Source organism: Girardinichthys multiradiatus, chromosome 11 (assembly GCF_021462225.1).
Source record: "Girardinichthys multiradiatus isolate DD_20200921_A chromosome 11, DD_fGirMul_XY1, whole genome shotgun sequence".
Lineage (NCBI taxonomy): Eukaryota > Metazoa > Chordata > Actinopteri > Cyprinodontiformes > Goodeidae > Girardinichthys > Girardinichthys multiradiatus.
The window spans coordinates 40,706,118-40,813,163 of record NC_061804.1 but is presented as its reverse complement, the minus strand read 5'-3'; the positions used below and the strand labels follow the sequence as shown (position 1 = coordinate 40,813,163).

General features: G+C 39.8%; 1 long non-coding RNA gene across 1 annotated transcript; it reads right to left on the bottom strand.

Annotated features, from left to right (window-relative positions):
• Positions 1 to 26,665: 26,665 nt before the first annotated feature.
• LOC124876388 lies at positions 26,666 to 77,566 on the bottom strand. The gene is made up of 3 exons (XR_007040293.1): positions 76,937 to 77,566; positions 43,803 to 43,855; positions 26,666 to 27,206 (listed from the first exon to the last, which is right to left on the bottom strand). It is a non-coding gene; the product is annotated as an uncharacterized LOC124876388 (long non-coding RNA).
• Positions 77,567 to 107,046: the final 29,480 nt, after the last annotated feature.

The following is a 107,046-nucleotide window of genomic DNA, read 5'->3' as shown; positions in this document are numbered from 1 at the left end:
ATTCAGTCTGCAAACACTATGTGCAGTTTGAAGCTTGAACTATTAAAACAAGCTAAAAAATTTGAAAGGTATCTCAGGAATGATATGCTGCATAGATGAGTGTTGTTTTATTTACTAGCTATATAAATGAATACAGCCATTCAATGACTCCTAGAGGCCACAAAGCTGAGCCAAAAGGACAACTATAAGTTTAAAAATCCAGTTTAAGATCTGAACTCTAATACAAGCCTGCTTTACCTGCTATAGAAGTTAAGTTGTGGCTGTTCCATAGTTCAAAAGATAATTCACCTTTAATAACACATTAATATAATGAAGAAACTGAAGCCGATTAAGAACTATGGAACATTAAATTCAGACATTTATGGTCATGCTGCCAGGTGGTTTTTGTCATGGCTATTTCACCAAGATTTTTCTTTGGATATATATACGGACAACAAGTGTTCTATGATACACTTCCTGCAGAATATATTTCATCAAGAAAGCTCTTTGTTTAAACAATTTAACAAAATTACCAACAGATGTAGTGTATTAGTCCTGCTCCTTTTTGACTTCAAGTTACAGACAGATGGTCTCAGGTTTTCTCTAAACATTGTGTCAAGATGGTTAGGGTTGGACTTCCTTTTGCCTTTAGAATTGCCTGAATTTTTCATGCCATAGACTATCAAGAGAGCAAGACGTTCACCTTCTAGCAGAATAACAAGGACAACAACACTAGACATACAGGGGTTAGACAATGAAACTGAAACACCTGGTTTTAGACCACAATAATTTATTAGTATGGTGTAGGGCCTCCTTTTGCGGTCAATACAACGTCAATTCGTCTTGGGAATGACATATACAAGTCCTGCACAGTGGTCAGAGGGATTTTAAGCCATTCTTCTTGCAGGATAGTGGCCAGGTCACTACGTGATACTGGTGGAGGAAAACATTTCCTGACTCGCTCCTCCAAAACACCCCAAAGTGGCTCAATAATATTTAGATCTGGTGACTGTGCGGGCCATGGGAGATGTTCAACTTCACTTTCATGTTCATCAAACCAATCTTTCACCAGTCTTGCTGTGTGTATTGGTGCATTGTCATCCTGATACACGGCACCACCTTCAGGATACAATGTTTGAACCATTGGATGCACATGGTCCTCAAGAATGGTTCGGTAGTCCTTGGCAGTGACGCGCCCATCTAGCACAAGTATTGTGCCAAGGGAATGCCATGATATGGCAGCCCAAACCATCACTGATACACCCCCATGCTTCACTCTGGGCATGCAACAGTCTGGGTGGTACGCTTCTTTGGGGCTTCTCCACACCGTAACTCTCCCGGATGTGGGGAAAACAGTAAAGGTGGACTCATCAGAGAACAATACATGTTTCAGATTGTCCACAGCCCAAGATTTGCGTTCCTTGCACCATTGAAACCGACGTTTGGCATTGGCATGAGAGACCAAATGTTTGGCTATAGCAGCCCGGCCGTGTATATTGACCCTGTGGAGCTCCTGACGGACAGTTCTGGTGGAAACAGGAGAGTTGAGGTGCACATTTAATTCTGCCGTGATTTGGGCAGCCGTGGTTTTATGTTTTTTGGATACAATCCGGGTTAGCACCCGAACATCCCTTTCAGACAGCTTCCTCTTGCGTCCACAGTTAATCCTGTTGGATGTGGTTCATCCTTCTTGGTGGTATGCTGACATTACCCTGGATACCGTGGCTCTTGATACATCACAAAGACTTGTTGTCTTGGTCACAGATGCGCCAGCAAGACGTGCACCAACAATTTGTCCTCTTTTGAACTCTGGTATGTCACCCATAATGTTGTGTGCATTCAATATTTTGAGCAAAACTGTGCTCTTACCCTGCTAATTGAACCTTCACACTCTGCTCTTACTGGTGCAATGTGCAATCAATAAAGACTGGCTACCAGGCTGGTCCAATTTAGCCATGAAACCTCCCACACTAAAATGACAGGTGTTTCAGTTTCATTGTCCAACCCCTGTACATCCAGAGCTATTTATGTTTAGAGAGGCTCTCGCTCATCCTGACTGAGCTTGAACTACACTGCTCAAACAACTTAAAGGAACACTTTGAAAACACCGGGAAACTTAAATTGAAAAACTGATGCGATAGGCTAGTCCAATTTTCTGAACTGTCATTGCAACAACTCAAAATGGTACTCAGTAGTTTGTATGCATGTTCTGTTTAGATGATGGATGCTGCCCTACAGTATCTCCTCCCAGATCCTGACCAGGTTATCACTGAGCTCCTGGACAGTCTGAAGTGCAACTTGATGGTGTTCAATGTCCCAGAGATGTGCTATTGGATTTAGGTCAGAGGAAGATGCAGGCAAGTCAATCGTATCAATTTCTTCATCCTCCAGGAACTGCCTGCATAATACTCTTACAAGATGAGGTCCAGCATGATCATGCAGCAGGAGAAACCCAGGACCCCCTGCACTGGCAAAGGGTCTAACAAGTGGTCTACGAATATCATCCCAGTACCTAACAACATTTATCCTGTGCGTTAATCCTTCAATATGCCTCCCAAGACCAACAATGACCCACCACCAAACCGGGGTTGTCTCATTGTTGACCCTTTAGTGCACCTTTTGTTAATTTCATTAAAACCAAAACAGATGACACTAATTAACAACCCCATTTTACTACTGAACTGACCAGATCAATATTTGAGATGTTTAACTGACTTGCTATTAAACTCAGATTAAAAAGTGTCAGTTTTTCAAAAAAGAATGGTAAATGGACTTAACTAATGTAGGACCTTTCTAATCACACCAAGCGCTCAAAGCACTTTACATTACAATAACAAATGTGCACACATTCATACACAGATTGGTAGGCAACATGAGTTTGCTCCCCATTAGGCTGGTATTCATGGAGCAATACCTGACAGAGACTGCTTATAGACACAGCAGCCAGGTAGGCTACACGTCACATTTATGACTTTATGTCCATAAAACCTCAACTTGTGCAGAGCGCAAGGAGACATTTCCACTTTGTTTACTGCCACAGGCAGTCAGGAAGGAATGAAACAGAACTGCACATTTTATTAACTAATTTATAATGACAAACTAATTGAAAAAATAACAATGTCACAGTTCAACATTGATATGTATGTCAGGACCAAAATATGATATGAGGAAATGAGACTGAATACAGCATTAGCCAAAAGACTAACACAGAATCACTAGTGTAAATGTGTGTGTGTGGGTTGGCTAACTAGCGAACATACTAACAGACAAAATGAGCTGAGAACACACACAACTATGGCAAAGGAAAACAAAGTCAGTGGCTGCGAACAGCAAAACAGACCAGTCAAAGCAGGTACAATTGTATGAGGCCCATGTGTATTTGAACACAGGTATGGATGTGTGTGTAGGAGTGCTGTGTGAAGCCAAGCTAACTGACAAGGAAGCTAGTGGCGGAAGCAAAGTGGTTGGCACACTGGATGGTGGATAATGCCGAGTGGGAAGGCCATGTGTAAAAGAGGTGCCAAATTAGAACAAAAGGAACAATGGAACAATGGCTGCAACGAGCATTTAAGACCAGAAAAAGGACACATCAACTTGTGGGTCCTTACTTGTTCAGTAATTCCAGTACGGGTGAGTGTGTACTGATTAGTAAGGTGCAAGGGAAAAGAAAAAAAATACAGAATAAACAGATCAAATAGTGCTGGTCTTCAATGCTACCCAATCTAAGCAATTGTGCAGAGCAGACCCAGAGACCAGCTATGAACTCATTGGCTTGGCAGTCTGAACACAACATTTTAAAGCACATCAGCAAACACAATAAAATAATATCTAAATCGTTTTAAAATAAAATCATTTTTGTCTACCAAGATACAAGCCAGTAACTGTTTTATGATCCTCCATAGAAATTTCTGAGCATGGAGTCCAGTACATCCAAGGGCTGTGTCGGGTTGGATGGCAGGCTCAGTAAGCAGCTAGTTGGCTTCTGGAACCGCGGACTGTGTACCTTCTCTTTGGTAATGAAGGCAAACAGCTTTGTCGACATAATTAGAGAAAGACTCGTTTCTTCTTGGAGAATCCATGCTTAGATTCTACAGAGCTGGGACTGCAAGCAGCAAGTCTCAGGTCACCAGGTCAGCAAGTTTTTGGCCGTAATAATAACTAGATACACAGACAGTGATCCTAAAGATTTTTTTTAAGCTTTATATTCAGTTCACAGTCTTTCGCTTGACCAGCAAGTGCTCCCTTACACGGTGGGCCGTCAGGATCAAAAAGCCAGGTTTCTCTGTGCACCATTTCTTTTAAATACATAAGTGTGGTCAGCGAAACTTCTGGCACTACTATGAATACTGGGAAATCCAAACACCTTCTGATTTGTTTATATGCAACTTCACAAACTTATGCAGTGTCGATAGAAGGATTTTTTTTTCTGGCAAACTTTCCAAACAAGCTATATATATTCAGAACTTTTCAAATGTTTACATAATGAAATTCACATTTTTTTATAACTGAGGCCTGCACCGTCTGAGAAGAAGCTCTTGAGTTAGTTGTAATTTCTCTAAATATTACATTCTCTGACCTAAGGGGGATTGCTTCACTTGTAAATATTCTTCATTATTGTGAAACAATGGAATTTAAACATCTTATACATTTTCTTGCACAGGTAGCAATGGTTCTCTACAGAATTAATTCACCATTCATAAGAATAATAAATAAAAAAATGTTACTCCAAGTTCAACGCATTTGAGTTAACAAACTCTTTACTAGGCTAGGATTCACTATGGGGAACATGGTGGATCGCTACACTAGATGTAGCGCTAGATGCCCTTGATCATACAAGTAGATCAGAGCTGGCAGCACTCCTGCTCCCATTCTCTGTACGAAGGGACCAAGGTAAGCTCACTATCAGCCCATGCTCAGGGCCTCCCAATATCAGCAACAACCCCACTTCTGGCAATGGGCGGGTTTGATCACGCCCCCGTCACTATCATAGCAAAGTAGCTGGACCTAAAGATGTCCCGGTCCCTGCGTCACAAAGTCTACCTTTCACAGATGACATGGCGGGGAAATTTGCCTCTGCACATTCAACTGATGAGACCCCATTTGGCAACATATCCTAGCGGTAATGCCGTACTTGTTGGGAGCGGCAGCCGAACCCCTGCAGCTAAAGGTGCCAGTCTCCACCTTCTCACCCATCACGAGGGTGGAGTCCCTTGTGGAATAGGGCTTTCCTCTGGTTCCTGAACTGGAGCCCAGCCTATCCCTGTTGGGGGACAAGTCAGCCGGCATGTCAGACAACGGCAGATGCCCCTCCAACAATCACATCGCAACTATGCTCGCTGATCGCTCCCATCAGTATGCCACCCAAGCTGCAGCAGTGACCGATAACATTGTTTTACTCACCTACGCCATCTTAGGAAGGTTCGAGAATTGGATCTCTCACCAGGAGAGGAGTTCTGTAAATTTGTTCATTGTCTAGATGTCACAGATTGCGACCTTGACCTCACTATTTACAGCTGCAGGTCTGTTGTCTCAGAGCCCACCCAAAACAAAGAATATTCTCCTCTCTGTGGCTCAGTGGTGCAGGGCGCTTCTGAGCACGGTAGGCTGGGCTTTCAGAGCTATTCAGGCTTAGCAGATGTTTATGCTTGTGGTGCAAACGGATCCAGTGAGACATAGACCACATCCTGCTTCGCCTTTAACCCACTAGTGAGAGCCTTAGAAGGTGAAGCCTATACGAAATAGAACATTGGTTACATACTGTGACCTAAGATCCTATGAGCAGCCCTTCAAGCTCTGGGCCTCACTGGTTCCTGATTGGCTGAAGAAAACTTGCTATTTGGGAGCTGATAACCCAGTCTGAGGGCAATATACAGGGTGAGGCCCGCCAAACAGGTATGATTGGACTAGTTTTAAGTGCTCTCACATGTACAAAGGGTTAAAAACTCTAGTGAAAGTCTTAAAGGGCTGCGTTATATTAATACAATCTGGGGTTACAGTACGTAACCAACGTTCTAAAACAAATATGTTCTAAAGTCTCAAAACTAATTAATTGTCTTTAGTCTCAGAACTAATTAAGAACAATAATTGGTATGTATTCAAACGACTTGACGTGGACTGCTCTGCAGCAGCGCTCCTGTGGCTTGGTGTGGATGAAGGAGGATGGCAGTAAAACAACCTTACTGCTGCTTCATACTCCATCTCTATCTGCTTTATCCTCTCCATCAGCTCAGGAGAGGAATACAGGAGACCAGTCGTCCTGAGGATCTTTACTTGGCTTGCAGTGAACCTCAAGCGCTGCTCCAGCTCGGTAGGTGTTGCCCCAGAACTCCGGGCTGGAGCGAGCGCAGACGGCATGGGCGGAGGTGCAGCGAGCCTGGGAGACAGTGCTGTGGCAGACGAAGATGCGGGCTCACTTGCTGCAGCCATCACGTAGGCTGGCTTGGAAACCACCTTCTCCCCAGGCGACCGGCTGGGAATCCCTGCATGTCGGCGATTCTTGTGGCGGGAGGAAGATGACGGCTTTGTTGCCGGTACGGAAGCAGGAGGGGAACATCGGAGCCGAGGTGGAGGGACAGAACAGCCCCCCCCCCGAACACCCTGGCGCTGGGCTGCCTCACGCTCCATCTGTTCCAGCATCAGTGGAGACGGCAGAACCTCCAAATCCGTCGGCAGAAGTCTCATTGCCTCCTTCATTTGCTGCTGAACCCAGCGATCCCTGGCGCTCTCCTGCCTACTGTCTGCGAGGTCCATGTTTGGTGGAAACATTCTGTCACGGTTTACTTGATATTGGACCCCAGAATGCAGACGATCAGGCAGCGTGATGGTAAGTGAAAAAAAAGGTTTAATAAAAAAACTCGCTCACAGCAGGAGGCAGGAACAAAACAAACGGGCAGGCAAGACAGGCATGGCAAGATCAAAAAGACAAGACTTGGTTAGAGAACAAGACATGAGCATGAAAGATGTTTCCGCGAAGACTAAACAGAACAGGTGTGAATATATGGCGTGAAAACCAGGTGGAGCAAGGAGACAGATTAACTTGAAGCAGGTGAACTGAATAAACTTAATTAACAGAACAAAACGTGACTGGAGCAAAACAGAGACTCTTGAACACAAACTAGAAAAACATGAAGCAAAAGCATAACCAGATCCGAAAACCAAACTTGACAAAACATGAACAAGACGACAAAATAAAAGCATGACCAGGAAAATAAACAGAAACATGATTCAAAACTTGAACAGTGAAAAACATAAGGAAAAACCCCGAAACCAAAAACCAAACAACCCCAAATCATGACAATAAAACATTATTTTGATAAAATAGTATTTAAGAATTATTGCTAAGTTAAAAATCAGAGTGTTTGGATAATTGATTCTAAATGTATTTTAATTTACCATCCCTTTTTTATTAAAATAATATTTACAGAAAAATTATTTGTTAGAGTAGTAACTACTAACGTTTTTGGGCAATAGATTGTTGATTGTTGTCTAATAATCCTTATTTAGTCAAATAATTTTTAAAGAAATATTATTTTCTGGTTTGGCAAACTAATAACCTTTTTTATACTAAAACTATTAAAATGGTGGAAAGGAACATCTATTGACTCTCATAAGATGGCGACCAGTCATATGTAAGTATTTGTGTACAGTTCAGAATCCATGTTTTATCCATCTCTTACATTGCTGTGACTATAAACGGGGCCATGGATCCCTCTGATGATTACATCAGTAAGTGAAATCTGACTCTGCATTTCTTCCCAGCTCCATAACAAAAAGAGTTGTGTGTACTCATTTATTTCACATCTGGATTTAAGGCTTTATTTGCTCTGTATGATCAGAGATCCGATAGTTAAAGACTAAGCAGTAAACACAAAAAAGCTAATAAAACAAAGAGAGTGGGAACTTGGTTTAAAGTGGTCAATGTGGCCAAAAACACAGATCATGCAAAATAAATAAGCTTGTTTAGTTCAATAGAGCAGGATAATAATTATGTTTTTTAGAGGTTTTATTAGTAAAAGTGATATTTGCTAATCCAAACCCGGGCTGTTGTAGTACTGAATACAATCAGCTTCTGAAACTGAAAGTTGTTATTTATATAAAAGCTGACTAACAAGGCTCATCATGCTGACTGTTTTGAACAGGTCCATTATTCCCAGAAGGCTCAGTAGGTTTGAAAGTAAACTTAATTAGTGAAGCAGTGCCAGAAGGCTTCACAGGCAGGTGTCTGTCAGATTTACAGCAAATAAAGACATCCAGCTCCATCTGCTTCAACAGTATGTGAAGTCAAAGGGGAGTGTTTGACGGTACTGTATGGACCTAAACATATTGGAATGTTATGCAATATATTTGAGAAAGTGTCTTATCTACTATAATTTTCACAATTATCTCTCAGATTTATGCAGAATAGTTCAAAAACAAATAAAATATCCAGCACATGGCAGTTGTGTGGATGAAAATGCCTGGTTGATGACAGATATCAGAGGAGGTTGGTCAGACTGGTTTTGATGGATGAAATGCAACAGTACCTCAAATAACCATATGTTACAACCAAGGTATTTAGAATAACATCTCTGAATGCACAGCATGTCAAACCTCAAAGCGGATGGGCTACAAGCAGCAGGAGACCACTCAAGGGGCCACTCCTGTCTGTTAAGAACAGGGAACTGAGGCTATATTCACTCAGGTTCTAAAATATTGCCTGGTCTGAAAATTTTGTTTCAGCTGCCATATTCATATTGTGGGGTTTAAGTAAGCAATATATTGGATGAATCCATTCTGACTTGTATTAATGGGTTATAGCTTATGGTGGTGGTGTATATTTGGGTATATTTTGGGTATTTCCATTTAACATTGACGGGGAGGTGATCGAATTCATAATCCTGGAAATAACAGATCCAGACCTGATAGGTTTTGTTAGAAAAAGACAAACTCATGACAATGTGAGACAAGCTCTTCACCTTATAGACCGAATGAAAAGAACAAAGTCAATGGCTGTCAGCCTTGATGCCGAAAAGGTGCTGGATTGTTGGAACTATTTTATTTAACTTTTGAGAGATTTGGCTTTAGTAAACAAATTATATGTTGCTATCAGCCTATGCATAACGTACTCTCTGCCAGGATAAAGATTAATGGTGATTTATCATATACAGTACAAGTGAAGAGGGGCTGTTGTCAATGTTGACCCTTTAGCCCCACTCTCTTTACGCTTTTTCTTGAATCTCTGGCGCAGGCTATCAGAAAACACAAGAACGTTACAGGTGTGACTATGAATAATATAAAGTACAAAGTTTGTTTGCACGCTGATGATGCGCTCATAAGGCTAACTAATCCTGAAGTCAGTCTATCCAATCTCCTCTCTTAGGATATTCGGCACAAGATATAAGGTTAAACCTACAGAAGTTAAAACCTGCAGAAGGGCAAAACAGACTATTGTCATGGTTTTCTTTACTGATTTGACCCACATGCAGAATGACACTCAGGATGCAGGAGAAAAGTTTAACAAGTTTATTTTGACAGGTAGTGGACATGGAGCTGGAACCAGGAATAGATACACAAAACTGTGTGGGAAGGAAGATCATGTGAGTTTCTCTTGAGGTTTGAAGTAGCATTTCTGGGAATTGAGAATAAGTTCTTGCTTACTGATGAAGGAAACGTGGTGGGCTGAGGGAGAATGATGCAGAGCCTGGGAGGACTGATAGTTGCTGCTGAATCAGGGCTTTAGTCCAAGTTAAGTGGTGAACTCTCTGTTGAAGTTTCTTGAGACTTGATGTAAAGTTACAGGTGGAGGGTGAGCAGGGTTCACTTGCCTGAGATCCTAGGAGTCAAAGGGCTTGGGCTCTCCACTGGAACTTGATCCATAGCAATTCTTGAAGGCTTGAAATCTTGATTTTGGCTGGAGGCTGACTGGAGCACAAATGAGTCACAGGAGCTTGGAGCCAGGACTAGGAAGTCACCACAAAGGCTAACACTCAGGTACTGGGGTGCAGATAGCCCAGCCTTCTTATACACCTCCGGAAGAATGAAGATTGGAAGCACCTGCTCACCTCAGCACCTGTGTTCACATAATCAGAGGCTCTGGCGGCATCTAGTGGTGAATGATTGTTAATAGCAGGCATGAAACAACACACAAAATCCCAAACTCCGACAGTTATTGAACGACAGACAAAATTGCATTGAAATATTACCTGCATCCTGCTGATTAATGTGACAAGGAAATGGAACATCTACTTGAATTTGGTATCAAATGTATGATCATTGTAATCACCTTCTTTTGAATGTCCTATACTGGCTTATACATCTATTTTTGATTTAATATGCCTCTGTCTGACCTGGATGTTGTAGACACTTGTTTGTAGTGGTCTGTATGTTCTACTGTATGTTTTTTCTTCTTATACTGTGAGAACATTAAAAACAAAGTTTAAAAAACATTTATTTTTCATTGAACTCATGTTTTGGTATTATGAATGTTGTTTTTTTTGTTTTTGTTTTTTTTGTATTATGTAATATTCTAATCTTAAATGTTGTATTTTTAGCAACAGGGCTCGTCGAAGGTTGGAAACTTGCAAACCACATGCACATTTTTGCCTTTAACTTCAAAGGATGTGAAATATTGCCTATTTTTCAACTTTCGAACGCTGTCTTTGAATTAACAAGGCTCCCCTCCATCGTCATATTTCTCTCTTGCTGTTGGTTTACTCTGTGTGATGAAAAACCTACCTGGTGCCTTCTCAGCCTATTGGCATCACGTATACCGCTATTTGTCCGTGCCTGTCTCCCCCACTCCCCCACCTGCTGCTTTTTCCTTCAAGAGCTTTAAAAAACATTCACTGCAGATTTCTCTGCAGTAGCAGATTGTGCTCTTCTTAAACCCCGCTTATTGAGTTGTAGTAACGCATCGCGTCACATTGTAAACATTATAACCGCGTTACAGAAATGAGAAAAGTAATTAGTTAGATTACTCTGTTACCAAAAAAGTAACAGTTATTAAAGTTATTTTGTAACGCCATTGCTCCCAACACAGTTTTTTTTTTTTTTTTTTGCTGTAAGCAGAAAACCATCATAATTTATAGAAATAAGGTATAAAAACACACATGGAACTCCTTAACCAGGTGGTGGGAATAGTGTACAGCACAGGAGTCAAACTTCAGTCTCATAGACCGATGTCCTGCAACTCGATGTTCATTTGCTTCAACAGACCTGTATCAAATGGCCAGGTTATTAGCAGGATTCAAAGGAACTTGATTGGGTGCCAAAGAGGTAATACAGCCATTTGGGTCAGGTGTGTTGGACCCTAACTCTGGTTAAAAGGAATTTCTGTGTTGATTATGGGTTAGAGGTCCCCAGTCAAAGTGGGAGGCACCACCAAGAGTGATGGAGAACAATAGGACTAAGATCGTGATTCCCAGATCCAGACCAATAAACAGGTGATAGTTAACTAACCAGACATTGTGGTGGTGGACAAAGCATAATTATTACAGTAGTTATAAATGTAGCAATCCCACGTGAAGGCAACTTCAAGGATAAAAGAACACGAAAAGTTCAAGAAATACTGAGGGCTCAAAGAGGAAAAAAAAAGTTGTGAATCAAGGCATCATCGGTGCACTTAGAGCTGTAATCCCAAACTTGGGACTACAGCAGATTTCAGGAACAACCTTTGATACATCTGTCCAGAAGAGTGTAGTCCTGGGAACAGTGCTTTTATCTTCAATAATATCGGACACTAGCAGCAGTGCTTCGTGTTATTTTCTTCTTGCCAGGTTGCCACCACGAATAATGTCATAACTCTTCTTAATCAGCAAGTACATAACGCTTGCCAAAATATATTTCCTTGTACATGTATAACATGCCAGATGCTGCACTATCTATCACAGATTGCAAAGGGAAAATAAACATCACCTGTTGGGAGCTACGTAGCTTCACAGATTTGACTTTATGAGATAACTAAAGACTTGGAAGTCGACTTGGACTTTCAATAAACTGACTCAAGCCTTGAACTTGAGCTTCTTGATTTGAAAATACTTTATATCTGAACATAAAGTATGTTACCATTGTACCTGTTGCGCTACCATGGAGCCATGCCTGGTGTGCTAGCCTCCATGTGTTGCTGCAACATGCACGCCGCGATGCTTGCTTTTCTTCTGCATCCTCTGATGACAGCAACAAATTGCATCAGTGGTGGAGAGGCGCACACTTTCAGCGCTATCAGAGGAGTGTGGGAAAACTTTGGAAAAAAAAAAAATGTGCACGACGGCATCACCCACACAGTGTGTCTTACAAAGCAAAACTATAAATCAGTGTACAGGTACTTTTAGTAACATTTTAAATGCAGAATGAAGAAAGTGTCTGAGGACCAATTTTGTATTGCCTAATTCACAAACACACTGAGAACAGCGGGTAAGGTTAGAAGTTAATTATGTGAGGTTGTTCTAAGTAACAGATGGTCTGTTCAGCAGCCAGATGTTTTTTGTTCAAGAGAGGATAGCAGTATAGAGGGAAGCCTATAGAATTTATGGTGGCGGCACTGGTGTTGATGAGGTAAGTTGCTGGGAGTATGTCTTATGTGTATGGCAAGCCAAATGGATCAAAAATCGTTCTAATCCGTAAATATCGGGATGCACTGTTTTTTACATGCACACGTGTTGCAGGGGTGGCGTTAATAACGTGTGGTGCATATTTTATCATTGTCGCATTATTGCTCAGCCACTAGATTTTAAGGCATTTTACCTAATCAGTTCACTGCATTTGCAGACACAACCAGGAGATCCCTGATCCTTGAGGAAAGGCAGAAAGTATATGCACCTTTCATTCTGCTTCTGTCTAAATCACACCCAGTTCAACAATAAAGTCTGACATAAAACTCACTCTACTTGTTCTCTTGGGGCAGAAAGTAAGTATCTTCTTTAACAGGCAATTAATTATTAATTTAAAAAGATAATAGCAAGCGATTACACATACAAAACTTACAGAAATACTGGCTCTGTTAAGTGCACTACTGTATTTATTTATCTTTTTATTTCTTTTTGACATGTACCATGCCTTGGCTTAGGCTTTTGTTGTTTAATGTTAAAAATGACAAACGATGTATTAAAAAGAGTGTTTATCAACTTGTAGTTCTTTTTATATGACAGCAGGTGTCAGTAAAAGGTCAAAATCCTACATTAAAGACTAACATTAATTTAAATCTCACTCCACATTTTAGAAGTCATTTTTTTAAAGTCTATTTACCACCTTTTTTCGGGTAGGATCATCAGAAATTGTAGAACACATCAAGATCCACATAGGTTTTGTTTTGAGGCAAGACAAATATATTTGAACTAAGGCGATGCCTGTAGGAAGATGATTCTTGCAATTGCTGTTCATCATAAGTAAAGATCCCGCATTTGTTTTATTGTGTAAGTCAATTCTAGATACCTAATAAGAAATTTTCTCCATGTAAAAAAAAAAAAAAAACACCTTTTCCGTTCTGAAAAACTACAGAACGCAGTAATGGCAAATCCTTGTACCCTCAGCAACATGCTTTGCAAGTTTGAGGTCAGTCTGATTTTGGAGCTAAACTGTAAATAGACACAGACCTTTCTTGCATGATAGTGACACAGTTAAAGTTGTTAAAATAAAAACTGTCTCTGTCTAAACGTGGTAATGGAAATGAATAAAGCATTCAAGTGCACCCTGGACAAAAAGGCTTAATGGAAGTGTTCCACATGTGAGGAGCAGCAGAGCAGGTTCGAGGAACACATAAGGCAAGACTCAGATAACCTGAGTGTGTGAAGGGTTAGGGAACCAGTAGTCCACTAAATATTTGAGCTCATGCTCACTCAGTGTCACCTTGACATGGTCCTTTCTTCTGGTGGTCATTTAGGACTCTGGTTGCAGGTGTTTTGTTAGACTAACTCTTGCAGTTCAAATTGTGTAAAATTAGGTGTAGTTTTATTCCAAACATTTACTCAGCATATACATCTATAATACAACATAAACTATAAGATTCGTTTTTAACTGCTGTCTAGACATCAGCATTCATGGGAGGTTAGAATACAAACCATAGCACTGAGACATGTAGGTTCACAGAAAGACAGTAAAAAACAAATGAACAGCAAAATAAAATTAAGGATAAGATACTGTGCAGTAAGGACAAGAGCTAAATAAATAAACTGAACTGAATTCCAGACAGCATCCTCACTCTTCTCCTGTATAATCCATGTAATTGTCTCCACAGTCATGTATATTAAATTCCACCGAGTCCAGCTCAGATCAGCTGGAGTTTGTATATGTTTTCCTCAGTTTCAGCCACCATATATGACCGTCCTGACTTGTTCTAGATCGCTAGCCGTTTGAATGTGTCTTGCTTCTCCTCTGCCATGACAGCATCTGGTTGTGGCAACCAGATTTAACAGGTGGCGGTGGCATACACAACTTTGATGTGGTGGCAGCTGGTATTCAAGGCCGCGGTCCTGGTCCAGAAGGCCGGATGTGTCCAAATAGTCTGCTTTGGTCTCTTCACAAGTCTTTGTCCAACTCTGACTCTGCCTCCTCCTACTGGCTTTTCTCTCTGAACACACTGAATGCTTTGATAATGTTCGAGTCGATGTCGGTTGTGGTTCTACCACACCAAAAGGATGAAGACCCTCTCATACAAAGTTAATTATGAGCTTATCAACCTTTGCTTGTGGCACATGTCTGTTTGCACTCACTGCCAATCACTTATCTTTGCTTGTCTGCTTGGAGTTTCTGCTGGTTCTAAAATTCGCTTTTATGTCACCACTAAATCACTGAAGTCATTTAGCTGTGATCGATGTTTCTTATTGTGAGAGAATATCTTCTTTTGTACATAAAGTTGTGTAAAAGTTTAACATTTAAACCACGCCATTCACACAAAAAAGCCTTCTGAACACACACCATATTTGATTTAACAATCCACAATTCACAATTATTACACATCCACCAAGAGTGGAAAAAATCTGATAATTAAAATATTAGAATGTAACCATAAATAATACTCAATGTCATTTTATAGACTAGTAAGCTCACACGTTTAAGTGACATACATATTCAAAGCTTGTCAATTTATAGCCAGCAGAGAGCTATGCTGCTCAGCATGGAAACAGAGTCACAGCAATATATGAGTTTTATACTTTCTAGAAAAAAAGAATCTTAATTACTGATGTGTTTTAGTTCCTTTACATTTTGCAAACTAAAAGAGTACTGAATGCTGGCTGCTTTGAGTTATACAGAACTACATTTACTAAAAACAGCTATATTATTGCTTTATCATTGCTACAACATTTAATTGTAATATTCCTCTTACATTTAAATAATGGTATTTTTAATGGGACATAAATTTCCATTTTTCTTCTGCCAGCTGCTGTCTTTAGGGTTCTCTGCAGCTGATCATCTCACCCATCTCAGCATCTTTCTGTCACATCAAACCCTCTGCATCCTTCACTACATCTGTGAAGCTTCTCTGTGGTTTTCATCTTCCTCTGAATCGGGTAAGTCTGATGTTTATCCCATCGTTTGTCCAATATATCCACTATCTCTCATATCTAATAGTTTTAAATACCTGATTTCAAACTAAACACCTGATCCTCTGTTTCCAGCTTTAACCAGTGCAATTTAGAATCACAAGATAAAACTGAAATATTTGTTAAAATAATAATTAGCATGTTTACACGGTCTTAGTCTTTAACATATGCTGCCCACTTATTGATTCGTTCATGCAGTAATTAGATGTGCACCTGGTTAGCGCAATGATGCCACTTTTAGCTTTAAATTACGTCCGGTAACAACGTCATCAAACGGCATCCATTTGTATAGTGTCTTTAAGTCCAAGGACCCCAAAGCGCTTTACACTACAGTCATCCATACATTCATACACTGACAAACTAGATTGTAGCCACAGCTGCCCTGGGGAAGAAGTGGGGCTGCCATACAATCGCTGCTACCGGGCCCTCTGACAACCATAAGCAAGCAAAGCGGGTGAAGTGTCTTGCCCAAGGACTCCGCGACTGAGACGTACACAGCGGGGGCTTGAACTGGCAACCCACCGGTTACAGAATGAGCCCCTACCACCGTCGCCACTCTTTTAATTTGAAAAAAAAAAAAAACAACAACAAAAAAACTATTAACATATCATTCTCAACTGTCCAAGAAAAATGGGTATAGTTTCTCACTGAATTCTAAAACCTTGTTTAATTACCTCTACATGCTTACCTAGGTTTGAGGTTGAGTTTGTAAATGCAGACAGTTCGATCTCTTTTGGCAAACAGCTTTTACTCTGCATAGAACTAAAAAAATGGATCTCTGCAAAAAATCTGTACTGAGCATTACGACCTGCAGCGTTCACGTTGCCTTAATTTGTCAGTTCTGGGAACAGATATCTAATAATTGATTGTTATTTATATGTTCACAGGCAGGTTCACAACTTGGCTTCCGTGGCTGAAGCCCCGGATGTTTTCTAAATAGCCCCGGATCTCTTAAAAGATTAAATTTCGAAGTATTAAAAAGATGCACTAAGATTGGAAAAAAAAAACACAATCTGGTTTGTTTCTATTGTGCTCCTTATAATCACTGCCCGCTTCACCTAACGTGGCAATGACTTCAATTAAAGAAATAAAAAAATGTAATTTGCGCACACAGGCGCCACCGCCACTGCGACAATACGCGCACAGGCACCGGCGGACTGGCACGTTGTCCATTCTGGAGACGTTCAGGACGGCTGTTCAGTCCAGAGCCGTCGGACTTCCTCGATCATTACCCGAAAATGTACACTGAGCGCCTTGACCAGGGCTTATTTGAGAGCAACCGCGGAGCCAACCGGAGAGCTGAGTCTGGTGCGTGTTTGCGCACAGGATAACAGCATAACTCACGCTTAAGTTAGCGATAAAGCCTGAATGCTGACTCAGAATGGGCTGATCGTAAGTTACAGCTAATTTAACTTGCTGACACGAGGTGGAGGTTCACTGTAATGAGCATCACCAGGGTCATGATGAGAGACTTTCACCTGAGCTACAGGTAGAGTTAAATGGTCTGGCCATAATAGGAAACAGTAGAACCCTCTCTGTAAGCTTCTAGTTGGATCTGCATCATGATGTGAAAAATGTCAGGTCTTTTAGTTGAGTCAAAATAAGTTACTAAACATGTTAAAAGGGTTCTTCAGATCATAAAATTGCATCTCATTGCTGCAGCACATGTAATTTGCTCTTTTAATTAAAAACACTGCAGTTTGACAACATTCTAAAGTTTGGTGCCTGCTGTAGATCTGTATAGGCTGAGAGATATAGAATAATTCATAGTAAAGACAGTTGTAGTGGAAGCCAGTTGAGCTAACTTACATTCACTTTCAGCCGGTCAGGAATGTTCAGTCTTGAAGCATAACATAATAACAGTGCATTGGATGGTTATTTAGTGTACATATAGGTAGGTGATTACTTACACACTTACACTGATTGGCGATGGTGCGTCGCCAATGATCTTCCTATATGAAACGTAAAAAGGACAAAAATGTAAAGTGGTTCCAGTCAGATTAATTACCTGACAGGGAGTAAGGCAGTGTAAAATTCAATAAAGCTGCTTTCACTTAAACTGATCAGATGCCCCTCTTAGACTAGCCCTTATCCCTTAGCTTTAGTCTCCAGGACCATCTAATCTGGATTTATTGTAAATGAATGCACCATGAGATGTATCTACTGCAGATAACATTTTAACATTTTAACAGAACCTTATATTAATCCTCATTATCTCTTTCTTGCTATGTCCAGTTTCTTAAAACCTTGAAACACAAAGTAAATTTGAATAACTTTTTACAGAATCTCTCATTATTATGTTTTCTGCAAGCTATCAGGATGCCTTTTCAAGACGTCAGGCACAAAAACATCTGGATCTTTCTTTTTTTGTTGTTAAATTAATATTAAGTAGGCTAAATATTCTTTTTATTTGTGAAACTGACCAGAGACAATAAATCACCTCTTTTTGATTTTAGACATTTTGAAATGTAAATTTTGGAGTCTAAAAAGCAATTTTCTCCCTGTTTCAAGTGTCTCTTTACCAGCCCAAGCTTTACATTTATTTGACAGACACAAGAGTGGGATTCGTTTTCACTTCCAATGCCAAAGAATGGCCTGAATTTTCCCTGACAAGACAGTATCTGTGTAAAATCAAAGTTTGAACAAGCTCCACAAAGTTACTTTGCAGAGAGACATGACTGACTACATGTTGGTCCCAAGTGTGACAGCCTGCTGTCTTCTAGGAGATTCTGAAGTGATGCGAAGGATCCTGTCTATCTCTGGATCTAAAGACAGACACAATTGAAAGTGGAGGATGTCTATCATTTACCCTGTTTGCTTGCTGCCTTAAGATGGTGCTCTCAGTTTTGGCTGGAGCTTTTTATTGGATTGGGTGGTTTTGTTTCCTGCCTCATTCCAATTTTTCAGTGTAAATATACATCACATTAGTCTGATCATTTGTTTTTTGTTTTTTCTACCTATGATGCAGAAGCAGAAAAGTCATTATGATGATTGTGTAGTAAAGGGAAACAATGCAACTGTTGATGTATGTATACTTACCACAAGATGGTGCTAGAGGTCTTTTTGGAGGCAAAACAGCCTGTCAGGTCCTCGGGTCACCTTGTCTCCAGTGCTCTCATAGTAAGAGTAATGTGTACTCATTGTTTACTTGATGGATCGTATGAAGCAAATCAACATGTGATGAGAACATGTGCAACATTTAACATGTGAAATCTATTTGGAACATTTTGCAGACTGTAACATGTGTTCTTACTTATCCTCTAGAGAGAGGAGCTGTCAGCCCCTTTCCCAGCCTGAATTATACCCACCTCTGTGCTGACGCTTGAACACAGAGGATGATGATGCACTGTCTCCTTAACAGACAGAGAACATTCCAGCTCTGTCTTCTCTGTTCCAGCAGCTGATTCTAAAGCCCAATCTTCCTTCTTCCAGTCATTTATGTCAGTGGGAAGGAGCCGCAGTGAAACAGCTAGGGCTCTCTGTCTGAGCAATGACGGACGTGTGTCTGACAGGTAGTGCTGTCTGCAGGCACCAGTGAGCCTGTGAAGGATGGAGACATCTGTATGTCTGAGCTCTCCACTTCTGCAGCATGCTGCTCAGCGTGCATGACAGGACATGAGGAGGTACACGCTCGCCTGGCTGCGTGGCAAGCCGTGGCTGCCATTGCTGTTGTGTGAGTCTGTGAAATAAAGACGAATCAATGAACTGCAGATGAACTTATACATGTCTGTGTGTAAAGCAGCCCACAGACAGAGCACAAGCCTCAAACTTTGATCTTGTAATGGTTAAATAGGCATAACTAAACTGATCTTCAGCAGTAGTTATTTTGGCTTTCTGAAGTTTTTCTTCTGACGTTTTCTCTGATAATGAGTTAAGACTTTGTATCTGACTCTTTTCACTGTACTGTGGGGTTGGGTTTTTTACTTGTTTAGTCAAGTAACCTTGGCCTTGGAATAATTCAAGCTTAAAACCAATTTTAATACGAAGAGACATCGTTATGGTATGCATGACCAACAAAAACAAGTTAAATCAGATTTTTTGTCACTTTGAACACAATTTCTTGTTGAACTGCTGCCATCAGGTAAATGGTCCCACCACCTTAAAAGCTGCTTTCTTCCTCAAGCTTCATGCTGTTAAAAAGCAGAACTGCTTTTTGGATTAAACATTTCACACTTATTTTATGTTTTAGATGTTTCATCTATTTAATCTTTTTTACTAATGTCCCTTTTTATCTTGTTTTGTTGTTTACTATATGCTTTACAATAAAATGATAATAAACTAATCTTATTGAGGATGAGATGCAGGATGATGGATCTCTCAGATTTTTTAGCATCTCTTTGGTGGATTTTTTTTACTTTCACTTAAGACACATTTAGGGATGAGTTTTATTCATTTCTATAAGATTTCTGAGGGTTATTACTACCATTTCAAAATTAAATTACCATTAAAAAGGAGCATTATGACCACAATATTAAAACCTCCAAGCATCTCAGTAAAACTGAAATACTGAAACAAGAAGCAGCTGTTTTTTGAACTAAAGGTACTAAAACACTAGTTCTCTGACACCACCACCTAGGCATCTAATATAAAGTTAGTTCACTTTTAGCTGGTTGGTTTGTTTGGTACTAACCTCAGTATCATGGATGATAAGTATTGTAGCTGAAGGTCTGCTTACACTCAGTGGAGAAACAAAAACTAGTTTCTGATGTAATTGAACCAGCGACTACTTTGTTAAAAGCATCTATTAAACAAAAACTGGGTCAGAACTCTCTGCAACCCTACATCAAAACAGTCTTAAGCATGAGAAACCATAACTTGAAACTAACTGAAACATCTTTCAGTCTGGCTTGCTGTGGTCAGGCAGCATTAGACTTAGTCATTTAATGACGGGCAGTTTTAAATTTGTTATTATATAGTAAGTAAATGTTATTTACATGGCACCTTTGATTTCTAAAACTCACAAAAGACTTTAAAAAGACAATTATAAAATGATTTAGATAATTAAATTAAATAAATAAAAAACTAGGTTATAATTTATATATCATATACAACTACTACTACTACTAATTATAATACTAATACTACTGCTAATAATAATAAAAATGTCAACAATAATGTTGCTTCACTATCAATGCATTAACCTCAGTCAGTCAGTCATTTTCTACCGCTTATTCCATAGTTGGTCGCGGGGGAGCTGGTGCCTATCTCCAGCAGTCTATGGGCGAGAGGTGGGGTACACCATGGACAGGTTGCCAGTCCAACACACAAACAACCACGCACACACTCATTCATACACCTAAGGGCAATTTAGAGTGACCAATTAACCTAACAGGCATGTCTTTTAGACTGTGGGAGGAAGCCAGAGTACCTGGTGAGAACCCACGCATGCACGGGGAGAACATGCAAACTCCATGCAGAAAGACCCCAGGCTGGGAATTGAACCCGGGACCTTCTTGCTGCAAGGCAACAGTGCTACCAACCGCGCCACCGTGCAGCCCTGCATTAACCCCATTTTGTAATATTAATATCGTTGTGAACTTTAACCCATTTCACCCAAACTGTGATAATACTGATAACATGATGAATTTGGACACAATAATCTGTAAAAAATGTCATATCACTGCATATACTTTGAGTTGTTTTCATTAATTCTCAACAATCTTTGTTTGATCCAGTTTCATCTGTTTAAAAGTGTTCAAACAAACAGAAAAATACAGGCATAAAATTGCTGTTTTAGCAACACTGTGTTTACAGTGTATTGGATATAATGTCCAGTGGAATGTATTCTACCCATGTGAAGCTGTGTTTTTCCTCTCGGTGCTTTGGAACACAAGAAATCTGTAAAGAAGTTCTTGATTTCTCTGATTTAATATTGTGCGAGGCCTGGCTGTTTCCCTGCAGTTTCCTGGAACACACCACCTGCTCCAAGTCTCTTGCTAGTTTGTAGTCACTGATTGTTTAAACTGTAACCTTTAGCTGCTGCCAAAAACATCTATTAAAATGTCAGCAAAGTTTCATTGTTGATGCTGCTTCAAATCAAGTTTACATCTGGCTCAGATGATTAGACTATTGTTTTCCTTCTTATTGCATGATAAAACAAACTGTTAAAACAATTATTAAAATAGGTTTACCTATTTGAACATATTATTAGTGAGTACATTATAATATTTTTTAGAATAAATTATGTAATTTTAACTGCTAAAATGTGCTAAATTGAACTGATAAATTGAATTGATAAATTCCAACAAATTTTAATGGCTAACATTCCTGGGGATGGAAACGGTGAAACTTGCCATCAGCAAAGTCGTAATAAAAACAGTTTATTGTTGTTTAGTTATCTCATTTGTTACATGCAGGAGTAAAAGACAACACAGACAGAGTGGAATTAAAACCTCAAGTAAATCTGTGATTTTAAAGAAGAAAAAAAAAGTCTAGAGCAAAAGTTAGCTTTGGAGGAAAACAGACCTCCTAATGAGAAAATGATCAAAAACACATATCAAACACCATCGAGAACCACTTTAGTGAAATTCATGTCCTCAGCTGAGGCATCGGGTGAGTCTTTAGAGGGAGCTGGAGACAGAGAACGAGGAAACACTTCCAGCTTGGATGACCTGAAGACCTTCACTGAAGAGGAGTAATCTACAACCCTCGTGGAGATATCCAAAAACATATTAACTTAATTAGTTTAATCCACAGCGAAGGATGTTACCAGTAATTCTTCATAAAATTATTGAATCTAAAATGAAAGATACAAGAATACACAGAGAAACTGATAAAAAAAAAAAAAACATGCAGTTTAATTTTGTTACATAAAGGTTTTTCTTTCTTTCTAGCTCCCCTCCCCTAGTGGGAAATTTAGCAGGCATCATTGTCGGTACTGTGAGTCAGGACTCTAAAACTCTGCAACTTTGTCTCCTAAACTCTTTTAACTTGTTTGTCCTAATCCAGGAAGAGACATGAAGCGTGAATCTCAAGAGCCAGAGTTCTTAGTTTCCAGAAATGACAGTGAAATCACAGCTTGATCCACGAATCCCTTGGGATCAGGTGTGCAATCATTTATCTATTCCAACATTTCATCCATCATCCCGAATAAACTACAAATAATTTATAGCATAATTCAGGTGTGTCAGCAGCAAAATAAAAGGCAAATGGAATCACTTACAGTATGTGCAACATTAAAGAAAATATATAAAAAAACATAAAAAACATTCCACTTTTCACAAAGTTTAACTGCAGCAACCAGTTCTTTTACATGTTACATACAGTTTTTTGCAGAAATGAGCCATGCATTCATCCTGCAAGATAAATACATTTACAACATTAAAAATCATATACAATAAAATGCTGGACATGGTCTCAGTCTCACTGCTCTAGAGCTGCCTGTACAGTTTGGTTTTGGGTGCTAACCACAACTTGTTCTGCATTATTTTGTTATATTTGCAGTAACCATTGCTATCAATAAAGTCAAATACATACATGATATATGCCTTATTTTATATTTTGTCTCTCTGAGTGAAAATTATTGTAACATTTTGGAAGAGCCCAGTCAAAGTCCCCACTTGAATCTGATAGAGAATCTCTGGAGGGAGCTAAAGATTAGGGTGATAGTAAGGAGGCCTTTCAAACTCAAAGACTTGACACTCTTTGTAACTCATAAATCTTAAAAATATCACTAAAAACATGAAACAAGCTGGTCAGTAATTAGAAGAAGGGTTTGATTAAAATAATTTTCCATTACCGTAATTATAGAGTATAACATTTGTTTTTTATTATTTCTTTTACATTGTTTTATTATCTTATCACAGATGTCTGTGTCATTTCCTATCAGAAACAACCTTCTAGGTGGAATAAAAAAAATATTTTAAATCTAAATCTGCCAGGTGTATGAATAGCTTTGGGCTCAACTGTATGCACTGCTTTACTAGTTAATGTTTCACATAAAATCCCCATCCTACTGTAAATGTGCCTGTTTCAATAAACAGAAATTTGTTGCTGTAACGTGAAACACATTAAGGAAATATTTAAGGGGTATGAAATACTTTTTAATTACTGTATACCTTAGAAAACGGTACTTTAGTAATTGTATGACTAGTTCTTTTTTAATCCACTATTGGAAAAAAGTGGTCCTAATTAATGCATAAACACAAAATCTAATCTAATGTACATCCTTTCTTTGAAGGAACCAAATTGGTTGTTAACTTGTGGGTTCTTCTTTTACAGCAGCGAACAATTAGAAGCACAACATAAAGAAGGAATCCTTTACTGAGGGGCTTCCTACTACTTCTTCCACCTACTAGTTTAACACAAACACTACAGAACAGCTTATGTGATTTCAAGCCTCATTTGCAATATCTGATAACCTTGACGTTTTTTTTCCTTCTCTGTCAGTGTGAGATTCCCGGAGGCCACTTAGAGAGAAACACAGTCAGCAGATTCTGATAACATGTAATAGCATGATGTTTATTTTACTTCAGAAATCAAAGTGGTCTTTGTGCTTAGCTTGGAGTTGGATTCTCAGGCTTCATAGAGGGCTTTTAAAACTCAGTGTAACGTTTCCAAGCTGAGACTGAATCACTGTCACGGGGCCTTCAAAACAACCGGGACACTCAACTGTAAAACCCCCACCATGCTGAAGTGGTGCAGTGGTGCACCTAAACACATTCAGGGGGGAACTGCAATGTGGAAAATGTTAATCATAGAGAGGCAGGTTATTTCATAGCTACTAAAACGTTTTTCACAATGCTTTTTTTTAGTACCTGCTATTGATATTTGGAGACACATGAACTAGTTGGTGTTTATTTTGTGGACTGGCACAGGAAAGATGACATGCAGACACCATCCCCACTGTGTAAAATTAGTCCCTCATATGAGGATGCTGAAAGACAAAATGCTCAAGCTGTGTTTTTAGTCCCATGTGAGGAACCGAGGAAGTGACTTGTTGGTATAAACAGCAAATGCGGGTTCCTGGGGCTTTGAAGCTGCAGCAACACGGTGATTGCAGCTGTCTGGAAATGAAGCTCTTTCACATGTGTGCTCAGTTCAGGAGTTCATGTTTTACAGAAAGTCAAATATAGAAATGTAAACCACAAATGACAAATCCAGAGAGCGCTGTGCTCCAGTGCTATTTTTTCATATCAGGAGAAGACTGAGGTCATGCAGTTCCTTTTGGTTTATTTTATTTAAGATGGAAGGATCATTTAACTAAACATAGTTTATAGTTTATAGTCGGGTGAGACTCAGGAAGAGAAATCCAAATGGTTGAACCTTTTTCATGTAGCAAACACAAAACTGTAATTATTTTATTAGGATTTTATATGATAGAGCAATCAGCATAAGTTTGAAATGTTAAGAAAATGATACATGAACTAGATACCTCATTTTGCAAATTTATTGTAATTTTTAAGTTTACAGCTCATTCTGTTAAATTACAATACAGTTAGTTGCTTTCGGCACAATTTAACATATTTACAAAATGATACAAGTGGAATTTTTTAGTGCATTGTACATTTGCAAATATGAGCTGATTTCTCATAATTCTTTTATTACCTCTTCATAAATCAGTAAAGGCTTAAGGTAATTACCTTGTGCCAAGAACAAATGGAAAATGCACTGTATTCTACTTTAGTACCTCACACCCAACATGTGCTGATTCCATCTGTATGTTCTTCTGATATTTTAATATTGATTCAAGTCATAAAGTGGACCTCCTCTGAACGTCTTCGATTACAAACGTACTTTTAAAACTCCTCCAGCAGACATTCACAACCCACTGCAGACTGAATGCAACATTTGTCTGTAAAGTTTGTGCAAAGAGACGAATGAACAAGGCATCCCTCGAGACTCATAGCACAAAAAAAAAGCTTCACATTTTAGCAGTCTCAGAAAACTTGATGAGCCTTCACTCTCCAAGCAGAAAAAAAACTAAGGTTAACCCTGAAAATGTGGGAATCCATTTAGTGCTTGATAGATTTATGCAATAATTGGAATACTCAAAAGAAACTAAATAATCAATTCATTTATGTTTAATCTGTATTTTTTTACTGTACATTGGTTGAATAAACGGTAGAGTCACTATTATATAATAATTACACCTAAAAATCAAACTACATTAGGGCTCTTTTGTTCTTCGCATCTAAATGAAGAATCATTGTTCTGGGCTGTAACTGTTAAAGTTAAAACCAAATCTTAAGTGAGTAAATGTCAGTGATTATTTAAAGTAAGGCACATCAGTGAAAACATTTAATTAATGCAAAAAGGTATGAAATGTCTGAAAACAGCTTTACAATAGAATTTGTCATGGCTAACAACAAGCCATGTAATCCATTTAGAGATGCCTAGGAGCACTTCATAGTGAAAAAACTGAATAACTGCACTCACACAAGTAGGAGTCAGTAAAATGACCTTCTGATCAGAACTGATTTATAAAAACATACACTTTAATATGACAGGTCCAGCTTTACCTCTGCTGTTCAACCCCAGGGCTGTGCTTTTTTAAAGTTTTGCTGCTGTTTTGTTGCAGCCACTGGATGGTGGGAGCTGACTGGCAGGCTGCAGTGGCCCAAGCTCAGCTCTGCGCTTTGTTCCCAGATTGTGGGGTTAATGGGTTTCCGTACTGGGTGGTGAGGGAGGAGAAGCACAGCTTTCTCCAGCCTTCTGCGTCGGGGAAAAATTAGGATGCAGCCTTCGTTGTCGGAGCCGGGGAGCTGTCTGCCACTTCCCCAGCAGCCCCTGGGCCGGTGACAGGGAGATGGATGATATCTGCAGCCTGGCTGCACTGCTCCTCCAGTGCGCACGCACTCACACAAACACACACACACACACACACACACACACACACACACACACACACAGACACACACAGACACACACAACATGGAGAGAGAGAAGTAAAGCAAATAAACCCACACACCTACAGTCTTTCCTCTCTCCTTTCCTTTTCTCATCTTCTTTTTCTCAAACACACGCACACACACATGGTATGAATATTTGTCTAATACGCCTTTGTCACTGTTGCCTTTGGCAACAAACCTCGTATCCTAGATATCCGGGGAAATGAAAATCTTCCATGTGAAAACAATGAAAATGTTTGGAGAAAGAACTGCAGAATTTCTTTTGTATTTGCTTACATGAAGTCAAACATAATACGTTAAAATGACCAAACACACATAACATGTTTATTCAGAGATGTTTATTAAAATCATCATTTACAACATGCAGAACAGGACACTGCAATTGTTTTTCTACTAACACCTACAATACCAAGACATTCACTGATGAAAAAGTGTAACACATCAGTTTCATTTGAGATTTTACTTCCACAGATGATGAGTGTAGTTTCAGGAATGATTTACAACAGCTCAACTAAAGCTCAACTGAGTAAACAGCAGGGGGGAGACTTGTTTAGAGCATTTTATAAAAGAAGACTATCACCATCTTCTCCTCTTTGTTTCTCTCTCTTGCTCCTATTGTCCTTACCTGTTATCCTTGTTTCCTACACTGTTCCTGTAGTTGGGACCGAATCCAGCGGCCATGTCACCTGAGTGTCACCTGGTGCATACTAATGGTGAGCTGGGTGGGGTGGCTGGGGGCAGGGGGGGAGTGCTGGCACAGCGTTTAAGTACACTCTGACAGGTAGGGAACACGTCCGGGCCTTGGTTTAAACCCCACCTCCTCTCCATGGTTTTCTTCTACCTCTTTTCTCTCATCACTATGCTGGAACAGAGAAAATGGGGGAGGGGGTGTAAAAGTCAACGAATGGCAGAGAAGGGAGAAGGAGAAGGGACAAATAAGGTAAGAGTGGTGTTGAAGCAGGGTGGGGTGGTGAGATGAGAGAGAGGGACGAGTGCAGAGGACAGCAGAGCGAAGGCCGGTGGGGAACAAAGTGTATGGAGGGACATCCATCACTGTTTTAAGTGACTGCAGTGGGATGGGGCTGAGTATAAGGTCGTCTGTGCTCTCTCTGCGAGCGCTGGACACCTGAGCAGAGCTAAGCTGCTTTCAAATGACTCCAGGCTAATGATCTCCTACAGACCGTCGGTTAGCGCAGTCTGACACTTTAACCAACCCACATGTCTTCTGCAAATATGCAGACAAAACAGGACCATCACACAAGCCAACATTATCCCCCGCTTTTGTCTGCTAACAACACGGATAACACAAATACACTGAAGAACAGGAATTCAGGGACTGTCCGTGTGTTGCTGTAATCTGTCTTACCTCTGAGCACCAAGAAACACGGACAATTACCCAAATTCCTGCATAAAAAGAAACAGTGACAGAAATTAAGCAAACAAATGTGGGCAACAACGTTACAAATTATTTTATATTTCAGAGTCAAAGCTAGCTGCATTTATCCAAGCTTTTACTTGCACTAGGGATCAGCAGATATAATTCCCATTGCATATTCCCAGTGGTTTAGAACGTTGAAAAAATTATAATATAATAATTCCTTGCCTAATACAAATAACGTTTTAATGAGAAAAACTACAAATTTTAAAAACGTAAGCAGTAAACTACTTCATGGGCCCACTAATGCTTTCTATTTCAAAAACAGCAGCACTTTGCTGTATCCGGACTCTTTCTACTAAACCTCAAACATTAACTAAAAGGGTTAGCTCAGAGGAAATGATAAATCTTTGACCATAAAGATAAAAACAAGCTATTAATGTATTCGTGGAATCTTTAGCAATGCTTTTGTCACATACAGGTTTGTTCATTTAAATTTTAATATCACTGATGTAGATGTTATCGCCACCTACTGATGAAAAGCTCAGCAGACTGAGGAGTGCCTCAGTAAATTGCATAACACAGTCCAAAAGTGTACAAAAGTGAAACCAGAAACTGCATGTTGTAAGAAAGAACCTATGCTGTTAATGGTGGTTGAGCTCAAGCTCATGTCAGATTGACAAAAAACATATCAGGATTTAGTTCAGTCCTCGTTTTAATTTCCTTACTGGGGAAACAAATTATACAGACTTTTTTTTTTTTTAGAAAAAGACAACATGTGTAGTATTATGGGCTGTACCAGTGTGTAAGGCATAGGTTCTCTACATTTCTTAAATGGCTTGTATTGGAATTTTGTGGTGACACAGGCTACCATCACTTTTGCTGTAGAAAGTAAAACATTAGCCCTGGTTTTATACAACTTGAAACATTGTAGCTGCAGCTGCATCATTCACAAATTATTCCTGGCAGTTTTGCTGAGATTCGATTGTATGTTTATTCATATTCTATAATATAATTTTTAATGAAAATCATTTAGCATGTTAAACTGAAAGTCAGCCAGCAGTAAAAATGCAGTACTGAAATATCCAAAAGAAAGGGTTGTAAAGAGTCCCACAGTATAAACTTTGATTAGGAATCTCTGCCGCAGCCCAACTGTGTGGTGACCAAGGGGTTAAAAAGCCTTTGGCGTGCAGTAACAATGTGAGGCCAACAATAGGTCACTTTTAAGTCCTGGCCTCTGGACAACTAACCTGCAAGACAGAGCATAATTATCCCAGCCAGTTACAGTTCAATAACTCCATCAAGCTGTTAGGCCGATATCAGGTTTCCCGGGTAACGCCTATGGAGTGAATCCCAGATCAGAGAGAGAGGGCAAGACAACATGGGACCTCAGGAAGAACAAGGGCCAAAGAACCCCCTAAAAACAACACATCTGTGTGAAAAAAACACACAACTAACACACAACTAACAGAGTCAGACTCTTCCAGTTGGCTGTGCTAAAACCTCTGGCCTGTCGGGCTGACAGTCGGCTTTCTTTGAGCTCTGCGGTTTAGTTTTCAATCATCAACCCCACCTTTCAGGTTCCTGCTCTGTACCCACCACTCTAAGCGCCTTTAAACAGACCCCCCTCCCCCCCCCCCACCACCACCACCTCCCACAGTACTCACTGTAATGTGTGAAAGTTAATGGAGTTTATCTCTCGTCCCCGTCGCCCTGAGAATAATAAAGAAACTTTTGTGCTTTTGATGCGCAGGGATAATTACATTACAAGTGGCACTGTGATTTATACCCCCTGATTGAATTAAAAACGTAATGAAATTGCTTCTGTATAAAAAGTGTGTGTGCGAGAGACTGCATACGCTTCCATCAGCACAGTTTTCTGCGGGTGTGTTCAGGTGACTGTCTGGCCTCCTGCCGCAGTGTCTGGAAACTCAGACGTCGCCCCTCCTTTCTGCACCCTATCAGCCATACCTATACCCCCCCACATGTCCCCAGCACCTGTGCCCCACCACCACCCTGCTGTGACAGGAGAGTCATTGAAAACAGAGCAGCTTCTGCTGATACCACAGCCTAAAAAAAAGGCACACAAAAACAAGATCCATCGGATCTCAACTTCAGCTTCAGCCTAAACACAAACCTAGCAGACAAATATTTAATCTGTCCTTCCTGCCTTTATCAAACAGCCAACTGTGTTACACGACCACCTTTAAACAATGCATTGCAGTCTCTCACACACACAGTGGAGCCTTTGGTGTATCTTAACCTATTGGAGCTCTGAATGAATCCCTAAAGAAAACTGAGAGCACACTGACTGCTGTTTATTAATGGAAAGTGATGATAAAAGTGTGACACCTCATTTTAATTCTATCTGAGGTAGTTCTCTTGTGCACAAAATATTCCATTTCATCAAATGGGTTCTGAAGCGACCTTTAAATTAAATTAAACATACTCAATTTACATTGTCACTGATACTGGATTTTCATTTTGTTAGGCTGATTTACTTGGGAAAAACAAATGACTGCTGTTTGGAGAGGATAAAACAAATCAAAAACAGAAAAAAAGACCAGAATCATTCCCTGCTGTGTAGCGATGCACCAATCAAACGTTTCCCGGCAAATTCCACTTTCCATTTTTTTAAGCACTGAAAATACCGATGAAGATTTTTTTCTAATGACTATACCTCATAAAAGACAAAAAATGTGATGCACAGATTACAAAATTAAGTCCAAGAATTAGAACATTAGCTCAATTTGTCGCAAACATTTATATGACTTATTAAAATCACAAAATGCATCAAAGTACATGGTGCTTATTGGTGTGTTTGTTTTTAGGAGTTCTTAGTTGTTGCATTTATTAAATAGCAAAACAAATCATATTTTGAAGTAATTAACTTGTTAATGACTGATGGGAAAAGAAAAATGGGGAATTCTGATCTTTATTTATTTACTATGAACACATTTTATGATTTCCAGAATCAGGTACGTCAATAAAAGAAACCATCACTGTGTCAGATTTATCAACCTTTAACTTTAAGTCATTTACTAAAAAAATTATTAAGAATTATTGTAATCAAGAATAGTGAAGTGATTTAAATTTCAGAAGAGCTTCTGCAGAAAGGGGTTTGGTGTTTGTAACATTTGTTTTAGAAATATACTTTAAATGTATGACACATTCAGTTCAGCAGCTGCTCAGACTCAACTTGTTTGACTTTGAACAAAGTTGGTTTTCCCCTATGTGGCGGAGCTACAAACTGGCCAGGAGCTGATTTTTACGGGGTGATATTTATTAGATCATTGGCGGATTACTCTCAGCTTGCTGCTCTCTTTGCTTTATGTGTGTGTGTGTGTGTGTGTGAGGATTTGATCAGTGGGCTCGGTGCGCTGCCAGGCTTTGCTGCGTGTCAGACAGACCCTAATAAAACTGTCTGGCTGTTTTGCGGGCACCGATTTCATTCCGGTGCGTCTGAGGGCTCAGCACTCGTCATCGCGCTGTGCCTGGCTGTTTGGTATTCACCGGGGTACGGCACTCTTTCAGCTGTTGCTAGGGGCGCCGTGGCACAGGCACACACTGATTAGTTGGCATCGACATTTTTCAGTGTAACACCAAATGTGGTACAGGAAGAAAAAGAAACATAATTAGGGAGAGAGGGGACTGGAAGAGAGATGGAGCAAAAAGGGTTCAGAAAAAATGAAACGCATTCCGAATATAAGTCAATCAGGAAGAAATTGTTTTTTTTCAGAAAAGAATGCTGCCCTGGGAAAAACCTAAAGTTTAAAAACCATGTGAAGTTGTTACACATTCAAACCTTTCAATGTCAAAAGAACAACTACTTCTTTAATTTAATTACACCTCTACAGTTGGTGTCATAAATAGAGTAATAAAATATTTTCTTCTTATTCCCTCTCCTTTCAACAATTACAGTGTCTGTCTGAACCGTCGTCCCCCTCCGGGTTCATGCTGATTTAGGTCATGAACCAGTTTAGTTGAGATATCTCACCACCATGACGGTACATTTTACCAGAAACACAGGAATTTCCAAAGAACTCATTCGACATTTTAAAAGTACAAACACTGGTTAATAGATTTAACACAGTGAGCAGTGTCTGTGCACCTGATTTCTGAACATCTGAAAGCCCTCACCTATTGTTTAGAATTAACAAAGTACATGTCAAAGTATTTGAACAATTCCAGGTATTACTGAAATTAAATTCCTTCCTTAAACTACTTGCTTTTCTCTTTTAAAATATAACACATTTTTCTAAAAAGCCTGACTAATGAATGTATTTCTGAATGAGTTAAAATGTGCAATTGTTTGCTGTGGGTGATTATCAGAAGGTAAGTCCTGATTTTGAAAATCAATATTTTAGATTTCTCACACACTGTTTTTGTTGGCTAGTTTAGAGATGTCCACAAAGAATGACTTCAGTGATGAAGTACATACGTTAAAACAAAATTAAAAAACATATATTTACCTATATTATCTATTAAGCAATTAACTTATCGTAGTGCTGAGAAAACACAAAGTGTGTATCAGAAGGCAGTTTTGAAAGCAACAGGAGATTAGGAATTAGTCTCATCTTGGTCCTGAGACTGCGCTGGTTTATCAGAACGGGTCTTGGAGCGCCGGTTTGGACCGCTTGCTGTCCTGCCATTTTTAATCTGACTGTATTTTACAAGAAAGGCGTTCAAGCATGGATAATGGCACAAAGATTAAAGGGTTATTTGACAGCGCAGTGAAGAATCTATAAGCTGTAGGCTGCATGGTTGCTGCAATCATGAATCCAATATGTTTTTTTTCTTTTCAGCAAATATTATGATAACAAAAACGTGCACATTGCTTCATGTCCATGCAACAGAAATGCTGTAATGTGGTTCCTGAAAGATGTAGAACTGTTTGCTCTTTTGCTAATTTATTTCAGTTTTGAATTATTTTTTCTGTTGCCACTTGATTCTGACTTCACCTTTTGGAATATTTGGTAGAAAGTCGATTGTGCCCTCCGCCCGCGTCCCAAGAGCCTAACCCGTGATTTTTTATCAAGAGAGCTCACAAGTTAGGGTCTCAGGGAGCAGGTGAAGTACGACAGGCTATTGAGGAGCTGCAGTCCGCTGCAGGGCAGCAAATGACACCTTTTTCTCCTCCTCACACACAAATGCACACACTGTCTCTTCCAAAAAAGCACTGACACTTTAAAGCACCGCAGTTTAAGCCCAGAGGCACCCACAGCCAGAAGGTATCTGTCTGCCGTCATAAAACCAGACGACTCAGTCCTGTGAACGGCGGAAAATGCTTGCATATTCTCATTGTCTTTTCTGAATATAAGCCAACTAAATTTTGCTCAAATGCCTGTATACCTGTGCAAACAAAAATATGTTAAAGGTGGAAAAATGTTTCAATGTACGATAACATCAACTGAGTAAAACCAAACAACGACAGCAGCACAAGAGAAAAATAGCATATTTGTCTGACAAAGCGATCAATTCTGAGACAGGCAGACCTAAAAGATCATCCCTGCTCCACACAGACAGACGCAGAAGCATGGCTCAGACAAACAGAGAAGCCTGCACTGCCTGCTCTCTGCTAACTAGCCTTTGTGCTGGAAAAGGAAAAGCCCCCCAGTCAAGCAGCTTTGTCCTAAAGAATGCCAGTTGGTCGACATTTCTCCCTTCCAGGATGGTTTGGGCAGAACCCCTCTGTTGGATTGTTCCTCCCTTTCCTAAGACTGATAGATGCAGAGAGCCACACGGCAGCCTACAACACAGCCAACAAAGGTGCAAATACAATCGGGTTCAGTTAGATATTCAATAGGAAAGACCAGCTCTGTGTTTCTCCTCTAGGGCATCAGACCCCAGGTAAAATTCCACATACGAAGAAGCGTTTTTTTTAATAACTCTTATAGAAAATTTGCAGTCCTGTCCCCAGTGTAGGTTCACAAGCTGTCTGCTAAACCTGACCCCCTTCCATTTTACTTTCCATCACTTTCAAACCCAGACACTAGCAGCCGAACCATGGCGGCTAGCTCGGCTCTCAGCAAGTTGTCAGAGTCAAAGGCGTCGAGTTTCAGTCAAACATAAAACGGCTTCCATCTAAATAAGATGCAGCACAGCTGGAGTGAAGAATCCAGACAGTAACTGCCAGCAAAATGACAAATAAATTTGAAACATTTCCAAGTCTTTTTTTGGCTACCGTTCCCTCAAACACACCACTGTCTGCCCCCCACCCCCCATCCACCTTCTAACCCCTCCCCCTCAGCCCGCAATCCCCCAGTCAGATAGATGTCTTTGACTTCTCTCTGGGGAACGCCAGGCAAAGTGGAGGCTTCCGCACCACCTGACGTGTTGCCGTGCACGCTCATTCCTCTGTCTGCCGCCGACTATTCCTTTTGTTATCCATTTCTGAGCTGAGGATGAGGAGGAACAGAGACTGAAAAAGGGCAGCAGGAGAAGAAGGAGTGAAAGAAAGAAATGCAGGGGGGCGCTGATGAAGCTGATGTGTCCGTGGGAAGCTGCAGCCAGGTCAAAGGCGTGGTAAACCCCCCCCCACACTCACCCCTACCTCCATTCTCCTCAGTAGAGAACATTGGTCCATCCATTTGCACTGTCAGCTCCATCTCAGCATCCTAACCCTCCCCTCCTCCTCCAATAAAACTCCTCCTCCTTCTCACCATGCCAGACAGGGGGACATCAGCCATGTCGTGATACTGTCATCTACACCCTGTGCTGGTGTTCTTCACTCCTTCCCTCTGTCCTGCAACAAGATGCACTGCCATCATCAACAAACAACAACAAACAGCCAAAAACATTGGTCCATCCAGCCACCACAGCTGCCTCGTTCTCACCCGATCCCCTCCTCCACCTGACCCCTGTGCCCCAAGCCCTGCCTCTGCTACCCCCAGTCTCCACACCCTCAGCCCACGCCCGTCCCCTCCCATCCCGCCAGGTCTGTACCTGTCTGCTTGTCTCGCTTGTCTGCAGCTGCTTGCCCAAAGTGAGATACTGCAGCAGGAGTCTGCAGCGACAGCCCGAGCTCTTTCTCTCCCCTCTTTCTCTCTCTCAGACACACACACATACACTCCCTCCATCCAGCCTTTGCTGGTGAACACGTTCCTCCCTGTGCTGATCAATTTCTCCTCCTTCCAGCAGCACACACACACACACACACTGCAGTGAACTGGCTGTCCATAGAAGAGGATTCACCGTAACAATCCCAAATGTACTGTCACAAGCAAATGCACGCTTGGACTCTAATGAAGCACAACGAACATTTATCCAACATTGCCAGTCAATGGAGAGAGATGCAGAAAACAAAAAGGGGCAATTCTACAATTGCTCTGCTCAGCTCACACGTGAATTCACACACACACAGACTGTCACACAGACGGTGACACAGTCAGCATAAGAGGCATTGTCACAATACTGTGACTGCGGCTGGAACGCAGTGGCTCAGTCAAACTGCTGTCCGAGAGTCCTGAGAGAAATTGCAATGTCAAATTCCCACATCTGCAGAAATGGAAGTACAAAAACATGCTTTTTATCTTCTGTGTTCAGGTTAACTGATATTTACAGAGATGTCACCAGGCTGTGGAACTGCAGACAAATACCTACAGATTTCTAGTACTTATAAACACATGAAAAGAATTATAATGTACATTTGAGCTCTGCAGATAAAATTTAGAATCAAACTGCTGAAATTTGGTGCCAGCTTTGTTAACTAGTGTCTGTCTTGTTTTTCAGATGCATATTCAGCATATTATATGGTTGTTTCAATGTTGAATATTAATAATTATTGTAGAAGTTATTTTTCAAGAGATTCAACAAAAAAATGCCCATAGATTGGAATCTGCCAATTTTCTCTTGACTGGCTGTAATCAATGATTTGCAAGTCAAACTCATGTATTTTATTCATTAAATGCATCAAAACTAAGATTTCCCACCATTTTTGATCTATAAATGCATCAAATAACAGCATGCACTTTAACTCGCTTTGTTACGTTTATTAAAGAACAGATAAATGTTAGGCCCATACAGTTTGATGCATAAATGCGAACAGCCCTTAATTCCTTCATTTTGTTTATTGAAAGGTCAGCCATCAAAAAAAACTATATCTCGGCATTAATGTAAGTAATGATATAACTACAAGCGGTTGGAAAACTTTAAAAAAAAGGCAATTTTTCTAACTACCCTTCTCTCACAACAGGATTTGCCCTTGGCAGCTTGTCCTAATCTTAGACTTTAATCACCCTCAGGACCCCTAGATAGATTAGGGTTATGACCTTGTTCCTCACAGAGAGGGGCAGAAAGAGAGATCTTCAAATGTTCTCATTGATTGATTATTAATTCACGTGGAAATCTGCCACTTTAGATCAACCTGACAAAGTTTAAACCGGAAAATGTATTTTAATCAAACATAGTAAAAGAGGTGCTACACTTCTATATTGCAGAAACAGAATGAAACTCCCAGGATGTGAATAAGTAAATCCTGCAGCCAATGTCAAAACCGTGGCCAGGTTGAAGTCTATAGGGGGATGGTTAGCTCAGTGATGGTGGCTGTGACGCAGAGACTGGGGGTTGGGAGTTTGTCGTCTGCTAAAGCCAGCGGGGCCAGCAGGCGGCAATACAAGTGATCAATCAGCTCCATTACAGCCGTGTCACTGCGCAGTCTGGAATCGTCGCCGCATTTCGCCCATCGCCCCTCCTCTTACAGCTCCACAGAGACAAACACCAGCACCCCGACTTGTTTTAGCTGCAGACTGAAAATGTAAGATGCCAGAGTGAGGAAACAAGCCCACAACTCATGCAGAAGCTGTAACTCACTCTGGTTGTTCCTTTGTACATTTCCAGTCACGCTAAGAGAATCTGGTCGTGTTGATGTTGTTCTGTTGGATCTGTCTAATAATACAGAATTTAAATAATATCAAAAAAAGCTTTTTATAGAATCCCAGAAAAGTAGCAGCTTCATTGTGACTGCTGAGCAGGACACACAGGAGCCCAGAGACATCACTCTGCACACAGCTGCAGTAACACATTTGTTTTGCTACAACGTATTCTCAAACAGTATCCATGCAGCCTAGCTACTGAGAACACTAGGCGGCAGAGTTAGAAGTGAGGGGGGCGGAGGATACAGGGGGGAAGCGAGCAGGCGGCAGAGAATATGTAATGCACAGCGCCTCGCCAGCCAGCCAGCGGGACATTAATGACGATCATGTCTTGTCACACTAGCTCTTGGGCTAGTCAGCAGATCCTGCCCTTGTCCCTGCCCTTCTCCAATCAATGGTATTGATCTGTCCCAGGGGTCAAGGGGCAAGACCATATCAATAGGGGGAGAGTGGCTTATGCAGCAGGCGGAGAGGGGCTGTCTCCAGACAGATCGATGACACCTCTGTCTGCCGTTGCAGTGTTATGATTATTCATTTGCCATTAACCAGACCAAACTGAGGGGTTACGGTTTCTGGGGAAGAAATATAGCTTGCGGCGGCTCATTTTTACAGGAGAGTGAAATTTCATGACTTGGTGGAGCTGAGGGGCCATTCTGGCCAGAAAAGTCAGTATTCTGATCTGGGCCGATTTGTTACTAAGGTTTCCTCCCGTCTATGACGTCGAGTATGAGAGGCCAATCACTGTTCTCTGAACTGTTATAGATGAAGGTGGTAATTGGCTGACTTTAATTATTTTTAAAATCTTTCTCAGGTGCTCCTTTAAGAACACATGGTTGCCTCTTAAAAACTCCAGTTAGTATATGTACCAAGGAGTATTTTATTTGTTAAACATTTAGACAACAGCACAAGCTGCTGTGTTGGGAAATCTGTTTTTTATTTTCCTAACTATAAGCTCTGTGGCAGTAACATTTTCTATTTTAAGTCTTCTTCAGTTTAGTTGTAAAACTAACAGAAGACAATAATGTTTTGGGATTTTACAAACAGAAAACAATACAGTTTAAGGTGGATTGATGCATAGTGAAGAGGCAAGGAACAAAAAATATAGAATTTTACACTAATTTTGTAACTTCTGTTTAGGACATTTTCTTTTTGCTTTTCTGAAGTTGAGGAATGAGTTTTAATTTAATACATTGGAGCTATGGATCCTTCTTTTACTGCTTCTGAGGTATGTCTAGTAGACAGAGGTTCAACAAATTTTCAATTTCAATCATACCGTACCTTTTTAGACATGATTTTTCTGTTTTCTAGCAGATTTTAGAACACTCTGGGTCTACTGTAGTAGAAAACATGGTCTTCAATTCATGAAACAGCACAATGCTGAAGTTGGCCTCCAATACCGTAGTGGGATAAAGGGCTGCTTCACCTGCTATAATAGCATATGGATCTGAACTCTTAGACTTGTCAAATTTGGAGTGCGTTTGCACAGAGTAAATATAATTTCTGCAAGGTTCAGCTAATCGCAATTTTAAAGTCTATTATGGTTTAAATTTAAGACCTATAGTTAAGCCAAAATGTATTAATGCCCTTGGTAGATTTAGATTTAATGTAATATTTAAATTTTACCAATGCGTTCTTTTTGTCAAGAAGTAATAACATTTTGGAGTGGCCTAGTCCCAACTTAAATTCAGCAGAGTCCGTGCTGAAAACCAAAAATAAGGGTGACAGCAAGGAGGCGTTTCAACCTTCACAAAAATGATGAATGATCACAAACACAAGTGGAACATAAGAAACCTCGACATCCATTACAAGAAGCCTGTGATTGCTGTATATATATATATATATATATATATATATATACACACATGGGTCACACATACGGGTCAAACACACACTCTCATTTAATAGTTTTCTTAATGTTTATGTATATTTATTATTTATTTATTATCTATTACATAAATTCTCACTGAAGGCATCAAAACTGTGAACAAACACATATGGAATTATGTAGCAAACGAAAATGAACTTTAGATATGTTTTATATTTTAGATTACTTAAAGTAGCCGCCCTTTGCTGTGATAACTGAATTATTAACCTCTGGCCATCTCTCAATGAACCTCTGAGAAGTTCTTTCAAGACTCTTTGGAAAACCTTTTCAGGTGACCTCCTCATAAAGCTCATGGAGAGAATGCCAAGAGATCAAAGCAGTAATCAGAGCACAGGGGAGTGGCCATTTTGAATAATCTAAAATCTGAAAATGTTTGGAGTTATTTCATACTTTTTGTTTACTATATAATTCCATGTGTTCATTCACACTTTTGTTGTCTTTGGTGGGAATCTACAATGTAAATAGTCATGAAAATAAAGAGACCCATTAGGTGAGAAAGTGTATCTAAAAAATTTGACTTCAAATCTTCATCTGTCAAGGCTATAAATCATTTTTGGACGTAACTGTTCAAAACACAGCGAAGGTGTACCTAATAACTTGCTTACTTAACATACTCAACTTATTTAACAGCTTAACTAAGTTAAAAATAACTTTAACACCTTTTTCACAGTTGCCTATAGAGTAAGCATTGAAATCTGCGATTTTCCAAACAGACCATGTTCAAGAAACCCTCCTGAAAAAACTGGTAGTGGCGAAGTTAATAAGATTTTAAACCTCTAAACAAAAACGATGATAAGCCATTCGTTCCTTCATTTTATTCCTTCGAGCAGAGCTGTTTGCAGCTATGTTTAAAGGGCCTTATAGTTTTGTCACGGTGTATTACCACCCTAATTCATTTCACAGATCTACAATACACAGAACAATGATTGCTGTTAGCATGATTCTCCATTAAAATAAATCAAATAAAAAAAAAAAAGGTTAAAAGTGACTGGAAGAAGATGGATGTATAAATTCATGACAAAAACCCATGAACAAAAATCTGCACAAGATTTTTTTAAGACCTGAAATCAAGATGAATAAATGTAACAGCTTCAATAACTTTAGAACCCTGCCAATACAGATTCTTTAGAGTAGTTTGTGATCTGATCCTTTGATTCATTCAATAAAAAGAAATAACCATGCATTGTTTAAAATCCAAAACTGACCCAGTTTGAGAAACACAGAACCAATTTAAAATCCATATTTAAGAAGGCCAGAAAAGCAGTAAATTAGTCCCATTTTCATTTCTTACTAAATGAATGAGAGACAGTCTGAAAACCCAAGCATATTTCCATATCCTGTTTTTGTTTTTTGAGTTGATAACAAGCCAGTTTGAAGCAAAGTTGAAGATGATTGAAATTATTAGAATTTTCATCTTTTCTCTGCTATCCAAAGAAACTGGAGATTCCCATCTAAGACATTTGTCACTGTTCTGGCAGTGAAGGCTGGAAAATAATAAATATACTGTATATATATTTAACTCACCAAACTGAAGTAGTCCTTATTAATCCTAATAATTGTCTGTTTAACAAAACCCTAAATGTGGGCACTGCTGGAGACGATGACTTTTAGCTCAGCTGTTGGGAGCAGCTGGACAGGGGAGTGCTGAGACAGCAAGATTCGCAGCAGCAAAGCTTTCCTCTACACATCTGGAGGAGCCAGTGAGGTCCAGAGGTGAAGAGAGATGAAAAGTAATTGCAGGTCTTAAAATAAATACTGGCAAGGAACAGCTTGAATCCCTTTCTGCTCTGCTAAAGAGAATAGATGTTTCCATCTTTGAAATAATCTGTGATAAAATATTGCTACAATATTTGCCTTTGAAAAAATGTATGCTTTCTGCACATTCTGCACAGGTGTTCGTTTTTTTGAAGTTCTTCTGATCGTTTTTGTTCCTGTGAAGCCAGATGATGTTTAGGTAACTGAGGAGGCGGATCTTCCTGACAGTGATGTTGAAAAAGTACAGAATAAAAGGGCTTCTTGGGTTTCTGGGAATTTACCAGCATCGTATTCCCACACGAAAACCTGTTTAATGACAATCCTTGTGATGGCAATCTGAGACTGATTTAGGCTGAAACTGTTGGTATTACTATATTTCATTACAGATGACCCAAAGATCTCTGGTTCCTATTAGTACAGACACTGAATAAAATGAGACAGAGGGTTACATTTAGGGGTTTTTGTGTACGATGTAAAGAACATACTATCATTTCCCTCAGAGTACTCTTTAACATTTCAACACAGCATCAACCATTAAGAGGATATTGTTGATCAAGTCAAGGACTGAATTTCCAGAAATACGAAGCATCACAAGTTCCAACAGAACATCAAACAATGACAACAAATGATGCAAAGTCTTGAAACCGGAGCTAATTGTTTAAATGACAAAGTTTTGAGAGAGCTGATCCACTCAGCAGTGGCCCCAGACATAGCAAAAACAGTGCCATCCATCAAAGTGAAAACACTCCGCCACAATGATAAAGAACTACAGCAAAAATTACAACCAGCACTCTCTGCACAAGCTGCATTTCAGATCAAGTCACCCTGAAGAGAAACAATTTCAAGCTGGTCTGCCAGGCCATTTTTCTCCTGTGTGCTGCTTCGGAGTCATTTTACAAGCCATGGTTGAGAGCCACACTGATATGAAGTCTCAGAAAGCCGAACTGTGTTCAAGTCCACAGTAAACAGAGACTTCAATGTTGCCCAGGCAGGCTTCAGCCTGGAACTAGATCTCATATCACAAATGGTCCTTGTATAGAACTGTGGACAATGCATTACAAGGTGCAGAGAAAACGTATAAACAATCTACCTTTACTACACTGAAAAACCTGATCCACCTGGGGGTTTACTCAGGTTCAAACAGCTTAGGTAGGTAGTATCTAGTTTGGTCACTAAAGCCTGAGGAAAAATTGTCATACTGGAAAAAATTCTGATAATTATTTTTCATTGCTCAAAGTAATCCGTACTTTAATCATAAAACTTGTCAGACAGCTAACATGCAACACTAGGCCCAGACCTTATAAAACAGTCTGAAAACGGATGTCTCCGATCATTCTGTGGGACGGTTTCCACCTCATGTAAAGACCTTACTGACCAAAACAAAACATTATGTGCAGCATAGTTGCAGTTGCTGTTTTCAGAGGTTTCATTTTTGTTTAATATTTGTAGATTAAAATATTTAGTTAGTGAAATAAACGAAACAGGGGAGATCTATTTTATTCTGCATATTTGGGTGTCAGTGCAACTGATGTATTACATTTAAGATGAAAGCATATGAAAACATAAGACAAAGATTGATTATAAGCTTTAAACATCAGGTAGATCACCACTATTAAAACCAATCCTTTAATATGAAAGCACAGATGGGCAAAAATTCCAGTTTTGAGAAACTGTGAAGAGCCACTAATAGAACTATTTAAGCAAAGCCATTTCTGTGCATGTTGATGTCGTACATGTACTCCAAGGAAAGCTAGAAGGTTGTACAGTTAACTCCCAGGGTATAATTCTAAACCATACAACCTACTACCTCAACCCGGATGTACACATTTTCAACAAGGGTTCCTCCTCTCTAAATACAATAACTGTATTTTCTTCTCAGTTTTGTAAAATTTCAGGTTTAAACACTGGGAATGCTCTAGAGCAAGGGTCTGCAACCTCCGGCTCCAGAGCCACAAGTGGCTCATTAGACCTTCTACAATGGCTACTGATAAAAGTGACATATAACCAACTACCATTTTTAAATGTAGACATAATAACAGTTTAATGCAGGTTTTAGCAGTTTTCCCATGGAATAATTGCACTGTATTTCCACATAAGAATGAGCTTACCGACCTAAGTACCGGTATTTCATATTTTTCCATCTATTTTTCTTGTCATTAGGTTAAAAACTATGCATTTTTTTACATTAATTTCCTCAAACATCAACATCCCAAAGAACAAAATGTATCCATCCTCATTTTGCAAAAGTATTTTTTTTTCCTTATTTTAAAACCTAAACTTTTTTTTAAAATGAAAACAAAATGTCTACAGTAGATATTTAACAAAAATTATACTGTAAGTTGTCTTTTTTATAAAATATCATGCTACTCTAAACAAGTTGTATTTGAAAAAATGGCTCTTTGGATTGTAAAGGTTGGAGACCCCTGATCTAGAACTGGAGATGCACCGAGAATTCTGCTGGTGGCCAGAATCAGATGATTTTTCATCTTGATCAGCCCTCACTATTGAATGGAAACTGGAGAATCACATCTTTTTAAGGTGTTGTTTGATGTAGAAGTTGTGGCTAAGTAAGGAAAGCTCAAAGTTAGCTTTTTTCAGTATCAGGGAGGAGTGAAGTCAGAGGAAGCTCAAAATGTAAGAAGCTCTTTAAAAGAATACAGATTTTCTGCGACATGTAACACATGTCTAAAATTCATTTAGGCTTGTGAAAGATTGTGAGAGAGAGCAAGACTTAAAATAGATTACAGGAAGGATGAACAGAGAAAAGAAAAGTGCTGTACATGTGGAAATGTTTGGCACCTTTTTGGAAATCTCAAGACTTAAGGTATGAATCTTTATTCTCAATTAAAGACTCACAGAGATTGAGATTTTATCAATGTTAGCTCTGCTAACTGTGCTATTTGCTAATATGAGACGCTCACAGTTTAATATGCCAACTGCATAATACTTTTTTTTTTTTACAATTGCTCTTTCACCGCTCAAGATTATTAATTAAATATTAAAGACTCTCTCTGAGGTTGTTTTATCTTTAAATGGCTCTCAAAGAAACACTGGAATTGAAAGCAGTCTGAATGGGCAGGTCAAAGCAGAGATCGGAAACCGGCCACAAAATTCTCATCGGTGCATCTCCATCTTGAACAGTGCTAAGGCAACAAAGAATTGTAGATTTTACATGTGTTAAGTGCCTATAATGTAAAAACAACCTAAAGAAAAAAATAAAATGTCAACAGATGATGTTCACACCACAGTGACAAAGACCCACAGAAGCGAGCTTGTGCTGTTAGATTTGCCACAAGATCGGATCTACGGGTTTGTGCCAAATGGTCATGGGCAAAGTATCAAAATAACGGGGTTATTGGCTAACATAGTGATGTGACACTGTAGGTGACATCATCACAAAAAAATCTCTGGCCTAATGTGCAAAGGACTTTTTGGCAGCAAGACTTTTCTGTAACATTCACACAGATCAAGGCAGGATTCGCTGCAGCTGGCAGCTGAACACTTTCTCAAAAGTCAAGACAAACAATCAAAGTTCATCAAACAGATGAGGAGATGACTGGGTTGACTTACCTTGAATGTGTCTTGGTCAGGGGAGGAATTTTCCAGTAGATTGAAGTTCATCACTATGAAAACAGGAAAAAAAGTTGTTTTTAGATACCACACCACAGATCATAACTGCTGGAATCTTTTTCTACAGTTTTATTCCTAAACCAAAGGTTGTAGTGCCTCTATGAGGACTGTCTTGGTGGAAAAAATAAAATATCATATTCCAGAATCTGCCGGGAACCATTCTGGCATCCGATCTACATGGGAAAAAACATTCAAATACAAATTATAGAACATTCTCAAGTTGCTATGCCTCAGTTTAGGAGATAAATATGACAAAGAGTAGTCTGAAAGTGCATACCTCCTCCAAAGCTGAAAAAAGAAACTTGGATTTTTATCCATTTCTAAACCAACCCCTGTTTTACAGGAATCTTACCAAAAAAATATCAAACACAATCTTCTAACCTCAGAATCTCCTTGGCAGAGGGAATTAATAACTGGTATAGTAGTTTTGCATGACACTATTCCAAAGTAGGCTGCAGAATTGCCACAGTAGTGCCCTTCCTGGCCAACTGCAATGTGGTGAGAGGTTAGCTCAACTTAGCCAAGACCGCAGATAGCAGAGAGGGGAGAGCAGAGCTTGAGAGAGATGCCAGTGTAATCAAGCATGCTACGGTCAGCTAACATTAACTGTGGCGCTGCCAGAGAGCCACAAGCAGCTGAATATTCCTACAGCCGCAGTGCACCAAAGGAAAGTCTGAAATGAGACGTCTCTGTTGAAGTCTTCTGTCAGTTTTAATAAAGCTACATGTCTGCAGGCACAATCTGAGCCAAAAGTGTGAGGAATGAGCATTGAGTGTCACTAACAGTATGGTTCAGAAGTAATCTGTCCGCCATTTTCTCTGACACAAACAAGAATAAGAGAAGACCAAACTGGAGAAGAGCATTTTTTCAAAATTCTCCCCTTGTCTACTTCCGTAGCATTCTGTTAGGAAAAAACCCTGGCTGAAAAGATGACCTGATCTGTTGCCACAGAGCCAAAGCATTCCCAGCAACTGTTCTACTGACACTGTAAAGACATCTTTTGTCTAAATGAAAATGTAAGCCTAGTCTGCCCCACTCCCTAATCTGGCACCTTCTGGGTGAAGTGGTGCAAAGGGTGGTGTCATGGCAACCTCTACCTGGCAGGCTGCCCAGAGAAGTAAGGGCTAATGTGTAGAGTGGGAATGCTTGACACCTTCCAAATTTGACTCTAGGCGTGCTCATTGCTTAAGATTTAATTCCAGATGGCAGATGTTTTTGGAAAGAGTAAATACAGAAGACAGAATGCAGAACAAGCTAACGATGGCTCAGTGTTCCACCTCCTAATTCAAATATCTGATGTTGACTACAACGAAGCTCCTATGCACAGGCTTTATAAGCCCTTTAATTCAACCGTATGAGACCTTCTAACAAACAGAAAAAAGGGATTAGATTTTAAATAAGTCTAAAATAAAATACAATAGGTGCCCATTGTGACGAAAGGAGGATAAAAACTAGGTAGTCAACTTGTTTTTCAAATATATTACATTCCTCCTAAATCTCCCCTTCCAAGAACCCCCAGCTCTGATTAGCTACAGCTTCAGTTTATAGACCAGAATATGCAGGATGATTCTCTTATGGATTAACAGCCCCATGAATTTTCTTTGTCTGCTGTTGGCTTTATAGATCAGCTTTTAAGGTAGTCACTGAGTTACATTGCAGTAGTTTGACAACACAACAATATATGCTGTCCAACTGAGATTCACTACAGAGCCAGCTATACACCAGAGACACGATCAAAGTTCTCTAACTTCTTGCTAATTTTGCTTATGATTATTTGAGACTAAGTAGCTAGTAACTATTTTAATTTGACCTTCTCAAATGATAAGTGTAATAGTTTTTAAAAAGTCTTACTCTTGATTATTTTAACTTAAAAGGTTTTTCTGATTGTGACTCTTTTCTGACTACTCATTTGAGTGAATCAAACAAAAACAAATGCATTAAATTTCCACTGCAATTTCTGCAGCCATCTGAAGCCTCTAACTTGAAAAGCTGTAACATGACAGTGAAACATACATGAAGTGGTTAATATTCAAGGAAATAATGGATATTTCAATATAATCGGTGATAAAAAAAAAAAAATGCTTTTAAGAAACTTGTGTGAAAACTAATATAAACTAAGCTGCAAAGACAGCCCCCTCGTCTCCCTTGCAACGGCTCACCTGAACCATCATGGCTGGCAATCAAAACTTTAAATTTAAATTTAAAACTCCTGTAACGTGACAAGGAAAATGTTGGTAAAGCTCTCACAACTACAGGTACATCTAAAAACATTGGAATATCTTGAAAAGGTTTGATATATTTCTGGTAATTTTGATAATAAAGGCTTTACTGCATCAATGCATTTTGACATGTAGGCAATCTTTGGTTCTGCTGAGGTGTAATGGCAGCCCAGGTTGCTTGATAGTGGCCTTCAGGTCATCTGCATTGCTGGAAAATGAAATCAGTATCTCCATGAAGCTTGTCAGCAGAAGTAAGCCTGAAGTGCCCTAAAATGTCCTGCTAGACGGCTGTGTTGACTGGACTTTTGAAGCTCCACTGAATTCTTGAATGGATTTTGCTTGACAATCATCTCAAAGCTGCTGTTATCCATGTTGCTTGCATATCCTATCACACTTTGTTCTTCCACTCAACTTTCTATGAATATATAGTGGCTCATGAAAGTACTTTCCTTTTTTTTAAGTATTCACACCCCTTGAACCTTTCGACATATTGTCACATTACAACCACAAACATAAATATATTTTATTGGAATTTTATGTAAAAGACCAACACAAAATGTTATACAAGTGGAATGAAAATTATACATGATTTCTTTTTTTTTTTACAAATAAAAACTGAAAAGGACATTGTTCAAAAGCATTTAGCCCCCCTGAGTCAATACTTTGTGGAACCACCTATTGCTGCAATTACAGCTGCAAGTCTTTTAGGGTATGTCTCTACCACCTTTGCAGATCTAGTGACTGAAATCTTTGCTCATTCTTCTTTGTAAAACAGCTCAAGCTCAGTCAGACTAGATGGAGAGTGTTTGTGAACAGCGGTTTTCAGATCTTGCCACAGATTCTCGATTGGGTTTCTGTCTGGACTTTGACTGGGCCATTCTAATCCTGAATATATTTTGTTTTAAATCATTCCATTGTAGCTCTGGCTTTATGTTTAGGGTCATTGTCCTGCTGGAAGGTGAACCTCCGCCCAGTCTCTTTTGCAGACTCCAACAGGTTTTCGTCTAAGATTGCCCTGTATTTGGCTCCATCCATCTTCATATCAACTCTGACCACCTTCCCTGTACCTGCTGAACAGAAGCACCCCCAGAGCTTGATGCTGCCACCGCCATATTTGACAGTGTGGATGGTGTGTTCAGAGTGATGTGCAGTGTTAGTTCTCTGACACACATGACGTTTTGCATTTCGGCCAAAAAGTTCAGTTTTGGTCTCGTCTGACCAAAGCACCTTCTTCCACATGTTTGCTGTGTTCCCAACATGGCTTCTGGTAAACTGCAAACAGGACGTCTTATGGTTTTCTTTTAACAATGGCTTTCTTCTTGCCACTCTTCCATAAAGACCACATTTGTGCACAACTAATAGTTGTCCTGTGGACAAATTCTCCCACCTGAGCTGTGGATCTCTGCAGTTGATCCAGAGTCACTACGGTCCTCTTGGCTGGACCTCTGATCAGTGTTCTCCTTGTTCGGCCTGTAAGTTTAGGTGGACGGGCTTGTCTTGGTAGGTTTACAGTTGTGCCATACTCTTTCCATTTCCAGATCATGGATTGAACAGTGCTCCGTGAGATGTTCAAAGCTTGGGAAATCTTTTTATAGCCTAATAGGCTTCTCCACAACTTTATCCCTGACCTGTCTTGTGTGTTCCTTGGACTTAATGATGCTGTTTGCTCCCCAATATTCTCTTTTGTGGCTTACCCTCTTGGTGAAGGGTGTCAAAGGCTGTCTTTTGGACTTCTGTCCAATCAGCAGTCTTCCGTATGATTGTCTAGCATACTGACCCAGACTGAGACCATTTAGAGGCTCTGGAAACATTTCTGGGTTATTGCAGGTGAGTTAATTACCCGTTTAGGGTGTGACACCATGAGTTTCCAATAGTAAACTTTTCACAATATTCAAATATTTTGAGACACGGAATTTTGGGTTTTCATGTCAAAATTACAAGAAATAAAGGCTTGAATTATTTTACTCTATGTGTAATGAATCTATACAATATGAGTTTCACTTTCTGAATGAGTGTCAAAAAATCTTTTTTTTCCATGAAATTCACATTTTGTTTTTAGATGTACTTGTATTAAACTTGCTGCAGAGCATACGTTAACATCTGTTATTATTATATATTATTATCTCCCCCCATTGTCTTAAACATTCAGCAACAGACCGCTCTATTGGGTACAGAAAAATAAAAACTACAAAGTTACCACCCCATAATAAAAGAAGGTTTTTAAAAGAAAATCTTTTAATATTAAAAAACAGTGTTACAGTGAATTTAATGGCTTCTGCAGCTTAAACACAAGAACGTAACAGGGCTTTACCTAATTTATTTGCACAGAGCACTTTTTTACACTGTTAGGATCCCAGCTTTTAAATAGTTTTCTTTACTGAACCTAAGGTACATATTTTCATAAAAGGACACTAACACCTACTATCATTACCAGATTTACATTAATGTCATACAAGCCTTTTACAGATAGTGACTTGTGGAGGCAGTGTTTCCTTAGATGGAAAAAGTTTTTTAATACATTGAATAATAAACTGAACTTGACTGCATTGTCAAATAACTAGAATCAAGTTGAAATGTCTGAATATTTGTATGATGGGATTGAACTGACTTTGTATTTTTATATATTAATTTCTTTTCTTTTTTTTTTTGGTAAAGTGTGAATTGCCACTACATAAATAAACTGAACTTCTTTGAATTTATTTATCTGCAGTTCTACTTATTCAGACATCCAGGCTGTCCACAAACACGCCAATGGAAAAATAACCTTCCGACCTCAAAGCAAGATGGCCTTGCTGGGGCCATCTGAGCCCCTTATCTACTGCATTCTGCATTAAACAGTCTCAAACCAAAACGGCTCCAACATCTCCCCACACGAAGAGGCTCATTTCATATCCTGGAAGGCAGGAGGCCTGGGTCAGAGTTCAAATGAGAATGGGGGAAAAAAACTCCCCTTGGGGACAACATATACCGTGGAGAACCAGACAGAGGTGGAAGAAAATCAGAGTTCTGGGCTGAGCAACCTATAAAATGCAATATATCATTTGTCAGTGGGGAGGGAAAGGCCAAGGAGGACAAAACAACAAATTAGAAATGGACAGACATAAAAAAGCTGAGGAAAAAAAAAATTATTTTCAAATGTTGTGTGTATATACCCTGAAATCAGCAATTGGATTTTATTTGATAAAGTAACACAACATAATGCATAATGTGAAATGGCAGGAAAATGATACATTGTTTTAAAAATGTTTTACAAGTTATAGTCTTGAAAGTGTGGCAGGCATTCGTATTTATACTATCTTATACTACCTGTACACTATTTAATCTAAATGCAGCTGTGCTGTTTCAGGCCTCAGAGGTTTGTTAGAGAACGTCAGAGAACAAACAGGTTTATGAAGAGCAAGGAACACAGCAGACAGGTCAGAGAGAAAGCTGTGGAGACGTTTAAAGCAGGATTAGGTCATAAAACAATATCCCAATCTTTAGACATCTCACAGAGCTCTGTTCAATCCAACATCTGAACATGGAAAGAGGATGTATCAGCTGTAAACCTACCAAGACATGGATGTCTACCTAAATGAGAGCAATAATAAGAGAAGCAGCCTAGAGGTCCATGGTAACTCTGGAGGAGCTGCCTACACCCACAGCTCAGGTGGGGAAATCAGTTGACAGGGCAACTATTATTCGTGCCCACCACAAATCTGACCTTTATCAAAATGTGCATTAAAGACAGCCATTGTTGAAAGACAGCCATTTTCATTCATGTTTCAAGTTTGCCACAAGCCTTGTAGAGGACATATCTTTTCAGATGGGAACATAACCGAGCTTTGTAGCCTACATGGAAAACACTGTGTGGCAGGAAACCAACAATGCACAGGAGTCTGAGGACATCATTCCCACAGCCAAACATGGTTTTGGCATCATCATGCTGCAGGGATGCTTTTCTAAGTCTGACTTGAGCTAAACAGAAAACAATCCTAGAAGAAATCCCGTTAGTGGCTGCAAAAGACTTGAGACTGTGGTGGATGTTCATGTTCCAGCAGGACAATGTCCCTTAAGTCAGAGCTACAATGGAATGGTTTAGAACAAAGCATAACCATGTGTTAAAAATCAAAATCCAGACCTAAATTAATAATAGTCACTTTTCATATGACAAACTCTATAAATAGTTGAAAACTATGTTTCAACAAATTTCTAACAAATATGTGCTATTTTTGCTTGGTATGTCACCGAATATCCCAATGAAGTTTGAAGGTCTTACATGACAAAATGTCATGTTAGACAAAATATTCCTTAATGAATGAACAAGTAATGTGACAAATTACAAGGTAAACACATGGCCCATTTCTTCTATCGTTCCCACAAACATTCATACTATACTGGAAAACCTAGAGCTCATTTGTGAGCTATTTAACTTCTCCAATCCACACCAGGGACATCACTTCTTTGGCTCACAGCTTATATTTAATTTACTGATTCTTAAAGCTATGACAAGAAAACAGCCGACAGGTTAATCCGAACACAGCTTTAACAGGAGTGTGTACTAGTGTCTAAATATTTGACAAAAAATTATAAAATAATATTGTGGAAGCCTTGAAGTGGGAAATATGAATGTTCTGTTCAAAATGGAATGGTGCAAATTCTGTAAAACAAAATGGTTTCCCATTTGAGAGAGAGAACTACTGTAATATGTCAACAGCAGAGTCAATGCCATACAAACATCTAAGTGCAGTACAAGCTTCAATTAGGACAAATCTGAAAATGTCCTGAGTTTATTGTCACAAGCACTAACTTAGCTTGTTTAGGATAATTGAAGTTCTATCAGGGAACTGCTAACCTCCGGTGATGTTGCTTTAAGAGCCAACACAGCTTTGCCAAGCTGTCATCCACGGGTGATAACTTTGCCTGACCCACCTATCTGTTAATGCTGCTGCCTAGCACCAGACTAAACACTGAGATTTGCATCACGCCCTATTGGCTGCAGATGGCTCCCCATCAGCCAATCACAGCACAGGGAGGGACGATGGAGTGTGAGCTTTAGATTGTAAAGAGTGGGGAGAGAAGCTGTGTAGAGACAACCAAACCAAATGAAAACTCTGAACAATTTTTAAAAAAGCACCAATCTGAAAGAAGAATTTCTGATACTGAGATGTAAAATATGTATTTGGGGAAAATACCATGCATCTGAATTTCAAGCTGCTTGGTGTTGAACATATGAGGGATTTTTGCAGGGGTCTGGAATGCCAATCCATTATAGTAATAAAGTGAAAAAGGTATCTGTTTGTGGATTGATTCCCTTGCTTCAGACAAGGCAACCGTTTTACCATATTGTAACCGTTGCTAAAAAGGATCAATACCTAGTGAATTCCAAACGGCAGAGTTTCACAAATATAAATGCATCCTCCACATGGATGCATAAAGCAACCTCCATGGATCAATGAATATGACATTACACAGAGCCAGAGGAATGCATCTTCTTAATTGACCTGAGCACTTTCAATTCAAACAGCAATTAAAATGGATTTGGATTGTGTAGCACTATCTTACACCAAACGTTTACTGTGTAACTGACTTGCCTTAGCACATGTCCTTGAACTTGTGCTACCACTGTGTTCTATCAGGCTGATCAGACATTTTGACTAAAACAATGGAGACATGAAAGGCTCATAACAGCATTCACAGCATCATGACACAAGGACTGTAGCCATATAATGCTATCATCAAGTTAAATGCAATTACAAATACAGAAACCGTGTACAGACAACATAGCATTCAATATTAGATATAAAGAAGTTAAACATCATGATTTTACTGTGTCTTAAATGTAGACTAATTATTAATTAGGCATGGTCTGGTAATTGGTATATAAGATAGGGTATTAAAAATACAAAACTTTTCCAATTATGCTGCTCATATTGTGTAAAGTCCTTTTAAATGCATGCCAGAAAAAATGAAGCCAGTCAAAACAAACTGTGGAGCCGCATCTATCAGCTTTTAGTGAGGTAAGGCTGTTGTAAGGCTGCAGTTGGCGAGCTACAAGTAGCATGTCTGTAAAGCAGCTGACTGCAGGCTTGCTTCCTGGGCAAATTAAACAGCTATTATTATCTGGTTAAAGCAGTGTTATTCTGGAAAGAGCAAACTGGTAAAAAGGTATATTTAAGGTCAAGTATAATGTTCTGCATAAGAAACACTTGAAAACAACTGACAAATGTATCAGGTGTTTATTCTGTTATTGTGCTTAATTTTATGTAGTTTAAAAACTACATTTTAGAAAATTATTATACCTGTAATAATCAATATTTATTTTTTGCAGCAGTAGGAATAACTGCAGATTTATTGTTTTAAATAATGATATTGTACCAGGAGAATCCCATGCCTACTATTAATAACATAAACTTTAAACAGCTGAAAAGTAATTTGCAGACATTTATTGGCTTATAATTACAGGCTCGTTAGCAGCATGGTTTTCATTTTGCCATTTGCTTTTACAAATCAGGCTGTCAGCAGACAGGGATTCTTGTCAAAAGAAATTACAAATGATTTTGCCTAAAAAACTATGAATCTGGAGCCTAATTTATTTTACTGTTATTAGTGTATTTGAAAAACATTCCAGAACACAGTAACAAAACAAGGCAAATGACTCGGCATTAAACTCATTTTAGTATTAGGTGTACAAAGACGGAACAACTCGTTCAAGTGTCAGTCTGCCAAATCTCTCTTCTTTTTTTTTTTTACACAGCAGTAACAATTTACAACAAGAGAATCATTTATTGTGCCTTTCTGCTATATATGATCATAGAGACAACGGGCAAACCCTTTCCATACATTATGTCTGGCTGAGCAGATTATAGTCAACGGTGTTAAGGATGAACTGCCGTTTCAGACGCCGGGTAGGCAGTTATTATAATGGTGCTTTTTCTCTGTGACCTCACCAAATGCCTTTCAAAAGACAACCCTTAGCACAACCTCTTATTAACAAAGCAATTCTCTGACAATGAGAAGGAGAACACTAGAAATTAGCAAATTAGTGCAAGACTAAAGAGAAATGACTGCTATAATTAAGCCTTTGCAAAACAATCAGACTCAATTACGAGGTACCAGTCAATAAGCTGAAGCTCATAAGCAAGTCGAGATGAATTAAGATTTGATGATTTTTAAATGATTATACGAGCTGAGATGGCGTCTGCTCTCGGCTTGACATGGCATGGTGTGAGATCTCAGCACCTCAAACTGTGGCCTGTAAAACAGGAGAATGCCAGGTAAATCAGCGAGCTGATGAGCCCTGCCTTCAAATGAAAGTGAACCATTAGTTTGTAAGTGACATCCTAAACCCTGTTTGAGTAGGCCCACATGCTCAGAGTGAAGAAGAGCAGCTACAACACAGCGCATTTCAACACCAAAGGATGCTAGGCCTGAGACAGAACAATGCATATTTAACCAGCTAAACACAAACACAAGAAATAAAGCTTAGTAAATTATAAATAAATGCAGTATTCAAGCAAAGATTCTAGCCCTACTTTTTTACTAATTTAAAGTCAAGCCTCAAACAACGTTCAGTTTTACCAAGACAATCTTCTAACTTTGACACAACTTGAATTCAGGTTTAATTTACAAATAGGATATGTATCCATTTCTAACTGGTTAAAATATAGGCAGAATATAAGTCAAACGTGACTCAAAGGAAAATCTGTTTATTTATGTTCAACAAAATACAACAAAATGTTTGACCCCATATGCATTCAGAACTGAAATACTGTCTTAAACTGCATCAAATTTTTCCTGGAGCATTTTTGTTTAAACCAGTGCAAAATATAAGAAAGCTTTAAAGCATCTTATCAAAAGGTGTAACAAATCTCTTGATTAATGATCAAAAATAGTAGAACAGCATTTAGATATTTTAATAAAATAATGTATGAAGAGAGAAGCATATTATATTACAGAAAGATAATAAAATAGATACTAAACAGTTGTGACTAGGAAAGAAGCGGTTTGAGATTCTCAGTGTTATAAACCTAAGTAAAAATATCATTGTTTACAAAGAAAATAACTAATGTTTTACAAGAAAATTTATCACATGATCTAATTGCTTTTATTTATAACAGAAAACCAATAATTTTTCTACCGCTTCTAAAACAATATAACATTGCTAAGAACAGTTATAATTAAGTTTTCAATAACATTTATTTGTTACTTATAGAACTACCTCCCAATAAACCTTATAGTAAATTTTAAGTAATTATTGTGCAGAATGTTATAGTTTGGTTGTTCTGCTCTGTATAGAATAACACAAGTATAAAAGGCTGATATTAGCTGTTTTATTATTTGGTCTATCTGTTCAGATAACCAGCCTGCAGTCAGCTGCTTAACAGACATGTGGCTTGTAGTCTGCAAACTGTACCTTTAAAACATCGTTACTATAATAGGAGCGACGGACGGAGCGCCTTTAGCTTCCACACCATGACTGACTGTGTTTTGTATTGCCAGAAATATTTCCAAACACCTATATTAGCCTTTCTTGTATGCAAGACTTGTACTGCACTGCTTTCTTTTAAGCTACATACAGCCAGAGAAAACTGCTGGCACTTTGTCTCACACCTCATTAAAAGGACTTAATAAGAACAAAGAATGTCAGTTAAGAGTATCAAATGCAACGATACCTGTAACTGTCCTAATGCTTAATTGTGAGCAGCTGACTGTCAGATAAAAAGGAGCCAACATCACATCTAAAGCTATGCATTGTGGGACTGCACTGGAAGAAGAAAAGTAAAATCAGTTTACATCCATCCAGTATTCTAAATATGATAAATGATCAAAGTTATTCTGCACAAAAGATGTAAAAGTCATGCAGACTTGTCAGTCATCTATGACTGCAGGAAAAGCACACAGGATGGGACAGCGCAGGGATTATAAAGCAGCCTGGTGTTTCCACTGGGGTCTCCCCTGCTGGGCTACATGATCCCAACTCCCTTTGTCTGCTGTTAACCCGTTAAATCCCACGGAAGAACCCATTCAGAAATGTGTCACACACCCTGGGGGTGCTTTTTGTGTAAAATAATGATCCTAAATGGGTTACACAGCATTGTCACTGATTCTAATGCACCCATGCCCCCCCCCCCCCCCCACCCCCCCCCCACACACACACACACATACACACACAGAAAACACATAGTCAATTGTTTTACAAAGTGTCCATGGTTTGAACTGATGTCATCTTTTTGTTTTAAACACTTGTAAACAGCAGGATTCTTGAGGATAATATCGTGTAGTTAATCAGCATCAGTTATAAGTAGCCTTAGAACTCCTCAGGAAATATTTAACACATACAAACTGGACAATAGAAGAGGATAATAACCTCGGAATCCAGAAAGGTGTGAGGATTCTTTGCAATGAAGGCTAGCACTCCCCTTCTCTTCTTTGCTGATGTGCTGAGGATCCGATGTGGTTTTCGCTTGTATTATGAGCAGAGATACAATGCATGTACTTGGGGAAATGTTGCATGCTCACTGAGAGTAAGTGTAATTATACTGCAGTAATGCCCTCCATGATTAATGATGTGGGCCTCTGAAACTAAACCATACAGCCAATGGCAAATTACCACTGCAAAAATAAACCCTGATGTGAACAGGTCAGCGAGGCCAGAGCACAAAACGTCTCTGAGTGTGTATTTATGTACTGTGGAGAAGTGAACGGGGAACCGGCTCCAGTAACCCAATTAGTGTCCGTCCACTTTCAGAGTGCAGCTCCATCACTGCTAAACAGCTCTGTTAGTCAGACAAAAAATGGGTTTTCTTACTTTCCCAGCTTTCCGACGAGATGTTTTCAAGACACAAGGACAAGCTTGAAAATACATAATCAGAGGAAATGAAGCCAGATCATTGATCTAGTTTAAAATGAGCTGAGAGGAAAATAAGAAGAGAGTATGTCGTTTAAATTCAGAAGAGGCACTGTAACTGCATTTCATAGATACAACCAAATTATTGTTATCCTAATAGAGGGTCTTAAACACTCCTCTTACTAAACACACACTTTCAAGGCTTTTTATTTTGGTACAGTCATCTCATATTTCTGTTCCAAAACAGTTTACATAGCGAAGTACATAACCAGATTTGATGAGTACTCTAGTGCACATGCACGTAAACACACCCTTCCTGGATGAAGGGCACTTGAGCACCCAAATTGAACTCTTGTGCTTTTTGTCGTCAAACTGCAACACAGCATTTTACTGAGGCACTCAGAGTAACAGCAATCAAGAATACTTGTGGTTAGAAAAAATAACATTTGAGACACCTGAAAAGGTTTCAAGAGCATGTTTTTATTTGCTGTTGCAGCAAATTGTTAAATATATAGACAGCCATATTCAATAAATTAGAAATTGTGCTGCGATGAGGCTTGTTTGTCAGATCAAAAGCACTTTTTGAAAATAACAACCTTTAAGCAGGGATTTAACATAATTTTTCTTAAACCCTGTATATTCTGTATTAAATGTTTTTTATTGGTCTAATGTAATATTCTAATTAGAAATGTGCTGGAAGCAGAAAATCATCATTATTAACAGAAATAAAGGTTGAAAACCTCAGTCGTGCGTGATTAGTCTATATAATGTGTTTGACTTAGTGAACTGAAACGAGTTGGTGAATCGTACATGATTTTATTGAAATGACTTTGTAAAGATGGCATGTGTTACATAAATAATACGTCACCTATATTAATAAAACTGAGTGTGTGTGTGTGTATATATATATATATATACATATAAATCATTCATATTCATTTTTACCTGCAATTTCATTACATTACAAAAGTGCATCAATGTACATGGTGATAGTTGAGGCTTATTGAATCTTGGTTGCATTAAATAAAGAGAAAAAAAGAGCAGATTTTTCAGTATTTGACCAGTTGTAATCAGAGCTAATCAAGGGAAAAGTGGCCAATTCTGTTTTCTGGACGGTTGATCTCGTAACTTTATCTCAATAGTTCACATGTTAGGAGTGATGTCGTTTCCAGTGTTAAATCCTAAATGTCTCATCAGTATTGCTGCAATAGTTTTTAGATTACATCAACAAAGATCCCAATTCAAGCATGTCCAAGTCATATACACAGGGAATAATAAAACTAATAGTCACAACATTTAGGGATCCTCAGACCACAGTGTGGAATCCCTGAGGGGTTATAAAAGACTGTATAAACTCACCATAATCCATGACAGATTTTTTGTTTTCTAACTGTTCATTTGTGGACTGAAATATTAGTTTCACACCTGTAAGCACATTTTCCAGTGGTGTCCTCCAACAACTGCACTTAAACTGAAAAGAGCTAAAGACAACGCTTCAGCCCAGGTGATTCATCACACTTAAAATGCATAATTAATGAGCCATTGAATGCACAGCACTTTGTTTCTTACGAGTGTGAACCTAAAGTGTGCATGCATCTCAGCATCGATCAGAAGAAAGCCTGACAAACTGCCCTATTCTTCTCTAATAGGAATAAATCAAAGCACACACATGGCAGCGTTTCTGAGACAGAGACAATCAAAAGCAGAGACGGCCAAACATCTTGTCTAACGTCTCAACAAAATGGTACTAATTAAGATGACAAAGAAATCTCCAAAGGACAGAATGAACCCATCCACCCTGTCTCATTTTCCACTCAAAAGAAATAAGTGATGTTTATCGGTCTTAAAAAAATATAGGTCTCCTTCCACTTTTTTCACTTGAACTGTCAGAGAAAAATCTTCGAAGCCTTTTAAAAGCCTCAGCCCCGCACCTTTTATTCGCTGTAATTTCTCACTTCTTTCATTGCAGTTTCATCCGGTCACATAGGCTCCCTGAGCAGGTGAAGTCAGGCAAAGACTTTCCCACGGTCTCCAAGCAAATCCAAACGCCCCGAGCCCTTCCTGAGGGCCGGCCATCTGTCCTCTCTGTTTGGTGTGTGTTAGGGGTAAAAGCGTCAGCTGCGCCACCAAATTCAACGTTCCAGCACACCCCTCCTTTGTGGAGAAAAGCCCAAGCCCATTCAAGTCAACCCACACAGGCTCACACATACACAGCTTGTACCCCAACACAAACAAATCAACAAACAAACAGGCAGGCAGATGTAATTTGTCACATTTAACCGACCTACAATCCAACAAAGTCACACACTGTCTGTAATTGTAACAAAATGGCTCAGCTGATCAACTAAATTTAAAAAGTACATTCAGGCACTTTCTTTTGTTTTTTTTTACTACCTTTAGGCTGTTTAGACAGTCTTCATCATCAAGATATCTGCCTCTAAACAAAGAAGTTCACCACATAAAACTTGACCTTTGCTCCCTTCGGGTATAAATCATTCATGCCGCTGACTTAAACAAAACTAAATAATTTCACCACAGAAGCAGTGCAAAAACAAAAACCCAGCGCGTGTTTTAAATTCGCTGCAGTTAAAATTCGGATTTGCGTCGACCATGTGACGTATTTGTTTCTTTCTTTCTCAAGCACATGCTGCTGCCCCCACCCATCCTAAAACCTGACGTGCTTGGTCTAAAGGAGCGACCACACCGCTGGTGGATGTGGTCCTCTGCCCAGCCTGGCGCAATTTTAAAATGCGTGACATTGCCTCTGTGGGAGCATGAGAACGGAGCTTCCTCAATAGTTGGGTCCCCATACCCGGCCCGTAACCATGGAAGCAGATGCCTGCCCTCCTGGCCCTCCTTACCTCCTGTCGATCGCGGGCTGTGAGCTGCTCGGGCAGTGAAAAGAAGCTGCGCCTGCCTTTCTCCTCGCTCTGACCGAACTTGCCCTGCTCCTCAAAAGGAGCCATTGAACAGGTCACCGGTCTAGACTTGTTTGCACGGTCCAGGGAGCAGCCTTGATGTAACCCTTGCTCTCCTCTCTCTCCCTATCTCTCTCTGCCTGCCACGCCAGCCGCCCAGCGACTGCAGACTCTGGAGGGGTGGTGGCAAAGGGGTCGGAGTAGGGGGGGGGATATTGGAGACGTGGATTTGAAAAGGAGCCCGTCCGATTTTGCCATTGTGCCTTTTCATTCATCGATCGCATGAATATCGAACCTTCTGTCCCTGCATGCGTGAAACGGATAGCTTAGCCAGCATTTTTTTCCCTCTCAGGTCCGTGTCGGGGGCCCAGAACTACGATTTTCTTTCACAAAACTTAAAAGAGTCTTTTTAATTAAAACTAAAACTTCCTCTCTAATAATTCTTGCTACGTTTGATCTCAGAGTGATAAGGTAAATGATGCAGAAAACAACTGATTATATCTCTCTAAACTCAAAAACACATCAAGATAGAAGTTATTTTTCCATAAAAATCATACGTGAAATTTTTTATTGACTTATTTAAAGCTGAAGTTACCTAACAAAGAGCTAAAGTAAAACAAATCAAGAAATTTGCAGAAGGAAATTTGTATTTGTCTTTAAAGCTTGTGAAGCAAATACATAATTTACAACAAATTTGAAAATAACTACAAAATAAATAGGAAATATACCTTTTTTTCTGTGATAAAATATATATTGAAAAGTGGAGTTTGGGTTCTGGTAGATTTTTTTTTTTTCAAACCGCAATGTAATAAGTTATAAATAACTCATAAATTAGTTTTGAATGCTAAAAGAATAAAACATAACTCAAAACAATGAGAGAATTTCTCAAATAAACGGTAAATGAGCAAATATCAGCCATTCCAGGAAACAGCAGTCATATATTATCATGTTTAATCTTTGCAAAAAAGGATTATGGATGAAGGTATGTGCTGTTGTTCAGGCTAGATAGAGAAGCTTTAATTGTCGCTTTGGTTGAAATGTCAACATATCAATAATGTCCAGCCAGACAGGATGACAGTTTGTTCAGTTTGATTTTTTTAAAAGAAGTAATTTTGTTAAACTGACATTATTTAAAAACTATTTTCCTCCACTTTCCTTGCTCTCTTTGTGTTTTGAAGAATTATTTGGATTTTTATCATACAATAAATGTAATCTTTTTTTGCACATAATTAGTATATCATAATGAAAATTACTATCAACTTAGCATGTGTTGATGTGCCTAAAAAGTGATGAAAAGTTGCAGACATGTTTAAACAAAAACATTTAGAAAGTAACAGCTATAAGGAGGCCCGGCTGTAGCCTTCATGCTTCATGTGACAGGTTGCTATTGGAGGGGGACAAATCAAAGGGGGAAACGGGTGGGGGGGCACAAACCAGGGCAGAAAATGAGCAAATTCAAAAGCAGAGGAAGGACAGCAAAAGGAACCACTGAAGTAAGAACGACAGGGTATTGTGCTCAGACAACAATCAGGGCAGTTCCCATCGAGAATAAGAGGTCTGCCTTCAGAAATATTACTGCAACTAATAGCCGCTTCCAGACATAACAAAACTAACAGGCTGCAGGGGGTCTGAGACTGGTTAAAGGAAGAAAAAGGAAGAAATGATGCTTTTCGTGATCATAGTGGCTTTAGGTAAACACAAACAATAATACGGAGCCTATTACGTGAAATGTAAGTGCAAATAATTACAGCAAATAATGAAATTCAATAGCTCAGTGTCTGTTTCTGAATTTCAAATCTTTACAGTTTAATAAAATTTAAAACATTTTATTTTCAATTAATTTTAGTTTAAATTACTAAATAAATAAATGCTTAATGACTGGGCACTTTGAAGAGAAAAAGGCAGAACTCATGTTATTGAAATGCCTTAAAAAGAAAAAAAAAAGTGAATATGAAATTTAAGAGAGCAGCAAAGTATTATCTCCCCTGACCTTTGACATACTTACAAATAGAGTATGTTAAAAAAAAAACTGGCTTATCCAGGCAGCAACAATGGCAGAAATCGGATGTGTGTGTGTTGTGTGTGTGTGTGTGTGTGTGTGTGTTGGGGGTTCTCCTAGTTGAACCAAGGAGCTCTGTTCCAACAGACACACTCAACCTTTCTGTCTCCTATTGTCAAGGAGACAATTTTAAAATATATTACAAAGAAACAAAGAGAAAACTGAATTTTTTAATTAAAATGTTTTTATGCAACCATCCCCGAGTACTGCTGAACAGTGACTCTGCCAGTAAAACTGAACACATTATACTACACTGGAAGCAACTAAATGGCAAGCAGAACGTGGGTTTACCCTGGAGTGACAAATAACAGCATTGGGTTTGTTTGCACAGCTCAGTGACTCTGCACCACATACTCACAGAGATGCACAGAACCGAACAGCAGCCCTGGCAGATGTTGCCCTGGAACATCATCGTGCCTGGAAACTGTGGCAGCTAAATGCCAGGGGCTGTGGCACCTCGTCTCCTCTCCCTGGCGCAAACACACAGACCCGTGTCAGCACTGCTCATGCGTCATTACAAGGCAAATTTAAAGGACTTTAAAACGGAGGAGAAGCTCCAACCCCGCCTCTAATGTTCAGTCTTTTTTCACAGTGCCTGAGCTGATCCTGTCTAGGTTTTCTGAAAGGAGACTGGGCTGCCAGCAAGCTGTGACTGCAGGCAGCACATGTGTACAAAAAGCATTTGTTCATCTTTAAGTTATAGTTGTTGGAAATTCAAAATGTCTAAATTATTATTTAGAGCATGAGGAGACAGGAAATCTGAATTGAAAGCAAAACTAATGAAATTATTTAATGGTTGTCAGAGTGAAAGGCAGACATTAGGCCTTTCATAAAAAAACATTTACAATTTAAAAAAGTAAAGGTTTAAGAAAAAAATGGTTTAGTTTCCATTGTCAGATGCTACAGCGAGTTCCTTTGGGGTTAGGATGATATTTGAGATCTAATTTATATTTAAGGGCCGATCTGGACTTGAACTAACTTAGGCAGCTCTGCTCCTGATCCGTTGTCCTTTTGATGGCCACAGAGGCATGCCCCCCCCCACCCAGCCCCAGGGTCAAGCTCACAGGCTGCTTCACAAAGCTGAGAGGGCATGATAATTTCCTAAAAGCCGGTGAAGTCAGACGCTATATTTATTTCGCTGCATTTGGCCCTGATGGATTTATTTTTTTACTTTATAAACAGAACCTTTCATTTATCCATCCATCCATTGTCTAAACTTGTTTATCCTTCAGGGTCGCTGGGTTCTGGTGCCTCTCACTCTCCAACATTCTGTTATTCTCTTTTATTTGAAAGCACATTAAATAAATATGTTTTAATGATGACTGAGTGTACAGTAATTTTGAGAAACACTCTTCACATGAAAACTCTCAACAACTGTTAAATTCAGACCTTGACGCTGCTGTAGATCACAGGCAGTCTGAAACTGTGATGAGGAGCATGAAAGGCTGCTCCTGTAGCTGCGAAAGTGTGGCTGGGTCTCAGGCCGCGCCGCTGCTGTTTTTAACCTAGAATGTAAAGGTAGGCAGGAACAAAAGGCTCTTCAACATGACCACTGTTTAAAGTGCTGTTTAATTAAGTGTAGAGCAACAAATCCTCCCCATTCAGCGGTCTGACACTCGTGGGGCTGGAGTGGAGTGCATTGGCGGTGAAAGACTGCCGTCATAACACTAGAGGAGTGTCCCTCCTTCACTGGCAACGACACACACTTATTCACCGCTGCCTGTGTGTTAACAAGCCCATCGTTTGCTGCTCTAACTCTTTGTGTCTTGAATGAGTCCAAATGGAGAGACAAAACAGAACACACACATGTCGAGGCCCTCCTTCTGCACATTGCTCTTTTTATAGGCTGACAATGGTTTAAAGGTCGACCTGAAGCATGCTTTACCTAGTCTTACATTACACTCTGACTAAATAAACTAAATAAAATAAAACATCTCTGAACTGGTTTAGGTTGAATTTATAAATTAGAAGGATGCTCAAACCTACATACTAAATGTAAAACCAGATTTTGTGTTTATGTATTTATTTAAGTATGAACTGCAACATTTATGGAAAACAAAACAAAAAAAATCTGGGCTTCTTCAAATGAAGCAGAGATCAGAATCAGCAGGTATTCCAGTGATCAGCTGTGATCAGGAGGCCAAATAATGAAAGAGTCCGTTTTTTTCCCTGTTAATTAATTGCATCAAAACCAAGAATTTCTACCGTTTTGTGACTAAAAAAAATAAACCAACAGGATTGCACATTTTTTTAAGTTTAATAAAAATGGCTAGGGACGTGTGCTTTAGTCCAAAATCAGAATGTCCAGGTCAGAAATTGGTACCAGGCAGGAAATATCTGATCAATGAAACACAAAAAACACACATACTCTAAATATTTTACTGCCATGAAATAATATAACAAATTTGATTATTTTTGTGGTTTTATGTTTTTTGTTGTTTTTTTTATTTTTATTTTTATGCTTATCCTATAATGCAGAGATGATAAAAAAAAACATCTTCCTGGTTGCCATTTAGATGATTAGTTAATTAAAAATTGAAGAAAAAAAAATAAACCTCTGACAGCTTCGGAAGCATTGTGTGTGAGTAAAAGACAGAGGAGCTCAGGCTGGACTTGGGTCTGGGTGGTGGGCCTCTAATCCTGGAGGACAAAAAACTGGCATATCCACCGAGACAAATCGCGTTTGACAGACGCCTGCTGTTAGATCCAAAAGCAGCGGTTCGGTCTGTGAGGCCCATTGTGTCAGAGGTACCCTGAGAAGGAAACACGCTCAAAATTTATTATAAGCACGGCTCCTAAAATACGATATTAATTCACAGACAGCACAGCGTAGGCAGATAATCCTAATCTCATCGGTGGAGTTACTCAGCAAGGAAACAGACTCGAAATGCCGCTTTTAGATGTTTTATCTTCTCAGAGAAAAACAAACAGAAAAAAATGTTAGGTGTTATTTTTTCCAATAAACAAAACAGCATTTTTTTCTATTTCATTTTATTATTCTTATTTTCTGAATCATTTTAAAATTTGTTCTTAAATATAAAAATTCTAAATGCAATTATGCTATTTAGAAATCTGCAAGTTGCGAACAAATAATTTAAATATAAGAATCTCTTCTTATGTTCATCACTAATAAACTGCTTTATGTGTCTCAAAAACAAAACATGTTCCTGAGTGCTCCAAATGATCAGAATGTGTTGCGTAAGATTAAGAGTGTCTCCCTTTTCATCTTTGTTTTACACATGCTAGAATATATTGGTGTGTTGTGGTGGAAAATGTGCTCGGCCCTTGGCTCTGTGGTCAGATGGACGAGGCTGGCCAGTGCATTTAAGGCAGCTCAGGGTCGGTCCAAACACGGGCAGCTATTCATGGACAGATCGAGTTGATGCAGGATTCCTCTGCCCCTGATTTCCATATGAATGTAGATATGCTAAAGTTAAAAAAAAGCAAGATCCTGGCCCCAGAGCTATGGAAGGCTGAGAAAATATGCATTTGGTAGAAGGATTCTGCATCTATTCCCAGGGCAAATAAATATATCGGCACGTTAAATATAATAATGAGAACGGAGGAAAAAACAGATTTTACACCGAAAACTATCCTTTGTTTTGCGTCATAAATATTCAAAGTCATCGCTGTCAGCCTAGTAGGCTTGGAGTCACAATACAAATGCAATGTAATATTCTGAGATGCATCGCGATGAATGGGCACACACACAAGAACAGGCTCCATCCCAGCCAGTCTGTATAAAGGCTTCAGCCAGACAAAGGGTTTGTCCTGAAAGACAAACAGCAGGAAGCATGAAAATGATAATGAACGTGATGTAGAGACACTCGCATCAAGCAGTCCATGAAGCATGAAGCCATGTCGGTGAGACAGCAGCGGACTAAAAACATGGAAATTAAAAAATGAACAAACAGTGAAGATCTGCATACCCTGGACGTCCTGCATCCAGTCTGCTACCTGGCAGGGTCAGGCTGAAGGGAGTCGTGTCAACACAGCGCCATCACAAGTTTATGTCAAGGGTTGGAATAGAGGTGGGCCTCCGTACACAGACAGGCAATCTCAAATGTTCCTATTGTTGCAGTCCATCGTTTTGGTCAGAGACAAACCTCCGTGCCCTTTGGCTGTTTAAAGGTAGGCTCTAGCTGAGAGCAAGGGGATCAACTATTACAGGGAGTGATGAGGGGAGGGGACACACAGACCCCAAATGGGAAAATGCTCAGAAAGCCAGGTTTTTAACTGCAGATGAGGATCATTGTATTCTGAGGAGCATCCTCAAGCACATATACAAATGATAAATGCAAAACAGAATGTTTTCTGAACACAAGAGTCAAAAAAATATACATGAAATTATTTCTCGTTCATAATGATCACAGAACAAGTAAAACAAAGCTATGTGTATAAATGGAGCTAATTCAGCTACGAATACACACATTGAATCTTCGACTTCTAATTTTAAAGTGATTATAGTTATTAAAACCTATGATTGCAGCCAGCAAAACAAATAAAAAGCATTTTAAAAAATGGTTTACCAGATTACTGTTAGATATAAATAAAAACACTTGTAACTGCACATATTTAGTTGATATGGATGCTAACCTTTACCTACTATTATAGATATAATGTAAAGAGTTATAGTATGATGTGACAGAGCGAAACTCCTGATGTGATCAGGCAAAAAATCATTATGTATCAAATGTGTATCAAATTATTGCAATGTCGAAAAAAATTTTTTATTTCAGAGTATTTTTGCTCGTTGGTTTTTATGTCTATTATTATGTCGGCAGGGTTATGGTCAGAGAACTAATGTATGTGTTGAATTTGGGATGAAGTATCTATCCATACTATTCTGCATTTTGTCACTCTTATGACGAGCAATATTTTTGTAACTGTCAATGCACATTCATCAAATTTTGTCAAAGAAGACTAAAAAGATAAAAAACACCGAACCTAAAGCAGATTTAAACTACTTTAGAACAGCCTGGATATGGTGTGCTCCTGATCCCAGACAAAGGTCTGGACAGTAGGGACTTTGTTCTAGAAGACATCTGGCACTCCTTTATGGGTTTCTGATCAGAATTGTTGCCAAACAGACAAATTTGGCTTTACCGTAAAAGAAAGAAAGGTGTAGGAGTCTTCTTTCAGCCAGCTGACCGACAGTATACCGCAGCAGGTAGTATGTTGTCAGTGCCGCGTTACTCCATGCTCCAGCCAGAGAAAACTCCGGTCATGCCAGCACTTTTCTCTGATATCTCAATAAAGGACTTTAAACAGTAGAATCAATATATAGAACATTTCTGTAGTTTTCAAACCATAACTTTGAAAACCTTTGTTAATCTCAAGACTGGTACCTGGCCCATACCTAGTGGCAAGATGGACACATAAAATATTAGACCTGTGGTTTGTTTTCACAAAGTCACAGTGTGTGACTGTTTTGAGCAGCTCACTCCTCTGCCAGCTAAACAAACAGTGAGAAAGAACATGACATCACCCCTCTAACATCTCCAAGATACGCTGGAGGCTCACAGTTCAGCAGGTTCAAATGAGTGATGCAGACTCAGGCAAACTACACTATCGGCTCTTAAAACGCCTCTCAAAGCTCTGACGTCCACAAGTCGTGCTGCAAGTCAGTACAATGAGACTGTGATAAAGTTATGGTCTGAAAATACTTTATTTTCTGTCCACACCCCAGTGTTCTATTGAAGACATTTAGTTGGTGTTAAACAGAGACAACTAGCTGCTTGCTTACATGAACATTGATTTAAAGAAACCTATGGCCTGAGTGAAGGCCCCATCCCGAGCGCACTGTAATAAAGAAGACCAGCCCGAGTGGGAGTAAACACAGACACAAATCCTTTTCAGGGAGGGCGCATCAATTCCTGCTTGCAATCGCCACGTCATCATTCCAAGATATTTCAATACACTTTCACAAAATCACACCCATCGCCCTATACAGCTAACATGTAGCAGGGATTCAGGATATTGACTCCATGTTGGTACAGACAGAGCAAGTGGATTGAATGTTCTATAAAGGTCTGTCCTTAAAAATGGAGTCATTACCCAATATAAATCTGTCACCTAGAACAGGAAAAACGGGAGCTTCTGACACAAATATAAACTTTAGAAGAAAGAATGAAGGCTCGGGGATGAAGGAGAAGAAGCCAGACGAGGAAAAATAACACCGGTTCACCATGTGGCCCACAATCTATTCATTGCTCCCGTTTAATTTCTTTTGGGTGCATAATCCTTTCAGTTTCAATGGCAAATTTAACAGTCCCCAAGGGCTGAGCACCAGACTGGTCAATACAAAACCAGACAACTAATTACTGAGCGCACCGTGCTATCCTCAGCCCCCATCCTCTCTTTTTCTTCCCTTTTTCTCTCCTTCGTTCCTCCTCTCACTCCAGCAGCTGTGGGGATCATGTACACAAGAGCAGCAGTCAGCCAGTATTAGGTTTCCACTTCCCAGATCTCCCTTAAAAGCTTGTCCCATAATGGCCCTTCAGTCACACAAACACGCATAGGGTTTCATTAGAAGAACGACGCACACCATGGGACAAGCACATGCGAGCATTGATGTTCACTTAAGACATTTGAAAGATTTTGAAAACAGAGTTCAGTTTGCTTTTCTTTTTATTTTAGTTAATTCTTCAGTTAAGGTTTTAGGTGTTAAGTGTTTTTAAATATAACTTCTGGGCTTAACAGCCCCACAGTACAGAAAATTCTTTCTGGGAGACAAAAACAGAAATGTTCTTGATGTCAAGCAGTTAAGTAACTGTTTTAAGAGCATGTAATTACCACGTAATTGATCTTGTTTTAGAGTAATAAACATGGTTGCAACCTGAACAGCTGTTTCCCTCATAAAAAACACCCAAACCTGACCTATACCAGGGTGTGAGGAGCCAGATTTGCTGAAACTATCAGTACTTCAAGCAGTATGATTTTTGACATTAAACATATGTAAAGAAAATCATTTAATCAATAGCCGACAGATGTTTAGAAAAATAAAAAAAATCCTAGCACAGCCTAGCAAATGTCAGGGAGTATTAAAGTTTTTTTCCTTTTATCACCAAAATGGAAACATTTTTAGGCATAGGGTAAAAACAAATTAACATTTAATTCCATCTGCTTCAAACAGAGAAGGCCGGCCTCCCTGAGTTTTATGGAGGACCAGTTCTGCCATAATTAAGAATATATACATAATTCAATAAATGCTCAATAAATAAATAAGCATACGATTAAATACACAAAATATTCAGTAAATAAAATAAATGTAGGCAATAATTAAATTATTCAATGAGACATAAATGTATATCTAATTTAATTAGCTTTTTCATTTATGTCAAAAATTACCATATTTATTAATTCATTTATCCATTACAATTTGTAACTTTATTTATTAATGACTTATTTTTACATGTATTTATTTATGTGTATGTTTTAATATTTTTCCTTTGCATTGTTTCACTGTATTTAGTTGTTCAATGCATTTTATTCATGCCAATGCTTTTTACATTTTCGTATGCATTTCTGCCTCATTATGCAAATGAGGAGGAGCTGTGTCTTCAGGGTTCAACTTCTGCTTATTGGCTGGTTAGCTTTAGCCTGCATAGCTCACATCTAAATTTTTACAAAGGTGAATAAATCAAGAAGCTAATTAAATTAGGCATACCTCTCATTAAATAATTTAATTACTGCGTACATTGATTTATTTACTGTATTTGTTGTGTATTTAATTGTATGATTATATATTTACTAAGGATCTATTTATTTAGGTATTTATTCTTAAATTATGGCAGAATTGGTCCTCCACAGATTTGCACTGTTTTTTTATTGAATAATATTGAAAATGAACTGGAATATTGCAAATCTTCACTTGGAATTTCAACTGAATTATTTTTGTCTGTGCCCATCAAACCTCTGTTGTGAATAGCTGGTATAATGGGAAACTGAATTTATTAGAATTTAATTGTATTTAATTATATTGAAATGAATAACAGGACTGGGTATTGTTGAATGTTATGCTCCTAGTTAACAGTTGGTTTTGATGAAAATAATCTGATCAGCTGTAACAAGACAAATAAAAAGGCCATACATTTTAGCTAAAAAATTACAGTATTTGATATATTATATGTACAAACAAACATTGTATAAATTACAAATTTTAAACGTCAAATGTCAGATGTTAGTGAAATGGTAATTTAATTGGATATTTAAAATAAGACATCCAGTCGTTTTTTTAGTGATCCTCTGAAAACAGTAGTGGATGCATGTGGTGCAGGAACTCTTAGCATAGGCTTTAACACATGGTGCTGTTTTTAGAGAAAGGACATCTCCTGTGTTTCCCATCAGTAAATACCATGGCTGTGACAATGATCATATAGTCATGATAGCATGCTTGCTGTTAGCCCAGCCCCATGTTGTTGTGTTGTGACTGATGTCCTAAGATCCTCTGTAAACAGACACACTGTTGAGGCTTTGATCATGACCCAAACACACACTAGCAGCCCGGCATGGCCACTAATTTGCTGATGGGTTTAAAAACTCCCCCAGTTAAGATCACTTCCCTCAGATAATGGGAAGAGTTGGCCCCCAGTGACCTGAGTGGAGTGTCCTTTGTCTCACTCCAAATGTTTGGCTCAGTCCATTGTGTCTGCATTATCCGCTCCCCACCCACCCCCACCCAGCCCCCCAACAACCCTGCTGCACCACACCACATTGCACTCAAAGAGGAAACACTAAATGTATGGACGCCATTTCCCTGCATGCCCCTCAGAGCCGTATGCATTACACCCCAACCCTGTGCTCACCAACACAGCCACAAAAGACTGGTTCGTTCATGAAGCTGTTTAAAATGGAACAAAGGGAATCACGTGGGATGGACACAACAACTCACATGCATACAAGGGAGTTCACAAAGAAGTCCTGAAACCCCTCAGTTTGCAAAGTAGGAAGACAACCTCCTGTTGGTCCAAAGAGAAGCAGACAAATTGATTATGATCTCTTGACCCCAGTAGCAGGCAGATGTCCAAAACAAACATCTCTGAGATTGACCAAACACAAACTGAGGCAAATCACACAAAAAAAAAACATTTTGTAAAAACAAACAATGTCAGCACTATTTGAAATGAAATCTGTTAAATGACCAACATTTATAAGCAAGCTTCATCTAAGCATCTGACAATAGCCTCTGCTACAGCAGCTGTTTTAGAACAGGTACATTCAGTAAGAGAAGGCAACTGCAGGTGACTCCAACTCTATATAGTTAACCGAGGTCTAACTGGTCCAGTTCTTTCCTTTTCCTTCTCCACCATAGGGATATAGGAATGATCCAGGAATTTAAAGCAGAACATTTCTCAATTATTTAGAGTCCAAAGACTGAAACATTAATACTAATACTGTTTGGTCTTTCCATGTTGTCTTGTATTGTTTTACATGCTTGTGGGTTCTGTCTTTTTATACATGTATTAATTCAATTCATTTCAATTCAAAAATACTTTATTAATCCCAAAGGGAAATTAAATGTTGTTATAGCTCATATTATGAAGGTTTCCTCAAAGAGCCGTTGTAGATAAACCTCCCTCTTAGCAACCTTATCAGTTTAATCAAATAACCACAGAAAAAAAATTTAATCGAAGGAGTTTTATGAATATAAAAGAAATAATAAAAAGGTTTTTTGCCGTTTTATCTCTTTTGTTCTATATTTCTGTAAGCATCATAGGAAACGGATCTCTGGTAATGGGTCACACAGTTTCATTTAGAAATCTGACATCATCATCATCAATCGACTTGGGCCTTTTTATGCTAGCATAGAACCCTGTTTGTGGATTTCTGTGTGTGCAAATAAAAGGCTCTGGGTCAATTCTCCCCTTCACCAATTCTGGCCCCCATTACATCCCAATCTATTTCCATTTCGTATCCATAAACAAACATTTTCTATCCATGTACTTCACTGTTGTGTATCAGTTTATTTCCCCTAGTTTTTAAGTATTTTGCTGAATTATAGAGATAAGAACCAAAATTGCAAACATACAAAAATAACAGACATACATGCAGGCAGGCAGGTATCAGCATTGGCGGCGGGCGATATGATGACATTAGATCATTTAATAACAGTGATCAGAGATGGTGGTATAGTTCATCACATCACAGTTCTGCACAGTTAAAGTTCTATGCTATTCAACAGAAAGATCTCGGTTACAGTCCTCATTTTCCTTTGGCTTGATAAACTAACGTTTATGAAGTAGGGTGCAGTTTCTGCATTGTTGTTTACCTTCCAATTAAAATACAGCTTTTGAGTTTGGCAAAAACAGTCTCAGAGTGAATGGACTTTATGTAAATCACTTGCATTGTATTTGACACAAGTTGGCAAAACTGTTACAGATGAAAACCTGTCTAGAATGGTTCTCCAATCTAAATGGAACATTATGCATAATTTATTTAAAAACTACATAGAGGAATTGTTATTTCTACTGCAAGAAAATTGTGATTTAATCATTTACCCCTTCCAGATTTAAAAAAATATTGTATATTGTGTAAATATTGCATATTGTGATAAATTAGGAACAAATAAAGACACAGTCCTAGATAACAAATAATCAGCACACTGCCCAAGACTTAAGTCATTAAAAATGAAATAATAGTTGATCTATGATAATTATCATCTGTCAGTTTAGAGGTGAATGGCACTTTAATTCTTGAGTCTCAATGTCATGTGTTCCATCAGTGGAGACGGCAAACCAACAGGGCACTTACAGAGTTATTACTCATGTTTTTACCAAAAGAGTGAAGGTTAAACAGCCTTCATGATTCATGGCTTGCTCAATAAAATAGATTTCAAAACAGAACATGTAGGAACGTATCTTGGAGTTTCACTACAGGAAACACTAAAATGGAGCAGTGACCTATTTGTCTATTGTCATTTTGCTACTGAGACTGGGTTAACATTCAGCAACAATATAACATCCCATTTCCTTTTCCCTTTGCCTTGCTTAGAAGCCTGCTGCACATTTTTATTATTTATGGCATTTAATGGTCAGATAAAAATAACATTTACACAAATTAAGTTGTAGATGTCATAGTCCTTAGAAAGAATATGGGAATGTGCCAAAAGCTAAATAAGTAGGTCAGAGAAAATCAAAAATGGTAAAACTCTTGTAAAGTGGAGTGAGAAGATGAAGTATGGCATTACCCCTCTACTCTGCAAATTTTTGGAATTTTATTTGATAGTAAAAAAAGCCTTTTCTCACCCCATGGCCATTGATGTAAGCTGTTTTTTGTATGTTTTTAGCAAATAAATGCAGTTATTGTGGTAGACTAGTGTTGTTACCATACTATAATTTCATACTTGATACAGTTACTAAGAAAAATACTGGTTATCATTTTCTGCAGCAACATTTTTTTAAAGGCACAGGGTTCATTTTAGTTAAGCACAAAAATATGATTCATTTCAATATGAAAAGTTTTTAACCTGATTAATTAGGGCAAAATCAATAAGTAGAAGATAATTCAACCCTTGTTTAGAGAAATATATAATTGAAGGGTCATTTCCCTGTTTGGCAAAAAAGTAGACAAGATAACACAGTAGAGGAGTTAGTATCCTGTACGGAAGTATTTACCTTTGATTCAGTCATGCAGTTATTTTATATTATCATAATTGCTTATCTATAGTGTACCACTGCGTTCTTCCATTCGCTATTCAATTTGCTATTGATACAAAAAAACTTTACTACTAAGGGACAGTAGTAAAGGATAATTCTATAGTCAAATAAATCGTGTTTCATAACAAACGTGGATCTGGTGCATACAGAACATATTTGGTGAGAAGCCGAGTGTCTGTTGTTGCAGCGCTGCTGCCAGAAGACGTGCCACAATTTGGGCAAATGTGACTGGGTTAATTTATATCGACACTGACACAAATTAGTATCTTTGAATAATTCATTCTTTGGTATTGATTATATTGAAATATTGGTTATTTTGACAACCCTATGGTAGATTTATTATAAGAATAAGGGTAATTCTGTCGGCCTGTCTGGTGAGTGGGTAGGGGCCGGTTGCCGGTCCAGCAGGGTATACCTGAGTGACCAGAGTTTTCTGCACCTGAATGAAGCAAACAGTAAAGCCTGCCCGACTCTGCCCACAGTGGGTCAACTGGCTTAAATAAGCCTCTGACACTTTTCCCTATACCCAAAATAGATTAAATAGGGTGTTTGGAAAAATCTTCAGTGGCAAAAAACATAGGCAGTGCGGAAACTAAAGCAGTGCCAACTATTACACTTATCAAGGTAACACTGTTTTAGAACGTTAGGAAAGTTAGGAAGCTTCAAGTGCCATGTCAATTATTAACACTGATAATCTACCCAAGCAGATTACCCTAAAGAGCAGGTACTGCCAGGTTGTTATACTTGTGTTAGTCTAAAATAGGCAGAAGTGCAATAAGCACTTCTATTCCTAAGCGTTTACTCACGATTTTTATAAGACTATGTAGCAAAATCGAAGTAATTAAATAAATGTTGTAGATAGCATTATTATAACTATAATATCCAATATATTATATAATTTTAGCAAAAGTAAAAATAATTGTTGCTTTTGTGTTTTAAATATCATGTCATGTCACATGGAGACAGTGGAAAACAAAATATAGCCTTTTAATATGCAGCCATCTCTCTCTCTGTAAAGACTGCATGACACTTTCAGTGGCTTTTGGTTATTATACTTTATATTAAATATTAGCAGCATGATGATTGACGCATTAAAAAAAAACCTCTTTCTTAATCTCTTGACACCATAATTAAACTTAAGCCAGTGATTGGGGTTAGCATTATTAGGGCTACATGCGAAGTAGTTTTCTTGGCTCAACAAGAATCAAGCTAGGCTAGCCTTCCAGGATGATCTTCTAACAATTCTAAGCAGAAATTACATCACAATTATAAAACTGACCATTGTTGACTGAAATTTGTGCCTCACAACATGTGGTAAAGAACACTTAAAAACAGGTATGCTTTAAGTGTATTACAGATGGTTGTGAAGGGGACAGGAGAAGCTAGAGAGCCCCACTTATTTCATTTACATGCACTCTTGTAATGTGATCAGCACCCAAGTAAGACAATACCCAGATTGGAACTCTCATACAAACATCCTAATAAAATTATCTTAGTTGCATTATGGTTGTAATGGAAGTATGCTCAACTAGATTTACAGTGATGGATAACCCATTGATTTTTAAAAGACTTTCAGCATACAGTATATAGAACATACCATTTTCTCTTTGCAAGATATGGGAAGGTGACATTTAAATAACCAGCACTGAAATTCTGTACTTTGATTTAGTCCTCATACTGGGTTTTATGTGGACCGTTACAGTTCTCTAACTACCAACAACTGACACAGAAAAAAACTTAAATGTATTACTTGAAATAGGTTAAACTACAAATATGTTTTCCTGAGCAGAAATACTGAAATGTAACTTCTGTTTCTCTTTTGGTTGAATGGCAGAAAAGGAAACCACCTCCTATTTCCTGAAGACTTCCGATCCTGCCCGCTTTCTGAGTTTTCATCCTCAATGCCACCTGTGTCAGTCAGATGTCAACAGCAGCCTAACAACTAATAAATCACTGCTGCTAATTGAGCTTTTCCTTTCCACTGCTTGCACACAACTGGGCTAATTTATAACCAGACGAGGCATGAGGCAAAGGCTAAAACTGGCTGTGGGGGTCAGGGGGGTTATCTCAAGTCTTTGCTTGGTGTGAAGGACAGAAAACTGTTACAGTCTGCACAACTAAGAATTGAAAAACATGTTTACTCTTTTTAGATGAGAGAAAAGCTATTTTTATTATAAAATTAAATAAACCCAAAATCTGCTTTCAACTGGATCTGACCAGATTTCAAGTGGAGAATGTGATTCAAATGGGGGATGGGCATTTATAGTACCATTTAGCAGGAACTTTTTTTAATGGTTGTGAGAATCTTTATTTATTGTGAAAACTATAACGTTTTTATTGATGTTTAAATAAAAAAAAATCCTAAAAGTATTATCATTATTATTGTTACTTGTTACTTGAGTTAGTTCCACGAGCACACCAACAAATATCAATACCCTTAAAAATAGGAATTAACGCAATTAATGGCTGTTACTGCTGCGAATAAAATGCGGTACTTAATGTAGTTCTTGTCCAGAAACACTATTCAATAATCAGTAAGTTGTTCTTTGATATTTTTTATTTTTTGGTTTGTTTTTTTGTAAGAACAGTATTTATGTTTCTGGGCCTTTACCTGCGTTCAGGCCCACAAAGTGTATTGCCAAAAATGACAGCAAGGAATTTTTTTTTAATAACCAATCTCCTTATCGCAATAAATACCACAAAATGTCGTGTTAAACTTACAAGTCCATATCGCCCATCCTTAACTCAGAGAATATATTGTTTCTGTTTCTTAGTGCTGAGCAACCAATTCAGCGTTTTAGGCACAGAGGAGGTACCTCTACTAAAAGTGCAACTTTTTCACAACAAACTTCACCAATGGCCCACTGTTCTGCTGCTTCTTTATACTGTAATCTACATGCTAAGAACAGAGAACTAGATTCTGGAGTGGATACTGTGTGTGAGACTCGGCATTGACCGAGATCCTGCACAGAAAAATCTCCTGCACCCTTTAAATCAAGCAGGTCAAAAACAAAAAGCCTCTTTCACAAAAGAAATATGTTCACAATTGCAAGTTAAGACACTTAATACCCATGTTGCTGCCATGTGTTATAAAAAGAGGGAGCAATGGAGGTACAGATTCAGTGTGACAGAAACAGGGTCTACTTTCTTTAATGAGACGAGAGAGAGTGAGGTCAAAACCCGTGAGCAGCCAATGGTCCCACAAGGTGAAGGATATAAATTACTGCACTAAAGTTCAGCCGCTGCCCCAAACAACTTCACTTTCTCATTGCAGTCGTTCAGAGTAAAGTGGTTTGTGCAGTTTCTTAGAGGAAAATAAAAAAGTGTGTTCAAAAGGTTGAGATTTAGCAATTAAAATCTTTTTGCAAGCACATAATCTGTGAAAAACTGTGATTTGATCCTGGTTTGTTCAGCAATAGGAAATTGAAAATATTTCGGTAATAATTTGTAAAAATAAATAATTAATTGAGGTATTTAGTCATGCAAAGAAACTAAATATACATAAAATATTAAATGCAAAAACTCCTTGTCAAATACATTGCTGTAAATGCACTATAATAACACTGATGCACATATAGAAACCCAGTGCTGCTGAGGTATCCTTTAGATTTATCACACAAAAGGGTCATTAAGTGAGCTTGCAGAGACATATTAGTTTGCAACTGCAGCAAAATCTACCATTATCTGTTTCAGCATTCTATAGAAATCAGACTGCAGCCATGATAACCTGCAACAATTTTTTCCGCAAGGCTACCAAAAACTCTGGAACCCTGAGGTGTTTCAACAAAGGCCGATAATATCCAACCGACAGGGCTTCACAACTCTGAAACTTTTGCAGACTTCTGTATTAGACACTAGTAATTTGTCACACTTTTTTTTTTTACAGTTGTATAATATATAAATGTTCTCATTAAAAAAAAGGAATGAGGGAAATATTTTTTTTTGGTGTTTTATAGCTTACATCTAGCACATGTTAACTGAGCATTTGATACATTTAATTTGGCAAAAAGAGGTCTTTTCATTTCAGATGAAAATACAAATCAGAGGTTTAAGTGTCAGTGTCAAAAGTTTTTAGAGCCCTCGTGCCTTTCTCTTTGACCCCACTAAATTCCCATCCCCCATTTGGCCCCTTTTTCCATTCCCTATGCATCACTCCACCTTGACCCTCAAAATTCAAAACCCTCTTATTGCCACAAGACCAGAACGTCTTTAAATAGTGAAATGTAAAGTGAAAGATAAGTTCTGTTTAACCTTTTTGTCTAAAACAGAACACGAGTTCAACAATAACAAATCCATTTTGCTAACTGTAAGGCAGAGACAAGTCGGACAGATGGAGATTCGCACTGACAGAACTTCTCAAAAGTGCATTGCTAGAAACAAAATATCACTTACCAAATACTTCCTGACATCTGAGCTTGCAAATTTAAGAATCCTTTCACTTATCAGCGATCCGCTTAAAATTTTCTGAGCTTCCATATGGCACCCCCACCCCTCTGACAGGCAAAAAGCAGAGACATCGCAGCAGAGGGAGAGTCCAACACCCAGAGAAGAGAGTGGGCGAGGGAGGGGAGCATTAGTCCTGGTGTGGAGAAGATGGAGGAGACTCTTGCAGCTGTGAAGCCCCCCGCCCTCCCACCCTGCATCTCCTCAAATTCAATCCTCTTCTCCATGTGTGTCTGCAGTACCGCGGAAAAAGGCTACGGAAACAAAGTGATCTCCTTACATAGAGCCCAGAGAAGGAGGCAGAGGGAGGGTGAGAACGAGAGCGAGAAACATGCGCAGGCAGGGAAAGCGAAAGAAAACAAGTGAGCCGCTAGGAAGGCCGAGGCAACCGGAGGAGAGCAGGTTCAAGTTTTCAGCTTTTTCTCCACTTTGTTGTAAACTCATGCCAGCTGAGAGGGAGGAAACAAGCGCCGAGCTTCTAGGCAAGGAAATAGTTCATAATATCTTCCAGCTTCTTTCAACCCCCCACTTCTCCCTCCCTCTTTCTCTTACTTTTCTCTCACTCCGGTACAAAGCCTGGCTGCTACAACCCCCCTCCTCCAGGCGCTGGAATGCAAAGACAGACTTTCAAGAGGCCCAGTCAGACAAACCTTGGAGTCAGTGCACCTTGACCTTTAGGTCAGATGTAGTGTGTGAGCGGCTTGCAGCTTCAACTCTGTCTGTATATAATTATATAAATATGTTTGTGTGTGTTGAATGGAGGGTTGGGGTAGAGGGGGAGGGGGTGTGGCTCATGAAATCATGTATCTGTGGCCGGAGAGCCACTTGACAGAGATAATTCTGTCAGACACTTACACCTTATCACAATCAGGATTCCACCGGATTGTATTACCTTCACACAACAGAAAGGGTTAGTCTGAGGGAGGAACATTACTCAATATTACTCTGTTCTCTGTTAAATAACTGAATAACTCCTATCAGCAAGGATGGGTCACTTCCAGAGCTGTAGGGAGAGAAGACATGTTCAATAGAGATTAGATAAATATTCTGACTGCTCTCAAGTCAATTTTAATAACTGATGAAGGGGACTCTTTTGCATTGTTTTAGTTTGATATTTTCTTTTAATGTGGTTATTTTTTGGTTTCTACCAAAATGGGGCAATTTACTGTTTTTCTTGAATGATAGAAATGGTGATGCAGGAATTTTAGGGGATATTACAGTTTAGCCCGAATAATTTTTTAGATCCTAATTAAGCATATTGGTTTAAAAATGTACATTTTAAAAAGTTAAATTCCACTTTTTTTTTTACCATAACAGATCTCCAACAATTTACTTGCACGTTAGCTTAAAAATGTATCAATAATTTATTTCTCTTGGTTGTTCTGGTGTGCCTAACATTTAACATGACTGTTTTTTTCGTTGTGTAATTTATTTTTATTTTTTTCGCTTCCACTCTTAAATTGTGCTTGTAAGAACATCAAGGTAAAATGCAATCCATAGACAGCGGTGGGGGGGGATGCTTACCTCTGATTGCCTCTGACCCTCTCGACAGAGACAAGCTTAAAATCGTGTCTTACAGTAATTCAAAACAATATGGAGAGCAAAAACCATGTTAGAACTTTCAAGGTGATTAAGTGAAAGATTTATATTTTTTAAATCCTCTTCGGTGGGGCACCAAGTGGCTGAGTGGTATAGGGATATGGGGGCTTTAGTAATAATGCAGCTGTCCCGGGTTTGATTCTCAACTCCAGGTCATTAATTGCATGTCATCGCCTTTTCTCTCAAGATAAAATCTTTATAACAAATTGTTTTAAATATTTCCAATTCTATTTTTACACAGTAAGATAGAGGAAGATTCAAAATTGTTTACAATTAAATTCTAAATTCCTAAGATAGAAACAGTCTTATGATGTGATGGCCCCCTGCAGCCCTGAAAGGACAACTGGGGATGGACGGACGGACGGATGGATGGCCATACAAACATCCCACAGCCTGGGCAGACAGTTCCTATGGCTAACTATTTTCTCCCGCTGAGACACAGACCCGAACAAGTTGATGGAACCTGGACCAGAAACCCAATGGTGGTTCTGCATCCGATGTAGGGCTGGTTGACATGACGATCTTGAAAAAAAATCGTGCCAGTGTGTGTGATGAGTTGTCGACCTCTCGCTATTGTTCTTCTGTTTTTGTTGTTGTTTCTTGTTTTTTCAAGATGTCATCTCACTACTGGTGTATGATTGCCAAACTTCTCTGGAGCTTCATCTGCATGATTTCTTAACCCCGCTTCCGGCAGGAGCAGGAGTTTGGCAGCTTTTCTCTGCTTCTATGTGTGGTGATCTACCATAAAACCAAGACTTTCTACTGGACGTTTGTAACTTCTTGGGTGAAATTATGTCAACAATTGAGCAAGTTATAATTGCTAGGGATTTTAAAAGTCACGTGTGTTGTTCTGGAAGCTTCTGATGATGCTGATGACATCTTTGAATTTTTGGATGCCTTTTGCCTCTCTAAGTCGGTAAACCGCCCAACCCATTGATGTACGCACACAGTGAACCTTGTTTTATCTTATGATTTATCGCTTTGTAACTCTATTGGGTGAGTTTTCAGACCACATGCCAGTTTTTTTTATTTTTTACTTAACCTGTTAAATGCTGGTTTTAACCCTTCCACTGCTGCCAATTACTCCGCTACCCTCTGTGTCTTCCGGCATGGAGGAGCTTTCTCTGTTTTATTTACTTGTGTCACACTGTCCTGAATTCTGCGGCCCTGATTAAAACCAGGTGACTGAAGCCCAAATCGGACCCTTGGTGTCGTGACCATCCCAGTGCCATTAAATGGGAGTGCAGGAGCCTCTTCTGAGATACTGAGAGGGAGTTGGTGTTGTTATCGAAGAGCTTTGAAAACTGCCATAACAAAATATTTCTCTGACATCATTTTACTAACTCTCACAACCCTCCGTTTTCTTTATAATACCATTAAGTCTGCTGCTAATGCTCATGAAGCTGTCCCTCTGGACTCTTCGAGAGGATTCTGTGATAGGTTTCTTAATTTCTTCTTGGCCAAGGTTGTTAACACCAGGGCCTGTTATTCTCTTCCCTCCCAAGACCCTTCCATCAATGTCTCCTGTCCTGTTGTCTTTCATCACTTGGAGCCTATTTCTCTTCTCTCCCTAGAGAAACTGGTAACCTGTATGAAACTATCTGGCTTCCCCCATGTCGTTGTTTCTCCACATCTTTTGAAGGAGATTTTTCCTACCGTTGGTCCCTCTATCCTCACTGTTATTGACCGTAGTTTGATCTCCAGTGTGGTTCTAAGTAGTTTTAAACAGGCTGTGGTGTGACCCTTGTTGAACATAACTGGCTTCGACCCTTCTGCTTTGTCAAACTTTAAGATCTCCAAGTTACCTTTTCTGTCCAAAACTTGGACAGATGAAGGCCTTTTTGGATGAATATAAAATTTTGGAAGTGTTTCAGTCTGGGTTTAAAACAAATCATAGCCCTGAATCTGCTCTTTTAAGGGATTTGATGATGACATATTTTCTTTGATGAATTCTGGGAATTGTGTTTTACTTGTGCTTTTAGATTGAACGGCTGCTTCTGACACAGTTGACCATAACATTTTAATCTATGGACTTGTAACCCAGTGTTAAAAACACAAGAAAAAATGAATGATGTTGATTTAATGTTTTCTTCTACAACAAGATTAAAAAGAATAAATGGATTTCATGTCTTATTCTACAATAAGAGTTGAAAAGTAATAAAGTTAAAAATAAGTTAATAAATATGTTAATAAGTATAGATAAGAAATGCTAAAAATCTTTAAAAACTGTGAAATATGCCTTTAGTGATTGCTTTTAGTGACGGATTAAACAACCAATAGCTGGCACAGTCTGATTTCACATCAGCCAATAAGGTTGACGGCTGTGCTGAGATTTTGCTCAGATTGCGTTAGACACGCTCGAGAGCTCAGAGCTGATGGTTGTTTCCACTAATAGCCTGGAAATCTTGTCAAATTCGATAAAGATTCTTGGAAATAGGTAAGAAAAACAATGTTAAAATAGTTTAGCAAAATATATAATTCAAAATAGTAAATCCGTTTTATTAAATCTCAGAAAGTTTCCCTTGTGAACGGTTGAAGCCCGGAAAAATCCCCATGTAGTCGTGTAGCATCGAAGCATTGGTGAGTGATCGTACACGCTCGGCAGTTGGCTCGGTAAAATTGCTGAAAATTGGCTAAAATACCTAGTAACTGATCAAATTTAATAAAAATAAAATTGTATTGTAAGTTTTTGTATTATTATTATTATTGTGTATGTTGTATATTTTCTATGCAGTTACACTTATTTTTCTATTAGCACATGTTCTAATATTTCAATGGTGCTAATTCAAGGTTCATGGTGCTGTAATGTGCTTTTCTGTTGGAATTGCTTGGGAACTTTCTGTTCTGAGTAAGTCAGAGCTAATATGAGCTTCAAATTCACATTCTGATGTTAAATATAGTGTTATAGATGTACCTCATTGGCACTTTTAGATTGAAATATATATATTTCTTACCACATATAAGCTAATTTCTTTAGTTTACTGATATGTTGGTAATATTGAACTCTGATAACTTGAATATTGTTGTACAACATGAAAAAAACTTGAGAAATGATGAAAGATCTCTTTGAAATGTAGCTTAAGCTTTATTGATATTAGCATCCTTGTCACCATGACCGGCGGTTTGCTTTTCGTGCGAGGAAAGAGACGAGGCTCAGGATGCAGTTTGAGATGGCGTTTATTCCAAACTGCCGATCACATGTTCAACACACCTGTAGTGATTACAGAAGCTGGCTTTCTACCTCAAGGTAGTTCCAACTCATACCAGTTGAAGGGGTGACAAAATAAAACAAGAAACAATACACAATAATTCACCCCACCGAACACAAACACTAAATAATATTAATACACATTACATACATGCAAATTATGAGACTAAACTAATCTACAATCAATCTAACTAACTTAATCTAACTCTGCAGAGCATTTTCCTTCCTAGTTGATAATGGTATGCTCCACTCCACCCAGGAGACACACCTGTCGTGAGACTCAACAATTAACGTGACATTTCCCCACATTCCCCCTGTCACAGAAAGATGGCCAGTCCCCCTGCCTGAAAGAATGTATTAACTAAATGTCCCTATAAATGAAATGAACTAAACAAACAGCATTTAGTCTATACACACATAATATCAATAAATAGTATCAATGAATAACATCAATAATCAATTATAGGGATGGAGCCCCTAATCTCCATCACAATCCTGTATTTTAAGATGCTTTACTTTGGCCTTGTTCCAGGTCAGGTTTTTTGGTTATAGTGCACTTTTGGCCTGTGGTGCCTCGAAACCACCAGATCATCCTCTCCTGAACTTGGATGGCGAGCCCCAGCCCAGAGGACCGAGTGAACTGGTAGATTGTGACCCGACTGGTCACTGGCTGTGAGACATTGAATGAATATTTGACAGACGTATCGAAAAGACTGGGTTATTTATGTTATTTTATTTTGTTGGGTTTTTCTTTTTTAAAAAGCGCGCAATTTGTGTTTATTTGTAAATGTGGATCCACAAATGTTCACTATATTAAACCCTACTCTTTTTCATAGACATTGTGTGTTCTCCTCTGTTGTTACTCACACCTAGGCTCCCGTGAATTTAGAAATCTTCTGATCAGGCCCAGTTTTCTCTATGCTTGTGTAGTGTTGGTATTAGTCATCAAAGTAAATTGATTTACCTGCCATCTACTATTATCAGGTTTATTTAAAGTAACCCTTCTAGTGCTGGTTACAGACTGGAGCAGTGGGTCCATATTACTGACTCAGCGCTGCAATAGTTAAGGTCCAACTTCTCTGATAGTAGTTTGTGTCATAATGGATGTTTTTACCTCTGCTTCTGCCCTCCCCTCGGGGGTACATCAGGGCTCCATTCTTGGTCTGCTCCTTGGTCTCTCTTTATTTGCTGCCACTTGGTGATATTTTTAGAAAGCATTGCTTGCCATTTCATTTATACTGTCAAGTCTATTTCCCCTTAAGACATAATGGTTTTGTTCACCCTCTCTTTGATTGTCTTTGTGACATCAGGGGATTCATGGCAGTGAATTTTCATAATTTAAATAAAAAGAAGACTGAGGTCATGCTTTTTAAACCATTGTCTCCAGCTGTATCTCTTCCTTTGACTTTATCTGTTTGACCCCGCATGATTCAGTTAAAATTCAGCATCACAAATGTAGGTGTGAAAATGGACTGAGGATGTTTTGTCCTCTTTATATGCACAGGAAACTACAGGAACTGCTTTGTCCTCCAGCTACTACTAGCTTAGAGATTAATGGGTACTTAATAAACATTTTGCTGGATGGTCTGGTTTTCTTTTTAACTGGTTAAGAGCTGGCATTGAATCAGAAGGTCTGATTTCACTCAGCAGCCAAATAACACGATAATGTATGCCCCTAAATATGGTGTCAATATGGCAAACTGTGATAGTAAGAGCCTTATCTGGGTATATGTTGCCCTTCAAATAGCATAAAGCTATGTAAAACCCCTGAAAATACAGCAGTCTGAATGCTGGCATAGTGTGTTCAGGCTGCAGACTGTAATGCATCCTTGACAGATGTCGTATAATACAGAAGACATTCTGAGTGTGTTGCTGAGAGTCCGATAAATTCATGATCAAATTTAAAACTACCACTGCTACCAATTTTAATGGTAACGTTGATGGTGAAATAAAACAAAAATGATGAATTTTCACACACGATATACATTTTTCCTGTTACATATGTATACGGTGGTAAGAGTAAATTTTAACTGAGTGTTTTTGTTTTATTTTGAAATTAAAATACATTGTTTTGAGTTATACAGAACAGTCTGTGTGTTAAAAATAGCAACATGGTTCTTGAATATGCACTGTTTTATAAACTGATTAGAATATGGTGAGAAATGCTTTTTGACCTAGGGAAATAGTGATAAAATGGTGATTATGAATTTACTGTAAAAAAAAACTGTTATATATTTTTGTCATTTTGCCCACCCTTAGTCTACCCCGACTGTCCTGTCCTATAATTAAAGTTGTTTTCTGGCATCATGAGGCCGGACCTCAAAGGCTTTCCTCTGATTAATTCCACATTCCTTAAATGGGACACATCATGCAAAGTCTACTTTTTTAGGATTTAAATACATTTGGTTGTGTACTTGGAGTCTGTAGGAGTGCAGAAAAATTCCATTTAGTCTCTGTATATCTGTTATGTTTTTCCAACTGTTATGTCACAGTATTTGTTGCGGAACAGCTAAACAAGGTCATGGACTGCCGGCTGAACGATTTCGAGTATCCGACATATTTATTTCTTGGTGCTGTTTTGTAGTCCAAGTTCAAGTATGCCAACACTGAAAGTGGATAAGTTTGATTCGGTTGTTGGGTGTATAAACCCACACAATTCATTACCCCATCCCCCACCATCAGAACCTTTTCAAAGTGCCTGGTTAAATTTTTGTTTTCAAGGAAATCTACCCATATCAGTGGGGAAATTCCTATTTCTCCACTTCAAGGACAAGTGCCTTCAGCAACTTCCACCAGTATCAAGAATTCTAGAAAGTAACAAGAATTCTAGAATGTTACTGTTTATTCTGAATATTTCTTTTCAACAACACAAACTCCTCTTGTGGTGGATAAAATTTATATTTTTCAGACGATTATCCTCTCCGGTGTCGGATGCTGTGCAGCTGGACGGATTTTTGCTGATACTTTTTTACTTTTGGACATTTGTTATGATGCATCATCATGACAACGTGGTTGTTTTTTTACAATCGGGAGCAGCTGATTATTTTTTAAAAGCTCAAATAATACTTAAACTACAACCCTAAATTCCTGATGAGTTGAAAAGGAGGGGCTGTGGATGCGGAGCAGGAGCAAAGAGAAGAGAAAGAGGAAGTTCAAACCATCTCTTACATCGATCATGATGGGCAATGTGAGATTGCAGGGAAACAAGTTGGATGAACTTCAAGCCCAACAAAGGACCCAGCCAGAGTATCAGGAATGCAGTATTATGTGTTTTAAACATGGCTGCAGGATCATATTCCAGACTCCAGCGTCTCTCTGACAGGCTTTTTAACCATACGAGCAGACAGACATTTAAAGAGGAGCGGCAAACGTAAAGGAGGTGAACTCGCAGTACTTGTGAACAACAGATGGTGTAATCCAGAACATGTTACTGTGAATTGTTGTCTCTGGAGTCCAGATATTGAACTGTTAGCAGTAAGTTTTGTCCATATTATTTACCCAGAGAGTTCACCAGTGTTATTTTGGCAACAGTTTACATTCCACCTTTAGGTGTTGCTGACACTGCATGTGATGCATCAGCTCAGTTGTTGCTAAGCTACAGACACAACACCCCAATGCGTTTGTGGTAATATCTGATGATTTTAACCATGCTTCACTCTCTGCTACACTTCCAATGTTTCAACAGTTTGTCAGCTGCTCTACCAGAGAAAACAAAACATTGGATATGTTGTATGCAAGTGTCAAGGACTCATACATCTCTACAGCAAGACCTCCTCTAGGCAAATCAGATCACAATCTTGATTTTCTCTGCTTGAAATATAAGACTCTTGTTCAGAGGCAACCTGAACCTCTGAATCCCACAGAGCAGCTCTGTGGGATTCTACAGCACCTCTTCAATCTTAGCCTGGCCCAGAAGAAGGTTCCGGTGTTGTGGAAGACCTCCTGTCTTGTTCCTGTACCAAAGAAAACTCACCCAACAGTCCGCAATGACTATAGACCTGTTGCCCTGACATCCCACACCATGAAGGTCGTAGAGAGACTCCTGTTGGCCCACCTGAGTAAGCAAACAATAAACAATCAGGACCCCCTTCAGTTTGCTTATCGCTGTGGAGTTGGAGTTGAAGATGACATCATACACCTGCTTCGACCAACCCACTGTTATCTGGACAAAGCCAGCAGCACTGTGAGGATCATGTTCTTTGATTTCTCCAGTGCATTTAACACAATCCAGCCTGATTTGCTTTGTCAGAAACTCCGGAAGACTCAGGTGGAGGCCTCAACAATCTCCTGGATCAAAGACTACCTGACAATAAGACCACAGTTTGTGAGACTGAAGGGTTGTGAATCTAACCAGGTAGTCAGCAGCACAGGGGACTGTACTCTCACCATTCCTTTTCACTCTGTACACCTCAGACTTCCAGTACAAGACAGACTCCTGTCATCTGCAGAAATACTCGGATGATTCTGCAGTCGTGGGGTGGATCAGAGATGGACAAGAAGCTGAGTACAGGAAGGTGGTGGACCGCTTTGTGGCATGGTGTGGAAACAATCATCTCATCTTGAACGTGACTAAAACAAAGGAGATGATTTTAGATTTTAAGAGAAACCGGAATAAGCCAAAAACTATTTCCATCATGGGAACAGAGGTGGATGTGGTGGAGGAGTATAAATACCTCAGTGTTCACCTAGACAACAGACTAGAGTGGAGATGCAACTGTGAAGCCGTCTACAAGAAGGGACAGAGCAGACTGTACTTCTTGAGGAAGCTTAGGTCCTTTGGTGTTTGCAGCAGGATGCTGCATATCTTCTATAGGTCTATTGTGGAGTGTGATCTCTTCTGCCATCATCTGCTGGGGTATCAGAATCAGAGCCAGGGACTTAAAAAAGCTGAACAAGCTGATAAAGAAGGCTGGCTCTATTCTGGGGACTCCTCTGGAACCTCTGGAGATCATTGTGCAAAGAAGGATTCTTCATAAAATGAAGAACATTATGGAGAACCCTGAGCATCCTCTTCATGAGACTGTCCTACAACAACAGTGTCTTCAGTCAGAGGCTTCTTCAGATCTGCTGTAAGACGGAGCGCTACAGGAGATCCTTCCTGCCCACAGACATCAGCATCTACAACGGCTCTTTGAAGAAACCTGAATAATATGAGCTACATCAACATTTAATTTCCCTTCGGGATTAATAAAGTATCTTTGAACTGAATTGAATTGAGAAGGATTTGCTGAAAGACTTCATCTGATTAAGGGGTCAGTTCCTTTTATCTATAGAAACATTGGACTTAGCAAAGCAGTAAGCTGAAAATAACGCTAAAATGACAACAAACTTCATTTTGTTTATGCAGGCACTGTTTTATATCCATGAACCATATATACATACATACACAAACACATACATACATTATATATATATATATATATATATATATATATATATATATATATATATATATAACCTGTTAGGTTAATTGGTAACTCTAAATTGCCCTTAGGTGTATGAATGAGTGTGTGCATGGTTGTTTGTGTGTTGCCCTGCGATGGACTGGCAACCTGTCCAGGGTGTACCCTGCATATATATATATAGAGGGGTTGGACAATGAAACTGAAACACCTGGTTTTAGATCACAATAATTTATTAGTATGCTGTAGGGCCTCCTTTTGTGGCCAATACAGCGTCAATTCGTCTTGGGAATGACATATACAAGTCCTGCACAGTGGTCAGAGGGATTTTAAGCCATTCTTATTGCAGGATAGTGGCCAGGTCACTACGTGATACTGGTGGAGGAAAACGTTTCCTGACTCGCTCCTCCAAAACACCCCAAAGTGGCTCAATAATATTTAGATCTGGTGACTGTGCAGGCCATGGGAGATGTTCAACTTCACTTTCATGTTCATCACACCAATCTTTCACCAGTCTTGCTGTGTGTATTGGTGCATTGTCATCCTGATACACGGCACCGCCTTCAGGATACAATGTTTGAACCACTGGATGCACATGGTCCTCAAGAATGGTTCGGTAGTCCTTGGCAGTGACGCGCCCATCTAGCACAAGTATAGGACCAAGTGAATGCCATGATATGGCAGCCCAAACCATCACTGATCCACCCCCATGCTTCACTCTGGGCATGCAACAGTCTGGGTGGTACGCTTCTTTGGGGCTTCTCCACACCGTAACTCTCCCGGATGTGGGGAAAACAGTAAAGGTGGACTCATCAGAGAACAATACATGTTTCACATTGTCCACAGCCCAAGATTTGAGCTCCTTGCACCATTGAAACCAATGTTTGGCATTGGCATGAGTGACCGAAGGTTTGGCTATAGCAGCCCGGCCGTGTATATTGACCCTGTGGAGCTCCCGACGGACAGTTCTGGTGGAAACAGGAGAGTTGAGGTGCACATTTAATTCTGCCGTGATTTGGGCAGCCTTGGTTTTTTGTTTTTTGGATACAATCCGGGTTAGCACCCGAACATCCCTTTCAGACAGCTTCCTCTTGCGTCCACAGTTAATCCTGTTGGATGTGGTTCGTCCTTCTTGGTGGTATGCTGACATTACCCTGGATACCGTGGCTCTTGATACATCACAAAGACTTGCTGTCTTGGTCACAGATGCGCCAGCAAGACGTGCACCAACAATTTGTCCTCTTTTGAACTCTGGTATGTCACCCATAATGTTGTGTGCATTTCAATATTTTGAGCAAAACTGTGCTCTTACCCTGCTAATTGAACCTTCACACTCTGCTCTTACTGGTGCAATGTGCAATCAATGAAGACTGGCTACCAGGCTGGTCCAATTTAGCCATGAAACCTCCCACACTAAAATGACAGGTGTTTCAGTTTCATTGTCCAACCCCTGTATACACACAGAGAACAGGATGATACAATACCAGGATGAAGACTAATGTTTGCCAGTAATAGAATACTTGGCTCACTATACCAGAAGTGTCCAAAGCACAGCCCGGGGGCCATTTGCAGCCCCTGGACTGATTTTTTGCAACCCTCCTACTGCAATTTAAGAATGATACAAATTTGGCCCGCCACCACAGGTGGTTGATGAAGATGGAAAATTTTTATTTTAAACTAGCCAAAATTATTACGGACATATTAACGTTCTGTTACAATGAGAAACGTTGAAAACACAAAATACTTGTATTTTAACAACCATACTTTTTGCATTCACTTTTATTTCATAGTAAATACGACTACTAAGATGTAGTGACTTAAAAAACTGATTTTTGCTGCATCCAAATATGCTTTTTTACAGCAAGTGTTTTCAAAGAAATTGTGACCCTAATTCTGTTATCACTGCAGAGAAAATCCCACATTTTTTTCAGCCTAACCCAATTTTTCACATCCTTTTTATACTAAAGAATTCGCTTAAATAAAATATTGCGTGTTGAATTGTTGACCTTTTTTTTTTTTTTTCTGGCCCAGTATTTTTGACATGACTATTCCACGTAATATACAATTTTGACACCCTGCCTTATACTGACCTTAATTACTCAACCTAATTTAAGGATCGCTGATACAGTGTCAGGGATCTGTCCTTCGAGAGGGCACATCGGACGCCCTTCTAGGATTTTTTATCTCCTTTAAGCAAAAAAGTTGGTTTATCTTCATTGAAAAGCAACGAACCGTAACTTTAAAACCAAAATACCACCCGAACCTTATTTTTGTGAAGTCATTCAGGAAAATATCCGGTACAGTCCTATTGATTCGGTAAGCAGGTACACCAAACAAATACAGCGATGTTTTATACACAAACAAATGCGGAATATTTATGTGCGCAGCTAAGTGCGCAATGCAAAGTTCTGTAGCGCAACTTTAAAAAGTGACACCAAAACAAAACATAAAGATCTCCAAGCTATCACTAAACTCTGCTTTATTGGAACATGAAGATTTTTCACATCGCTACAGTGGAGAAGGAAAATTGGACCGAAGCAGAACTTTATGTCAGCATCTTTCTACTGTATCTCGTTCCAACTGAATCACTCACCTGAAACAACGTCAAGCTGAATGTAAACATGAAAGAAGATACTGGAGCAAAATCAGCTGATGTCCAATTGGCTACTTGTAGCATCCAACCAGGCCAAACTCTCATGATGTAAAATGCAAGTTGGAGGAATCCTGTCGACGAGAGATTTTCCCAAAAGTTGCGCATGCTGCATTCATGTACAGCTGGGACACTAGGTTGTCGAAATATAATAACTCTGAACTGATTTGCAACATGTTTTATTCTCAAATATGCGCACGGTCTTACTTTTAAATTTCTAATTATTAAGAAGGTCTTGGGTTCGACTCCCAGCTGGGGCTCTTTCTGCAGGGAGTTTGCATGTTCTCCCCGTGCATGCGTGGGTTTTCACTGGGTACTCCGGCTTCCTCCCTCAGTCCAAAGACATGCCTGTTAGGTTAACTGGTAACTCTAAATTGGCCCGGGGTGTATGAATGAGTGTGTGCATGGTTGTTTGTGTGTTGCCCTGCGATGGACTGGCGACTTGTCCAGGGTGTACCCCGCCTCTCGCCCATAGACTGCTGGAGGTAGAAAATGACTGACTGACTGACTATTTATTCAGGCATTGGCATAATTTTTTATAGGACTTTATTTATATAAATTCTCCAGTTGGTTCTAAACTTTCCACAGTTTAAAGTTTTACAACATAATAAATTCTGATTAATTTCAGAAAAAAAAAATCTTAGCAGATTGCTGTGATGCAATGTTTAGTGGGTTGTAATATTTCTGGGGCCACCTAGATGGACTTTCATTGTCCTCCATCCACACAATTCATATAGATCTTACCGGCCAAGATAAAACAGCTCAGGAGAGTGGTGCAGATACTGTAAATGATGGAAACGAAGGGAGTAGTTAGGAAATGGTGGGTTAATTGTTTTTGATATTGTCACTAGAATATTTAACAATAATATGCCATTTTGTCTTAATATTGGGCAGCCAGATTAACAACTAGATGCCAGCTTTATTGAGTGTGAGGACAACATCACCTTCTGCATGTAAACAGGACAAACAAATCTTCAAAGAGCTTATTTGGCTCAGTAAACAGAGCCACATTTAACACTTGATGTTTCTTCTTAGTTGAAATATCTCAGTTTTACTGAGGATAATCAAAAAACCTGGAGCTTTTCATATAGCAGTTATGCCAAATGCTTTTAATGATCATTTTATTTTAAAACGTTAATAGGCTAATAATGGTTGGAAATACTATCATCACAACTGACAGAACAAATAATAATTTAATTCCTTCATTCGTTCAGATGACAGACTAAAGTTTATGTCTGGGACTGACCTCCTGTTGTTCTGCTGCCATCCCTATTGTGAAAATGCAAAATTTGCTCAGTGGCAACTCCTTCGGTTTGGGAAGAGAACTGCATCAAATGAACTGAGATAAGAGGATCTCATCAGTCCAGGGCAATTTAATTCATTCTTCTTATGTGGATCCAGTATTATTTCCGAAGAAACTCATTGTAGGACATGTGGTCTTAATATAATCCTGACCAATGTACAGTTTTTTAATTTAATTTTCCTTTGGGATTAATAAAGTATTTTTGAATTGAATTGAATTGAATTTTATTTGCACCATTTTCATTTAAGAGTGTTGTGTCAATACCCTGGAAATTCGTACTCGTACTCGTCGTCTTCCGCTTTATCCGGGACCGGGTCACGGGGGCAGCAGACTCAACAGAGACGCCCAGACGTCCCTCTCTCCAGACACCTCCTCCAGTTCCTCCAGGGGGAGCCCAAGGCGTTCCCAGGCCAGCCGAGAGACATAGTCCCTCCAGCGTGTCTTGGGCCGTCCACTGGGCCTCCTCCCGGTGGGACGTGCCTGGAACACCTCCCAAGGAAGGCGTCCAGGAGGCATCCGGTATAGATGCCCGAGCCACCTCAACTGGCTCCTCTCGATGTGGAGGAGCAGCGGCTCTACTCCGAGCCCCTCCTGGATGGCCGAGCTCCTCACCCTATCTCTAAGGGAGTGCCCGGCCACCCTACGGAGGAAGCTCATTTCAGCCGCTTGTATCCGGGATCTCGTTCTTTCGGTCATGACCCAAAGTTCATGGCCATAAGTGAGGGTAGAAACGTAGACCGACCAGTAAATTGAGAGCTTTGCTTTTCGGCTCAGCTCTCTCTTCACCACAACGGACCGGCACAGCGCCCCCATTACTGTGGCAGCTGCACCGATCCGTCTGTCGATCTCCCGCTCCATTCTTCCCTCACTCGTGAACAAGACCCCGAGATACTTAAACTCCTCCACTTGAGGCAGGAACTCCCCTCCAACCTGAAGAGGACAAGCCACCCTTTTCCGGTCGAGTACCATGGCCTCGGACTTGGAGGAGCTGATCCTCATCCCAGCCGCTTCACACTCGGCTGCGAACCGCCACAGCGCATGCTGTAGGTCTTGGCTAGAGGGGGCCAGCAGGACCACGTCATCTGCAAAAAGAAGAGACGAAATCCACTGGTCCCCAAACCCGAGCCCCTCCGGCCCTTGGCTGCGTCTAGAAATCCTGTCCATAAAAGTTATGAACAGGACCGGTGACAAAGGGCAGCCCTGCCGGAGTCCAACATGCACTGGGAACAGGTCCGACTTAGTGCCGGCAATGCGGACCAAACTCCTGCTCCGCTCGTACAGGGACCGGATGGCCCCTAGTAAAGGGCCCCCGATTCCATACTCCTGGAGCACCCCCCACAGGGCATCACGAGGGACACAGTCGAATGCCTTCTCCAGGTCCACAAAACACATGTGAACCGGTTGGGCAAACTCCCATGAACCCTCGAGCACCCTGTAGAGGGTGTAGAGCTGGTCCAGTGTTCCACGGCCGGGACGAAAACCACACTGCTCCTCCTGAAGCCGAGGTTCGACTATCGGTCGGACTCTCCTCTCCAATACCCTGGCGTAGGCCTTACCAGGGAGGCTGAGGAGTGTGATCCCCCTGTAGTTGGAACACACCCTCCTTCTTATGAAGGGGGACCACCACCCCAGTCTGCCAGTCCAGAGGCACTGTCCCCGACCGCCACGCAATGTTGAAGAGACATGTCAACCATAACAGCCCTACAACATCCAGAGACTTGAGGTACTCAGGGCGGATCTCATCCACCCCCGAAGCCCTGCCACCGCGGAGCTTTTTAACCACCTCGGTGACTTCAGCCTGGGTGATGAAAGAGTCCGACCCCGAGTCCCCAGCCTCTGTTTCCACCACGGAATGCGTGATGGCAGGATTGAGGAGATCCTCGAAGTACTCCTTCCACCGCCCGATAATGTCCTCAGTCGAGGTCAGCAGTCTCCCGCCCCCACTATAAACAGTGTTGGCGAAGCACTGCTTCCCACTCCTGAGGCGACGGACGGTTTGCCAGAATCGCTTCGAGGCCAACCGGTAGTCCTTCTCCATGGCCTCACCAAACTCCTCCCAGGCTCGTGTTTTTGCCTCTGCCACAGCCCGGGCCGCAGCATGCTTTGCCTCACGGTACCCATCAGACGCCTCAGGAGTCCCACAAGACAACCACAGCCGATTGGACTCCTTCTTCAGCTTAACAGCATCCCTTACTGCCGGTGTCCACCACCGGGTTCTGGGTTTGCCGCCGCGACAGGAACCGCAGACCTTACGGCCACAGCTACGGGCAGCAGCATCGACAATAGATACGGAGAACATGGTCCACTCGGACTCTATGTCTCCAACATCCCCCGAGATCTGGTCGAAGCTCTCCCGGAGGTGGGAATTGAATACATCCCTGGCCGAGGGCTCCGCCAGACGTTCCCAGCAGACCCTCACTATGCGCTTGGGCCTGCCAAGTCTGACTGGCTTTCTCCTCCTCCAGCGGATCCAACTCACCACCAGGTGATGATCAGTGGACAGCTCAGCCCCTCTCTTCACCCAAGTGTCCAAAACATGCGGCCGAAGATCTGATGATACGACAACAAAGTCGATCATCGACCTCCTGCCTAGGGTGTCCTGGTGCCAAGTCCACTGATGGACACCCTTATGTTTGAACATGGTGTTCGTTATGGACAATCCGTGACTAGCACAGAAGTCCAATAACAAAACACCACTCGGATTCAGATCGGGGAGGCCATTCCTCCCGATCACGCCTCTCCAGGTGTCACTGTCGTTCCCCACGTGGGCGTTGAAGTCCCCCAGCAGAATAATGGAGTCCCCAGGAGGGGCACTATCCAGCACCCCCGACAGGGACGCCAAGAAGGCAGGGTACTCTGCACTACCACTCGGCCCGTAGGCTGAAATGATAGTCAGAGACCTCTCCCCAACCCGAAGGCGCAGGGATACAACCCTCTCATCCACTGGGGTAAACCCCAACACGAGACGGCTGAGCTGGGGGGCAACAAGCAAACCCACACCAGCCCGCCGCCTCTCCCCGTGGTCCACTCCAGAGTAGAAGAGAGTCCAACCCCTCTCAAGGAGATGGGTTCCAGAGCCCACGCTGTGCGTGGAGGCGAGCCCGACTATTTCTAGTCGATATCTCTCGACCTCCCGCACAAGCTCAGACTCCTTCCCCCCCAGCGAGGTGACATTCCACGTCCCTAGAGCCAGCCTAAGCATCCGGGGATCGGGCCGCTGAGGTCTCCACCTTCGTCCGCCACCCAATCCTCTTTGCACCGGTCCCTCACGGTTCCTCCTGCAGGTGGTGGGCCCACTGGGGGATGGCCTCGCGTCTCTCGTTCGGGCTTGGCCCGGCCGGGTCCCGCGAGGAGCAACCCGGCCACCAGGCGCTCTCCGACGAGTCCCGACCCCAGGCCTGGCTCCAGGGTGGGACCCCGGCTCCGCCGTACCGGGCGACATCACGTGCCTCGATATTTTTTTCTTCATGAGGGATTCTTGAACCACGCTTTGTCTGACCCATCACCTAGAGCCTGTTTGCCATGGGAGACCCTACCAGGGGCATTTAGGCCCCAGACAACATAGCCTCTAGGATCATTTGAGCACTCAAACCCCTCCACCACATTAAGGTGGTGGTTCAAGGAGGGGACCCTGGAAATTCTTTTTCAATAATGCCCACCACTGCTTGTTATTTTTATAACAGTAAAACTGCTATTTGTTGACTGTGTCCTGTACATCCCACAATGTTTACATTTTCTCAGCAGGAATATATTTTTATAAGCAATTATAAAGACTCCTCTTTAAAAACAGTAACTTGTTTTTCCACTTACTGCTAAGTTGCAAAAAGACTAATAAGCAAATGTGTTGCACAGCAGAATTAGTGTATTGCACTTAGAGCCATTGCATTTACCTATTCATTTCCCAAAAGCAGGTGAGTGCACAGAAGTTGACATTCCTGTGAAAGTCAGTTCCTTTTAATAACTGAATACATCCTATTGTCATTCCCCTGCCACTTTATAAGTTCTTCTTTAAAACCATTAAGGTTTTCCCTAATTTGTTTTTGTACTGAATTCAAGTAAAGACAGACATTTACATTCCCCTTTCTTTATTCTTGTTACAGTTCTTTATGCCCTGTGATGGACTGGTAAACTGCCTCTCGCCCAATGGCTCTTGGAGATACGCATCAGTTCCCCTGTGATCCTTCCTGGATAAGGACGTTTGATTTAAATTTGACTGTTTACACAGCTGTTACTCTCGTTTGTCATATTGGTGCAAGGAACATTGTGGCTGATTAGTTTCATTGGTTGTATTGTTAATAAATATATCAACAGTAAAATATAAGAACCATCATAAAACTTGTGGTTCAGAAAAAAATTGTGTTTGAACAAGAATTTAGTTTTTTATTCAGCTAACCACCTGAACAAAATTATTGCAAATTGTTAAGATTTTATTAGGTACATACTAACCAATAAAAATGACTAGAATTAAAAATATATATTGTATCAAAGTTTGATCTTTTATATTGAGTGGTCTGCCAAATGTATCTATAAAAAAAGAAGAAACAAAAAACAAATTAGCTGCTTTTATTTTGATAGTTTGACAATTCACATTAAACGTTTGCAGAGCTTGTTAGGTTGTAGCCAAGTGTTTATTCTACCTACTTTAAAACACTCTACCTACTTTAAAGCTCCAATGTGTTTGGTTTGCAGCTGTTTTTGTGTTGTTTTCACATACTTGTTATATCTTTTTTAGTACATTTGCACAGTATTAACAAATATTGTTTTTTACAATTGAGAATGGAAATCACTGCACTAAATAAATGTACCTTTGGTGATTTGGGGGTTGGTGAAATGAGATACAGACACACAGGAGGGTTAAAATTCCTCCAATCCTGCAGGTTTGCATCATTTGAATTGGAGAAGGTGATTCTGTCTGTCCATTCAAGGCTCAGTATTGTAGCTGTTTGACATGCAAAAACCTATTCTTCAGATTCATTAAAGTGTCCCACTTAATATGAGTTCCTTCCTTCTCTCTCTCTCTTCTCCATTCTCTCTGCCAGTCCGTCTGTCCCACACAAACTCACTCCTCACCAGTTTACACCTCTTCAGTAATAACTGAAGCAGAAACATTGCTTGCAGGTTTGTAAAATGGAGTAAAAAGACTAGATATTATTCATATCTATCATTTAAAATTAAAATGCCTAAGAATAGATTTACTATAACTATGTAATTTTAAATCAAACCCTCAGTCTTACAGTGCCAAAAAACACCCTGTGTCCTTTTCAGTCACAAATCATAAGAGAGCCAAAAGGAAACTACTAAATCTGATCACTTATCTTATGGTAACGCAGATATCTGCCACAACCAGAGAACAGACAGGAAGATCCTGTTAAAGAAACAAATATGCATTATGTATTATATTCCAGAACCCAGATTAACTTTTTTCCTAAATTAAGTAAATATTATGTTTTAGATTATAAGAATCAGAAGACAGATGGACTCTTATATATAGATTTATTTTCAAAAGCTCTGGCTTAAAAAAAAAAAGGGCCACCCTCAAGCATGAGCACACTGTGCAGCTACAGGGGTTGGACAATGAAACTGAAACACCTGTCATTTTAGTGTGGGAGGTTTCATGGCTAAATTGGACCAGCCTGGTAGCCAGTCTTCATTGATTGCACATTGCACCAGTAAGAGCAGAGTGTGAAGGTTCAATTAGCAGGGTAAGAGCACAGTTTTGCTCAAAATATTGAAATGCACACAACATTATGGGTGACATACCAGAGTTCAAAAGAGGACAAATTGTTGGTGCATGTCTTGCTGGCGCATCTGTGACCAAGACAGCAAGTCTTTGTGATGTATCAAGAGCCACGGTATCCAGGGTAAAGCCAGCATTCCACCAAGAAGGACGAACCACATCCAACAGGATTAACTGTGGACGCAAGAGGAAGCTGTCTGAAAGGGATGTTCGGGTGCTAACCCGGATTGTATCCAAAAAACATAATCAGTGGATCAGTGATGGTTTGGACTGCCGTATCATGGCATTCCCTTGGCCAAATACTTGTGCTAGATGGGCACGTCACTGCCAAGGACTACTGAACCATTCTTGAGGACCATGTGCATCCAATGGTCCAAACATTGGTTGAGCATATGTATTTGTGTTTGTGTTAAATGTCTAAATGGGTGTATCTGAGTTTGAGCTTTTCAAAAGTTTTGCAAAGGGCAGGTACACCTGGCTCCAGAAGGCCGCATCAGTCTCAGGCAGCCATATACCGAGCATAGAAGTAGGTTGCCACGAGGTACAGGAGCAGCAGCCCCAAGGCCAAACATGCAGCCCACGGCCCACACCGACCAACTGCAGCAAAACCGCCTGGCTCCAAAACAGTGGATACGCCCCAGAGCCCCCAAAGCCCCCAACATGCCAGGCAGGCACCAGCACACCACAACAGTTGGGACTTGGAGGGACCAATTTCCAGTCCCCAAGAGGTCTAGAGGAGAGAGGGATGCCCACCAGAGCCCAGTGCAGCCTCCACGCCCCTCAACCAGCCCAACACACCTCTGGGAGCCATAAGCCACCAGACAGGGTCCACCACTTTGGGGCATGGCCCGAGCACTCACATAGCAGCCCCCTGCTGGGCCCTGCAATGGCCCTCTCAGTGACCCTGTCAAAATAAGGTGAGATGTTTTTCCATTTTATCCATGCAACATTCATTAACTGCTCACAGTTAAATCCATAAGAGTTACAATAAATATCCTTATGTGTGATTCATGCAATAATTATTAAAATACACAGTTGAAGCAGTAGAGAGTGAAACAAGCATGTTCTCATATTCTGGGACTGAGAGACTGGAGGGGCCTGTGTGGAGCCACATATTATCTGTCTTATCTTTTGCAGAAATATAAACAATGTATCCAAATAAATAATGTATGATGATTTTCCATTCGTTTACAAGTATTAAATGAAATTAGTAATCTTTGATTATCAAGTTAAAATATGTATGATTGAAATATGGTTAAGAACTGATAATTAAAGTAAAAAACATTAAGGTTTGAAATTCTCAATCAGCTATATATGAAAGAGATATATGAAAAAGATATATGAAAGATATGAAAGAGATATAATGAGTTGCGATGCATGAATAAAAAGAATGAAGAGATGGTTTTAAAACTGTGTTTTAAAGTAAATGCAGAAAGCTGAGAATGGAATGTGTAATGCTGTGTAAAGTTTAAGACTGAGCAGATTAGGTAGAGAACTGTAGAATGACTAGGAGTGACGAGAGCCAGCTGTATGCTGACAGCGAACCTTTTGAAGACCAGCGCAAGGAAGGGAGGATGCGACTACAGCCAGCTGCGTGGCTATTACCGGCATCTCCAAGACTGAAAAACAGCACCAGAAAGTCACGATGACCATGACTAAGTATTGAGCAATAACGTACTGGGCAAAAGTATGTTGCGCAATAACTGAAAAGACTGACAAAGGGCTGACCAGTGAGAGCATCTGCACTATAAAAGCAATGCTAAAAAAGGGAACTGTGGTTGTTTCCTCGCAGAAGACCAGCGAACGAGATTGGACGGAGAAAAGAAGCTTAGATGGAAAAGGAACAGAGACACAGCCCCACTGATCGACTGCATTAAAAAAGAGGATCAACCGGTGAGCCCAGAAAGGACTGTGCCTCAAGATTAAGAATCTGATTTCATCTAAAGCCTTTTTATCCAGACAACAGAAGTGAACTTGATCGGTGAACAGTTGATTGCTCTAAGTTTCAGGTTTCTGGAAGTCCTGAATCAACCTCACTTATGTCTCCGGGTTTCCTTCAACTCTTCAGCCTCTGGAAACTACTGTCTTCTGAGACAAATAACAACAAAGATCCTGTTTAACCATCAAAGCCTGGAGCATCAGTGCCTGCCACTTAAAGGAAGAAAACTGAAGATTAAGTTGTATTTCCTTCAAGAAATCACTCGTTACCAGAAGAATTCTTCTCCATTGGGTACATGGATGAGCCTCCATCTTCAAAGCCTCTCCAAACTCACTAGTTTCAGCATCAGGGAAAGACAGGTTGAGTTGATTGATTCATTTCTATTATTGAAATTATTTTGTGTTGCCGAATTGAAGCTGTTACTAACCCCTGCTAAAGCGTTACTAATTAAAGAAAGCATATAAAATTCTAGTTAAATCATGGACATTCAATTATTTGAGTCACTTTATTTTTGGTTTTTCATTGGTGGTAAAAAATCTTGTTGCCTGGTTCTGAGATATTTTAGGAGGTTTTTATAGGTTGCCTTAGCCAAGTTTGTTAAAACAGCACCCTTGGGACTCGTGCCATGCCACTAAAATTAACTTAGCCCATATACCAAGAGCCAGTTGTAATATTAAGGAATGAGCAGCAGTGAACAAAAATGACTGTTGAAGTGTGAATGACTGCTGTAGGCTACTCAGTCGTCCTGACCTCCAGTTGAAGAAGGGCGAGACTTTTGGATGAAGGCTGTCAGAGGCTAGGCGAGTCATTTCCCGACACCAGCTTAAACAGAACTTTCAGTAAACCTGCTTAGTTAGATCTTTCAGGTTTAGGGAAGTCCAGACCCGTTGGATGGAGAGCTGGATTGAGCAATCCCCTTAGACATAGGGAAGTAGGAGGGAGGGGTTAATTCATCGGACAACGAAAACCCCCAGGCCATCCCCACACCCCAGTCCCTGCCGTAGGCTCTGCGGTCAGAGCCAGGGGACCCCACTGTGCCCGTGGAACACAGACCCCCTCCCTCCATAACCCTCACACTGAGTTAAGAAGTTGTTTGGGTGGTAGAAGATATTAAGTATAGTATTGTCTTTTAACTGATCATTTATTTATATCATTTAAATTCTGTTAGTAGATCTTTATGATTGCACTGATTTAGGTTATCTACAGTTAGATAAAAAAAGAACTGTACAAACTTGTAAAAAGTTAAACTAAAAGGATAAACAAATACCAAATAAATTATTACTGTCATGATTGCTGGAAGAACAACTCCAGTCCAGGCAACAATTATGGACATGGTAAAGGTGTCATGGTGTGTGTTGAGGTAGGACCCAAATGCAGAGCGTAGTGGAAGATGAAAAGGTTTAATAATAATAAACAGACTTACAGAGAAGACCAGATACAGGAACATGGGCAGGTGTGAGAAAAATTAAATCAAATTCTCAAACATATGTTAATATGTTACAGAACACATTAACATGGTGTCCCAGGATGTAATATATTAACATACATATGTTCCAGAAAATGATTTTCATTATTTAGGGATAATTCAAAACGTAAATGAAAAGCTACTAAAATAAATATCATTGTAACCAGTCTTCAGTCATTATTCTGAACTCATATCTAATAAAACACATCATATCACATAAAACACAGCTTGAATAACTACATATAAATAAATGAAAGGTGTAGCAGGATGTATGTAGTGGAGTGCAGGAGTGCTGGGAAGGAATTATGTTCCACAAAGGATGAGCCAGAGTTTTGTACCCTTTGGTAAAAGACAGTAAAGGATTCACTGAAGGCCCTTTCTTTTCACATTTAGATTATCTGAACAGCTTATAGGGGAAGTCATTTCAGTCAATTTTAAGTTGCACTCCTTCCTGTTCTCACTCTTCTTTGTGACCTGAAGGCAGCTTTGACAGCCCTCCACAGGTTATTAATAGTTAAGTTCTTATTAACTCACTGTTCAATTAATGCATTTTATTTCATTTAATATTTTGGTCCTTAACTAAACTCAATTGGACTTAAAGACCACAGAGCATGGTGCTATTTTGGTGTTATTCCACATAAAATCTGTCCCCAAATCAGTTCATTATCATTTTAAAACATTACCAGGATAAAATGTTTCCATTCAAAACTGGACACAGAAAAACTGGTGCGTGCTTTTTTATTTTCAGGAGGTTAGATTAGTGCAAGTCTTGACTGGTCATAAAAATCATTCGGTCAGCTGGAGCTCATCCAAAATGCTGCTGCCAGAGTCCCGACCAACCCCAAGAAAATAAACCATTTCCTAAATCATTGCACTGGGAGGAGGAGCGGACCTTCTGGTTGAGAGCTATGGAGGACCGATCCTAACAAAATTAAAAATAAAAGCAGAAATATATATATTTTATTTTTCTTTTCCTTAAACATGCCTTTGTTCTTTTGACATTTCCTCATCTCTCTTTTTCCTTTACCGTATGCATTTCTGCTTCATTATGCAAATGAGGAGGGCTGCCTTCGTCTCTCCAGCTCCTCTCCTATTGGTCAATATACAGGAAGGAGGAGGAGCCATGTGCAGGCCAAGGGTGTGTCCCAATTCAGGGGCTGGATCCTTCCAAGTCCATACCTGCGGGCCGATTACGTCACAGCGCTGGGCAGAAGGTCTGTCAAATGCTACCGACAAATGTGTCCTTCTTTTGCCCAATTTGAAGGATGAGTTGTGTGTATCCTTCGCGGTCCATCTTTTCCCATGATTCATTGCGGGTCGAAGCCGTTTGGTCAAATAGGGGCTGCCATGGTGGACCACAGTGGCAAAAGCTGTGAGTAAACTGTGAAAAATTACACTTTTTGTGACACAAATGAACTTTTACAATGTTTTTAGTGCGGGAATATAACTGTGTAGACATGAAAAATCTGCTTGATTTATCAAGACATCGCTTAATTTCAAACGTGCTCCGACGTGTTCGGAGTTTCCCGCTCCCACCGTAGTAACTGCCGGCTTGCTTCGCCAGCCCTACCGGCGGTGGGGCGAGCTAGACCCGGTAGAGATCTGACCGGACTATCGGCACTAAGCACCCGCTGCCAGTCATCACAGTGAACGTTAAACACAAGTGATTTCTAATAGTTTATGTTAGTATTATTTTAATGTATTGTGTCATTTGTTCATGTAAGTCGATTTGACATTACAGGTGATATTAAAGTTAACTTGAATAAATGGACAATTTTATGTAATACTACCGTATCGCTGGAGAGTGTGATTGAGAATAAATAAGCTTTTAAATATTCATTTTTGATAAAGAAATATGCTATATGTGTTTTTAAAAGTGTATTTATAATTCAGCTAGCATTGTAATTCATGATTCCAGGTACATCTGAAGAGAAATACACTTTCAAATGCAAGCAAATCTCAGTAAAGAAGTGAAAAGTTTGAAAGAGCTTGTTTTAGGCATTTGCATAGAAATATTTTAATATGTTCTGCAAATTAAGACAAATGTAAAATAAAATAAAAAGACTTGTTTTACACTGATATTAAGCAAGATAGGTTTTTTGTTGTTGGTTTTGTTGTTTAGGTACAAAGGAGCAGACGGTCCAGTTTATGAAGCTCAGGGGTGAGAATGACCACCTCAGGAGAGGGAGTCAGTGAAAAGCCCACTGCTGCTACTTGGCCCTGGTTTGTCCTTATGGATGAGGTGTTGGGACAGAGGTCTTCCACAACACCTCCTGTCCTAATTGCCTCCATCCCTGAGGACCCTCCAGGGCCAAGCGGAGCGGTGGTCAACCAGATGGAGAAGGAAGACAGTGAGCCAGCAGGAAGGGTCAGAAAAGAAAGAGGGACAGAGATGATGGAGTTGATCAGGGAGGACATGAGGACACAGAGAATGGACAGATTGTTTTCTATCTTAGAAAGAATGGTACTGAAATAAGGTGCTATATAAGAAATAAATAAATATGTTTTGTTCAGATAGTTTCTTAAAGTTTTAAGCTGTTCTAATAAATTTAAAAAACATTTTTGTCATCATTGTATTTTATTTCTATTTGACCTAACAATACATCAACTTCATTTAATTTCTAAACACAAAGTTTATTTTGAAAATTACAAATAACATTTTAAACAGAATGTGGAAAAAAAGAACATTCAAACAGATCAAGATTACAAGACAAAAGGCATAAAATAAAACTATGTACAAATATTTACAACGGCGACAGCAGGATCAACCTGAGTGACCGGTTCCTGGAAAAACATCTTCAACAGAACAAAAAGGCAGATGTCTTTCTGAACAGAAAGTCTCTGGCGGTGTGGCTAAATCTCTCACAAGGTCAGAGACATGGATGGATGCTGCAACTGAGACCTTTGGTTAGTCTTTCTGGATGGTGAGCGAAGCATCACACAGGTGGTCTGCAGATGTTTGTGATGCCTCTTTCATCGATCAAGTTTAAAGGGCTGGCTGGACCACATCACTAAGATGTAATCAGAAATATGCAGAATTAGAAGATGGTGCTCACAAAATATGACAATTAGTTATACCCCTCAAACATTAATCACATCTATATTATACCTGCCTGCATACATTAGTCATGTTCTGGTGGTGTGTATATACACTGCTGAAAAAAAATAAAGGGAACACTTAAACAACACAATATAACTCCAAGTAAATCAAACTTCTGTGAAATCAAACTGTCCACTTAGGAAGCAACACTGATTGACAATCAATTTCTCATGTTGTTGTTCAAATGGAATAGACAACAGGGGGAAATCTTTGGCGATTAGCAAGACACACTCAATAAAGGAGTGGTTCTGCAGGTGGGGACCACAGACCACTTCTCAGTACCTATGCTTTCTGGCTGATGTTTTGGTCACTTTTGAATGTTGGTGGTGCTTTCACACTCGTGGTAGCATGAGACGGACTCTACAACCCACACAAGTGGCTCAGGTAGTGCAGCTCATCCAGGATGAAACATCAATGTGAGCTGTGGGAAGAAGGTTTGCTGTGTCTGTCAGCGTAGTGTCCAGAGCCTGGAGGCTCTACCAGGAGACAGGCCAGTACACCAGGAGACGTGGAGGAGGCCGTAGGAGCAACAACCCAGCAGCAGGACCACTACCTCCGCCTTTGTGCAAGGAGAAACAGGAGGAGCACTGCCAGAGCCCTGCAAAATGACCTCCAGCAGACCACAAATGTGCATGTGTCTGCACAACGGTTTGACCAAACCGCTTCGACCCGCAATGAATCATGGGAAAAAATGGACCGCGAAGGATACACAAAACTCATCCTTCAAATCGAGCAAAAGAAGGACACATTTGTCGGCAGCATTTGACAGACCTTCTGCCCGGCACTGTGACGTAATCGGCCCGCAAGTACGGACTTGGAAGGATCCAGCCCCTGAATTGGGACACACCCTCGGCCTGCACATGGCTCCTCCTCCTTCCTGTTTATTGACCAATAGTAGAGGAGCTGGAGAGAAGAAGGCAGCCCTCCTCATTTGCATAATGAAGCAGAAATGCATACGGTAAAGGAAAAAGAGAGATGAGGAAATGTCAAAAGAACAAAGGCATGTTTAAGGAAAAGGAAAACAAAATATATATATTTCTGCTTTTATTTTTAATTTTGTCAGGATCGGTCCTCCATAGAGGTCTGGTTGTCAGGTTTCATTGGAGGACTGGTGCCGGGGCTGGCATTTCGTTTCTCTCGGGATCCTTCAGTTTTTTTGGGGGGATTTCGGTCTGCTGGTCTGGGCTGGCTGCCGAGTTCTGGGCGGGGATGAAGAGGGCGGGTGGTCTGTCTGTCTGTCTGTCTGTCTGTCTGTCTGTCTGTCTGTCAATGTTGGATAGTAATAAATCTAAAACTGACTTCACCACAATTCTGTTAAGGTTTAATTTAAACCATATGGTCCAAACATGAAACAGTTCAAACTCAGCATAAAAAATTATCATAGATGAAAGTCAAACTTAAATTGTCATTATTATTACTATCATTTTTATACTTTATATTACTGTTCATTGTTTTACTGTCCTAAAATGATAGTCATGGGTGTGTATAGAATGCACTTTATTTTTTGTCCCTTTATTTGTTTTGGATCATGAATTAAATTTTATATGAAATTTGGCGTGTTTTCTCGATGAATAAGAAGTGATGGGAAAAATGTCGCTGGAAAAGGGGTTGATTAATATAATTTTATACTGCCCATTCATTTGAATGTCTGAATATTGTATGTTAGTAAATATTGTTGTTAGTATTTACTCTTAGGCCCAAAAAAATGTTCAAATGAAATGAAAACCCCAACAATAAAACTGGACCCTCTCCTTTAGCAGTGGAGTTCAAACGGTTTAAAAAGCTGGTCTGTAGAGCCTGCTAGGTGATCTTCTGAATCAACATGTTAAAAGACAGAAATTATTCCTGGTCCAATTTAATTTATTCGTGACGTTCCAAACAAATCCTCATTACATCTTTTTGTCTTTGTTAATAGATACACCAATTGAAATTACAGTAGCTTTTTGTGTTAGCTAGATAGCTCAGACAGGTGTCTCTATCTTCCTGACCAATAAAATGTGACAGTTTATTTAGTATGCTGGCACCTCTTGGCAGTGATGCTGCTTTCTCCAGCAGAAAACAGTATAAAATATGGCACCTGCCAGCACAGAGTGGGAGAATGTGTCCAGCACCTCATGGCTTATATTAAGGGATATGAGGTCGGTGTTGGTGCTCCTGTCTAGCCGGTAAAGATGCACACATAAGCACCTCCATAACTTTACATAACACTTTATATGACTAACCAAAAATGTCAATTAGCAGCAGATTATTTTTAAATTGGGGCTGAGCTTCGGCACATGAGGTAGGCCTTTTGGTTCCAATTGAAACAATACAACACCTGACATTTGGTAAAACACAGAAGCCTCAGAGTGTGCCAGCGGCGCCCACCCGAAATATTTTCAGAGGGGGAGCCACATGGGGCAGCATATTAATACAGATTTGGTGCCATCTGGGAGAGGGGGCCAAGATTAGTTGGCTGAGCTAAAAAGCAATAATTGGTTATTATTTGTTGAGATGCAGTATATTTGTGGAAAACCAAGCTCAAACACCAATAAAATGTCAGGGTCATCCATGTTGGTCCGAGAGACCGACTAGGCAGCGCAGTTCGACATGCGCAGCTCAACAGACGTCGCAGCTCTGATGTCACCCAGGATTATAAAACCCGCGGAAACCAACCTTTCGTTGCCATTTCCAGCGTGTCTCACGGGACGATGCAACGGAGGTGCATATCTGGAGCGACAGAAATTCACAGGTGAGTTTAACTTTTCCTCCACCCAGCCATTCCCAGAAGAGCTTGAAAGCTGGAATTCTGTCTGATACCAGAAGGTCAAAAATGTCTAAAATAAAGTTTGTCATTTTAGTGTTATTTGCTACTTACTCCTTTGCTGTGACCATCGTTTCCATGAAAAAATAAATCAAATTTAACCAGGCGCTTTGGAGAGGTTCTGATGCTGGATGACGGTGTAATGAAAATAACCAAACAGTTAGACTTATCCACTTGAAGTGTAGGTATAATTGAGCTTAGACTACAAAACTGCGGTGAGAAATAAAAATGACAGAATTGCAAAATTGGTCGCCAGAAATCCATGACCTTGTTCGGTTGTTCCACAGCAAATACTGTGACCTAACAATTAAAAAAAATTTAACAGATCATAGAAAAAACTGAAAAGATTGAAAAATATGACTCAAACTAAATATTAAGATATCTACAGCACCTGGAGAGACTAAATAAAACTTTTCTGCACACCTGCACACTCCAAGTACACAACAACATGTATGTAGGGGTTAAAAAAGTGGATTGTAAGAGACACCCCCCCATACACACACACACATACACACACACACTCACACACAAACAAACAGACACACACACACAGCAAATTCCAATTTACAGAGAGGTTTTTAAATTTGGAATCTCACATATAGAATATTCTTGTGAAGGTTTTATTTTTATGTCTCATGCATCCTGCCACTTGTATCTAAAATAGACAGAGCCATAGAGGGATGTCTCACCTTGCTTTTCTCAGCACCCATCACATCCGATGACACCTTCACTCCTAACACCTCTAACATGTCTCATCTGCAGTTTTTTCATTCCTGTACCTGCTCCACATGCGGCTCTTGCTTACTTAATGCATTTCCAGGCTTTCTCACTGTAATGAGGCTTACATTAGTTC